Below are 141,268 nucleotides of genomic sequence, written 5' to 3'. Positions count from 1 at the left end.
ACCTACCTCAATTCTCCCATGTGACTCCCCTCTTCTGCCACCTCCCTGGCTCCCTGTAGTAGCCCGCATCAGATTCAAGAGATGGTACTGGCATACAAGGCAGTCGATGGAACTGCCCCTGCCTACCTCCAAGCGTTGGTCAAACCACACACCCCAGCTCAATCCCTCCACTCAACTACCTCAGCTGGATGTCTGGTACCGCCATCGCTAAGAGCAAGCAAAGGTCAATCAGCAAAATCACAACTCTTTCTCTATTTTGGGACCACAGTGGTGGAACGAGCTCCCTGCCGATGTCAGGACCGCAGAGTCACTGACCAGCTTCCGCAAAAGACTCAAAACTCACCTGTTCAGAGTTCACCTAGACTCTGCATAGCCATTCAGTCCCTTTATTTGTCTGTTGTACTATTGTCTGTTGTACGTCCTGGCACTTAATGAACGCACTTAATGCACGTTGTATTCATTCATTGTACTTAATTGTGTAGCATGTACTTAATTGTGTAGCATATGCATCTTGTGTAGCATGTACTTAATTGTGTAGCATCTGCAGTAGCTAGCTATCACTGCTGTATACGGGGAATGGGTTGGCCTGGCGATTGTTAGTACTTACACTTTATTTACTGTACCGACAGCGATATATTGTTTCACTTCTTATGACAAATGTACTTATTGTAAGTCGCTTTAGATAAAAGCGTCTGCTAAATGCCCTAAATGTAAATGTACCCCCACAGAGAGAGAGACCCACAGAGAGAGAGAGAGAGAGACCCCCACAGAGAGAGAGAGCGAGAGAGAGAGAGAGAGAGAGAGAGAGAGAGCGAGAGAGAGAGAGAGAGAGAGAGAGAGAGAGTAATACCCCACAGAGAGAGACCCACAGAGAGAGAGAGAGACCCCCACAGAGAGAAAAAGAGAGAGAGAGAACGGAGACATAGCGAGGATCTTCTCCCAGACAGAGCAGCGCAGCACCAGAGGCTCCGTCGGTCAATAGGAGGCTTTCAGTTCCTTCAAATGTTGGAAGTTCAAGGCCGCCATCTTGGTAGTTCTTCACCAAAATATTCCAAGCAAAAAGTACTAAGATGGTGACCTGGAATGTGTGTGACATCATGTGAAGCCCTGCTTTTTAAAAATAATAACATTTCAAAACCTTTTTTTAATCCCCCTTATTGTTGGATGTGTCTAAAGTATTTCTCATGGAAACCAGACGCACACTTTTAAAGTGTTCTTTCTTTCTCATTACTATCTTGACACAAACACATACGCACATACTCATGCACACACACACACACACACACACACACACACACACACACACACACATACACACAGTACAAACACAGAGTATATTTGCCCTCGTTAACGCATTGCTCTTCCTGGTTGATGTGTGTGCGTGTGTGTGTTTGGGTATTCCAGCCAACCGACCAGGTCTGACTTATGAGAGCCTGCTCCCTGGCGACGCCTCCACCCATGTGATTGACAGCTTGGAAGAAGATAAAAAGTACACCATCACTATTTATGCCGTGTACCCGGAGGGCCCCAGCGAACCAGTCTCCATCGTGGGCCAAACACGTAAGAACGTCATCTCTATCCTTCTCTAATGAGTCCACCGCCAATGGATTGGTTTCTGATGTTTGGTTTGGTTCTTCAGATAAGTGCCTGAATCTTAATGTATTTAAAACATCAACAGATTGAACCACTATAAATGAAAATAATAAGGTGATAAATGTTTAAGAAATTAAATTCAAAAATCTTTACACGTATGATACAGCACACTCAGACCAACCTACTCTGCTGTGCACTCTACCTGTTAAATGAACGAATCAACTAAACCAGAGAGTGGCGCATCCATTCTTGAGAGAAAACGCGTCCAGGTGTAATACTACAGCATCACCACACGGGGGCGCTGATGTATAGGTGCCGGTCAATGGGAATGGCTGCATCATTGTATTTGACAGCTGAGAGTAGGCTAACGTAAATACTGGTCTACACATTCGGACGTTGAATGTAACTTTTTAGTTTTTTGTACACAAAATGTATATTTTGACTGGCATATGTTCAAACAACATACATAATGTATGGTTCCCCACAATATCCCATCGCTTGGTAACGTAATATTTGTCATGTCCGACCACGACGAGATATTCTTCCAATGCAGTAACAAGTGAGTGATGAACTCAACGCTCTGAAACTGTCGTATGTATGGAACATTGTACGTATGGACAATGTTCCTGAATAAATCACTGACATACAATACATACATCAACATGTTACCAATCCCTCTACTCGTGTGCTGTCCTTCAGACGACATTGTAAGTGGTTTTGTTTCATGAGCTTCCTGAGGCTGAGTAGCTTTAAGTAAGCGTGACTTAATGGCTAATGCCGGCGTGGTGTACTTATTCAGCATAATGCTGTACAGCTTATTAATGTTATTTAACTGTTATTTAACTTTACTTATTAACTCGGTGTGTTTGCAGTGAAGCTGGTGCCCGTGGAGCAGCTGCTGGTCCAGAACGCCACGACGGACACGCTGCAGGCCCGGTGGACGGCGGTGAAGGGGGCCACCGGCTACCGGCTCACCTGGGTGTCCGCAGGTAGGTCTCTTTTTCTGTCTGTCTGTCTGTCTATTCATCTGTCTGTCTGTTCATATCTCTCTCTCTCTCTCTCTCTCTCTCTCTCTCTCTCTCTCTCTCTCTCTCTCTCTTCTCTCTCTCTCTCTCTCTCTCTCAACGAGTGCAATTATTAACTTTTGTCAGCTTTTGGACAGCCGTGTTTCTGTTGTCAGAGTCTCCCTGTGTCTCCTGCAGACGGCGACATAGAGAACATCAACCTGGCAGAGAACTACAGGTTCTACATGATCCAGGGGCTCCAGACGGGCTCCGAGTATATCGTCACCATCAACCCCATCTTCGTAGACATAGAGGGGCCCGTCACCACCAGCAAGGCCAAGACACGTGAGCACCACACACAGCTGGCTGCTGCTGGGGCAGAGGCAGCCCAATACAGGATAGATGCTCTCGCTCTCTTTGCTTCATTTAATGTCTCTCTCTCTTGCTCTCGCTCTCGCTCTCCCTCCCTCTCTCTCTCCCTCTCCCTTCTCTCTCCCTCTCTCTCTCTCTCGCTCTCTCTCTCTCTCTCTCTCTCTCTCTCTCTCTCTCTCTCCCTCCCTCTCCCCCTCCCTCTCTCTCCCCCTCTCGCTCTCTCGCCCCCCCCCCCCTCTCTCTCTCTCTCTCTTTCTCTCTCTCAGTGGAGAGTGGTGCTGTCCAGTCCCTGAAGGTGGCAGCAGTGAACACCAACAGTGCGGTGGTGTCATGGAACAGAGTCCCCGGGGCCACGGGCTACAGACTGGCCTGGGGGCCCACACATGGTACACACACACACACACACACACACACACACACACACACACACACACACACACACACACAGGCTACAGACTTGCCTGGGGGACATACACTCACTCACTCACACACATACACACTGCCAGGATGCAGACTGGCCTGGACACACACACACACACACACACACACACACACACACACACACATGCAGATGATAATTAATTAGTTGCTCTTATCTTGTTTATTTGTTCTGAATTGGCTGGTCTGGGTGAGTCATTTCAAATCATTGTCCACAGCAGTTATTATTAACGCTTTGCATAAATCAGCTTCAGTGTGGCGACCATCGTCAAGGTGCACTCGTTAACACCAGGTTTTTTTTAGTTCTCAACTCATGAGTCCCTTGTTGTTTCATACTAATGATGTGTATCTCTGCTTCTAATTCTATGAAAACCTGACCATTCAATTCACTAAAATTCACCCATTTTCAGATTCGAAATTCATTCAATATTTTAGGCCTTTAATGAGAAAACAATCTTTGCCGACGACCTATAGCTAAAGTGAATATGTAATAGCTTGTCTAAACATTGATAAGATAATAAAAGTATGTACTTTACTGATCCCAGACAGGAGATGTGGTCGTCTAACCCTATGTCTGGTTCCTCTGGTTCCTCCAGAGTTCACAGGGCGGGACCGGCCCAGGCAGCTCGCGCTGAACAGCAGCAGCACCGAGTACCAGCTGAGGAACGTGGTGTACGACACTGAGTATGTCCTGTCCCTCTACGTGCTGTTTGGCACCGTGGTCGGACCCGGGATCACAGCCACCTTCCGCACCTGTGAGTGCCCCGCCGCTTAACAGTGGAACAATGTATAACAGTGTGTAATGTGTGTAACAGGGTAGAACAGTGTGTAACAGTGTGTAACAGTGTATAACAGTATGTTACAGTGTATAACAGTGTGTAATGTGTGTAACAGGGTAGAACAGTGTGTAACGGGGTATAACAGTGTGTAACAGTGTATAACAGTATGTTACAGTGTGTAACAGTGTAGAACAGTGTGTAACAGTGTGTAACAGTTTAACTGTGTCAAAGTATATTGGTAAATATCAGTTTTATATATATATAGCTATATATATATATATATATATATATATATATATATATATATAGCTGAGCTGTACTCACTAATGAAGATATGAGGCCTTGTTAAAGTAGCAGCCATCTTCCAAACGCTAGCATGTAGAGATGGAACCAAAATGGCCACTAGGTGAATAAGGCCCCTCTGCTGTCCTTCCAGCTCCCCTCGGCTACGTGTCCAACTTCGAGGTGGTCTCTTACACCAGCTCCTCCATAGACGTGGAGTGGAGCCCCATCGTAGGCGCCACTGAGTATAAAGTCACCTGGAAGACAGGTAAAGGGCCTTGTTTATTCAAGCATAACTCCATTATTACATTACTCTGTATCTTTAGCCATCGGTTTGAGTTTCTGGTTGGTTTGAGTTTCAGGCATCTGTCCTGATATCCATAAAGTGTGTTCTGTTGGCTCATTATCGTGTGTTTATGTGCGTATGTGTGTGTGTGTGTATGTGTATGTACGTGTAGATGATGGTACCAGCCCCCAGTCTCGGTACCTGGAGAAGAGTGTACTGTTTCACCGCATTGAAGGCCTGAACCCAAGGACGGCCTACACAGTCAGCATCCACGCTGTCTACGGAAACACAGAGGGACCAGAAATATCCCTTTCCCAATTCACAGGTAGATGAGGCAAGATGTTTAGCTCTGTTATGGGTTAATAGTGTGTGGCAGTAATGTTTCCTGTTTTTGAACCATAAAAGGTTTTATAAAAACCAATCAGATCGCTTAAATCAAGCGATCTGATCGGTTCCCAACTGTTGTATATTGAGCGTATACACACAGCTATGACGCCCGTTCGGTTTACAGAGTTCAGTATCACTCCGCGCCTAACTTGAACTGTTGTTTATTTATATATAAAAGCAATAGCATAGTTCACTGAAGCCTAAAAATATGTTGATTGCTGGAGAGGGTGGAAATGTTGTAAAGCAATAGGCACACGGTGAGTGAACTCGATAGTAGGCTAAATTGCCGGCGAACCAAGCTACCGTCTCTAGCCTAGCCTTCTCTCTGAAGGACGCTACTGTGTGTTGCATAGCAACCGCCGTACACTTTGCAGGCAGCCAGGAGGGACTACTTTTTTGTATTCGTTAAAAAAAATGCTTTTCTGACTTTCTCGCTTTTTCGAAATTAAGGGTGTCTATGACTTTCATTTCGCCATACTTACGTAACCATTTCATAAAAGCAATAGATCACTTCAGTCAGTGAAATGTTCTCATTATACCACAGTTAAGGTTAAAGTCGCCGTCCCGACGCGCAGCGGAGGGACGGACAACGCCCCTTAACTGTGGTATAATGAGCACATACCACAGCCTGTCGTGATCTATTGCTTAATTATATATGCCAGATTAGTATATGCTACACGTGAACCTCCTAAGATGGCGCGATTTGATGGGTTCGCTATTTCAGGATATTGGGCTATATCCCATGATGGAGATCTCAAACTCGGGATATTGTTTTCAGCACGTGACGTCTCGTCACCAAGGGCGTAAGAACCGGGGGGGATGGGGGGGGACGTGTCCCCTCCAATATTGGAGACAGGCACATTTGTCCCACCCAAAAATTATACTGCAAGGAGAAAAATATTAGATTTTATTTTGAAAGCGCAACAGAGCGTATTGTCACCGGCCCCCTGAATGGTGTTTTGTGCCCCCAATGGAGCCTTCAAGGCAGCGCGCAGGGTTGTCCCGGTTTCCACCAACCACTATGAAATAGTCCCCTTGTCCGCGTCCCATCTATGTCTAATTTGTCAGTTTGCGTCTGCCTGGCACTAATGCTCCCGTTGAGCTGATCTTTCCATAATGAACAATACTTGGACTGATGTTGGACAGGCGTTGCTTTTTACAGGGGCCAATTTTGATGACACCTGTCCGCAATTCCACAGCAGCAGGCTGTCAGCAAACAAATCAATTTTGGAGCAAATTCACTCCTCAAACAAATATGTGTAGGCTAATTTGAAGAGCGTTTGTCTCTGTGCTCTATGAGGTTGACATCTCACACTCACACACACACACACACACACACACACACACACACACACACACACACACACACACTACTATGCTTTGTTCACAATTTTCTGAAGCTTCAGGCTAATTCATAAAAATATAGATAGTCCCACACGACACTCATTCAATGTCTTTCATATTTTCTCTTAAATGTGTATATTGGCCTACCAAAAACATTTATTATTTTTTTCCCCATTAGCTTTGTTGTGAGCAGTAGTCCTATAGGACAGTGATCATGATTTGCCTCAATATCAGAATAACACCCATAGGACAAATAGCAATGGTGGGTGGAATGCCATAAAGTAGGTCTGTATATGCAGTGAAGCTTGTCCAGGCTCTTCTTGTCAGGGTGTAGGCTATGAATCTGAACACATTTTTAGAATGATTAGAATACATTTTTAGAATTTTTAAAATGTATTCAGAATTTTGATCAACATTCTTCCCTGTTATTTATTATTATACAAAACTGGATGATTAGGCCTGCAATTAAAGAATTGGTTTGATATTTATCAGTTCATAACTGCCGTTTTCCTTTACAAATGTATCTTTTTAGTAGAATAAAATATATTTGTGATTGTTTTGCAGTGTAGGCCTAGTTAATTTACATTTCTGACATTTCTGTTCAAACCATTAACAGATCTGTCAAGTTTCCGATATGTGTCCCCCCCCAATGTTAAACTCATTCCTACGTCCCTGCTCGTCACTCTAATAAAAACAAATAAAACTCTAATAAAAACAATCTTGACTGTATATTTAACTATATAAATTATTATATATATAAATTATATATAAATTATTCGCCTCAGGCTCCGTGAATAGTGGGGAATAGCCATCCTAGTAGTGGGGAATGGCCATTCCATTATATTATAATATCTCTTGCTCTATCTCTTTTTGTCAATCTGACTCTCACTCTCATTTTGAACATTTGTCATTTTCTCACACCCCATACTTACATTTACTCTTACTCCTACATATCTCTCATCCTCATTGTTTGGAGGATGTAACTCCCCCATTCTTAAATCCTATGTGTATAAATACACATCTGTGAGCGCCTGCGTGTGTGTGTGTGTGCCTGCATCTCTGTGTGCACCACTGTGTAAACATGCATGTGTGTGTATATGTGCACGTCCGTGTCTGTCTCCGTGTCATGTCTCTGTGTTCCCTCGGCCCCAGCGTGATAACCCGACCCATCCTGAGGACCTGAATAGCTCTGCAGCGAACGCCTCGATATTGTAATTAAGTGGGTGGCGAGGGAGGGGCGAGAGAGGGGCGAGAGAGAGGCGAGAGAGCCCTGCGGTCTATCCTCTCACCGCCGCGTCTCCGGTCGCTGCTTGATGGACGTGTCGTGTGTTTTGTTCTTCCCGTTTTAACCTCGGTGGACGTCCCCGGAGCCCCTCGGCCGTCGGAAACCCGCTCATCAGCGTATCACTGTCCCAGCTGTTTGGGGGGGGGGGGGTGGTTTATCTTTAACTGCCAATGAAAACCAAAATAATGTGTGGGGAATTCACTTCATTAAGTATACCGGCGTCAGGCTGAGAGGAAATGAGGAACAGCAGATATGACATGTTTCCAAGTGAAGATCGGTCGTAACTTTATAGGCCCTAACTTTATAGGAGCATTTAACTGTTAACTATATGGTCCTTTTGAAGTTGCTTTTTATCCAAAGCAACTTGCAGTGATCCAGATGAAGGTCATAAGGAGCAGGTAGAGGTTAGCTTTAGGGCTTCTTTTTTTTTTTCTATAAATGATTTTATTGAATTTCCTTTTTTATGCAAACATACAAACATTTACAACCCACACCCCAAACAATCCTTGGACAGACGGAAATTACATAAAAAAAAAAAAAAATGAAAGAACATAGTAAAAAAACAAACAAAAAAAAACACAGTATTTCACCTTAATATAGACAATGCTGATCATATACTGTACATCACATATACACACATTCATACAAACCTTAAAAGGAGTACCTTGTTTAGCTTGGTTACCAAACGGACAGGGTTATTACTTAGCCATCGGGAAGCGACTTAAGCTTATTGAAGTGAGAGATGAAGGGGCGCCACCGGCCTTGGATGGGATGTCAATAGCATGTCAAGAACCAAAGGGGAGTGGTCGCTTATAACTATGGCCAAATATTCAGTAGAAACCACATTAGGAAGGAGACTAGGGATGTCACGATACCAGAAATTGAGTAGTCGATACCAATACCAGTGAAATTCCACGATTCTCGATACCCAATTCGATACCACGGTCAAAAACAAAACAATAAATCCCATTTACTTTATTTATTAAAAACATTTAAACATTACAAAAAACAGTGGCACTGGCATGTAGCCTTCAAGTAATGAATAAAAATAAACCACTATTAACATTACAAAAAAGAACAGTGGCATGTAGCGTTCAAGTAATAATAATTTAAAAAAAAAAGAATACGTGCTGAAAGCAGGGAGTCATGCAGCTATGCGGCTCGCGTTTACACTTGCATGCATGGCGGGGTTTAAAACATAACTTCCAACCTAATATTAAGTAATATAACGCAGGTGCGCAAGGCAGCCACAGGAGACGCCAACATTGTTTTCAACCGCTCGGTACCGCGCCGTATTAATTACCAAGTTTTGAAAAGAAAAAGTATTTGAAGCGAATAAGCGACGCTGTTTTTGATTTGTTTATTTGGTTTTGAACGAATAGTTTGGATGCATGCATCGGCTTTGAGTTGGTTTGTTTACTTTGAAATTGCATACGCTCGCAACACACACGCACACGCGCACACGCACGCACGCACACATTCACCGCCGCACACACTACAACCTGCCGATCTTCAATCAAAACAACATCAAGTAAGTGATGCCGAACGCAGTCGTACCATGCGTGTTTAGAAGCGCAACATTGAAACGGGTCCCGTCTGAAACAGTCGCGCGGCGCAGCGTTCCAAACGCAAAGTACTTCCAGACACGACTCTTGCTATTCTTTTTATCGACGAGTCGAGGCAGAGCCGTCGCACTCGCTGCAGCTGCAGTTGCCGTCTTCCATGTTCCCGTGTAGGTGTATATGCTGCCCACGTGACGTCCGGAGGAATTTCATCCTCGGTACCTACGGTACCTACGGTACTAAGAAAAACGAGTACCGTCACGTTTTTTGAATTTTGGTATCGACTTGGTACCGAAGTATCGGTTCTCGTGACATCCCTAAAGGAGACTAGCATCCACAAAAAAATTATCAATTCTAGAATAGGAGCGATGTACCGGTGAAAAAAAAGAAAATTCTTTTGCATGTGGATTACGAAACCTCCATGGGTCAGCGCATCCGTTTTGTAACATAAAGTCTGCAAATGCCCTTGACATGGAAGAGGGATGAGCTAGTCTGGGGCTGGAGCGATCTAATTTGGGGTTAATAACGCAGTTCAAATCACCACCAAAAATTAATCAATGTGTATTTAAAGCTGGGAGACTGCTAAGTAATCTGTTTGCAAAGCCAGCATCATCAAAATTAGGAGCATACACGTTAACCAGTAAAACAGGTGTCTGCTGTATGGTACCTGTTACAATCAAATACCTTCCATTGGGGTCTGAGATCGAGCTAGTGGGAATGAATTGTGTTCTCTTATGGATCAATATGGCCACACCCCTAGCCTTTGAGTTAAAGGTAGAGTGGAAGACCTGGCTTACCCAGGATTTGCGCAATCTGACATGATCAGTATTGCGTATATGCGTCTCCTGTATGAAAGCTATATCCGTGTTTAAATGTTTAAGGTGTGACAAAACTCTGGATCTTTTAATCGGATGTCCCATGCCTTTGACATTCCATGACAAAAACCTAATAGAGTTTACCGAGTTATTAGACATCATTAGGGTAAGTGTGTAGATAGTGTCCTACAAGATAATACAGTGATATGAAAAGACTAACACCAAGGATAACCCTCCCCCCACCCCCCAAACGAATCGTAAAATGCCTGGGCTTCTTTCGGGCATTCAAAGAACCTCTTCTCCCCACGGTGCTCCACGCGGAGACGGGCCGGGAACAGGAGGGAAAACCTGACTTGCTTCTCGTAGAGGCAGCGTTTCACACCGGCAAAGGATGCTCTCTTCTTCGCGATGTTGGTGGTCATGTCGGGGAAAAAGTAAACATTCTGTCCATGGTACTTGAGCTGCTGTGCGTCCCTCTCTCGTCTCAGAACACGCTCCTTATCGCTGAAGTAGTGGAATCGGACAATGAATACTCTCGGTCTGGCCCCGTTGCCCTCCTCCGCCGAGCACGCTGGGCCGATGCGGTGAGCTCTATCCAGAATCGGTGGGGAAGAAAAGAAGCTGGCACCGAGGACCTCGGTGAGAAAGGTAGCCATGAACTTTACTGGGTCTGCTCCCTCTGTCTTCTCCGGGATTCTAATCACGCGTAGATTATTGCGACGCGACCGTAATTCCAAATCTTCGGTTTTAGCCATCAGCTGTCTCCATGGTGGTTGTCTTCAGGTTAAGCGAGTCGGTGGTCAACTTGACGGCATCTAAGGCAGCGGAAATGGGCCTCAAGGCTTCATCCACTACCATTTTCATGGTTGTAGTGAGGGTTGTTGTGAGGTCGGATAGCAGCACAGCGCAGAGCTTGTCGAGGTCCAGCGGGAGGGTAACGTCTCCGCCATGACAGTGCGACATCGTGGCTGCCTCTTTCTCCGGCAAATTCTGCCCTTTCTCTTTCCGCCTGCTGCGGCCCATCAACGCCAAACAGTCAGTGGTCGCAATAACCAAGCAAAAAAATATATTTCAAGTAGTGTGTGGTGCTAATATATATCAAATAATAGTGATAAACGCTTGGGAGCCCCCGTGCTGCACGTCCTTCTCCTTCACATGCTAACCCGGAAGTCCAGCTTTAGGGCTTCTTGCTCAAGGATGCCTACAGGTTAGGCGGAAGACATTGGGCATCGAACCCAGAACACTTCGGCTGAGGATCAACTCCCTAACCACAGGATATCATGGCATTGGCTAAAAGTCAGGTCACACATTTTCACAAATTTAAGTCACAACCAAATTCAATTCACTGAAATTAAGTTACATTCAGATGAGAGTAAAATCCAATTTTGTGTTCAAGCCCTGACAAGTTATGGGACCTAGTGTGCCTTTGGGAGAGATGGGATTGTTCTCATTGTGTTCTCCTAGCGGCGGTTTCCGAGTCTGAGCTGATCCAGACGGTGAGGGAGGTGAAGGTCGTAGACATCGAGGTCAACTCCATCAGCCTGTCCTGGAGGGCCACCCACGGGGTGTCCGGGTACAAGGTCTCCTGGAGCCACTTCCAGGGTAAGGAACCCGCCCCCTCCCCCCCTCTCCGACCACCGCCCAACACAATCATCTCATTGGTCTACTTATCAGACTTTTATTTATTTATTTTATATATATATATATATTTATTATATATATATTTATTTTCCAGACTATTTTTTGCATGCAAATATAGTTTTGGTTTGTTCATCTGTTTGATTCAGATTTCTCGATCAATCAATATCCATTCAACTTTAATGCCATACTTATAGTCCATGTGTGGATCACTAAGGATGATATGATATCATCTGGTGAGCTCTGGTTCCGACGCTCAATTTATTTTGAGCGTATATTAGTGTTCTAAAGTCTGACTTGCGTATTGACTTGTAATGTGCTCGGCCCACCTCTAGGGGGCGGTGTGAAGTCCCAGCTTGTGTGGGCCCCTGCCACCACCTTCACCATCCCCAACCTGCAGGTGAGCTCGGCCTATAAGATCCAGGTGTCCTCCATGTTGGGCGACAGGGAGGGGAGTCCAGCACTGGTCACTGCACGCACACGTGAGTCATTTCTGAATGCAAAATACTGTTGCCGTTCTATGTTGCTGACGTGTCTTTTGCAGGAATGTGAAAATATTTGTTCCACATAAACTTTTCATTAAGTTTTTCTATTTTATTTTGTATTCATTAACTTATCTTGGACCTAAGAAAAAAATGGATTGTCATATTTAGTGAATATTATATTGTAATTTATCAATATTGATGTTGTAAATACATTTTTTGTTACAGTTTATTAAACTCTACTATGTAATTATATTGAGAATTAAATATACAAATATAAAAACATAAATAACACAAGAATGATAATGTATTCAAGCAGTTTTATTCAGTATATTAATAATAGTATAATGTAGAGTAAGACTGCGTCTGTTCTCTGTCCCAGTGGACATGCCCAAGGTGAACGGCTTCACGGCACTGAACACCACCGACAGCGGGACGCTGCTCACCTGGACCAGCGTAGCCGGGGCCTCGGGGTATCTGCTCTCCTGGAGGCACATCTCAGGTCAGAGTTCCATCACATTCCCTGGACCGCCATGCCAATATCACCAGCCTTCTACCTCCGCTCCCAACCTGTTCATCCCAGGAGGATTGACAGGGGATGTTGCGGCTTTCCACGCATTTCAGTTTGCGTTGCGTCATTCTGACCGGAGCAGGAGACCTTCTGAGGCACTCATGACTTTTTTAACTTAGGGAAAACAAGTTATCCATTATCCGTGATGCCCACGGCAACGCTCAGTCACGTTTCACCATTCATGATTCACCAATTGACGGTCAAATAATTGTTTCCCTCCTGCTACCGCCAACTCTTTCCCAAACAAACCCCACCCTGATTACCTGCTTAGGTAGGCAGTGAGTGTGGGCGGAGTCAGGGGGGAGACCCAATCCGTGCCCGCGTCACTGGCCACACTCCATGACACAGACAGAATCCGGCCTCAATACTATCATTCTACACAACATAAATCACACAATATTCACAACAAAAAAGATTGTAAATGGCCCCAACAGGGAATAACATAGGCTCTCTCTCTCTCTCTCTCTCTCTCTCTCTCTCCCTCTCCCCCCCCATAGAGCTGGACACTAAGATGGAGACTCTGGGCCTGGCCACCTCCTACAAGGTGCTTGATCTTCTGTATGGCCGGACCTACATCTTCACCATCAGACCCCTGTACGGGGAGGTGGAGGGGCCTATCAGCACCGTCTACCAGAGGATACGTAAGCACAGCCCCCTCTGGCCTCGTTAACATTAGACACTCTGGCCTCGTTAACACAAGACACTCTGGCCTCGTTAACACAAGACACTCTGGCCTCGTTAACATAAGACACTGGCCTCGTTAACATAAGACACTCTGGCCTCGTTAACATAAGACACTCTGGCTTCGTTAACATAAGACACTCTGGCCTCGTTAACATAAGACACTTTGGCCTCGTTAACATAAGACACTGGCCTCGTTAACATAAGACACTCTGGCCTCGTTAACATAAGACACTCTGGCTTCGTTAACATAAGACACTCTGGCCTTGTTAACATAAGACACTCTGGCCTCGTTAACATAAGACACTCTGGCTTCGTTAACATAAGACACTCTGGCCTCGTTAACATAAGACACTCTGGCCTCGTTAACATAAGACACTGGCCTCGTTAACATAAGACACTCTGGCCTCGTTAACATAAGACACTGGCCTCGTCGTAACACGTGTTTTGAACCTCTCTTCAGAATCTGCCCATGTGAAACGCCTGTGACATTGTGAAGACTCTGTCTTCTCTGCGGTTGCACGAGAGATGTAGACAACCGTTCTACGTCGAAATGTAGGTTCTACGTAGAAATGTAGGTTCTACGTAGGTTAAGGTCTATAGTCTAGACTGAACTCGCGGAAGCGTCAAGTCCCGCCCTTATCTCCAACGCCACCGGTGTCTTATTTCTGCTAAAACCATTTGATTCTTGATCTGTTTCATGTTACTCTTCAAACTTGAGGCCCAATTTGTGCTCCCTATATTTTGGGCTTAACAGGGAAGTAAGATATAAAGTATCTTGTAAGTATCTTATGTACTTTAAGTTTACTTTAAGTTGATACAGTTAGCTATCAGTTGTAAACTAATACTTAGTGTTCCTCTTCCCAGTGGCTCCGGACCCTCCCCTGGTGCTAGTCCAGCCAGTAGCTCCGCCTGCATCTCGCCTTGACACCACCTCGACTCCCGTCTCCGTCGCCATACCCAATAACCTGGTGGATCGAGTTACACCCAAGAGCACCAACAGCCCCGCCAAGACCTTGACCACCAGGAAGCCCCCCAGCCAAGCCAGCGTAGTTACCATGGCAGCAGTCACTCCCACCAGCCCCACCCCAATGCCAAAAGCAGAGACCACGCCCTCCGCTGGGCCAGGTAAGGTTTAGACTAGAGAGACGATATTACCTGACCCTAGATATACATTCTGATGAACTCCATCTTCAATGTAGACAGTTAATGAGCTGGGAATTTAACTTTTTGGGCTGGCTCATCTGTGCCTGGGTGTGTTTGTGTGGGTGTTTTGTGTTGTGACTCTTCCATTTATTTTACTCTCCTTTTGTGACAGCGTGCGGTAAGGTCAAAGCCGACATTGTGTTCTTGGTGGATGAGTCGTCCAGCATCAGTGCAAACAACTTTGACAAAATGAAGGACTTCCTCTTCAGAGCAGCAACATACTTCCCAATCATTGGTCCCCAGGGCACTCAGGTCAGCCAATCAGCAACGAGCGGCGGAATTAGCCTAATGTCGTAATGAATTGCATGTTGAATTTCTGCAAAATGACAGGGTATTGTACATAATACAAAGTATTGGTTTGTAGAGACAGCCTATGTGTGTATGGTTTTATTTTTTGTGATACTGATCCCTCATCATTTTCTCTCTCTCTCAGTTTGCCTTGGTTCCCTTTAGCAACGAGCCGCGGATAGAGTTCCGTCTGAACGCCTTCAAAGACCGAAACTCTCTGCTCAGAGCCATCAGGGCACTGCGCTACGGTGGAGGGAACACCAGAACAGGTTTCTGAAACACACATACACACACATACACGTTGACATGACATAACTTTAGAACATGAACTAAAGCTGAGCTCTGTCTCAGTTTATGGGTTATTCATCTTTGATTGCTTTTTTTCCCGCCTATAGTTAAATAAGTAAATAAAATCTGATTCAGGATTTGAAGTTGCACCTTCGTTGAGTGTTTGGTGGGCACCAGATCTCGATTGAAAGGCTGAGATGCTCCAATGTTCAGCCGAAACTGATTTGAATTGACGAGGTGTGAAAGGGCCCTTAAAATATCTCCTCTCAGACGCTGACATGTGATATTTGACAGGTTGTGAGCCATGAGAGCTTTGGTGAATGTGACACTACTTCCACAATGATATTATAGTGCAGCGAAACACAACTGGGGAAATATTTACCATTGAGCTTTTATTCATGAGCAGGTTAGGGGTTAGCAGGTTAGGGGTTAGCAGGTTAGGGGTTAGCAGGATAGGGATTAGCAGGTTAGGGGTTAGCAGGTTAGGGGTTAGCAGGATAGGGGTTAGCAGGTTAGGGGTTAGCAGGTTAGGGGTTAGCAGGTTAGAGATTAGCAGGTTAGGGGTTAGCAGGATAGGGATTAGCAGGTTAGGGGTTAGCAGATTAGGGGTTAGCAGGATAGGGGTTAGCAGGTTAGGGGTTAGCAGGATAGGGGTTAGCAGGATAGGGATTAGCAGGTTAGGGGTTAGCAGGATAGGGATTAGCAGGTTAGGGGTTAGCAGAATAGGGGTTAGCAGGTTAGGGTTAGCAGGATAGGGTTTAGGCATCTGTAGACTGCCTACATTGGGTTGAACCAGAACACGCAAACCACGAGACACCTAAATGCATCTATATGTTATGTAATGTATAATGTAATGTTCAATGTCATGTAAAAGCAGGCTGTAGCACGTCCCATGCTACATGCCACCTAGGTCTCTCCCACACTCCACCTAGGGGACTTTTACTGGGTTCCTCCAAGGGCACAGGACGGGGATGTTGGAGAACCGGTTGATTGTAGAGGTTGATGACAATGATGCCCCAGCTGGTGCTCCATGCTGCAGAACTCCATGTGTGTGTGTGGGGATGGCTGCTTTAACCTGGGTGTTAACAGGTGTGCAGCCCCACCTAGCCCCAATCAGACTCGGTGAGGCTGCTTAAACCAGCCATCATCCATACACACTCTATACAGGCTTAGATCAGGTTTATCTTCACGTTTCTTTAACTTCTACCCGTCCACCACCAACATAGGGCAAAGCATCGGCTTCGTCCTGGAGGATATGTTCCAGGAGGCCCAGGGGATGAGGCAGGATGTGGCCCATGTTCTGGTGCTGATCACGGACGGTCGGGCCCAGGACGACGTGCTGCCCCCCTCCAGGATGGCACGCGCTCTGGGTACGCACGCACGCACACACGCACAGAGGAACACACGCACGCACGCAGGAAAGCACGCACCCAAACACACGCACGCACCCAAACACACGCACGCATGCACACACGCACACACTCACGCACGCACGCACAAAGAAACGCACGCACACAGGAACGCACGCATGACTCTCTGGGAGTCCTAGTAATGTCTTGGTCAAGCCCTTATTTTTGATAAGCATAGTGGCTGATACGCAAATTAAATAAATTTGACCCAATCAACATCTGCACATGATACAGATGTCCAAGTGATTGAAATGACGAGTTTGCTTTTGTCGATGAATCATTGAGCAGTCTATTTGCATGCACACACCATTAATGCCTTTTTATAATAGGCTATATATCTTTTTTTTATATATATATATCATCAAAAATCTTAAAAGCTTATTTGTCAGACATCTTCCGTGATTCTGTATACATCATCAGGTGACCTCAAGTGGGGGTCGGGGAATGCAACATTAGCACATTAGCATTCAAATAATACAGGTCATAGATGAATGAAAGGTCAATGTGTAGTAAACCTCTGTCCATCAGGCGTCAGTATTCTGGCAGTGGGGGTTGCTAACGCAGACCTGGAGGAGCTAAAGCAGATTGCCACCCCCACCAGCTACAAAAACATCTTCTTCTCGCCGACCTTTGAAGACTTTCCGTCCATCGAGCGGGAGTTCATCAGCAGCCTCTGCAGCGAGGCACTGCTGTCTGAGTACAAGCTAGCTGACCAGGTGAGCAGGAACACACAAGACACATGAACACATGTTGACAACTGTGTTGATTATCAATTAAGATATTTCGTCTTGAATGAAAGAGAGCAGTGAAAAGAGCTACAGTGCAGGTTTAGCCGTACTTTCATACACATTGAAAATAGATGACCTACAGAGTGACTGAGGTGTCCTTTCTATTATTATTTGGCTAGCCCACTGTCTGGTTTTAATGCATCCACATATTGTGTTGTGGTTGTGTTAGTCCTCCCAGCTGGACACTCCTACTGGGGACCCAGAGGAGCTGCAGAAACCAGAGGGGCCCTGTCTCTCCGGGTGTATGAAGGTGATCCAGAGGTTCACACATGTTCTCCGTTTCCCACACTGATGTCACTGTTCCATAGCCCTGTCATGAACAGCCTGACCACGGGTTAGAATCGTTCCCCTTGATTGATCAAGGGGAAGGTCCAGCTCTGCTGTTTTTTATATCAGAGCGTACTGCTTATTTCTTGAAGAGGTGAAATTATTCCACCAGGTGTGAGTGTGATTAGTCATTACAAGCCGTTTTCTAGATGTATGATGGATGGATGAGCAACATTTGCTACAGTCCACTTGGTATGCTGGTAGACTGATCTATCCAGCATAATGGCTTATCACACTCACCCCTGGTGGCATAATATCACCCCTTTAAGTGCAGTCTATCATCAAATGTGTTTTTGGGGAAAATAATCAATGAAAATGTTATTTACACAAATTGCTTTTATAAAAATCTTTCGCCTGTGGTTTTTCATAACTTTATGTTGATATCCTCTTTCAGGGACAGAAAGGTGAAAGGGTGAGTTAAATTAATCTTTTTTATGATTGGGATTATTTATTTCATGATTTTTTGCGGTTAATCTGGTGTTTTAAAAAAACCTCTTCTCTAGGGTACTGGCTCTGGTCTTGGAGGATTGGTGAGTTTCGAAGATCTTTTTTGTTTCGAAAAAATGTATTATGTGTCTACGGTAGCAGGGTCTTTAAACTTAATTCCTCTACACATTATTCTAATCCAGTAATCTCATCGTTTGAAGCACCGGTTTTCTTTCATTGTGCCTGTCTGTCCATTTGCAGAGATTCAAACAAACCCCTGGAAAGCCAGATCCCTTTGCACCATCCAAAGGGGACAGAGGGGAGAAGGTAATCAGAACCACCACACACGCACACACACACTGAGGGAGAATTTGGGAGAATCCTTCCTTAGAAGGATTATGATTAATATCTTGCCTTATTGGCTACATGAAAACCTCATTAGTGAGTCTCCTGAAGACACTCTGGTCTCTTAAAGAAGATCATCCGATGTTCTCTGCCATCATTATGTACTCATATTTCTTGTACAATATAATTCTTCTGATGAGGTCGAGACGACCTAATGGTTTAAACGTGTTGTGAATGAACTGGATGTGGAAGGCTAGGAAAGAGGGGAACTGGGTGTTCCTTGACGGATAAGGGGAGGCAAGGTTAAAGGATGAGGGGAACTGGGTGAAAGGTTTGTGGCCTCTCACCAAGTTGAACTTAAAGACTATGCGACTAAGACGATTAAAGACCATGAACAGAGGAATAAAGTACACTTTCAGAACCAATTTAGGTAAAACGCTAAATGTTTAATGTTAAAATGTTCATCTCTCATCTCTCCTCAGTCAATGTCGTCCCCTGGGCTTCAATGCTTTGCATACTGCATCTTGCTGTGGGAAGTGGCAACAGTGTGTTAGTATATTTAGTGCATCAGCTGAAAGCAAATCCTGAGAGCAGACTGGGGATACACACCACACAGCTGGGAGTTATTTGGATAATTATAACCATTATAACCAGCCGGTTTTTTTGTAATAGTCAATAGTTACAGAATCTCCATTCTGCTTCCTTCATCTGGCAATAGTATCCGTCCGCTATATTAGTCTTCAGTTTAAACACTAAAACATTAAATTCTCTCTTCAAATCTGTAACTGTAATTAAGGACTTTGTTTATTATTAAAGGCCTTAATTACAGATTTGATGGTGGACATTTAATAGCAAGCCCTAACCATGTGTCAGCAAAAGGACATTTACCCTTTGGTTATGACCAGGTTATTTGGGGATAATATCCGCAGTGGAAAGTTGAATCTTGGTGTCGGCTACACACAATTAAATGTTATTATTATCACGTATCATTTGGGTGATATAAAATGTTTTAATAGCCACCAGCGTTTGTCTTTTGTTTAACTTTTGAATTACTGAGCCAAATAATGTAATAAAACAGATTCTATTACATCAATTTATTTAAAAATCGATTGTGGTGATTAATTAATTAATACATAGAACCACTATTCCAATCCAGTATGAGAAGGGACTTATGGGGACAAATACCCGATATTATGGCTAGACACCAATGGGTTCTGTCCGAGAAGAATTACCAACCTCACTCTGTATTAAAAGACATCACTTTAATAACATGCATATGCCATTTCATCATACTTTTCCATGAAGTTTAAAAGGAATCACGTTGTACTTTTTCATGTCTTCAAGTCGTATGTTTCCTATGACTTACAGCAAGTAGGTTAAGTATAATTCACCAATTACCAATTACTATGATATTTTATTGTACTAATAGAATCACTGCAATACGTTGTCTTTGCAGTAAGTCATCAAAAGAGCAACATGTCATTGCCCCCTTTAGAAGATGCTTGACCCCTAGCGAAATAACCTCTTTGGTTGAATGGTACATAAGATCAAGTCTCAGGCCCCTCGAATCAACTGGCCCCAACCTGCACCCCGTAGAGGAGGGGTCCTGTCCTATATCACTGTTCTTGTCCTGGGCTTTAGTGCATCAGGGGTAATAAGTCTGTCTCAGCCTTTTGTTTACGGTGGTATCACATTGCATACGTTTCTCTCCCCTCACCAGGGACCTTCCGGAACAGATGGTATTCCTGGGTTGCCGGGACGACCAGGAAGGTCTGGACCTCCCGGTTCTGCGGGCCAGCGGGTAACGAGGAGCATAATGGAGGCGTGAGCAGATGTTGTGTCTGGGGTTTATTCGTGTCGGGTCTGGAACTAACGCTGATGCTTTTTCACAGGGGGGCCAAGGTGTTCCAGGTGACATGGTATGTTTTTAAAAGCAAGCAAGCAAGCAAATAAATAGTATAAATAGATATAATAAATAGAAAATAGTATAAATAGAAAACTTATTTATCATATCCTCATTTTCTATTTAGTCGAGAGAATAATACAGGGCATTGATCAGTTGTCAACTCTGCCCTCTTTACGCGTTCATACACCTTGTTGTAAATTATGTTAAACGTCTTCACACCATCACACCTTTCGTCGTATAATCCATCTAAAGAGGAATGCTGTGTTCATAAACATCATTAGACAGCACAGCAAGTCCCACCTCCCATCTTTTATGTTCCCAAAAGCACAAGTGAATCACAGTAATAAACGCAATCAAAGCAGACACTACTTTTGTATTTCTCTCGTCAAAAGGAAGAAGGGAATGGCTGTTCTGTCTAAACCTATACCAGATCTTCAGAATGAACAATGGGGCTTTCTTTTCAGGGCCCTCCTGGAAACACAGGGTCCAAGGGCCAGAGGGGGGAGAGGGTGAGTGGAAGCAGCAGCCTTTCCTGACCTCACAAACATGTCTGCCAACACCCACCACCCTGACACCCGTCGTACAGTAGAGGCAGGGACGGTGAGTCCACACACTGTTGACCTCTGAACCCTCTCTGCCACGCAGGGCGACCCGGGTTATGTGATCGGGGGCATGGAGGCTGGGTACATCCCAGGACGGAAAGGAGAACCCGGTTCCTCTGTGAGTAACCCCCGGAGAACCACGAGAACTTGTTTACTTTACATTTACTTTACATTTACTTTACTTTTACTTCACTTTTATTTCACTTTTACTTCACGTTTACTTTAAATTTACTTCACTTTTACTTTACATTTACTTCACTTTTACTTTACATTTACTTTACATTTACTTCACTTTTACTCGACGTTGATGAGATTCTTATGTCACAACGTTGCCATGATGTTTAAATGATGTTTACTTGATGTGGACGTGATTTGTAAATTGCTTTTACATGTCACTTAGGCATGGTTTATGTGACATGTGACTTACATGAGGATCAACAATCCTGATATTTACAATTTGAAAACCTGGCAACTCCATTTTTGGGCCTTTGCATGACCTTTACACCGTCTACAAACTATTGACATGAGAGCGACCACAGCGGTGACGAATCCTACTGACATTATGTTTATATGACGTTGATCCCCCACACCTCTACCTCTATATCCCAGGGCCCTCAAGGGCCTTCGGGGGTACCGGGGGTGTCTGGAGCCCCAGGCCTGCCGGGACAGGAGGGACTAGTTGGGGCCCCGGGGACGTCCATCAAGGTACCGTGGCCGCTGCTGCTCCTGTTTTCCTCTGGCTATGTAATGGATACCGTGGATAAGCTCTGCTCAAATAGATGTTTAAAAACGCATGTGTTTTTAATTGGAACACACCACATGATACTTTATTTTATCATGTATTCATGCTCTCATGTAACACAGTGGACACCACACACACAATTGTTGTTTCAGCAGAACTCATCAGTATATATATCTTAGGCCCTGTCCACACAGGCAAAAACAATCCGTTTTCCTTTGTGTTTCAGGAATATCTCCGTAAAGACAGACTTGTGTGAAAACACATTGAGCTGTAGAAACGCTCTAGTACATATTCAAGGCAACTGTGTGGCGCTGGTTCACCACAAAAAAAGTGGAGCGCATCAAACCTGCGTGCATCGAGCCCATGCGCGCTGTATATAAACATACAGTCGAGGAGGAGAAAGCAGTTATTAAACCTTTTAGATTGAGCAGAAATCCTTTTTAATGTACAGTTAGTTATTAAATTGACCAAGGGGCTGTATTTAAAGCTACAAAATTAATACAAATCAAATGAATAAATGTAAAAAAAATCAACGCAACTCTAATGTCCCCAGCTGGTGGGGGGGCGATGACGTCATCGTTTGCATTTCAGGCGTCCACAAGAATCCTAACACAAAACCGCCCACCCTCGGAGGTGGTTTCAGAAAAGTGCGTTTTCGGACACCGGATCCACCGGATCCGTCTGGACGGTCGGCCCAATCAGCTGTGTGGACGGGGCCTTAAACTGCGATACACAAACCATTTCTTGCATGTCTGGACTTTCTCTTTTTAGCTAAACCTTGATTAAGTAAACCTTGGAAAAATTTGGATAACTTTAAGAACTTAAATAACTTTTAAGGTTCATTGAAAGTTTGCCTTTCAAATCCTGATAAAGGCTTATTCCATAGGACATAATTAAATCAAATGACTAAATTTTTCTGAAACACCACAAGTAGCATTGTACTATGAGTCACGAACAGTGAGTCACGGTGTGTTGGCCTAATTGCTATCTGTCAGGCCTTTTAGTGGCGATTTCTCTAAGACTGCAAGGGAAGCTCAGCTTCCCCTAAAATTTCCAAAATTAAATGGTCAAATATATACTGTTGTGTTAACATTTCATTGACTAAAAATGCGTCATAACACGTCCATCTCAAAGACGAGTTTGTTCAGAATCAGCTGCTTATCGCAGGTCGACTGACTCGATTTCCTTCTTATACATTACCGTAGCGTCACAGTGCGTTTGCCTGTTGAAGCTCAGCGTCCATCCACTTCAATGGGGCTGCATAGAACAGCTTTTTTTAGTGCGTCGAAAGGTCATTGGATAAGGCTGCGATTATGTCCCTCCCACAGACACTCTATGGGGGTGAATGGAGGAGTGGGCTGGCCTGGACGCTCAGCTTCTGCGTGATGATTGGAGGGTCTGCGAAAGACTGAGTTGCCGTTTGGTTGACAGAGATTTTGAACTATAAAAAGTCGCCGGAGCTGTCTTCATTCCTCAGTCCCATCGTGGATTTTGCAAGCAAGTCGAAAGACGAACTGCAACCTATTTCTTGATATTTGCTTGGCAAAATTGCTAGACAATTTTCATTGTATATTTCATGCACTTATTCACACAATTCCTTGCTTCAGTTTAACATAATTCCCACATTTCCTTGTTCAAGTTTAATATTGTTTTGGTAGTTGGCCATCACTTTGATTCAGGGAGCCTGAGGTCTGAACTTCAAGTCCTGTATTCAGATCAGGACTTGCAGGGGAAAGCTGTAAGATTTCTTGGTGTTCCTTGGAGACATGGAGTTGGACAGTGCAATGCCTCAGCTTTACAAACTGTTTTCATTAGTTGCAACAATTAGAGCTACATCTGCAGGTGTAGAAAGGAGCTTCTCCTTAACCCGTAACACAATGGGCCAAGGCCGTTTAAGCAGCCTAGCTCTGCTGGCCATTGAGAGGACACTGGTCAAGTCACTGGAAAAGACAGCTAGTTGGTATGTCAGAGCATTTCCTTGAAAAGGAACAGAGAGCATAATTTACATATATACGTATATCAGTGGCGGCTGGTGGTTTTTAAAGTGAGGGCGGAAGGACTGCACGCTTGGTTGCCATTGGCCTGCTTGCACTGTTAGTGGTGTATGGTGGCATAAGTATGTGAGAATAAAGTTGTTTCAGGGTGTTTTGGTAACTACAAAATAGCAGAGAGGGATAATTATGTGAATAAAATTGATACAAATCCACCAGTGGCAGCATTGTACTTTGAAAGCTGGTGGGCAGCATGTCTTGGACTACAAGGGCAGAAGGAAAGGATGCAAAGCCAATTAGTCAAACCAGGCCTACTCTTGATTTGTAAAACTAAATAGAAAAATCTGGGCCTATCATTGGGCCTATTTTTGCCCTCAATGACTGAAGCTATTGGTTGTAATTTGGCTATGTTTATTTTCAGCTACAATTGTTTTAAGAAAAATTAAGACACAAGACCAAAAGTGATGCCATTTATAATGCATTATGCTCTGAATCATTCACTAACATCCTTTCCACAATATTAAACAGAACGGTCAGAGTAACAAACAATTAAAAGAACAACAAGAACATAATTTCACAACTGTTGACTAACATTGTTTGAGGCAAATGTGGATGTTAATGGATGTTTCAGAATGTTGGTCATGGTGTTAAGCCAAATAAGATTGAGGGACTTCATTTATAGATCAAGTCAATCCTCCTCGCTGTTTGTGTTGCAAACCAGACCAGTGACCTGGTCATACCAAACAGGATATTTTTAAGTGATTTCAGAATAACGGCAAATGTAACTCCATGTTTTCGCCACCCTTTCAGACGGCTTGGTAACCCAACGGTGGAGTACCGAAAAATTGGTAGACTCAGCGCGTTTATTTCGGCAGACTTTTGGCAGTGGAAACGCCAATATAAGCAAACTGAACCGCACCGCTCAGTGGAAACGCCAATATAAGCGAACAGAGCCACACTGTACTGCAACGAACAGTAGTGCACCGCTCGGTGGAAACGAGGCATACGAGCGGGTTCGTTGGTTCTCGTAGCCTAGAGACTTGAGAGAATAAACCCTCCCTCCGGGCTGCTCCACAGCCAGGGCTCCTGCTTATTGGTTCATAGCTCAGCCAGGGCTCCAGCCTATTTGTGAATAGATGTTGACACGATTCAGATCCCTTAGCTAGTCCCACCCACTCAGAGGAGGACTTTCCTCCTCTCTCCCATTGTCCCCCATGGTATCCACCGGCCGCCAGTAGTTCCCAAGAAATTAATGGGAGTCAATGGAGGCTGAGGGAGTAACGTCCTCCCCGAAGTAATATTCAATAGGCGATAGGGGGTGCTAATATCCCTTTACCCAGGGAAATGAACTGTTATTATTATGAAAATATAATATGTGATGTAAGAAAAATATCTGAATGCAATGATTTTCTCTGCGTCCTTCATATGGTGTTGATTGTTTAGTATTCTTTGTATTGGCAGGGTGACACAGGAGAGCCAGGCGCTAAAGTAAGTATAGCAGCTGTTTATTCATCTGCTCTGTTAACACACATTCATCACTCTATCTGTAGTGGACTTTATCCACCTAGTGGCCACATTGGTTAACAGGGTGGGGAAACATTGTAGCCATAACAATTAAATCAAAATGCATTCTCAAGCTACCTGGGTGGGAACAGGAATGCAGAATCAAAAAGAACACAATGAGTTGTCATGGTTTCCAAAGATTATGAAAGGTTTCCCCACCCAACAAACCAACGTGCCTGCCAGATGATGTAGGTCTATAGAGACACACTGGACAGAGGGAACGGACATGTGGGACTGGTCTGTAAATCACGCTTGATCTCTGGAAGGTTTCAATAAAGTACACCTGATTTCTCTTGTTGTGTATTGTTTTGGACTGGGATCTTAATGTATCAGGATTTGTTTTGTGAAGGGTCTGCGAGGAAAAACGGGGCAGAAAGGAGACGGAGGAGATCAGGGAAGAGATGTAAGTTCTGATTAGTATCTAAAAACACTATACAAAATATACACCTGTTTGGAACGTTATCACTCAATGGAATGAGTACTATCAGTCGTCATAAGGAGAGGCCTACTGTACCTACCAGTAGGTTCAGAATGTGTTTCTATGCTTTCTCTTCCCTCATCCCTCTGAAACACACACACCTACGCCAACCAGGGGACGGCGGGACTGCCTGGTCCCATCGGAATAGACGGAGTGCCTGGGTTGCCCGGTGACAAGGGACAAAAGGTAGGGCTCACCGGGATGTTGGACAAAATGACATTGTAACTGTTGTTCTATGTAATGTGTTGTTCTAAGGACAGAGGACGTTTTTGGTTTTGTCTTGTCAGGGTGAACAAGGCATTGGAATTCAAGGAGTACAAGGCCTGCGTGGATTTGCAGGAGAAAAGGTACTCTGTTCAAATGTTGAGGTTGTGTGGCTTGTGGTCCTCATAGAAGAATGTTGATATGTCAATCAGTGTTCATATGTGTAGTCTGTTCCCACACAACCTCCATCACAACATGACGGAATCGGAAATGTCGCTCAGAGAAGAGAGCTCAGAACAACAACCATAAAAACAGCTTATAGTGATCTGTTTTGACCCTTTTTCATTGTGTGATGGAATGGCCTCATCTGTTGTGTAACTTGCTGGACTAAGTCCTCAGATACACTCTGACTACTGTTTCATTTTCATGAATTGCAGGGTAACATCGGATTCTCAGGACCAATGGGCCCCAAGGTATTGTCATATTCAGCCAAATAATTACAAAAACAATATTATATTTCACTTAATTAATTTTCTTTTACTTAAGTGTGTGAGTGTGTGTGTGTGTGTGTGTGTGTGTGTGTGTGTTAAAGGGGGGCACGGGCGACCAGGGCATCCAAGGAGTCACCGGTCTTCGGGTACAGCCCCTCCCCTTTCATTCTCCACATATATACCTGTGATATACCATCGTAGGGTGACTGTAGCCTGTCCTTAGCCACATAGCAACATGATTAAAGAGCGCTCTTCTCTTCCCCGTCCGCAGGGGAAAAAGGGATTCAAAGGAGAGCAGGGTGAAAAGGTGAGATCATCCATTAATTTCTCCTCCCTATCTACTCCTCATGTGTCCCAAGTGTTTTTATCTATATATTGTTTTAGGTGTGAGTGAGTCATCAAACTGTGTGTGGGTGTGTGTGTGTGTTTTTCATAAGCGTCATAATCCTTTTATATAAAAAGTTATAAATGATAGGTTCAATCATCAAAGGGATGAACTCATAGTTAACCGGTCGCTGAACAAAGGTCCAGAATGACGTGGGCCGACCGTGGCGGCCCACTGAAATAGGATTATTTTTGCCTCCCCTTTCCTCATGTTGTGTTATGCTGTATTTTCCTCAATGGAATTTCCCCCCCACTGGATCAATAAAGTATACATCATCATCATCATTCAGCTGTGTTCTGACGGCTGAAGCCTGATTGTGTTTCCCAGGGGGACGGGGGCGACGTGGGGCTGGTGGGTCCACAGGGTCCCCTTGTGAGTATTGCATTAGTTCTTTCTTATTGACAACTGAGGAAATTATATGAATGACTTTATGAATGACTTTATCTGCCTTTCTTTTCTACCATACTGCACTTCCAAGGCTTAACTCTGATTAGGTTTCCAGATGTACAGGTAGTTCTGGAAGTACTTTTGCCATTCACTTCTCCCAGCTAAGAATATTTCCTTAACTGCTTCAAACCTTTACACAAAGCTTCTGATGAATCCATCCTTGACTCATTATGTTGTTTCTTTCAATTATTTTACCTGCTGAGATGACCACCATTAAGGAGAACATATGGGTGACGCACGTTAAAATTGACAGTAGTTAGAGTGAGAAAAACGTGCATTGACATTTGTAGAATTATCCCATCGATTCACCACTTTTTGATGAAAAGGAAGTGTGGTAACAACAATGTTTTGTATTACACAGTGACGTTATTTGCTTTGCTGTGCTTTCTCTGGAACTTAGCGCTGCAGAAATGTAGCCTGAAGAAAACGGATTTCAAAGCTGCCTCTAGTGTGAATTAGAATTTCCGAAATTTTGCCTGACTAAAATTGAATACAATCCATATTCTGTTGGATATTTTTCTGCCTGTCTCTGGTATAACTTAAATCTTCTGTTGGTGAGCTTGACTTATGTATCACCCCCAGGAGAAGCATTCCTCCCCAAGAAAAACGTATCCGTTGTGGCTGGTGATAAATGGTGAAGCCCTTGGTCAAACTTGCGCAATCGCAGACCACCAATCAGCCACGCATTCCGTTCATATCCTCACATTCAATCACTCACCTCACGTTAGCAATGCACTCTCTGCTTTCTCTTTGTTGTTCTTCTAAATGTCCACGAACCAAACAAGGTAAGAAAGCACAGAACGAGGGCCTTGTTATCATGTCCAGCGACGGTCAACGCGAGGTAGAGCGGATGCTGCTCGCTGTGGATGAGCTGAAGCGAAAGGGGAAGTTATTGCTCTTTTTCTGGCTCTTTTGTCGATCATTAGGGTAGATCAGGCCTGTATGGTGATGGGAGCCCCACACGCTCACACCTCTGTGGGTGACAGCGCTGAGCTTCACATGGCTGACTTTTAATCTCAGATGCTCTGCAGGAGAGCTAATTATCTCCACCCACATCCTAGTTTAATTTTGCGGCACAATATCAACTCCTTATTGTTCTATTTTTTTTAATTTTTTAACATAAAGCTGTGGCTAAACTCGCATACGTTAATGCAAAGGTTCACCACAAAATAATTCAAACTTTTTTTTTTCTTACCTGACCGTTTTGGAAGGGGATTGAACAATTCAGGGAACCAAATTCCAACGATAACCGGATTTCTATTAACAAAATGATTTTAGGCCTCACCATGAAGCAAGGCAAATGTTATCACTGTGTGCATGTGCTTTGGTACTCTCCCTTTATAGTATAGGTTCCAATACCACTTACCCCTCTACTTAACCCCAGGAGCCCCTTCACTCCTCTCTGGCCATCGAGTGGTGATCGCTGCGTAACACGCTGTTAAGGCACACTGTCTCCTTCCCCAGGGGCAGAAAGGAGAGCACGGACACAAAGGAGAGGAGGGACTCAGGGGGTCACCAGGAGACCCTGCTAAGGGTGTAAGGACGGCAGCAGCAGCAGATCATTACTATGAGTAACATTATCACACATTCTGAGGAGGTTAGGACACACACTAATGAGTCTCCTGTCTCCCTTTCATAACAGATACTCGGTCCGACGGGGAAGAAAGGAGCCAGGGTAAGCCGTCTGTTTGTGTTTAAATCATTTATTGCTTTTCAATGTACCAACTATAGCCCCCATCACACTCAATTTATCCAACTCTCATCCCAACTGTGTGTGGCCCTCTTATTGTCTGTGGTTGGTCTGAAAAGAGAACAGAGGCGGAGCAGAGGAAGGGATAGCACACCCGTCTTCTTCAGGCCCAGTTTGTTAAACGAGCGTTCACAGACTTCCCGTGCGCTCGAACATCAAAGCGCTCCTAGGATCCCTGTGAGCCGTGTCAGACCACAAGATGTATCGTGCATGGTTAACGCGCTGTAACTACATCCTCCATCAGTCTACTGGGTATTATTTAAAGTTGTGAACATATATCTATCCCCCTGCTCCTCCTTGATGCCACCCTACTGTGAGCTGTTGCTCGGGCCCTGGGGCTGACGCTGCGTACGTTGGCCCGTATGCTGAGCGTTCTGGAATGTGTGTGTCCGTTGTTCGTCTCTCAGGGGGACGTGGGCCCGGTCGGCCCGCTTGGTCAGCAGGGTGTCAAGGGACTGCAGGGGATCAAGGGAGAAAAGGTTTGAACACAACAACACAACTCGTGGTCGTCTCTATTGCCTCGCTGTGTTTGAAGTCTGTGTTTTAATGTTTAGCGTTAAGACGTTATGGGTGGTGTTGTTGATGATGATGATGACGATGATGATAATGCTTTGCAGGGCAGTCCCGGTTTCGGTGTTCCAGGACTGCAGGGACCCAAGGGAGAGAATGGTGAAAGAGTGAGTCACCCGAAAATTATGTTTTGTGACATTTATGTGGGTGGGTGGGTGTGGGTGCGTGAAGTGTGTCTGTGCGTGTGTGGTGTTGGTGTGTGTGTGTGCTTGCATAATCCTGATGCAGACAAACCACCATTTGTGAATGTACTTTCTCCTCCTCAGGGAAATGTTGGTCTATCGGGGAAGCCAGGGCAAAAGGTAACAAAAAGAATTCCATGAAGATGAAAGAAAAGTTTGAGTACAAAGTAAAGAGCCAAAAGGTTCACGTTGAGGATCACCGCTTTCCCTCCAGGGGCAAGAAGGTTCAAAGGGGGAACATGGAAGTCTTGGGCTCCCTGGAAATCCTGGAGCTCCAGGATTAAGAGGTAAAGATGTAAGTAAATCCAATGTGGTTGTTGATACAAGACCCATCCTAGTGCCTCAATGACCCTACCCTATTAGATATTTGCCAATTATGTCTGTCTGCAGTCATGTATAAATGTATGGTTTCAGCCGCAGGTATGCTACATTGTGATGATATATTGTTCACTCCTATTCATGCCATGGTATGTAATCCACCAATTCTAAAACTTGACTCTTGGTTTATTATACAATATCCAATTAGAACCTCTCAGAAATACTGTTCCAATAGAATGCTGTAGAGAGGTCTCCCCCAATTGATTAGTTTCAAATGGTTCGAAAAAGAGTGATTTGGCAATAAAGTCGAAAACAACAGCAGTCCACCAATATGAATTCAACATCATTTGAACGTGAACAAAGCCTGATGAGTTTACTCAGGCAGAACGGTTGTGTGTCTGGTTGTGTTCACTGATTGACACTTGACCAAGTAGACAATGTTCTCTACTCTGGTGCGTGTATGTAGGGTGAAGCGGGAACTAAAGGAGAACGTGGAGCTCCGGTAAGTCATGTTCTTAATCTATTTGTGTGCACATTTCAATCCCCCAGCATGTCGAATAAAACACCACCAAGTTTAAGACTCATGATATTGACTTATTGATGTTTGGTCTGTTTGGTGAAATATGAAATGTTTTTTATGTGTTATTGACTCTTAAGTATTTTCTCTCATTCTTGAAGGGTGAACTGGGAAAAGGAGGACAGCCCGGGGATCGAGGAATTAGGGTGATTTTGTTTTTTTAATTTCTCATTTCTGTATTTTTTTTCATAATCCTTACAAAGAGATAATGTGTGTGTGTTTGTTTTATGAACCCATGTGTTCCAGGGGCCACTAGGCCTGCCAGGCCGCCCCGGAGACCCAGGGGGCAAAGGAGATGGAGGGAAGCATGGCCTGCCAGTGAGGAACACACACACACACACACACATACACACACGCACGCACGCGCGTGCCCGCACATACACACACATACGCACACGCACACACACACACACACACACCAACGTGTTGTCAAGATGTTGCGTCACAGTGGCGCTGATGTCACCACTGTTGTCAATTAAAAGGAGCAGAGAGAGATTGCATCAGAGTGTCGTTGCTGAGCTGAATATGAATTCATATATTCATTCATTCATCTATTCATTCATCAGGCAAGGTGCAGGGGAGTAGTGAGATTAACCTTATCTTCTCTCTTTCAGGGAGCAGACGGCAAGAAGGGGGACAAAGGAGAGAGTGTATGTTTGTAATGGACATCCTCTCCCGCTCTTATTATGACACATTGTTTGCTCTGGTTGACTTCCTGCTCTTTGTGTCCATTTTATCCCTGGGTCCGGCAACTTTTTTAGCCACCTGTGATTTGTTTTTTTCCGTTGCCGTCTTTCTGTCCGATGTTTTGCTCCGTGTCAGAAATTTAAATTAACCTCTTTGTGCGTTGTGAATTCATTTCTTATTTGTATCTTTTTTTGTATCTGATTAGAGGGTTTACAAAACAGTGGCATCAGCTCTTTCATTATCTGCTTATTTGTTTGTTTATTTGTATTAATTTGTTGTTCTTTCGGCTGCCACTCCACAGGGGAAACCAGGACCTCCAGGATCAGCACATGTAAATACCTTTATTACCATTTACAACATTGGAATCAATCTTTCCCACATCCAGACACCGCTCAAAAACTCCATCTCCCATAAGGCCTTTAGACACCTGAAGTTTGTCACATGACTCAATTCAATCAAAACTGCTATAATTAAACCCTCTGTCTAGAATTAAACCCTCTGTCTTTATTTCCTTCAACCAGGTAACGTCTGACAACAGCATCCTGACCCGGGTGATAAAGGTAGCTAAACGGAAGAATAAACCAAACATTAAGGAAGTCTATTCTTTTCAATGACTTACTGAGTCATTCTATTATTCTCTATTCTATTCTGTTCTATGCTGTTCCGGTTCAGGGTGAGCCTGGTGATCACGGGCAGACGGGGGACACAGGAATGCCTGGCCCAAGGGTACGGGCTTCATCCTCCAGTCAAACACTTTAAAACCAGTGCTGGTTTGAATTGGTCCTTCTGCTCTGCATTCTTATTACCCATGATGCACCATATAAAAAGTGTACAGTTGATGTACACTTATTTCCACACCATATCCCATAATGCATAGCGGTTTCCATTCATCAATTCATCCAATAGAGAATGTTTATTTATGCAAATGAGCTGTCACGTGTCCACTAAACATAATGCGATAGCTCCAGGGACATAATAAGTGCCCCCTATTCCCTGTCTTACTTGTTCACTAACGAGTGCATGATATAGTATTGAGTGATGAGGGAATGAACACTTTGAGCCCAGCTCAGTGTTTCATCCATTATGATCTCTCCCATGGCGGTCCTCTCTCTGCAGGGTCCCGAGGGGAAGCCCGGCCCCCCCGGCCCCCCTGGCCCCCCTCAGGTCAGTCCTCTGACCCCCTCACCTCCTCCACCTCATCGTCCTATTGACCCAACCCACTGACTCCCTGGCCTGTATACCACAATGTGACTGTTTCCTGTTGTTTCCCAGGGTGGGACCGGCCCGCAACTAGAAGCTGTTCCAGGCATAGCAGGAGCCAAGGTGGGACACGTAAACAAAGATATAATAATTCTTAAGAGCCCTGATGCATAAGAAAAGATCGCCTTTTGAGATCAGGTAGAAGGATTTATTTTTGTTTTTGGAGCAAGAAATATTAAATTGAGATTTATTCTGACGCTGAGCCTTTAGACTGAGGTGAGTGAAGTGTCCACACTATTAGAAAATGTTCAGCACACACCAGAGGAACGCTGGAGTCAGGCACGCACACACACACACACACACACACACACACACACACACACACACACACACACACACACACACACACACACACACACACACACACACACACACACACACACACACACACACACACACACACACCTCAGACCCCTTGATGTTGAGTCGTGTTATGTCCACCAATGCTTCCTGGTTTGAGACAGCCGGCAAAGGTATTCAGCCCTTCATAGGACAACTACGAAACCTAGGGAATTCTTCTTATTACAGTTATCTTTCAGTTTGAATGTCCTTACTGTCATCACTGTATCACCAGTAGCTAACGTTGCATTCATCTCTCCTACCGCAGGGTGAACAGGGGAAGAGGGGAGAGACAGGGACGGTGAGTATTCTAATGTGGAACTCAGAAGAACTTCTTCCACCGCTATTTAGCAATAGTTAAAATATTACTACAATGTTGAGGACCACAAAATAACGTGTGTGTGTGTGTGTGTGTCACAGAAAGGGGACAGAGGAGATCAAGGCCGAGTTGGTATTGCTGGTGTGCCTGGTTTACCTGGAACACCAGTGAGTCTGATGCTATTTCCTACATATTTTGAATGAGCGCATTTCAGTATGGACTATGTCGCCTCAGGCGGTTTGGCTGTGTTTCCATCAGTGCTCTTTATCCAGTGGCAGCCTCTCTGCGTTGCTCAGCATCTGTTTATCCGTCACCAGTTTCCTGTAGTTCACGTTATTTCTCATGAAACAAGTGCCTTTATCTGCGTTCCCACTCTGTGGTGATGAGCCTCTCGGCTCACTCCCACTTCAGGATATGGGCTACTGGATTGGTTGAGGAGGTCACAGGAATACAGCCAGCATCGTGGTTTGCATGGAATTTTAGAATATTTATTTGTAGTTCTTACTCAAAAAATTAAGTGGCCAAGCCAAACAAAAATACTTAGGGAAACAAAACAAAAACAACTCGAGGGTTGTTCACTATTCCTAGGTCACAGGAAAGCATCGTGATACATACACCGCCTCACAACAAGCGATCCTCCCGGTTCCCTTGCAGGCAAGAACACAGGGCTTAAATAAAGCCATTCAATTAACTCCATTGGGAGATAAATATATTAGCATAGGGGTCCATGTACAATGCTACGTTCATCTTAACAACATTGTCAAACGTTTGTACACACTTTGCTCTTCTACTACTCATATCTCAAATGATGATTATGTACATTACTATGAAAAAATATAACACCCCATAATAATTACCATATAGCACTAACAATTCCCCCCCCTTACAACCGTCATCTTCCCGCATCCCAATCAGGCAATTAAGTGATTCCAGGTGCCTGGGTTGCCTGGGATTGGAAATGCTTGAGGGGACCAGGAAGTGAGTGAGGACTGTCAGTGTTTGTTTATGTTGTGTATCCATGTATGGATTAATGGCAGGGAATGGGTTATGGAGCAGATCGGCTGGTACCTAACCGATTGCTAGGATGTGTAGATGAGTTACCAAAGTTTTGTAGGATGTGATCATTAATGTTTTAATGACAAGACGCGGTTGCCGGCACTGCGTGTCATTACCAGATGTGTGAATGTGTGTGTGCGTGTTGATCAGTTAAGTGTTGTGGGTAGCAGATGTATACGTGAAAAGGAGGGCTGCCTTTTCACACACTCGTTTCTTTTCGTCCCTGTTTTTAGGGGAAGGCTGGCATTGACGGGAAGAGAGGCATAGCAGGAAAAGACGTGAGTGCACTGTTAGGTTCGCAAAGTATTATAACATGATTTAAATGGAGTTATAGGTTCAGTGGCTAGTGACATGTTGAATCCATGCCTATAGTTAGTATTATGAGAGGACAATATGTAGTGAAAAGCTTTTTTTTTTACAGGGGGAAAAAGGAACCAAAGGAGAATGTGGCAACACGGTGATTTCTTGTTTTCCAAATATATAACCGACAAAAAAAAGAACATTTAATTGTCAAGATACAGGTTGACTGTGTGCAGTAATCACATTACCAATGTTCTCTGCCTCCACAGGGGGAGAAGGGAGAGGCTGGGGCCAATGTAAGTAGCAGGGAGTAAGCTGTGCATCTTGCTGCCATGAAATTGTGCCACGCGCTTGAAGAGAGTAACACAACATATCGTTTACCCCCACCAGGGTAAGGACGGCAGTAAAGGTGAACTCGGCGCTCCAGGATTACCCGGAACCCAAGTCCTGGTCACTCCCGAGGTAACGCGGCTACCGACCGATTCTAGATTAGAAAATGGACCTCCAATTTTTGTACAGTTTTTTTCACTGCTGGAATATTGGTGTAAATATAAGTGTTGAACTGCTGTGTTAGTATACATCAAATTAAATCAGCGTAGCTCGTGGTCATGCTATGGCCAGCTGTCTGGCTCGGAATTTCCACCAATCATATCACAACTGTTTGGTCAAGGAATCAATTAAATCCCAGAGTCTAAAATCCTGTTCTTCCATTTGTCCTGCACTAATGGCTTTTTACTGAAACTCATTTCTGTAACAACTTGCAACTCTTCACATTATCTCTGATTGAGGTGTTCTTGTAGGTGCTGATTTAAAATGTGCTTTGTTATTTATTATAAATCAATCCATGGTTAATAATCAATATTATAGTGATTTGATATGATATTTTGGCAGGGTGCCACCGTTGAAGAGATCCGCCAGGCCTTCCCGATGCCGATGGGTCCTCCCGGAGTCACTGTGGGTAACCGCGTCCAGAGGCCGACCGCGTGCCTCTGTCTCCCTGCCTTCACCTTGTCTCAACGCAGACCCTCTTGTCTTTACTCACCTAGCCGCCATCTCGGCCCCCCTGCCCGGCTATAGTTCAGAACCAAGATGGCTGCCAGGCTGAGAAGCAGCATAAAAACAACATACAACAACTTTGTTGTATGTTTTTATTTTTAAAACAACATACAACTTTGTTGTATGTTGTTTTTATGCTGCTTCTAGAACCTGTTTATTCATCAAAATGAGACTTGTTTCATCACCTGTTTCAATATGGCTGCTAGGTCATTCAGGCCCATTATGTAAAACATGTATGCATCATATTTGATTGCATGCACAGAGTGACATCTGAGTCCTTTTGGTGTTTGAAAAGTACTTTGGAACTCTTCTCAAACACAGAAAACCACATTTCTGGCGACTCCAATGTTCAATGTTGTGAGTCACCCAGCATGTTGTGTTTTGCTTCGTTATGCCATGCATTCTCTAATGCATGCTTATCTGCCTTTGTGTGTGTGTCTAGGGTGTACCAGGAATGAAGGTAATTATGATGACGGGCAAGTTTATAATGCAAAGAAAAGTGAAACGCTGAACAACGACATGAATGCATTAGTGACTTTATGGAGTTTACCGGAAGTGTTTTGTTTCCACAGGGCGAAGCAGGGGTGCAAGGTTTGAAAGGAGACCGGGTAAATATGTTTACCTTACCTCCATGCTTGTATTTCTGTTACCAAGGAGACAACATTGAAATGACAACTTTGTACTACTTGCATTGTTGTGTGGTTACAGGGTGATGTGGGAACCCCTGGCAAGGACCTTCAGATGACGGTAACGTGTTTAACTGGGTTCAATATGCATTCACTAGACCAGGGGCTGGTCCGGCCTCAGGACACACAGGGTCATTCCTCATTAAGTTACGACCCAAAAAGAATGACGTGCATATAAATATGGAGCAAACAAAAAGCTTCAACGATTGGTGCTGAACTCTTTCTTATTATGATTATGGTATGATTTGGCCAACTCAAAATGCTCTCGGGACCTGCTTATGGGTCCTGACCCACCAGTTGAGAACCACCACTTCATTAGACATTGGTATTAGTGACTTGCTGTGAAAAGTCGTTGTTTAAAACATAAATTGACCGGGGTCATTGTCCTCTTCCACAGGACATTGAAGTCATGTTCGAGGCCTATGGAATTAGGGTGAGAACATCACACTCACAACATACTGCCGACATTAACTGTAACCTTTTTTTTTTTTACATTGTAACCTAATTTCTAGTATTTTCATAGTATTTATCTATTCAACAAAGAATTCCAAACATTTCAAATTAAATATCTTTCTTTTAGTAATTTTTACACCCAAATCGAACAGATTCAACCAATATTATCTTAAAATGGTCCCTCTCATCTGAAGCCTCCAACGTGACCTCCAACATGGAGATATAACGTTGGACAGTTGATTGAGTGTTTTTCTCTCACTTTTAACTGATTTAATCAAATTCCCCCACGGAATTAACGCACATCTAAGTGCTGAAATCGACGTCAATTGCGTTGGGTTCACAATGAACTAAAGCAGGACTCCGTTTCCCAGCTGCCCCTGCTCAAGGCCCTGGTGGACCACCTGCTGCAGGACGGAGTGGAGGAGCTGCTGCATGTGCTGAGCTCCACCAAGAGACTCCAAGAGGCCAAGGAGACGCACGGCTCCAACGCCATCCCTGAGTACACAGTATGTCCCTTTATGAACCCTTAAAGCCAGCAACACATATTAACACCTAGGCCGCTGATAAACACTTTATGGTTTCATCATTGTGTGGTCGTTTTTTATGTGTTTCAACAAAATAGTACACCACTGTTAGTTATATACACTGATTGAAATTATACACACAAATTACAATTATATTTGCATTGTAAAAATAGAATCTGAAACTTTTTACTTTTTGAAATATTTCCCTCAAACATCTGAAAAAAGTATATAGTACAATTCAAAAGCTCTCCACGTCAGAACCTCACAAACAAACAACAAACAAACAACAAACAGAAGAACCCCCCTGTCTCCCTGCCTGTCGTTGGAGCAGAACTCTCTGAAGTATGAGCTGAGCAGCCAGCCCCTGACAGAGGTGGAGCTCCTGGAGCCGCCTGATGGACAGACGGCCCCGCCCCTCTCTGCTGTGAGACCTCTACACACACACACACACACACACACACACACACACACACACACACACACACACACACACACACACACACACACACACACACACACACACACACCTCAGTATGCCTGGGATAGACGACCTAGTCCTCAAAGTGTATAACTTTAAGTCCTGTTTATATGTCCCTGTCTCATATATATGTAGGATATTCTATGAGGCTAGGAAAAACATTTCTGCTGGATTATCGGTTATATTTAATACATTTTTACTATCACATTTCGAGGTATTTCACCATATTTACATTTATTTACATTTATAGTTCTATGCGATATGCAACCTCTGGTGCCTTTCTTTGCTCAGGATGTGCTTAACAGAACCACGGTGGACCAAAGTGCATCCTGGGAGCTGACGGCGTCGCAAGGGGCCCTGGAGCCCAACGCCACCCAGAGCCGGCCCAACAGCCCCGGGCTGCAGGGGGCGCTGGAGCCCAACTTCACCCAGAGCCGGCCCAATGGCCCCGGGCTGCAGGGGGCCCCCGAGCCCAACGCCACCCAGAGCCGGCCCAACGGCCCCGGGCTGCAGGGGGTGCTGGAGGGCAACGTCAGCGCTGAAACCCCCCGGCTCCAGATGAACCTGACACTGGTCAACGCTCCCCTCAACGACAGCACACCCAGGGAGGTGGGTCAGGGTAGTTCAGTACTGGGGAGGGGGTTTGAACGGCCACATTTACACCGAGCATCACCGACGCACTCCACAACGACATCAGAACATCACATTGTGCTGCTTAAAAGTAGATATAATGTGTTGGATGCAACCTTTATTTCGTGTGGTGTCTTTGAGATTAATAATCTTTTTTGCAAGAGAGACCTGGCCAAGAAAGCAGCATGACGTTGCAAACACAGGTTACTACATTAACAGAAACTGGAAGATAGGAAAAAAGTTACAAAAGAAAATAATTAAAACATGGTTTCACTTAAGTTACCCATTGACCGTAACAAAGTAAAACTAGACCTCTCTGCGAACGTTTGAATTTATTACAAATACACAAAGGGTGTTGTCACAAATCCTGAGACCATTTGTAAGTGCCATTGGACTGTGAACCGCGTGTGATTGATATGCGCTATGGGTGCGTGTGTTCCAGAAGATATCCCAGCTGCCAGAGGTCGTCATGGAGACGGTGGTTGTCACACAGGATGAGGCCGAAAAGAAGGGCTCGGCAGAGAAGAAGAAGAACAAGGAACGCGGGAAGGTAAGGCTGCTGGAGCCTTCTCCTCGCAAAGGATTCTGGGAACCATGCAACACGGTCACAACTACCATGTGACCACCAGGAATATATCACCCTAATTGAATTTTTTCTGCATGGAGGTTGTAGGGTAACCATTTCTGATAATATACAGTATTTCATTCTCTTCATAGCCTATTTTAGGCTATTAATGAATTTTATGAACATAGTTCTAAATAATCAACATGCCTAAATCATCTATTTGGTAGAGATAACACTAGCAATCAGTCTTTTTAATAATCACTCACAAACAACTTAACCTAACATGAAATAAGCTGTGTTCTCCACTTACTTTCTTCCCCCCAACTGTGGAATCCACTCCATGTGAACTCCTCGCATCGTATCTTATTTAAAAAAAACACAACTGTTGTTTTCTTTCTGACTGTGAACCCGTGGAACAGGGCAGAGGGAACAAAGGACGACATAAGAGGCAGAGACACCGCCTGGTAAATGCCCTTGAAGCTGGGTTCAAAAACAACAATAAATAAATGAATCCAACCACCAACCAAACATTAACTCCAATTAACTCCTGTTTCACCTCAGGGCATCTGAGAGCTCCAGACCCACTAATGAAGTCTCCTCACGCTGGCCAGACTAAACACACATTAACACTGCGTACCGCATGACTTTAACTGTCTAATAACTTCTCTTTAGTTTGAAAGGTCTGTGGAATTTGGACATTGTAATAACACCTACGTTTGAAATGTGTGGAAAATAAAACAATCTGTGTAGCGAGGCTGGGAGTTATATAAAACAAGCATGCACTAACATTCCTACGCTTATTGATGTGTCAAAAAAATGTTAGCAATGCCATGTTTATGTTGCTTTTGTCATCTTGTCCGGCTTTGTGCTATGTGCTAACTTATGCCATTGAGTATTGACGTTCAGTGATGAACGCTGTCATGATGTGTTTGTAGATAAATGATGTGTGTGTTACCAACCCTCATCATCAGCAAAGCAATGACGTGTATTTTCTCTCTAGGCTAGTGAGCAAGTGGAGGAAGAGGAGGAGGAGGAGTACTATAATGGTGAAGAGTACGGTTATGAGTATGAGGTAAGCCGTTTCGATTTTACAAGACGGCTTGTCTATTTAATTAATACTTAAGTCTTTTCAACTATAACATTTTTGGAATACACTTTACATGAGTTTCCCATCACAATGTAATTACACAGGTACTGGCATGTACTTTATATGTAATAACGTTATGGAAGAGCATGCAACTCCACAGTGGGGTTAATGGTGGGGTAAAGGATAGGAATAGGGTATGGGTTAGGCTTTTCTATAACGTTATTGCATACTAATAACATGCTTATACATTGTGTGATATTGCTTATTACATGTGTAATTACATTATAACAAGGACACTGTAATGCAAAGTGTGACCCATTTTGTAAACATCTATATATTTTTGAGACATTGATACATACATCTACATTTTCAGCTGGTAAACACACACTGTTTGGGATTTATAGGCAATATTGCCCAGCTGGACTTCTTCGAATCTTCTAATTGAAGCCGTTTGAAGCCGAACACCCAAGCGTCACAAGGGAATTAAATATCCCTCATAACAGGACAGAATGGTGGTCTTGCATCAGGTTGATTAATACCACGCCCACTGGAAGACCCTCATTAATTTTTGGGAATAAATTAGTTTTCCATGAACAACCACTAATACAAGAACATGGGACCTTGTTCCACACACAGTGAGGATAGTAGGTGTATTGTAGGCGTATGTAGGATGTACTATAGGTTTTGTTTCTCTTCCCATGACAGGAAGAGTCTATCACAGAGGGCTTCTCCCTCTCTGAGGGAGAAAAGGTATGCTGCATTTACATTATCACTTTCAGATATGTTTTAAGGTCAATGCAGATATCAGACCATTCTGCTTGTTTATTGTATATTCTTTTTTTTCTAATTATACAAATTATATATATGAATATATATAAAAATATATTTTCAGATTGAGTGGCCAACAGCAGAGCCAAAATTTCAAATAACGGGTTTTAAAGAAGAGGTAAATGTTTGAAACTTTATTTTATTTCATTTATTTTGTACTGTTCTTTGAAATTGTACATACTGTCCAACTAAGTACAATTCATAATTTCGCAATAAAATATATTTTTTCCTTATTAGGAGGAGGATGTATCAACAATCAATCCTCTGATCACAACAGAAGCAGCAGAACAGGTACGCCTCAGTGCTGTGTGTAGGCTGTAGCCACGATGCTGTGTGTGTTTCTCGCATGCTTTGGAATGCAACCTCTTTCATTTGCGCTGAAAACCAGATGCATGAATGTGATGGCCAAGTGCTTTCTCATTAATTGCCACCTAATCTGATTTAGTTTGTCAAGTCTCCAAAATCGGTCAATAAACAAAATCATATAATGGTTTTGCATGTAGATAGCATATCTACTATTGGCCCAAATAGCTATAGATATAAGTGCTTGCTATCACAACTCATATAACCTTTCACCTGTTTAACATAAAGATGTCACCAGTGCAAAAATAACCTGTTTGAGGCTTATGCAAGTCCTTGTGAATTAACTCCAATCAAACCGCCAACTTCAACATCGAAAACAAACAAACTACATGAATATAAATCAAATCAGAGCATGACTCGATTACATTTTGGCCATTTGTTTGCCCTGATTATTTTTTGTCGCAGCATGCATTCAGCATGATGTGTTGTGTGGTCGCTTGAATGGGAAACAACTAAAAACCTTTAAAGGCCACACGCAGATTTATTCTTTTTAATTATTCTCTTTTTTTTTTTTCTTTTTTTTTTAAACAGGACCTCTCTAAATCCTGAGAGAGAATGTAACGGTAGAGTTGTAAGAAATCATAAGCGCACACAACTGGGGGAGGCGCGTATAAACTGTGACGTAAATCGCTTGTGAGGAGCAACTTCCCCGAACGCGGCCCAACATTTCACCAAGCGGAGTGATGATGTCACGTGCCCAAAGCCATGCCGTCCACAAGACTTATGGCTTGTGTTACATTTTTGTTTTGTTTTTGTTTTTTACCACAGACGAATATTTTAAAAAGGAACACTGTAAATGCAAGTTAATTGTTTATTCCTGTCTAGACTATCGACGTTCATGTTAAAATGATGGAAGAACACACTTTGCTTTGCTCCGTTCTCTACTCAACTCCACACTATTTATTTATTAAACCAGCAGCGATCTCTCGTCGTTGCAAATCAGGATTAGCTAAATTGAGAATCTCTTACTCTCTTAAACGATCTTATGACAATTTCAGTGCATTTATAACTTTGTATTAAGCTGACGAGTTGTATTTATTGAAATTGGAGAGAAGAATGTATGTTGTTTTTTTTGTGTTTTTGGTTTCTTTCTTTACCATGTTTTATCTCATATCATCAGCATATATAGTAACACTGTTCAAAAAAATATTGTAGCCATATCCCAAAAATCTTTTCACTGGTGAAATTTTTATCACTTTTTATTCTGAATAACCTCTGTGCATGTGTGCATACATTCAAGTAAAAAATGTTTTAATAATCGTTCCAATAAGTCTATGCGTCTTTCATTTTAACATCATCAATATTAGCCTGTATTGCGCTTATTGTAAGAGCAAGTTTGATGCAGTACTAACACAAATATGAATACGCAAATATTAAATTAATACAGAATAATCGGAAATAACCACTCAGTATAAAGAAAAGTGAGCCCTTGCATACATTGATGGTAAGTGTGCCTAACATATAAATCATTTGGGGTTTAACTCCATGATCATCAATATAATGTAAATATATTCAAATATAATTAATATCATACTAGAAGAAATTGATTCAGGAAGTTGAGAGCTTTATTAAAGGGCCCCTATTATACCACCAGGTGTGAGTGTGTTCAGCCGTTACAATCCGCTTGAAAATCTGCCTTTTCTTTTGCCTTAGTGATCACAAGTGGGAGTGTCCTCCTACTGTAGATCTATAATGTATAGATAAGCAGCATTTGCGACAGTCCACTGGGTAGGCTGGTAGATTGATCCATCCAGCATACATCTAGGTGGACACTCCCACTTGTGATGTCACTAAGGCAGAGGAAAGGGAAGATTTTGAAACGGCTGGTAATGGCTACTCACACTCACACCGGTGGTTTAATAGGGGACCTTTAATGTATCAAGCTCCATCCTATAAGCCCATCCTAAAGTACATACTTTTAATGATACAGAGGAATATTGCAGAAAATTCAAGATTCCCACAAACAATCCCTTTTCACCCATATTTTCAAACATTATCCAATAAATTTTTATTGATTGTTAATTCATTATTTGTTGCTATCATTCAAACAGAAAATTGACTGTTGATATTGACATGACTCTTATGACATGATGAAGGGTCAAATCCATGTTGGCGCTGCTTTATCAAGACATCGTTTTCCATTTTATTAAATCTTACCCACAGAAAATGCAACAACCAGACCAAGATCCTCCGACCACCTCAAGGAGGGGAAGTCGCAGGAAACGAGGGGCAGATGACGGGGGGACGGGCCGAGCGGCCACAGGGAGTGCCCTGGAAGAGGAGGAGTGGGACTTGGCAGAGGAAGAGTTTGAGGCGGCGCCGGTGGTGGTGGGCTCCACGGATACGGGTGTCCCCGACCCAGACTATGACCCCATTGGGGGCAGCGGGGACTACGGGTGGGGCCCGGGGGGGGAGGAGGAGGAGGGCGTGGACGGAGAGAGGGAGGACGATGAGCTGGAGGCGGACAGAGAGAGGGAGAGGCTGGAAATGGAGAGGGAACGGCTGGAGCTGGAGAAGGAGAGGGCGAGGGAGGCTGAGATGGGAGAGCGGGAGAGGGGGGAGATGGAGGAGGATGTGGGGGAGAGAGACCTGCAGAGGGAGAGGGAGGAATGGGAGAGACAGCGGGCGGAGATGGAGAGGGAGAGAGCAGGGCTGTATGACGAGGAGACGGGAGAGCCCCAGCCCGTTCCTCCACAGTATTTCTTCCTGAAGGTGAGAGTGAACGTCGACGCGACACCAACATGTAACGCAATTCCATGTAATTGCAAACTGATTGGCAATTAGGGGTCTGTGGTGGTTGTCTACGGGGATTACTCTGTCATCAGAGCTTCAAAGCTCCTTTTCATTTGACTCTTTGTCTTCCTTCGCCCACAACAGGGAGCCCCCGGCGAGGACGGGAAGCTCGGAACAAAGGTGATGATGACATTTCACAAGAGAAAAATTTCATGAAATAAAATTTAAAAAATGAAGTAATAACACAAAGCTTGTATTGGACCGCACCACCGAAACAATGGGCCATTTCCTTTTGAAATTTCCAAACGTAGCAGTCTTAATCACGGGGCAAAGGTGATGATGCAATTTCCAAAAAGAAAAAGGCATGAAATAAAATAGACACATTGGGTAATTTCCTCTTGAAATGTCCAAACTTAGGAGTCAATCACAGGGCTAAATGTGACATTGTAGCGCTGTTTGTGTGTCATACAAGTGCTAAACTGCACCTCATCTATGTCCAGCCATGTATCACAGCCCCCCACACACCAAAGCCCAGACAATCACTACTCACCCGAACCCAACTGCGTCAATATATGACGTAAGCACCCGTGTGTGTGTGTGTGTGTGTGCCTGACCTCTATCCCGTCACGGATTTTAGGTGCCATTTTTTCGCTGCCAATTTCCATCCCCTTTCTGCGTTTGCTCCCATGTTAACAGGCCTGTTAATTATTCAGTTTGGCACCTCCTCCACATCAATGCAACACAAGACTTTCTGCTTCGTCGTCATTTAGTTTAGTTCTCCCTTTCTTCTCCCCAGCAGCGTTGGTACTAGTGGTGTCGTGTGGAGGGTTATTATGTAAAGGTCTGACAGATCTCCTCTCTTTATCTCTTTCCCCAGGGAGAGGTTGGCGAGCCGGGACAAAAGGTAAACGCTGGTGTGTTCTCCACACGTTTTCTTCTTGCCGTTCCCTTGGCGCCACGGTGCTAATAAATAGATCATCAGAATGTGGGCCTTTAATCCAGCAGAGTGCAGGTGTTCATAGCATGGGCCCCGCTGGGAATCCAACCAGCCTGCAAGGTGTACACTGTGTGTGTGTGTGTGTGTGTGTGTGTGTGTGTGTGTGTGTGTGTGTGTGTGTGTGTGTGTGTGTGTGTTTGTGCTCATCTGTGTACACGTGCGTGTGCATGTTTGTGTATGTGTGCATGCGTGAGTGCCTGTCTGTGTGCGTGTGTGCTCTTATTTTTGTGTGCTCATAATATGTGTGTGTGTGTTTAGGGTGAGCCCGGTATCGGTTACAGAGGGCCTGTGGGCCAGGCTGGACCTCCAGGACACAAGGTAACAGACCTGTTTAGAAATCATCCAACAGGACACAGTAGACTACAAAAGGCCTTCCTACTTTATCTGGTACATAGAAAGCATCTCAGATCCTTTCTATGTCCTGCATCTACATCACTACAGATCCTATCTGTACATATACACTACATTACATATTTGTGATTTGCTTTGTCTGTAGACAGAGGAAGGTCAGTGGATGATATAATGGGTTCTTGTTGAAGCCAATTATTCCCAAACTCGCCCATTTCTATGCTTGCTTTAATTGACTTTGTTTCTCATTAAAAAAAAAATATTCTGGAAATAATTAATTGCCTCAATGACTTACCTACTCATTAAAAATTGTGTACTGTGACATATGGTTTGATGATTAACCGAAGGACTTTATTTGGAAGTCATTATTTGAAATTAACAAATGCACCTGACGAAAAAACAACTATAATAGTAATAATAATAAATATAGTTGCCAGCAACAATAACGGGGCCCTACGGTATAACAGCCATCAGCCTAGCCATCAGCCTAGCCATCAGCCTAGCCATCAGCCTAGCCATCAGCCTAGCCATCAGCCTAGCCATCAGCCTAGCCGCCACATATACCATGTGCTCTAGTACTGGCCTCTTGTCAAGCCAGCACCTTCCCCCTCTACCACAAAATGAGACTCCCCTTATATGAGCCAATAAGTCCCAGGTGGACTGATTGGGCCATACCAATAATAAGGGGAACTTCCCTGGCCAAGGCGGGGTTAACCTTCTGCCCCCTAGTGCTCCGGAAGTCCAAATACCACATTAAATATGATGTGAGGGGAGAGACAGTGAGAAGGGATTTTCACATTCTCACATGACCGACAGTATGACAGTATGACTATGACCGACAGTATGACAGACAGTATGACTGTATGACAGACAGTATGACCGTATGACTGTATGAATGACAGTATGACCGTATGACTGTATGAACGAAAGTATGACAGTATGACCGTATGACTGTATGAACGACAATATGACAGTATGACAGTATGACCGACAGTATGACCATAGACTGCCAAGGGCAGGTTGGAGTATATTTTGAGAAATATAAGTCTTTCCTATGTGGAGGTATGGTGAGCTTGGTTGGTATGTTAATATGCATTGGTATGCCTTAAAAACTGGTTTTCCGGCAGTTAACATATCAAAACAATCATGTTACTAAAGCCTACGGTGTCAAAATCCACTGTCAAACGGATGTTTGCGAAATAACGTGTGTACCCCTTTAAGGCCCATCCTGCATTGTAGTGAGGCCATGGATCAGAAGGGAGAACTTCAAACTAATGTTATTTGATTGTTTTTTCAGATAATGTCTTCAAATTTGGCATGGGTATACTATGGAATCTCCTCTTAATAGCCACATTCAACAGCTGGGCCTAGGTGTTTTGGATGCAATGTTGGAGATGTTTAAATGTGTTGTAGAGCTGTATACATATGCATGTATTTCACTTTAAAAGACATATCTCTGCCGTCTTTTGGCTTATTGCTATTATTTGATCACCCCATAGTCCCACAGTGACCTGGTACATGTGTGCCAAGTTTGGAGCTTTTCCCACTTTCAGCACCAAAGGAGTTAATGTGTGAGTGTTTGGTCAAGTTGTGGTCACTGCACTATATCCCAATGGCCTGACCATATGGGTTGCAATGTGAAAGTTGTTCATCATGAGAAATGGTGCATGTATACCAAGTTTCATACAAATTGTACCTTCCTAGTGGTAATGGCAGCCTGTTGAAGTCCTGAACTTCAAGGCCTTGTTATAGCGCCACCTATGTGTTATTCTGGCCCATCTTTTGATTCCTTTACTAACTTTACGAGTTCTATAAGCCTGCCAATTTTTATAACTTTTGGAGCCAAAAAGTCAGAATAAAAATAATAATAATACTAACGAATACAATAGGTTTCCTACGGATTCCGTAGGACCCCTAAATATAGTTGCCAGCAACAATAACGGGGTCCTACGGTATAACAGCCACCAGCCTAGCCATCAGCCTAGCCATCAGCCTAGCCATCAGCCTAGCCACCACATATACCATGTGCTCTAGTACTGGCCTCTTGTCAAGCCAGCACCTTCCCCCTCTACCACAAAATGAGACTCCCCTTATATAAGCCAATAAGTCCCAGGTGGACTGATTGGGCCATACCAATAATAAGGGGAACTTCCCTGGCCAAGGCGGGGTTAACCTTCTGCCCCCTAGTGCTCCGGAAGTCCAAATACCACATTAAATATGATGTGAGGGGAGAGACAGTGAGAAGGGATTTTCACATTCTCACATGACCGTATGACCGACAGTATGACAGTATGACCAACAGTATGACAGTATGACGACCGACAGTATGACAGACAGTATGACTGTATGACAGACAGTATGATTGTATAACTGACAGTATGACCGTATGACTGTATGAATGACAGTATGACCGTATAACTGTATGAACGAAAGTATGACAGTATGACCGTATGACTGTATGAACGACAATATGACAGTATGACAGTATGACCGACAGTATGACCATAGACTGCCAAGGGCAGGTTGGAGTATATTTTGAGAAATATAAGTCTTTCCTATGTGGAGGTATGGTGAGCTTGGTTGGTATGTTAATATGCATTGGTATGCCTTAAAAACTGGTTTTCCGGCAGTTAACATATCAAAACAATCATGTTACTAAAGCCTACGGTGTCAAAATCCACTGTCAAACGGATGTTTGCGAAATAACGTGTGTACCCCTTTAAGGCCCAGCCTGCATTGTAGAGAGGCCATGGTTCAGAAGGGAGAACTTCAAACTAATGTTTTTTGGTTGTTTTTTCAGATATAGTCTTCAAATTTGGCATGGGTATACTATGGAATCTCCTCTTAATAGCCACATTCAACAGCTGGGCCTAGGTCTTTTGGATGCAATGTTGGAGCTGTTTAAACATGTTGTAGAGCTGTATACATGTGCATGTATTTCACATTAAAATATATATCTCTGCCATCTTTTGCCTTATTGCTATTATTTGATCACCCTATAGTCCCACAGTGACCTGGTACATGTGTGCCAAGTTTGGAGCTTTTCCCACTTTCAGCACCAAAGGAGTTAATGTGTGAGTGTTTGGTCAAGTTGTGGTCACTGCACTATATCCCAATGGTCTGACCATATGGGTTGCAATGGGAAAGATGTTCATCATGACAAATGTATACCAAGTTTCATACAAATTGCACCTTCCTAGTGGTAATGGCAGCCTGTTGAAGTCCTGAACTTCAAGGCCTTGTTATAGCGCCACCTATGTGTTATTCTGGCCCATCTTTTGATTCCTTTACTAACTTTACGAGTTCTACAAGCCTGCCAATTTTTATAACTTTTGGAGCCAAAAAGTCAGGATAAAAATAATAATACTAACGAATACAATAGGTTTCCTACGGATTCCGTAGGACCCCTAATAATAACTTTGTCTCACCCTCTCTGTCTCTCTCCCTCCCTTTCCCACCCTGTACATCTCACCCTCTCTCTTCTCTGTCACCCTCTCTCTCTCTTCTCTCTCACCCTCTCTATCAATCTCCTCTCGCTCTCTCACTCTCTTGCCCTCTATCCCCCTCAACCGCTCACTCTCTCTCACACTCTTTCACCCACTCTCCCTCCCCCAACCCTCTTTTTCACCCTCTCTCTCTCTCTCCCATCCTTCCTCTCCCTGCAGGGTGAACCAGGGGACCCGGGACCACCCGGTGCTCAAGGTATCCAGGGTATCCGTGGCAACCCCGGCCTGCAGGGCTCCCCGGGCTCCAGGGGCCACGCCGGGGACCCCGGAGAGGCGGGGAGAGAGGTGAGCCAGCTGGGGGTCCCAGGCTCCCTCCAGGAGTTTGACATTTGCAATATTTGAACATCTGAAAAATTCCCACAACTTCTCCAACCAATCACTGGGAAAGCAGCGCAACCTTGAATTAATGAATGAATGTCGATTCACCCCAACATCGCCACACATTTCTAATCGGCACATTTTCCCACAAATGACACCAATTGTCACACTTTCCGACAAGAAACACCATGTCTGTTTAGTAAAGAATATCCTTTTTACGCTAACAATATGCAACCATCTCAAATGTATCTGGTAGACCAGTAAATGTGTCTGCAAAGAATATTGTTTTTGATTGAATGTGTTATTTTATACCGGTCGCAATGACTTCTGCAATTTTCACCCACTAACCGAGCGAGAAAAAACATGCACAAATCATCGCAATTGTTTTTAAAAGATGTCGCAAATTCAAGCTTTTTTGGCCGCAGCAATCACAAAATACATCCACGAAATCCTTGAGCTACAGATAATCAATCACATTGTGGTATGTGATTTTAAAACAGGCGAGGAAAGAGGAAAACCTAAAATAACACCTCCCCCTCCAGCACCTCCTTAAATAGACACACAATACAAACTTAGTACAAGCCCAGTAATGACGTCTAAAATGATATTCTGGGATAATCCATCAATGTCAAAGCAGGAGTTCTGGGATGAAGTGAAATGAACTGCTTTAGTTTGAATGCTTCTTTATCCTGGTCTTAAAAGACAATCAAAAAAAATTCACCTTTTGAATCCTTGTTAATCGTGAATGTAATACCTTTACTTTGAAGTATTATTCCAAAAATATAATTTGTGTGTCTGTCTGTGTGTGTGTGTGTGTGTGTGTGTAGGGAGACCGGGGGAGGAGAGGGAAGAACGGCTCCCCAGGGACCCCCGGAGTGAAGGGCCCCCCCGGGCTGCAGGTAGGAGGAAGGAGACCCTCATCTTCACCCTACCATCATGATTCTATGGCTACACTTAGTGTGTGTTGATATTTGGTGGAATGCATGAATGCAATGAAGGAAATGAATTGAGAAATTACATAATAAAGTAGACTCCAAATACCAAACTACATCCTAGGACATTTGATTTGGCAGACAACTCACAGCCATCCTTCATCATTAACTACAATCAGTAAACACCCTTAATTAACTGATGATCAATGGTGATCAAATGCCTTAAAAATACGTTTATCTGCCACAAAGGGCTCTGCTGGTGTTCCTGGTGGGAAAGGAGAGAAGGTAACTGCACAATATTTGATAATTTCAACCATCGATTGGATGGCATCCATCCCTCCATCGCTGACGTGTGTGTTGTCCCCTCAGGGCGACAGCCTCCCTGGGGAGCCGGGGGCCAGAGGAACCGCCGGCCTCTCCGGAAAAAGAGTGAGTTGGACTTGTTCTTCATGTCCATTGCTTCATACTGTTACTACATACTGATACTCAATTCCATCATTAAATTAAGTGATTAATTGAATGACATCAGACATAAGATGCGTTAGCCCAGGCCTAGTGTGTGTGGTCCACGACGCCTGACCGTTAAATTATCTCTACCACACAGGGAGAACGGGGCATCCCAGGAAGTAAAGGTTCTCCTGGACACTTTGTGAGTATACCAAGAAGTATACTCTGTCCACAAGTATTGGTCATAGTGCCTGAGCTGTTATAATGAGCCTGTTCCATGATGTGATTGGCTGCAGAAGAAAGTGTTGATTTGTTTGGTGTTTCCAGGGTGCAAAGGGCTTGCATGGCGGTAAAGGGGAAAAGGTACGCCTGTGTTCTGAATTCATTAATTTCTTGATTACATTTGCATGTGGTTCATCACAGAGAATACGGTAATATTCATAACATTGCGTCACCAGAACAATTCACTTTTGATCTTTTATTTTCCTTAGGGCGACCGCGGACTAGCTGGCATCAGAGGAGAGAGAGTAGGAGAATTATTAATCATATTCTGGATACAAAAACACTGAATTTCACAAATTTCCCTGTGATCCTATCTGACCTTCTAGCTGCTGTACCTGGTACCAGCTAATCTTCTAATGCTAATGTATGTCAAGATCTGATGAGCTGATCAAGGCCAAACATGTGGCTTAGATGATCTTATCTCTTCACAGGGGAGTCCTCTTCAAATTGTGGGGCCGCGTGGATACAAGGGGACCAAGGGAGAGTGGGTAAGGTCCACCTATGATAACACCGGTGTAAATGGACATGAATCACTGGGCTCAACCCCCCCGTTCTGGGCTCCTGCGAGGGCTGCACTGAGCTGAATACGAGGCCTCTGGCTGGGGGAGGGAGTGTTGTGTATGGCCTGTATGCAGAGTGATCAGTGTACCGGCACCTGTTTACTCTCAGGCTCAACACATCTTTCTTTAAAAGCCAGGTCTGTTTTTAGCGAGACGTTGCAGAAGAAGGCAAACATTTTGGGTTCTAAATGTGGAGGTCTGTGCAAGCCACCTGTTGCAAAACTTTTTATTAGTACACACATATACACACACATACACACGCAAACACATACACCACACACACACACACACACACACACACACACACACACACACACACACACCAAGCAACGATTGGTCAAAATGTCCAATGCTTGCAGGTTTGGTCACGGGTCATTACCTGGGGGAGATGGTGTACGACGCTGCAGTCTCTCAGCTGAGCGTCTCCTTCTGAACCAGGACTACTTCTCAGTGACCAATGAGCGACCAGCGCTTCTGTAACAGAAACCCTTGGTTTGGTTTAGGGAACGAGAGGAATGCCCGGGTTTGACGGAGACAAAGGAGAGAAGGGAGAAGACGGCCCCCCGGGAGTCAAGGTACTGAAGCCCGGAGACATTCACGATCTGCTCTCCATTCAGGGATTGAGCCGTTCGTTTGGTTCTTCGTTCTTTGAATCCTGCTTCTTTTATGATCCTAATCATGGTCTATTTCTTCATTTGTGTGCGTGTTGTTGGTCTGTATGTGTCTGGTGTCGTTGTGTTTGTGCCGCTATCTGGTCTCTCTAGCAGAGGTGCTGAACCTCAATGAGCCTTCCTCAATAAATAAAGGAGAAATAGAAAAATGTAACATTTAAATGAATTAATGTTTTTATTTATATATTCTCTTTCAGCAAAGCAAGCTTTTTGATTGTAAGTTGTTGACAATTTCACGTGCAGGTTTCATCAAAAAAACAATTTCAGTTCAAGAGCCTTGGAAATGGGTCCTGCTCATGCTGCATTCATAGGAGCAGACTCTGTACGTTACCTTATGTGTATTGTACCATGTGTGTATTGTACCTGGTTTGAATATGGAAGATGGTGTTCACCTGGTCTGCAGGGGCTGAAGGGAGACGCCGGCGCCAAGGGGGCGGTGGGGCCGTTCGGGGCCAGGGGGCCTGTGGGCCAGAAGGTCAGAAGTTAACAAAGTCCCGCTGTGGACTAGAGCTTCTGGAAAGCCCTCATTGCATCATGTCTTTAGATTGGTATATTTATTGTATGAATTATATGTTATATTGTTGGTTATCTTTCAGGGGGATCCTGGAGAGCCCGGGATCAATGGGGAAAAGGTGGAGCGCACGTACAAACACACACATGCACACATACACACAGACACACACAGCTACCATGACTGCCCATAAGAACTCTTTCTCTGTTCTTCTGCTCCATCTCAATGTTTCCTCCCTGATCACTAAGGGAGTTTTAGAGAGCTTAATGTTAGTGGTTGTTATATAACGCAACCTGTGAATCCCTTTGAGACTGTAACTGCCATCAAGGGCTTATCACACCACACACAATTTACCTGTCCTGACACACACACACACATCCACCATCACACACATGTTGCTGTTTTACCATGGTGTGTACTGAGTGCTGCTCTCTGATTGGAGGGCCGTAACGGGGATCATGGTCTGGATGGAACGAAGGGGGACAAGGGGGAGATCGGCCTGCAGGGCAAGAGAGGAGACCAGGTAGGGCCGGCCGGTGGGCTTCACCCACAATAGTACGACTCAGAGATCCTCACCTCTGTTTAGGGGTCTTTAGAGGGGTCTGAGAAAGGTGTGGTCATGTTTCTGGTTTCCAACGTGGGCGTTCTTCTTTTGGACAGGGAGAAGCAGGAGAACAAGGCCCATCTGGAGATGCGGGCCAGAGGGGAGAGAAGGTGAGGGCTGGGACTGAGCTACTATAATACTCTGTATTTAACTGTACCTTATCATACAAATCTACTATACACAGTTATCTGATGAACTGGACACTGGTCCATTGTTTCACCTTGTAATATGTTTCCTTTTGTAACTTTTCAGATTTGTTGACTTGATATTCAGATGTTCTGTTCACAGCGGTTCATTGAAGGGTGGGATGTGCATAGATCCAATGTTCTGTATCATTATCGATCCTAGATTGGAAGTAATGTACAATTGAATGGGGAATGACAGATTGACTCGGTATATCAGCTGAGACTTCTGTCTGCAGCGTCCTATGAGACCATGAGGTTTCTCACCTGGTTCCTTCTGCGGTTTCTTCCAGGGTCTACGTGGGATACTGGGCCGTATGGGCAGTCAAGGGCTGACCGGGGGAATGGTAGGTTCTTCTGGATTATCTTCAGGGGAGCCCACACACTGGGCTAACTGCATAGTTAAGAGAGGACTGCTTCAAACGGATTTGAAATTAACTGGAGTTGGGGTGTTGGGGGAGTTGGGAGAGTTGGGTGTCACTGTCCAGGGTCTGTGTTGGTCTGACTCGCTGTTTATGTGGACATTTCTCATGTGAAAGGGTGAAATGGGATCCCCCGGCAACCCGGGAATGCCCGGACTCAACGGTATCACAGGGCGCAAGGTACACACACACATGCACTCACGCACGCACACACACTTGTAGGCACAGTCGCATACACTCACACACACACACACACACACACACACACACAGAGACATGTAGGTACACTCACAAAGACGTACGCACACACTCAAACACACACGTAGGCACACTCTCACATGGGGGACAGAGACAATATGACATGACATGACTAAGCTACTCAGGGGCTTCTGAATATGTGATTTCCTTGGATTTTGGCACAAGAGATTATAACATCTGATCCTGTGTATTAATGAAATACCAACGCAAACAAAGAGGAGCTAGGAAAGGAAATTAACTGTGTTTAAGGTGTGAAGGGGCAAACGTGTGGCTACATACAGCACTACAAATGTCAAGATTGAAAAAGCAAAAAATATTTATTGCACTGCTGAACGCTGTATCACATCATGAGCTGGCTGTTCTCAATTCACAACACACATCCATCCAATCTACATCAGGCATTCTGACCAAAACTCATGCACTCCCCACCACAATTATTCCACTAATTACTCCACTATCGTCATCTCCACTATACCCAACACTGTACGAACGCAAACCGTGGATAAACAGCTGACCACTTGAGCAAAAAACACAAAAGACCTCGCCACAGCACAAGCAAATCTTAAGCAATACATATTGCGTCTTACCTTTATTAATGTGGCAGTGGCCTACCACATCCATTTAGTTCAACATGTTATCGCTCTGATGCTGGTTGCTGGTACTAGCAACCTGCTCTGGTGCTTTTTACCTATGTATTCAGGCTAAAATGACTTGATTGTCTAATGCCTCATCATTGCATCCCAGCCAAAGAGTGTTGGTATTAATACCTCATTCATCATTTTCCAAGCCAGGCTGGCAGCTCATACTAAAATAAGTAATGGATAATGTATAGAACGCCGGTCATTATCAGGAAAATAAGCCCAGACACGACAAACCGGACACCGACGCAAAGCGGAGGGGTCTTGCTTCGCCCTGAAGGGGCTTGTTTTCGATAATGACCGGCGACGTTCTATACATTATCCTGCTTATTACACGGCTACTTGCCAAAACGAAAAAATAACTTCACACGGTGTGTCTTTTTACAATTCATTGTTACCAGCATTCATAGTGTTGATCAGCAGAGAAATAGGCCCTGTCCCATTTCTCCCCCCTTAAAACTTCCACTTGGTTTGGAGTGCCCTCAACAATAAATCTTCCTTCCTTCGTTTTAAGCCTGTATCGGACCTCACTACATTTTGAGGGTTGATTATAAGGGCAAAATAGCACTCCCCCTTGCTCCCTACAGTAATGGGACACCCTACCCCTACACAAGAACGCGCAAAATCTAGGGTTAGGGCAAAAATCTAGGGTTAGGGGAGGTATTGGGACGGGGCCTAAGTCCGTCAAAAATGTTGACGTCGCTTAGCAACCGAATACGCTGGGGTTGATAATTTACCGGACTACATGCGGAGTGATACGAGAGACGTGAATCAGAGCCACTTTCTTTGACAGCGGTCATTATATGCTTAGACACGGTCAATTATCGAAAAATAATTCACCACCAGAAGTCGGGAAGGCCCATGCAAGTGAACAGAGCATTCCACAGCATTGAGAAGCCGTGTAATAATCCATAATAATTCAACTCAAGTTTTTTGTCTTTTTAAGTGGTGGGTACAAAATGCATCTTGACGAAAACTGGTGGGTACTCGTCCCCAGCGTAATCGACGCCTATGCACTCTCTCACACACACACACACACACACACATGTACTCACACTGACACATGTTGGATTAGTAAATAAATATTGTATATATAATACTCATTTATCAATATAATTTTATGTTATGCTTTTTATTGGTATTTCTTTGTTTCGTGTTCTCTCTCAGGGTGATAAGGGCGATGGAGGCATCAATGGGATTGATGGCACTGCTGGACTGAAAGGCGTTAAGGTAATAAAATGTTTACATTTGTTTACACGTATTGCTCTTGGGCCATGAGGTTTGTATCAGGGATTATATTAATCTTCTTCTCTGGTTTGCGTCACATAATATTTCCAGGCACGACTTTCTATGCGTGATCATAGTGTTGTTTTAGTAATGGTTTGGCTCGTAGCTTAAAATAATCAGGACAGATTTGTCGTCAATGCTATTCAATAGTGATTTCAATAATGTTATCAATAAAATAGAATCCTATAACAACTCCTGCAAATGAAAAGTGACGGCCCCTCCCATTCACCCCACCCGTCCACCCCACCCAGCCCGCCGAGCTACGTCCGTTTGGGACACACATTTCCACAGCCAGTTAGAGTGGACACTGTTAATAATGTTATTGAGATTGTTTGTCCATTCTGACATACTCCCGCTTCTAACTGGGAGGGGCTTGATCTTATCACAGCTCTAATCAAATTTGGTCTTTAAATACTAACTTGCTGTTTTGAAGAAGTCCTTCCTATCGTGTCATCACCGGTGTGCTTGGCCCGTAGGGCGCCAGCGGCTTCCCGGGCTTCCCAGGGTTCAAGGGAACGTCTGGGACTCCAGGGAGAGATGGAGATCAGGGACTGCCTGGTGCTGCAGGATCACGAGGAGACAGAGGGGCTAAGGTCAGAGGCACCACACACACTGACAGAGGCCCGGTGTGTCTCTCCCCGACAACAAAGGTTCAGGGTTCAAATCCTCCAATGTCCACCCGTAGGCCCCCTATTGGCCTAACCACCTATCTGCTCATTGGTGAATCTAAAACAAACGTACAATTCTGAAAGTAAGATTAGAGGTACTGATGATACCAGATTGAATATAAGCGTTGTCTTAACCAGGTTGAGATGGAGGCAGTGTGTGCCTTCATATATCCAGCAACCTGAGAATCAAGCATCCTATTGTATATACTTTTCACTAAGGATTTTCTTTATATGTTTTTTGTGTCTTTATAAAATGTCAAACATTTAGAATTTTTGAAAAGCACAATAAAAGCCCTTTGTGTGTTCTCCGGCCGGGGTTTGTCGTTAAATGTCTTATCTAGCCTGTGGATCTCCCACTCTGGATGACTTATCTACAACCCATCACGTGGGAGGGAAAGTGTCCTCCCGTTGTGAGGTGTGGTGTGGAGCTCACAATATTTACAGCAGAGAACCACTCAGAACAGGTGTAATTCTATCAATGGCATTGCCCTCTGATTCGTCACTGCTCCAGCTGCTGGGCCTGCTCAAAGCAAAGGGCAGAGGGATTGATGATTCAAAACAGGGTTTGACCCTTTGACTATCTTCACTCCTTTCCCATGCATTGGTATTCTGGAGAGATTCTGGAGGCCTAGCTGGCGATACGTCAAGCCTAACTGTGTGTTCACACCAAAAGACACAATTTTCGCCTGTTCGCGCGAACAGGCGAATGTTGCCGCGCGACTCAGCGAAATCTGTCGCTGTGCATAATGTGTGCATTGAAACGTGTCGCGGGGTGAATTTTGTCGCGGAGCGTTTTGCCCGCCAACGGTCCTTCATGCCAATTCATTCTCATCAACCATGGCTGAGATAACCACCATTGTGTGTCTGTACCTGTTGTGGAAGAGGGAGAGACGTCGGAATGCCCGTCGTTTATGGGTTAGTAATATAATCCGGAGGTGCACACCGCTTTGTGCCATGATATTATATATATCGTATATATTATATTATATAGATATTTATATATTATATATATAATATCATATAATATTATACATAGAGCTCCGGGAGTCGCAAACGGCAACAATCACTTTCTCCTCCAAGCTGAGGTTCACTGCAGAGTGCAAGGAACGGTTGGCCCAGCCAGTTGAACGGTGATTGGATGTTTTACGTTACTTCACCCAGGGAGTGAACGCTGATTGGCTGTTACGTTACGTCACCCAGGGAGTGAACGCTGATTGGCTGTTACGTTACGTCACCCAGGGAGTGAACGCTGTTTTACGTTACTTCACCCACGTTACCCACAGGGAGTGAACGCTGATTTACTGTTTCAAAAAGTTGAAATATTTCAACTTCTGCGAAATCTGTCGCTCATTCGCGTGACAAATCCACGTGAACGCGCCCGCCCGTTTTGGGGAAAACTGTCGCGGGTTTCGGCGACAAAAAATTTCGCCCGATACGCGTCTCTACGTTCTACGTGTGAACACACAGTAATGATGTACCCACTGGCTCCAGCCAACAGGATCTCCCACAGGCTGCTCTCTTTGAAGGAGGGGATGTCAAAGCCTCATAGGGTGGAGAGGAGAGGAGAGGAGGGGGTTGATGTGGACAGTGAAGACAAATGGGGTGAAGAGGCTGGAGACGAAGGAGATTGAAGGTTTCCACAGCAGGAGACACAAAGAGGAGAGATGACATGACGGCCACGAAGGGAAAGTTACTCAAAAAAAAGTATTTGTGAGCCAGATGTGGACCAGCAGGTAGTTCCTCTGATGGCCTGAAGGTATCGGCTGGTCGTTGTTCATCATATCTGCTGCTGGCTGCAACAAAACCACAACAATCAGCTACTCTCCATAGAGGGCAGATCTACTCTCTCCAAACGGCTGCGTGTAAACCCACGGTGGTGACACTTCTGCTGTCAAAGTAACCATGAGGTTGCCTGTCGAGACGTTCAAATCGTAATTACAGTGTCTGATCCATCTGGAAAGCTGATGAGGCTGATAACATGCCCTGTGTCAGGGTCTGAGGAAATGAAAAACATGCTTTGCGATGAAGGACCGGAATGTGACGCACGTAATTGGTTTCAGCACCATTGACGTCGTAAGATGTCAGAGGTGAACACTGTGAGTGAGTGACCATTAGATGTCATTTTGATATGGCACAGTCAAGATTATGGAAAAGGCTGCAATTCATTTTATGGACTCTTATCAGGACTGTGGTTCGTTGAGTGCAAAGTCGTAAAGTGGTAATTGAAACATAGGCATCTCAAATAAGTCATCCAAAAGAAGCTACAAACAATTCAGATTAGTCAAGGGCTAGTGTGGCGGCCACCTAGGCGGCCTCACTGGGCTCCACCAGCACCAAGTCGGGCAGCTGTTGAATAAACCATTTTATTGCAGAGTTGGATTATTGCAGAGCAGGTGTTCAAGCAGGACATGTCATTGCTCTCCTTTAGTGTGTGTGTGTGTGTGTGTGTGTGTGTGAGTGTGAGTGTGTGTGTGTGTGTGTGTGTGTGCGTGCCTGCGTGCCTGCGTGTGTGGTGATAGCTGGTTTAACCTGGGTGCACTGACGGCTCAATGCAGCCGGGCGTGCAGCCTTCCCACCCAGAGTCTGATCAGTCTGACTCAGGCCAGGTGAGGCTGCTTAGACCAGCCATTAACCACACACACTCCTCATTCCTGTTAATGCATATGTCTGCCTTATATGGTATATTTATATATCATATAATATTATATATCATCATCTATATTTATATCACATTAATATCGCCATGTCTAGCCATGTCTCGTCGAGGGAGGGAGAGGCGTGGCGTGTGTGTGTGTGTGTGTGTGTGTGTGTGTGTGTCTGAGCCTGTGTGTGTGTGAGCCTGTGTGTGTGTGTGTTTGCATGCCTGTGTGTGTGTGTGTGTGTGTGCCTGTGCAGTGCTGTGGATGCTCGTCCCTAATTAAGCAGAGCGCTGGACGGAGGCTGGGGGGTATTTCCGTCTGGAGCTCTCACTCCACGCCTCATTCATATCATGGCTTTCAGCAACAATTATGAGACTCTTGATGCCAAAGCAGTGGGGCCACGTTTAATGAGGACTTTCCAAGGGTGTTTGTAATTACGGGGACAGTGTGTGAAGGGGGCGAGTGTGTGTGACATGCGGGCCGCCTCCACCAATGGAAGGCCATGTCAGGCTCACTTAAGGCCACAGATCTCGTCTGATTTGGTCTTCTTGCTGTGAGGTCAGTCGTTTTTAAGCATGTACTTAAACAGTATATGAGATGGACATCATCGGCCGAAAAGGCGACAAAAGCGGCAAAAAATTATGTGTACGTTTTCCACACAATTCCCAAAGTTCCTTTGAAGCAGGCCTTGAAGGTGCTGGAGGAAGATTAGAGTTTTTAAGAGAGAGAGAGGAGAAAAGATCTGAAGAGAGCAACATTTTGAAACTAAGCAACCAAAGAACCGTCCCTCCATCTCCCCTCCCTCCAACGCCGCTCTGCCGTCCACATGTCTTGCATTCATGCACTTCTGATTGACAGGCAAGATGGACTCCCGACCAATCACAGGAGAGCAACAGTGAACTCTAAATAGATATACTCACAGCACATTGGACTCACTAATATCTGATTATAACTTATAATAATAATCTTATATAGGGGAGGCATTAGCTCAGGAGGTAGAGCGGGATGGCTGGTAACCACAAGGTTGGTGGTTCAATCCCCGGCTTCTCCTTGATGAGTGTTGTGGTGTCCCTGAGCAAAATGCCTCACCCTACTTGCTCCTGACGAGCTGGCTGTTGCCCTGCGTGGTCGACTCCGCCGTCAGTGTGTGAATGGGTGAATGTCAGTCAACACTGTAAAGCGCTTTGGATGAAAGCACTATATAAATGAGGACCATTTACCATTATTATATAGTACCTACAGCACCTTTTAGGCACTTTTACTCTGATCCGCTTTTAACTATTGTCTCTTGTAATGTAATAATTAATATGATCATTATTATGAAGAGGGTTACAGGCAGAGTCTGCTCTAAGTTGAGGTGTTGCTGCTGCCCTACAGGGGGGGAGGGGCCGGAGGGGACGAGCCAAACCGTGTGATCATGGACCCCCTGGGATACCTGGAGACAGAGGGGACAGTGTAAGACACACACACACACACACACAAATGCGCATAGAGAAGCACACACACACAAACGCACACAGACACACATGCGCATATGCACACAAAACTATAAACGCTCACACATGCACAAACATAGACACACACACACATCCGTGCATACACACGCCGCGCGCATACAAACATAGACACAAATTTATACACACACGCACACACATATGCACACACACACACACATGCACAAACACAAAAATAATATAAACACAAACACACATTGTCAAAAATGTGGATGCCTTGTCCATTTAAGACGATGTCTACATTCATATTCCTAGATCAGCTGTCACCAATGTGTATTATTTATCGTTTGTACTGTAGTTTCCGGTGAGTCTTACTTTATGTGTTTCTCTCTGTAGGGAGGGACGGGAGACGGGGGAGTCAAGGGAGATAAGGGAGAGGCCGGTCTCTCTGTGAGTGCTCATCAATCCACATTGGACACACGCACATGCATTTTCATGCACACAGATACACATGCACACACACAGCCACACACACACTCAATAGCACATGCATGCACTTGCAGAACGCACGCACACGGACACACACAATTGGAAATCCTTTGGTTGTAACCGAAAAACCATATCTTTCATTAACACTAATCTCTTATTGGAGTGTCTTTCTGGTGTCATTTTCAGTTTCTAACAGTTTCACAGTTTCTAATAAACACGCAGTAATCAAGATGGCAGCACCACAACCCACCTGATATTCCAGATGATACCGCAGTACCAACCACAGAGTCAATGACCAGTTAGACACACAACAACTAAAGGTTCATTCAGATGATTAATCCAGTTAAACAACAGGAAACTACAGTCCAACACACACACACACATGCTTGCACGCACGCACACACACACACACACACGCACACACACGCACACACACACACACACGTACGTCATGTTTTTGTCTTCTGCTCCCAACAGGCTGAGCAAGTGAAGGATCTCGTCATCAAAGAGGTGGTGGGGAAGTGTGGTGAGTGTGTGTGTGAGTGTGTGTGTGTGTGTGTGTGTGTGTGGGCACTGGTGCGTACATTTCTATTCTAATGGGTGTGGATTTGTCCTCTGGCTCCTTTTTTTCACCATAATTGTGTATAGTTGTTTGCTCGTGTTTGTGCCTCTGTGATTGCGCACTTGTGTCTCTCTGGTTGTGTGTGTGTGTTTGTGTGTTGTGTGCACGTATGTGTGTGGGCGTTTGTTGCATGTGTGTACATGAACTTATGGCTGTGTGTGTGTGTGTGTGTGTGTGTGTGTGTGTGTGTGTGTGTGTGTGTGTGTGTGTGTGTGTGTGTGTGAGCGAGCGTAGTGCTCCCGGTGGCGCGCCGCCTGTGTGTGTGGCCATCTGTCGTGTTCCTCTGTCGGAACAGTCGCCACGGTGACCAGCATAGCCAGGCCATTCACAAACACCAGACCAGTGTTCCCAGCACTGCCTCCCCACCACCTCCACCATCACCTCCACCACGACTCCTCAGCGCTCATGGCCCTAACCCTTCTTAGGGTCAGGAGGACGGGACGAAGCCGTCCGTCCTCCTGAGGCTGAGCCTATCGAGGGCGACGGGCGTCCTGGCGTCAGAATGATCTCCTGAGACCGTCTGGACGCGAGCGCGGGGTGGGGCGAGGGCCGGAGGCGGAGCTTTGGGGTGTGGTGGGCGGGGCTAGTAGACGGAGGCTAGCCCGCTGTGGGTTATAGTGGGAGAGATGGGATGTGTTAGGATATGATTGGCTCATACTTTGTTCCTTGTGTAAATAATGAGAGAATAAGGTGAAAAGTTCATACCATGTACCGTGTGTGTGTGTGTGTGTGTGTGTGTGTGTGTGTGTGTGTGTGTGTGTGTGTGCGCGTGTCTCCCTCCCTGCCTGCCTCCCTGTGCAACTTTTCAGAAACGTGCAAACACTTTATTTTTGCATCCATGTCTCAAACACATGTCCTCACACACATCCATCACCGTCACCACAGGAATGGACTTCCAGCTGATCGTGCGGACCAGCGACCCAGACGCCGACGCTCGGCCATCCACCCGCCCGCTGGAGGCAGCGCTCACTCTGGGCGCACCTGACACTCAGCAGGAAGGAGGCGCAGCAGGACAGGAACACGGGCCGGGACCAACCCCCGCCAGAGACGACACGATCCCCCCAAACCTCAACCGCACTGGTAGGGAATGAGTGCAGGTCACTCATCTTCAATTTGATTTGTGATATGTCTTTACCCTGAGTCAATTACACAAAATATTACGTAGGGAAATGGTCTCCGGTTGGGTATGGCTGAAGTTACACACAGTTTCTTCCAGTGTGGTTCTATTTTGTGTTTCTAGATTCTGTTGGAGAAGGAGGGTTTGAGGGGGCACCTAGGACGAAGAGGAGAACACTAGGACAAAGGTTTACTGGTGAGTGGGGGGGGGAGGTCGTCCTGAAACCCGCTGTCCTGTGCTGTCACCGCCTCAGCATCTTGGACCTCTCCTCTCCTTCTTATTCTTTTTCCCAGCACAGTTCCAGGAATATGCAAAGAGAAATTGAGAAATCACATGTTGCAGCCATTTGTGCTTGTGTACACAGACCGTAACCACATGTATAAATGAATGTATGAATGAAAGTAAGACCGTATAGATGTATACTTACAATGGATAAAGAATTCCGTTAGCTAGAGTGATGAGTCCATTCATTATCCGCCATTGCTAGACCCCCTTTAGCCCCCCACAGCCTCAAGCCGGCCACACACCGCCGGCGAAGCGCTTCGGTGCACAGTTTCCACGCGTCTAACGCCGCCCCTAGCACCAATAGGAAGCGTCGCGCTACAGCACTGTTGTGGTTATGTTTTGAAAGCAGCAGATCAACAAACATAGTCGGTATAGGCTACCATTACGTTATACGAGTTGTCTTATGACTACATATATGGCCCTGATACTCTGTTTGTGCTTACAATGATCGTCACATTAATTCATAGTTACTTATGTCCTGTCAGGCACTTTGTTTACGGTTTATTTACTGTCATTGCTCATTGTCTTTGCATTGTGGAATTATTCATCTACTGTATTAACAATCTCCATATGTACAGGACCTTGTATCAAGCCGGGATGTACGAAACAGCTTTAAAAAAGCGCTTTTCCACACACGGCGACGCTAGGGAATAGAACAGCGGCGTAAAGTTTAGTGGGGCGGCGCCGCCGGTGTGGGCTAGTACGTCGGAAATAATGGGAGCGTTCTTTTTGGCGCTGCGCCGGCTGTGTGTGTTTGGCTTCACTCCCCCCCCTTCCGTCCGTGTGTCTGTGTGTCCCAGGTCTGGCAGCGGACCGCTGCCTGGAGCCTATGGTGGAGGGCGGCTGCTCGGAGTACGTGCTCCTCTGGTACTTCCACCCAGGGGCGGGGGACTGCCGGCCCTTCGTGTACGGGGGCTGCGCCGGCAACCAGAACCGCTTTCCCACCAGACGCGAGTGCCAAAAGTGGTGCGTGAAGGAGAAGGAAGGTACGGGACCAATCAGGTCGCATGTTCTTGGTGGGAAATGTTTTTACATATTCACCCAGTTGTCGTTGTTTTTAAATGTGTTCCCATCTTCCACACTACTTATATAGGGAATACTCGTGTATATAGTACACTTTTTAGGAAACAAGTAGTAAAATCTTGACGTTGAATGGTCACGTAAACCAGCGAAAACGTGTCAGATGGAACCGGTGACAGCTCATTTGCATAAATAATCTGCATGCTTATTGTACACTTATTTTATGGTGCATTGTGGGTAATGCAATCAAATTCCGGAGAGTGCTTCAAAATGGTGACTCAAATAGTGCACTATAGTGGGCACAAGTGAACCACTTTGGACATGGCTTTGAAGGACAGATGGTATTATACACAGATTGGCTTGTCTTATATGTCTAGGTGTATATTAAAATATATATTTGAACTGTTCCCTCAGATCCTGAACACTGGGGCTGAAGCCAAACAAGACTCTTTTTACGTTTTTTGCACATAATGGTGTAGATGTTCTATTTGTTTTGATGTTGTGCTCCTGTATATAATAAGGATAATGCCATGGATGTTTTTATATGGATGATGTTTACTGTAAAGTGTAACCACTGAGATGTTTCATATTTTTCTTCACCTTTTTTTCTACTCACTGCGTTGGATGCAATACTACCAACAAATAAATTGTAACAGTTGTGTAATCGAATGTGTGACTGAACGTTGTGATAAACAGACATCAAGTGACAAGACATCAAGTGCCATCAAACATGAAGTCTGAGGGTAGAGAAGCTCCAATCTGGGTAAACGGGTTTCTCTCGCTTCATAATTGTTTCAACCAATAATGTTGCTGGAAGCGGGTAGTGTTCAAGTGCGTGATTGGCGAACACAAACTCAGCCAGCACTAGTAACCTGCAACCAGGATATGAAAAGGTTTTTAATCAACACCTTGTAGACTGGCCACTGCAGAAATACACCTATTATAATCTTCAGAAAAAATTATTCAGTTGCGCAATTTAATTTTCTTTTATGCAGTGATGACATAAGAGGACTGGGATCCGGGAATAACCGGTTCCCGGGTCCTTGACCAAGTTGCCCTAAAGCCTGCCTGGTCGTTAATATTGATGCACGCACTTCAAACACAGTTGGCCTCTTCAACCTTGTGATTGCTGTACAAATCTGTCTTGTCTTTCCGTTCCTCCACCCATCACTCCCACCAGCCCACGCTGTGAACCACTGACCCCATCACCTCCTCCCCTCTCCCTCCTCCTTCTCCATGCTCCCCTCTCCCTCTCCCTTCCTCACGCAACCCTCCCACCCCCCTATAGCATATGTAACCCCCCCGCTCACCCTCTTGTCTTGTGCGGTTTAATAGAGATCTGTGGTCTGTGTTTAACACGGTCCCTGGGGACCAGGTCTGTTTAACACTGGGGACCAGGTCTTTAACACGGTCCCTGGGGACCAGGTCTTTAACACGGTCCTTTGGGACCAGGTCTGTTTAACACTGGGGATCAGGTTTGTTTAACACGGCCCCTGGGGACCAGGTCTGTTTTATACGGTCCCTGGGGACCAGGTCTGTTTTATACGGTCCCTGGGGACCAGGTCTGTTTAACACTGGGAACCAGGTCTTTAACATGGTCCCTGGGGACCAGGTCTTTAACACGGTCCTTTGGGACCAGGTCTGTTTAACACTGGGGATCAGGTTTGTTTAACACGGCCCCTGGGGACCAGGTCTGTTTAACACTGGGGATCAGGTTTGTATAACACGGCCCCTGGGGACCAGGTCTGTTTTATATGGTCCCTGGGGACCAGGTCTGTTTTATACGGTCCCTGGGGACCAGGTCTGTTTAACACTGGGGACCAGGTCTGTTTAATAGGGGCCCTGGGGACCAGGTCTGTTTAACACTGGGGATCAGGTCTGTTTAATACGGTCCCTGGGGACCAGGTCTGTTTAACACGGTCCCTGGGGATCAGGTCTGTTTAACACTGGGGATCAGGTCTGTTTAATACGGTCCGACGGGGAGCCCAGCAGGGGGGATCACGAAGAGGGGCGGGGGGGGGGGTTTGGGAGGGGGTGGGACCAGACAGACGCAGCGAGTAGCAGGGCATTCCTGCGTGGGCGGAGCGTCTGCCCGTGTGATTCACGTCCATGAGCTGTTCCAACGCCATGCGTGTGTGGGAGAGCATAAGGACGACGAGAGCGTTGGCCTTTTCACCACAGGTCTGTTTAACATGGTCCCTGGGGACCAAGGCATGAAAATTTCACTTTATGAGGTTTTCTAACATTAAGTTGAGTTCCCCTAGCCTCCCTATGGTCCCCCAGTAGCTAAAAATTACATTAGGTGTAAACCGAGAAGTAGGTATCTTGCTCCGTCTTTGAAAAAAGGATCGCTGAAACGCGTCGATTCGCAAGCTGGCCCCATATGACGTCATATGGGGCCATGTTACGTCCCCTTTCTCTGCTTGGCAAGTGTTCTGTTATTTGGATAACCGTTCTGCTGTTGGTGTTATGGCGCATAACACGCAACACAATAACGCAAGCTTGCATAAAGCTCCCATTTGGTGAAAAGACTAGACTGCGTCGGGTTCTCTGAGGTTCATTGTTGAGAAGGAATTGGGAACCGCGACATGGAGGAGAAAAGGATTGTTGCCCAGGATTGTCCGCCGGAGCCCCGCTGCCCACTGAACTCTGCCCGTTGCCCGGGGTTGTCTGCCGGGGTTGTCTTGCCCACTGGACGCTGCCAGTTGTCCGGGATTGTCTCCCGCCCGCTGCTGCGGGGCTCCGGTGCCTGCCTCCCGCTACCGCGGCAGCGGGCAGTGGGGCTCCGGCGGGAGACAACCCCGGGCAACTGGCAGCGTTCAGCGGGCTGCCCGCTGCCGTGGTAGCGGGAGACAACCCCGGGCAACAATCCCTTTCTCCTCCATTTCGGTTCAGGCTGTATTGACGTAGAAGTGGAAGAACCAGAGGCGGCTGAGAACTCGACGTAGTCGTTTGAGATTCATAATATCATCCGTAGGCACAAACAGCTTTTGACCATGATAATACATATTATATTATATAGATATCTAAATATAATATGGTATTATTTAGATATAGAGCTCCAGGACTCCCGCCGGAGTACCTGGAGTGTTCTGTGTTCCACTGTAAACACTAGCGCATGGTACCGTGGCCGCAAGCTGCTCAGGGCCACACCCCCACCCTCCACTTTGACCCGTTTGTGGAGAGCTCATTGTGGGACTGGCTCGTAGTGGCTATAACTCTGCACCAAGGCTGAATTTCTTGAACGTCTTCAAGTACTGTATTAGGGACCCACTAACACCTATATTAAAGCATCCATGAAATAGCATGCCATGGGACCTTTAACACTGGGGACCAGGGCTGTTAAACACGGTCCCTGGGGACCTGGTCTGTTTAACACTGGGGACCAGGGCTGTTTAACACAGTCCCTGGGGACCTGGTCTGTTTAACACTGGGGACCAGGTCTTTAACACAGTCCCTGGGGACCAGGTCCAGGTTTGGACCAGGTCTGACGAGATGGAAACATCTCCTGATTGGTTGGTTGATTCATTCATAGGTTTTAAGGACTAGAGCCTTTGGGTTAAACCCTGTATGAGCCAATGCCTTTGGGTTAGAACAGGACTGTGAGCTGGGGGACAACAGATCTCCAGTCACTTTTAATGAGGGTGGGTACATTCTCCACAGATGGTGAAACTGTTATTTTCTCAGATCAATTACAGAGCAGGGGGGTCTGAGTAGGAGGACACCTCTTCCCCGGGAATTATTTAAGGCTCGTGTCAGACCGTGATCAAGCGGCTAGTCTCGTTAAAGCTAGACTACGCAATTTGGAGAAACCGGCCGAACTGAGCTGGATTCTGAAAGCATCCAGAGGATAAGACCCCTCCCTTCAGACCTGCCTCCAAAGTCACTCCTCCAATACACACCACTAGCTCGCTAGCTTTAGCCAGCTGTCCGCCTAGCCACATGGAAGTCATAAGCAACGAGTACACAGGCGGAGTGCACTCAGGTAGACAGGTAGGTAGGTGGACAGACAGGTAGGTAGACAGACAGGTAGGTTATGGCAGGCCGAATTGTCATTATCAACTAAGTTTGACTATCTGGAATTAACATTGTAGATATCATTAACCGTCATTAGTCGTAATTATATTTTGAATAGTTGGAATTTTCATTCAAGATATCTAACGTAATTGTGTCTAGTCGAAACGACAGATAGAGATATCTGTAATTCAGTTTTGACTAGGCAAAACTGAATTTCAGATATCTGCAATGACATCACTGAAAACGCCATTCAACTTGTCACACATCTTAAATGACAATTGCAGATATCTGTAATTCAGTTTTGACTAGGTAGAATGAAAGTTAAAGATATCTCAAACGTCATAATATTGCAAGCCAATTTGACGTGAATTTGCTAGACTGGATGTGTTGCAGATATCTGTAATTCAGTTTTGCCTAGTCAAAAAGAACATTTTGGATATCCTCAACATTCTTCCTATCCACAATTGTCATTTCCGATATCCACAAAGACATTCCACCTAGGAGAAATTACTTCACGTTTGCCATTCATGTCTATGGAGTTTCTCATTACAGATATCTACAATTCAGTTGCAGATATCCACTATGTGAATTACGGATATCTGCAACTGAATTGTAGATGTCTGTAATTCCAGTTTGAGTTATCTACAATGTAATTTTGACTAGTCATAATTCCAGTTAGAGATATCTACAAAGTAATTTCGCCTAGTCAAAACTTAATTTAAGATACCTGAAAAGGGACATGTAGATATCTTGAATTGAGGTGAATTAAAGATATCTTGAACTGGAATTGTGACTAGTCATAATCAAATTGTAAATAACTCAAACTTGAATTACAGATATCTACAATTCAATTGCAGACATCTACAATTCAGTTGCAGATATCCGTAATTCACATAGTGGATATCTGCAATTGAATTGTAGATATCTGTAATGAGAAACCCCATAGACATGAATGGCAAACGTGAAGTCATTTCTCCTAGGAGGAATGTCTTTGTAGATATCGGAAATGACAATTGTGGATAGGAAGAATGTAGTTGCGGATATCCAAAATGTCATTTTTGACTAGGCGAAACTGAATTACAGATATCTGCAACACATCCAGTCTAGCAAATGTATGTCAAATTGGCTTGCCATAGGTAGGTAGGTAGACAGACAGGTAGGTAGGTAGACAGGTAGGTAGGTAGGTAGACAGACAGACAGACAGGTAGGTAGGTAGACAGACAGACAGGACATCCAATCATTGCATTCAGGCTGAATGAAATAATTGGACAGGTTTATCACAGGCCTATGACAGACACAGATACCAGACTTTTTTGTCAGCACATTTGATTTATTTCTGCTGTCGGGATGTAAAGAGAATTTCGACAAAATAACAAAAAATGAAATAAATCGCCCGCCCCAGCTTTAAAGAGCGGTGTCAAAACATGATTAGTTGGCAGTTGGTCACTAAGCCTCCACTCGTTATCTGATGAACAACCTCTCCCCCATCCCACTGTGCTCCTTACACCTTGGTACCATTAGGAGGGGGCAGGCTGTGTCCCGGTGAATCCTCAGTCTATATTTGAGTGCGTTAGAGGCTCCATTGTATCTCCATCAGCAGAACACTCTGTTTTTCACTTGTCACAGTTGTTTTATGGACTGGATGACTCATTATTGTCTCACATTAGGTAGACAGTATAGTCGTTTCTTATTGGCTGTTCTAACTTTTAATTTCCCTTTGATCGTTTAAGGCTTGTATTTTTTTTCCTATAATTGGAACAAAAACATGATAAATTATAAAACTAGACTACACATGCAAACAGTCATTTGTGTATGTATGTGTGTGTGTGTGTGTGTGTGTGTGTGTGTGTGTGTGTATGGCCAGTGTGTGTGTGTGTGTGTGTGTGTGTGTGTGTGTGTGTGTGTGTGTGTGTGTGTGTGTGTGTGTGTGTATGTGTGTCGTGTTTGTGCGTCAGTGTCAGTGTGCGTGTGTCAATGCACTGTGCACGCCAACAACCGAACACGTCGTATTATATAGCAGACCAAAATGTCAACCACGTGACGTTGCTTGTGGCGCATGGCTGTGGTGGTTAAGCGCGTCTCTACTAAATGGCTCCGCTGGGAAGCCAGAACACGCCAAACTCGTGACGAGTAGACACAGCGCGCACAGCTCACTTCAAGCGGAGACGGGACGGAAGATTCATGTGTTTTAACTTCAAGGACATTTGATCGCATCTTTAATATTTATATATAGGCCTAAGGGCACGGTTGGTATCGTTGCCGATTCTTCGCTGCAGTTTGCTCTCATTAGGTGAGTTCCTATGCTTTTATTTATTTATTACGAATTCCTTTAGGATAAGCTACTTATTTTGCCATAGGTATTGTTGCCCACACGAAGGCTGCGTTACAGTTGAATTTGTAGCCTAATCTATTTTGGAAATGATAACACTATATGCCCTATATATTTTTTGTGTTTTTTGTGGTTAAATGTGTAAATGTGTGGACTAACTAGCCCCCCCCCCCCCCCCCCAGAGGACGGGATGCTGTCGCTCCTCCGGACCCTGCTCCTCATCTCGGTGTTGTGCGCGCGGAGCAGCAGCCTGTGCCTGCGCCTCTCCCGCCGCGGCTCGGACGTCCTGTGCGCCCGCGAGCTCAACCAGGACTTCCCCGGGGACCCGCGGGGCGGCCCCGTGGCGGACCACTGGGGCTCTGTGTTGAGGGGCTCAGAGTTCCTCTCCTCCGCCGACTCGAGGGCGAAAAGGACCTCCAACGGCCAGCCCAACTACAGGATCCTCAGTCAGACTAAGCTGCGGAGCAAGATCCTCCAGAATAGCGGCAGGAGCGACCGGAGGAGCAAGTTCACGCTGTCGTTGGACGTGCCGACCAACATCATGAACATCCTGTTCGACATCGCGAAAGCCAAGAACCTGCGCGCCAAAGCGGCGAACAACGCGCGCCTTTTGGCGCAGATCGGACGCAAGTGACCGCGCGCCGTCGGTGGCGCACGAACTCAACGCACCGATGCGGGAAGATCTCTTCAAGAAGCGACCGCAGTGTTAGGTTTTGACTAACACGGTTATTAAGTTATAGATTGCACCCCCATATTGACGACTTCATTTTACTTCCAAAACGTTGGAGTGGAGAGTAGGCGTGGAGCGGATGAGGTGTTTCTGAATCTCTGACTGCATTATTTATCAAATAGGCCTTAAAGACTTCATTAAGAAAATGAAATATTGCATGTAGGCCTATGTCAAGCTGTCTGAGACTATCATCTTCTAAAGATGATAACGATTTGGTAGGGTGAGAACATCGGCCGAAGCCTATATTATGAATCACTTCAATTTATATTTAAAAAAAGCAAACATGCAGTGACACTATTAAACAATTGAGACATGCATGCGTGTGTGCGTTTATCAGATGTCTGTTATTTTTGTACTAAAATGATTATTTTACTGAAATAAAGCAGATGTAACAAACTACCTGTTATTTTCATAAAATATCTACAAGTTGAACAACGCGCTTTACAGGGACCTTTCCCATTGGTCCGTGGTAACTAAGGACCACCAGAAGCTGCTTCCACCTTAGCACCTTGGGAGGGGGGGGGGAGGGGGGGAACGTCGAAGCAACGTTGTTGGCCGAAGCAGACCGGCGCGAATGTGCCAAAAAATGTGATTCTCTATGAAATATGTGTTCTTATTCAAAATATAACGAAATATTTCATCATATTTAAAAATATATATATTTGTTAATTTTCTCGCTTTTGTCATTTCAGAAAATGTTTGACCTTACTATTTGGTATTGTGTCCCGACGCTTAAATCCTTAATATGATTAATTATCAATATAGCCTGTAGGCCTGTTGGACAATGTGGCCGTTGCTATGTTGTAGGCCTAACTCATCTGATTATTCACTAGTTAACTGCAGGTTTTGTAGCCAAGGAACTTACTTTTTTATCGTTAATTGCCATTGAACCTAAACAAAACTGAACAATAACTCCACGATTAAGCATTAAAACAGGCCTTATCTTCAGCTGTAGTTTAAGCCGATGTCTTTAGGATGTTGCAGCGCTGGATAGTTGCTGTTAAATGTCTCTTTGAAGTTATGAGTCAGAATCACTTGATTCGGTTAGATCACTTTTCTGATTAGTTCTGCCAGCCGCCAGCAGAGGGCCTCAGTGAGCCATCCAGAGCCGTCACTTCTACGGCGTGAGTCACCATCCTCCCCTGGAAAAGAAATACTCATCAACCATCTTTCATAAATAAAGGTTATTCGATGCCTTTGACATAAACGGGTTCCATTCCCACACCCAAAAGGAGTAATAGCATTTTATGTTGAGAGCAACAGTAGCCTACCACCTCTTCTCTTTTTTTCTTTTCTCTTGTGCTCATTTTTCCCAGCTGCCAAGTAAACTGCAATACAAATCAATGTGAACTCGAACCTTACAAAACATGAGGCACATAATGAGAATAAGCCAATTTCCATTTTCTTTATGTTTCTATATAATCATCATACATAGCCTAATTAAACCATATTTGTCTTGGTAACATGATTTAGCCGAATGGGACTGGTCTGTATAGTTCATCCATCTTATCTGCTTTACTTTGGAGCTCTCTAAACAGTGCAGAATACAGCAATAAATCAAATGGATACAATAACATCCAATGCAAGCCTTATAACACATGAAAGAACAGTGGGAATGTAATATAACACTATAAAAGGAGTCAGACTAATATCGTTAGCCATAGTAGTTGGAGAAGGCCTAGTGAATCTGTACACAATATGTATTACATCATTCCATATAAGAGGGTTTCACATGACCAGTATTCTCTATATACTCCGCCCCCCCCCCCCCCCGCCCCCATCCTATTCATCATTATATTTAGACTTGAGCAGAACAAGACTTTCTTAGAAACACAAAGTGTACACTAGTAGCTGAAGGCTCCGTTCCAGACGCCATACGTATACAGCTGCCAGCGTGCGCCTGAAGCCACTGATTGTATCTGAAAGTTCATGCGTCCACCAAAGTTCATTAGTCCTCTGACCTCATCTTGCCTTCTCATAGAGATGCTTCACAGCCATGTTGGGCTTTAATCCTTCAAAGATAAGATACGATTATCGTTATATACTGTGACGACCACTGCCGTGGACGCCTGTTCGGGTTCCGCGCAGGGGATCCCTTTGTATTTGTTGGAGTGGTTTAAAGCGCGCTGCACAGTCGCGCATGAGAGAACGCGCGAGCCGCGCATCAGGCAAAATTACGGTCACGTGACGGTCACGTGCCCCGCATGGGCTGTCGCACCGCCCTTTTTTAAGGCGCGTCTGATGGCTCGGATCCGCACGATTTTTGTCACTTGGCGTACGAGCGGACAGACAGACCGGAAAAACCACAGAGAGCAAGAATGGATGATTTCGAAGGAAGAGTTGCTGAGCAAATGCGCCTCTACAGGAGTCTGTATGATACGGATCCGATTATATCAGATCCGATGTGACACTATACATGGACAGTCACATGAACACGGCTGATTTGCAATGTTTGCAATGTCCGATTTTTCTCTACTCTATTTTTTTTCAACGATTACAAAAAGTTGTCTAAGCACAGGTGGTATGTGATCATACTGGCTATAGAATCTATAACTACTGGCCCATCAACTATTGTAATGTAATGTGGCCTCCGTAATAGCAGATTTAATATTGACTACGCCACTCTCGATTACAAGGGTGAGACAGTCTGGTGATCATACTGGCTATAGAATCTATAATTACTGGCCCATCAACTATTATTTAAGCACAGGTGAGAATGCTCTGGAGAAGACTGCGTCTTCTCCTGGCCAATATGCGACTGCGCAAAGCGCTTCTCAGGCTTGACTCTCTTCTTGGCCGCCGCTACAATACATACTTTATTGAGCACAGGCAGGACACATTGTTAAGCACCACAAGATTATTTTTGAGACAAATTTGAGCCAGAGATGCAGGTTGCAAGCAGTATGAATACAATCCTTATATTTTACTTTATATTACTTATTATATTGCTTATATTACTTTATATTAACTGAGGTACCATGTTTACTTTGGTCTACATAGCAAATACACAGAGCATTGAATAAGTTCCATTGTATCATATGGATCTTGGCCGGTCTAGTCCACTTCTTAAATCTCTATGAGATTTCCACCATCCCCACCGACCCGTCGCGCTATGAGGTGTGCAATAGGCAGGGCCGGCGCTAGCCATTTGGGTGCCTTAAGCACAAATGCATTGTGGTGCCCCCCCGAAAATCATCAATCAAACATCAATTCAGTAATTGTCAGTACGTTTCTCTTTATTTCCAAAATAACTTCTCAACATTAATGTTTTGCAAAATGTAATGTGCAAATAAAGAGAAATTAAAATATTGATAAAAGACACTAATTTTGAATTAACAATAGCAGCAAACATTAACATAAGTCCTGAACTAGTAGTTGATGGTTGTTGGTCAGGGCTGGGTGCTGTTGCAGAGTCTGCAGAGATTGGTGGTTGTTGATGATGTGTGCTTGAACTGCTGGTGGATGGTTGATCATCTAAATCTTCCTCCTGGTCTTGAGGAACTCCTTGCATATATCTAAGCATTGACCCTGCATTCAGAAATACAAGAAAAAATACTCAGGGATTGTACACTGAAATACAGTTTTTCACCTTGATTCAAAAACAATATTACATATTAATTACAGGTTTATGTAAGCCAATGTGTAAATCACTGATGCATGACAACATTTACAACTATTTTACCTTTAAGACAATGATTGATGGCTCAAAATATAAAAAAAAATCGACATAATTTGAAAACTATGAATGTGAAGGGAGGGGGATCTACATAACTAAGATTTCTTTATTTTCTTTCAAATTGTAGTTTCACCTACAGATGTCGCCCTGCAGATGCAAGGTTTCTCAGAATTCATGTTACCAGGAGCCATTCTCCATTCATCAACTCATTACTTTAAAGTATCATCTGTAGCATTACTTTTTCCACTACAGTACACAATTGCATACTGGTTGGTTCACAGTACACATGCATAACGTCATAACGTAGGCTACATAACAAACGCCAAATAAACGTCCTGAAATGCAGTAGACCTATATAAGTAAACTTGGCTAATACTTGGTTGACGACTTCTGATGGCTAAAATAATATAGGAGCTAACGTTAGTTAGTTTGTAGACGTTAACGGTAACGTTAACATTACCTGGCATGAGCATAGACATTCATACAAGGACTAAATTACAGAATTAGCCATTTTTATTTAAAACATTGTCTTACCTGCCATCGACGTGCGTGCATCATCTCGCTGTCTCTTCTTTTTTCTCTTATCCGCCCCCGACTCTTGATGCCTTTTCGAGGCCATATCCAAACACAGGTGTCTGCCAAACTTGTTGTTTTTGCCAAACATGTTCATTTTAAATATATCGCGTTATTATGATTATTATTATGATGATGATTTTTTACGAGACATATTTTTTTGGTGCCCCCCCAGACACTTGGTGCCCTACGCGCAGTGCGTGTTCTGCGTGTGCGGAGCACCGGTACTGGCGATAGGACGGCCTGTAGCCCTATAAGGACGGAGGACAGTGCTGCCATAAAAAATCGATTGACGTTGAATATTCAAATTTGATTCATTTTTTGTTAATTTGTGTTTATGTAATTTGTTAACCTTTCATATCATACTTGAGACAACGTCGGCTGGCCGAGCGATGCAACAACAGCACCCCCTGCTGGCCGAGCGGTGCAACAACAGCACTCCCTGCTGGCCGAGTGGAGCAACAACAGCACCCCCTGCTGGCCGAGCGGAACAACAACAGCATCCCCTGCTGGCCGAGCGGAGCAACTTCCTGACCGCGGATCACATTCTGACGCGTCTTCCGTCGACGTGGATTCAAACCGGAAGCGTTCACCCGGACTGCTACGTGGAAGAAGCTTCCTATGTTTGAGAGTCAGCTGGCCTCATCCGAAGAACTGTCTTGCAACAATGATTAAGAAATTTGATAAAAAAGACGAGGAATCTGGTAAGATGCGATCTCACATAAACATTAACGGAGCGTGAAACCAACCCGCCGACAGTGAAGTTAGAGACAGTGAGCCCACCCCGCAGAGAGCTAGCTCCCTGTTAGCCCCTCGGCTAACGGCCGCCTGTATTGATGATTATTTACTTATGATTTGTCACTCTGGTCTTTGACATTAGGAGTCTAGACTCGTGTAATATTATGTAAGCACGATTATATTCCATCAGAGGTTTAGGCGAATGACAACGTCTCGGTTTAAGGAGGAGATGGTCCTCCCGTCTGAGGAGACGTGTCGCTGTCTGTACGTTACCTGCTCCTCTGTTACCTGTAACGCGACCTGTGTGTCAAATGCTGGACGTATTCGTCGCGTTATGGACCTTTCAGGTGGATTGTTTTAACGTGGCGTTTGTTTTGTCCTCTTTCAGGAAGCGGGTCCAACCCCTTCCAGCATCTGGAGAAGAGCGCCGTCCTCCAGGAGGTAGGACCCACTCTGCTGATGACACTCCAGACACGATCAATGTATTGATGCATTTAAAAGAGTGCATGATTTATTACAACGTCCGGCTTATTGTTGACAGGCGCGTATCTTCAACGAGACTCCCATCAACCCAAGAAGATGCCTTCACATTCTGACCAAGATCATCTACCTCCTTAATCAGGTAGAGGGATATGTCGAGATAAAGGGATACGTCAAGATAAAGGGATACATCGAGATAAAGTAGTAGATAGATAAAGGGATATGTCGAGATAAAGGGATATGTAGAGATGTTACTGACGGACTCTTAAGTCCCTCCGTCATTCTCTGCGTTGTTGACACGTGTCAGTGTGTGCGTCTGTTCAGGGGGAACACTTCGGCACCACAGAAGCTACTGAAGCCTTCTTCGCCATGACCCGACTATTCCAGTCCAATGACGTAAGTCATGGGCTATTCTACAAAAGGGAAATGTATGATTTGGGCTGTGTGATGATGGAAATATGTGTCATTATGTGGAATAAGCCTTTTTTTTTATATAAGACTCAACATATATTTTGGTTTTCAGCAAACCTTGAGAAGGATGTGCTACCTGACCATAAAGGAGATGGCCAACATCTCCGAGGATGTCATCATCGTGACCAGCAGGTGAGCCAGCTGCTCAGATCACGCTGACGTCTCTGGAGTCACAGCTCATCCAGGGGTTTTGTGCATTCATCATTTGAATATAAATGAATAAACAGTATTTTTGTCTTAATGAATGTGATTGCTGGAAATAAGCTAATGTAAACAAATGCTCTATGCTACATATGGTGAGGGTGAAGACTTAATTTCATTTTGTTGTTGTTTTTTTTGTCCTTTCAATTAAAAGTTATAGTTTATTAGTATTGTTGGTCACTTACTTGTCTGATCCAGGAATAATACAGTTTATATTATCCAACTACAAATTTTAAAAATGAATGCTATTTTTTCGGTTCTAGCTTGATAGGAATGGACTAAGGAATGTGTTTCTTTGTGTTCCACAGCCTGACCAAGGACATGACCGGCAAGGAGGACGTGTACCGGGGCCCCGCCATCCGCGCTCTCTGCAGGATCACAGACGTAAGGAGGGCTCTGTGGCTCTGGACGGGGCTGGGGGTCCAGGGGGAAAACACCAAACTGTCTCAACGCACTTCTTCTTCTACAATTGAAGAATTTAGATTTTAGTCTTCCAGCTGCATTGGTAGTCATGAGCTACAGTATGTCTTTTAAAATCTTCCCATTGGGGCCCTGAAGCATTTCCACTTACTATAATATGACGGGTTGATCCACACCCAGCTCTTATTGACAGTGGAGCGTTATTGACCCTCTTCTCTCTGCTCCTCAGACCACCATGCTGCAGGCCATCGAGCGCTACATGAAGCAGGCCATCGTGGACAAGGTGCCCAGCGTGTCCAGCTCCGCGCTGGTCTCATCACTGGTAAGATGGGACTCCTCAAGGGAGAGGAAACAGGGATCAGTGTGGCGGTGTGTACCGTCTCCGTAGTAACCCTCCCTCTGTTGTTGTTGTGGTGGTGGACAGCACATGGTGAAGATGAGCTATGACGTGGTGAAGCGCTGGGTGAACGAGGCCCAGGAGGCGGCCTCTAGTGACAACATCATGGTCCAGGTGAGACTCCCAGTACAGAGCCGTGGGCAGGGGGGGACTGGGGACTGGGTCCATTTCCCAGTGTCAGTGAGCATCCTGGATTGCCTCCAAGGTGTTGCTTAATGACCTGGATCAGAGCTCACTGTGAGGTGCTCTTTATTATCGTGTCTGCTTAAAGGTTATTGGACTCGTTCTATAATCCAATAAAAAAAGATATGCATATCAAAAACAAAACAAACATTTCCACTAAAGCTCATGAGCCTGAATTTCGGTCCATATTTGTAGAGCTAAACAAAAAATAATTAACAGAGCAAAGCACACAGCACAAATATAGCAGGGCTGAATTTATTTTACTCGCCTCCAATAGGACTTAAATTCATATCAGATTGGGATATTCCCAAACCATTGTTGGATGTTGGATGTTGTTGTTGGATGAAGAGTTAAAGAGTGTTCCTCTCCCTGGCTCCAGTACCACGCCCTGGGCCTGCTGTACCACCTGAGGAAGAACGACCGCCTCGCCGTCTCCAAGATGCTCAACAAGTTCACCAAGTCCGGTCTCAAGTCCCCCTTCGCCTACTGCATGCTGATCCGCATCGCCAGCAAGCTGCTGGAGGAGACGGAGGGAGGGTACGTTGAGTCCTGCTACAGACCATCGGTTCATTTAGTGGATTTAAAAACATTTTTATTTGTTGTTGGTCAGTGGAGGTGTCCATTCTAATTTTGATAATCTGTGAATTGATCAAAATGTAATCTGCTTAAAGCATCAGAAAGCAGTTGATGGCATTCCCTACTTTATTTTTTATTGATTAGTATTATACTTGTTCTTATGATGACGAAAATGCATCAACTTTCTAATTTTGCGTGTCTGTGTGTATGTGTGTCTGTCTGTGTGCACAGCCACGACAGCCCCCTGTTTGACTTCATCGAGAGCTGCCTGAGGAACAAGAACGAGATGGTGGTGTACGAGGCGGCGTCGGCCATCGTGCACATGCCCAACTGCACGGCGCGGGAGCTGGCGCCCGCCGTCTCCGGTACGTCCTCATGACCCCGTACAGTCGTACACACACCGCCGGTCTGTTGGGGCCCCGTGGAGACACTAAGGGGCCACAGGGCCCTCCGCAGAGCTGCCTGCCACAGCACGTTGACACGTACACAAAGGGGGGCGGGGAATGGGTTCTGACCCCGAGGGAACGGGAACCCAGAGCCAACCCGGAAAAATAATGTTGTGGGCTCCACTGAGAAGCTATTGGAACGTGGTTCTGACCACGGCTGGAAAACAGCAGTAGTGGGAGCAACCTGTAGGAAACCTGGTGTTTGGGTTTCAGGTGTGCCGTACAGTTTCCTCTGAGCTTTCCTCTAAGGCTTGCTGTGGTCTGTGTTTTTCTTTCTTTCTCCAGTGCTGCAGCTGTTCTGCAGTTCACCCAAAGCAGCCTTAAGATACGCTGCAGTCAGGACCCTCAACAAGGTCTCACACACACACACACACACACACACACACACACACACAGAGTTGATAAGGTTCAATCACTAATACCACTAATCCATAGAATCAAGTATTTAAATAATGTCAAATATGGTCCGACTCAAATGAAAGGGATGTGACAAGGCACTGGTGTCCTGTGTGTGTCCGTGTGCGGCCACCAGGTGGCGATGAAGCACCCATCAGCGGTGACCGCCTGCAATCTGGACCTGGAGAACCTGATCACGGACTCAAACCGCAGCATCGCCACGCTGGCCATCACCACGCTGCTGAAGACGGGCAGTGAGAGCAGCGTGGACCGGCTCATGAAGCAGATCTCCTCTTTCGTCTCCGAGATCTCAGACGAGTTCAAGGTCCGTCGCGTCTGATTGGTCGGGTTCACAGATGTTTCTGTGACAGTAGGAACCTACATGGATTTATCTAGGGGGAGGAGTCTTCGTTCATTTAGGGATGGAAAGAATATGGAATAGAATAAGAATATAAGGGAGGAAACTGCGTGATGCAACAGAACAGACAGAAGGCTGTTGGATAATATTTTTATTTTTTTTATTTTTATTAATAATTATAAAGTGTGTGTGTGTGTGTGTGTGTGTAGGTGGTGGTTGTGCAGGCCATCAGCTCCCTCTGCCAGAAGTATCCCAGGAAGCACAGCGTCATGATGAACTTCCTGTCCAACATGCTCCGTGACGACGTAAGTCCCCCCCCTCCTTCTCTCTCTCTCCTTCTCTCTGTCTCCTTGTCACTCTCACTCTCTCTCGGCCTCATCTCTCTCTCTCTCTCTCTCTCTCTCTCTCTCTCTCTCTCTCTCTCTCTCTCTCTCTCTCTCTCTCTCTCTCTCTCTCTCATGTGTGTCCCTAATGTCTCTCTCCCTCGGCCACAGGGGGGCTTTGAGTACAAGCGGGCGATCGTGGACTGCATCATCGGGATCATCGAGGAGAACCCTGAGAGCAAGGAGACAGGGCTGGCCCACCTGTGCGAGTTCATCGAGGACTGCGAGCACACGGTGCTGGCCACCAAGATCCTGCACCTGCTGGGCAAGGAGGGCCCGCGCACGCCCGCCCCCTCCAAGTACATCCGCTTCATCTTCAACCGCGTGGTGCTGGAGAGCGAGGCCGTGCGAGCAGGTAGAGAGAGAGAGAGAATGGAGGACAAACACGTTAATACACCAGTATCCCATACACACACGTATACACAACACATACACACACTAATACACAAAACTGCTAGACCTTGCTTAGTGCTGTGTATACAAAAAGATTGTTTAAACTATCAATTGGCTTCCTACTCTATCGCCACTCCATGTGGTTGACTGAACCCATCTTGGGTGAATCGTGTGACATTGAATCTCCTTCAGAGCAGACAGTACATATTGACCTCTTTGTCCCCTGGTGCTTCCCGTAGCCGCTGTCAGCGCCCTGGCCAAGTTTGGAGCCCAGAATGATGACCTGTTGCCCAGTGTCCTGGTTCTCATGCAGAGGTACTTGTCTCACTGCCCCCATACTGACCACAGTCACCTACTGACCAAGCCCAGCAGACCAGTCACGTTCTGACCAATCACAACCGACCAGTCACCTACTGACCAATCTCAACCGACCAGTCACCTACTGACCAATCACAGCAGACCAGTCAAGTTCTGACCAATCACAACAGACCTTTTATCCAAAAAGACCTACATAATGCTACATAGACATTTTAATCTGGTTCAATAAAGACAAGACACATTTTTTGTTTGTTCATTTTTACAAATAATCTCAGATAATATTTTGCATTTGTGCGCATTCCTTTTTCTTCACATTTATCACATTTGCGACCAAAATGGTCTCACCAAAACCCCCTGGTCTCACCAAAACCCCCTGGTCTCACCAAAACCTCCTGGTCTCATCTTCTGACTGTGTGTGTGTGTGTGTGTGTGTGTGTGTGTGTGTGTGTGTGTGTGTGTGTGTGTGTGTGTGTGTGTGTGTGTGTGTGTGTGTGTGCAGGTGTATGATGGACAGTGATGATGAGGTGCGGGACAGAGCCACCTTCTACATGAACGTCCTGCAGCAGAAGCAGAAGGCGCTGAACGCCGCCTACATCTTCAACGGTACGACGGTCACACACAGGCACACACATGCACACACATGCACACACGCAGTCTCACACGCACACACACATGCAGTCTCACACGCAGTCTCACACGCACACAAGTGCACACACACACCACAACGTAGTCTCACGCTCACACACATTTAAACCCCCTCGACACTAGTGCTTTTCAAACTTGACATACTATACAGTTCTCCATTTTTATTGAGCAGTAGCGTAGGTCCAGGTTGAAATGGGGAATACTGTATTGATAAACAATATGAATAGAAAAAGGTCAATTGGCAGAGAGTTTTTTTACATGGAATTGATGTTAAAAAAGCTTTGGGGGGATTGTTCCATAGTACCTCCACATGGGGGTCACAGAGTTTAGAACAAAACATCTAGGAGCCCCCAGACTACAACCAGGAGGATGAATCCTCTGATGGCTGAGAGCTCTGTGGTTAGGTTCTCCAGGTCCGGTGAGATTAATGTGTGTGTGTGTTTACCAGGTCTGTCTGTGTCGGTCCCCGGACTTGAGAAGTCTCTGCACCAGTACACGCTGGACCCCTCAGAGAGACCCTTCGACATGAAGAGCGTCCCCCTGGCCACCACCCCCATCTCGGAGCAGAAGTCAGGTAACCCCATCACCCCCACAACCACCCCAAACCCCATCTCAGAGTGGTAGTCAGGTAACCCCCTAACCCCATCACCCCCACACCACCACCACCCCCACCACCACCACCACCACCACCACCTCCGCCCCCATCGCGGAGCAGAAGAGGATGAACTCAGTTTTCTGAGTGAGAGTCACTCCTGGGTCTCCTCAGACGTAGTGTTTGACCCCATGTTGTTCCTCCTCTCCCAGACATGGCGCCTGTAGCCACCAGCAAGATGCCGGAAAAGCTGGCCCCCTCGCGCCAGGACATCTACCAGGGTGGGTGACTCACCGCCGTGAAATGGAAACAAAAACTTTCCTCTCTCGTCCTCTCTACGTCTTGTAAGAGAGAAAAAAAAGAAAGCAACCAAGTCAGATATTAGTTGAATATTGTTTGAATATTCAAATCTTAGAAAAACTATTTCAACGAATGGTATTAATGTTGATCTGTGCCGACGACCCGACAGAGCAACTGGCGGCCATCGCAGAGTTCCAGGGGCTCGGCCCGCTGTTCAAGTCCTCGGAGGCGGTGCAGCTGACGGAGGCGGAGACGGAGTACGTGGTGCGCTGCGTCAAGCACACCTTCGCCCAGCACATGGTGTTCCAGTTCGACTGCACCAACACGCTCAACGACCAGCTGCTGCAGAAGGTACCGCAGCACTGTGATACATTACATCCAGACCAGCTTCATGGTGCACCTTGTTGGTAATATAGGAGAGCTAAACGGTGACTGTTCATGTTTGAAGTCTTTTACTTGATGGAGCAGAGTCTTCCATTGGTAATGTTATGTTCAAGAACAACTTGAACCTGTCATATGTGAACACAAAACGAATATGTGGGTGTGAAAATGTGTGTATGCTATGCACACATTTCACCACATTTATATTTAAGGCGTTTAGCAGACGCTTTTATCCACAGCCACTCACATTACGTACATTGGTCAGAAGAAAAAGAAACAATATATCGCTGTGGGTACAGTAAGGATGTTCATAGAGCCAAGCACTAACCATCACTAGGTTACCACGGCTTACAGTTGTTGGATGGTATTCTTTGTGTGAACGTATAAACTGATATGTGTGTCTCAGGTGGTGGTGCAGATGGAGCCGTCGGAGTCGTACGAGGTGCTGCACTACATCCCCGCCGCCAGCCTGCCCTACAGCCAGCCGGGGTCCTGCTACAGCCTGGTGCGGCTGCCGGAGGATGACCCCACCGCTGGTACGCACCCTGAGGGGGGCGGGCTGGGGGCCAGGGGGACACCTCGGGGGGGGGGGGTGGGGGGGGGGGGCTGGGGGCAGCTGCACTGGGGATTGTGGGAAATGTAGTGATAGCCGAGTACCCTCGCTTTACAATGAACTGAACTGTTTAGTGACTGTCCTGAGGTCACAGAGCGGTCAGCGAACTGTTCAGTGACTCCTGAGATCACAGAGAGGTCAGTGACCTGTTCAGTGACTCCTGAGGTCAGAGCGGTCAGTGAACTGTTCGGTGACTGTCCTGAGGTCAGTGAACTGTTCAGTGCTCTGAGGGCACAGAAGCAGCTGTCTGTCAGCTGATCCTCTAACGTCTCTCTGCTCCGGGGATGCAGTATCGTGTACGTTCAGCTGCACCATGAAGTACCTGGTGAGGGACTGCGACCCCAACACCGGAGACCCCGACGACGACGGATACGACGATGAATACGTGGTACGAAGCCGACGCCCCCCTCAGTCTCCAGCCAATCAGTTGTCTGAGTGGAAGGATGTTGCAGTGAAACAAGCTACTTTTTAAAATGACTTGTAAATGGATTAGCATTTTGTCTTCCTCTCGATATAATTCTGAAGTTGAACGGCATGAGGAGTGAACACGTGTGAAGCCGTCTACAAAGAGACAGCTGACCCTGTGGAAAAATCTCTCTCTGTCTCTCTCTCTAGCTGGAGGACCTGGAGGTGACGGTAGCAGACCACATCCAGAAGGTTCTGAAGCCTAACTTCGGTGCGGCCTGGGAGGAAGTTGGAGATGAGTTTGAGAAGGAGGAGACCTTCGCACTGGCTTCAGTACGGACTCTAGACGGTACGTTCCCATCGCCACATTAGGGTGCAATGCCGACGTACAGCGACCATCAGTTGGGATTCCCAAAGCTTTATTTTTTTTGTGGGATCTTTGGGATAAATATTAGGGCTGCAACTAAGGAGTATATTCATAGTGGATAACTAATTGTTGTTCTATTAAGTCGATTTCCCAATTTCGGAAGCATTATGTATCAAGTGTTTGGTATTGTACCGCTGACTGGTGCGTTCCCCACGCCGGGCTGTGATGCTCACCACATCTCTCTCTCGCTCTCTCGTGAGTGTAGAGGCGGTGGGGAACATCGTCAGCTTCCTCGGCATGCAGCCGTGCGAGCGCTCGGACAAAGTCCCTGAGAACAAGAACTCCCACGTCCTCTTCCTCGCCGGTGAGTAGATCTGAACTGAACCGTTTCTATTGATCAATACATCATTGATCTATTGCCACCAGAGGATCAGTATGTTTTAAATCTGGACTTTAAAATGCTCCAGTACAAAGCAGAGATAGCTTTGACTTCACATGTGACCTCTCCTAACCCACCCCCCCTCCAGGTGTGTTCCGCGGGGGTCACGACCTGCTGGTGCGGGCCCGCCTGGCGCTGTCGGATGGTGTCACCATGCAGGTGACGGTGCGCGGCGCCGACGAGACCCCCGTCGACGTGATCCTGGCGTCGGTCGGCTAGCCCCCCCCCCCCCCCCCCCCCCCCAACCCCAACACACACACACGACCAAATCCAAATCCCCGCCACCCCCCCCCACCCCTTTCATATCCACCCCTTTCATATCCACGTCGGCACGCTACACTTTCACGTCTTTGCCAGCGGGGGGCGACTCTGTGCAGTCATGTTTCTGTTGTTGTATTCAGGAGTTAATGAACGGATTAATAAAGATTAAATAAAGAACCTGTAAATGAAGTCTCTTCTTAGAAAACTACTTTTATTTGCAATCATGTTATCGTGGATTGGAAGATTGTTCGATGGCTGAATCTGAATAATTAGTTCCCCAAAGATTACGTTTCTTACAATAATTGAGAAATCGTTGACATCATTTTAGGTCATTACTACTATATCGGTAATGAATCATACGGTTATGACAGTTACGCACGCACAGAATTGCGTTCCTGTGTTGGCAATCCCATTGCTAATGCTTGTAGATTGTTAGTGATTTAAAAAGCAACATATGCACTCATTCCTCGAGGTCACAACCTCCCCTGACCAAAGGCGCAGCGTGAGGCCCTCATGAGGAGGTGGACGGCGGTCAGAGGAGTTGATGAAGAGGTGGACTGCGTCAGAAGGAGTTGATGAAGCCGTAGTAGGCGTTCAGGAAGCCCAGCGGGTCTTCCAGCTGAGGGTAGTGGCTGATGTGTTTGTCCAGCAGGGTGATGGTGGACCGCTGCACCAGATACCTGCACACACCGGGATCACACCGGGTTAAACAAGGCATTTGTATGTGGATGCTGCACTTGTGAGAGATGTTGAGGATCTGTTCTGGGGACATGGGGGGCGATGACTGTCTGGTGAATGAATCCATTCCCTCATCCATTCATTCCCAATGACTGGATGGCTGTGAATGAGTGCACTCATTCAGTCAGTCACTCATTCCTTCACCAGACAGTGACTGCACTAAACCACCCAGGGCAGGACTCAAACTAAAGGTTTCACAGGACACAAACTCCAGAACTGACCGAGGACCAGGGGGGCCAGTTGTGTTTCCTTATGTATTCATTTGTTACGTCAAGGCAGAAAATGAGGGAAGGCTCCCGGCCAATTCAATTTCTATTTTAATTAATTGCCAGCAGAGATGCCTATAAGGCCGATGTCTTTAGCCAGCCCTGCATCTAAGGTTACGATGGAGATTAGACCAGGTTCTAATTGTCTTTAAATAGAACCCAGAAAGAAGCTGCATGTGAGGAACGTTGACTTTTGTTGCAACTTTTTGATAACACCCTAGTTCGACCTTTTACTTGAAACTATAGGCACAGTCACTTGAACTGCACCTTGTTTTAATAAATGATTCACTTATCCACACTATTCCTCCAGAGGGCTGACCTCACTGGTCAGTTGGTCACCAGCCAACTGAAATCAAACAGGGCAGCTATATTACTGCGTTAGCTCCATTATGTTGATGCCATCAGGCATTTGAAACAAATTCAACTCGAATGCAAACAAGCACACTAAATAAAATGACGCTGTTTGGCCTTGGCAAAGCTGATGGAAACGCAATTAATCAAAAGGCATAAAATAAATGGGAGCGAAGAGAGTTGAGTCATCAATTAAACAAACCACGTGGTGTACTTTCAGTTTGGGACTGAGCCTCCACTTACTTATAGCGGCGGAGGAAGTCGGGGTGAGGGTTGACCGGGTCCAGGGGTCCATAGATCATGTGCACTGAGGGAGGGGACACACACACACACACACACACACACACACACACACACAAAGCTTCAGTGTGAACTCATTGGGACAAATAAATTAAAGTATCTATTACTGAGTACGTAAAGCTATCCGTGTTAGAAGTTAATAGTGGGTCATGCTTATGGTTTAATGGATTTGTGACCACCCAACCCACTTTTGTTTTAACCAATGGCAACGCAGCTGTATGTGGATGCAGATTGCCCCGGAGTGACCACCAAGGAAAAATCCAGACCACCAGAGAATAACATCTGGCAAATGTCAAATGGTAAATCAAATCTGGACTAATGTGCTGTGTTATACGCAGGTTTATTTTACGATTATTGCATGCCTACTTGTAGGCATTTAAAACTTCACCACCTGCTGGCTTAAAGACCACATTGCATTACTCACTCTACACAAGACATACATGGAGCATATTTGATTGATAGTTTCCGCAATTATTCCATTTGTGGCATCAGGATTGCATTGAGCATTAGAAATGTATGAATAGTTGTGCGACCGTCTTGGGTTCAAACAGCAATTTACACCCACCCCCAACCCCCCATATCCACCTAGAGGGCCTGTCTCAGAGTGGCTAAGCAGCTTCTCCACACCGGCTAAGCAGCTTAGATCTGGTTGGCTAGTTAAGATTTGTCTGGCATAATACCAGCTCCTTGCCCACTACTCAACAACAAGGCCTCCAGAGACACTTCTGCTGAGCTGGAGGTGGCCATGGGTTGTGCGTTACAACGTGCTTTAGTGTTGTGCGTCACAACGTGCTTCAGCTTTGTGTGTTACAACGTGCTTCAGTGTTGTGCGTTATAACATGTTGTGTTTGTTTCTACATGCTTCAGCTGCTCAGTGACTCACATGGAACCAGGGTGGAGCTCAGTGCCCCCACCCAGCGGTCTCTGTGCTTCGCCCGCTGGTTGATAAACTGCAGAACACTGTAGAGAGAGAGAGAGAGAGAGAGACTTACTTATCATGCTTTTTCTCTAGAGAGAGACGGACAGAGATAGAGAGATCGACTCTATGTCACAAATATGAAATCGCAGAGAATGAAATTTGCATTCTCCCATCGCTTTGTAAACACACAGACACACACACACACACACCTGTCCATGACCAGGTTCCCATCGTTGAAGCGCAGGCTGGTCCACATGTCCCAGAACTCCTCATCAGTGGGCTGTGTGTACGGACCAAACACCTGGCCAACACTACAGGAACACACACACACACACACTGTAGCCAAAGTGTTTGGGCGGCAGGTATGAGTAATCCTATCAACAAATATAAGCCGGTTAGCTCATCAAAAAGACAGCTCAAGAAAGATACATTTAATCTGTCATTTCCATATGTACACTTCATATACGTGCGTGCGTGCATGCGTGTGTGCGTGCGTGCGTGCATGTGTGTGTTTTATGAAAATCAGAATAAATATGAGGCGCATCCACAAACTTGAAATGAAGATGAAAAGTATTCACCATTACAAAATGAAACAAGTGTGGGTATAGTGTGTTTCCACACACACAACAGCCGCTACCTTCTGGAGAACATCATGTAGTTGGTGAGACGAGTCAGGAGAGGAGACAGAAGAGACACGTCCTTCAGGACCTGCAACACAAACAATGACAAACACTGCGTTGAGCTACGCTAGCTGCTGTTACGACAAATCATTTATATTAAGAGTTACATTTAAAAAACAACAACATTGTTAGCGGAATATAAAAATCACTAAGTTAGTTATAGTTAGAATACAATTATGCAAATAATCCATCGCTTACAGTCTGGATCCATCGGGGGTAGTGTGTCTCTGGGAAGATTCCTGTTAACAAGAGAGGAGAAAGGGAGAGCGTTCTTCAAGTGCTTTGTCATTTGTATTTGGGCAGAAACTGCTGAAAATGAGACTCAACTTTCATTAACTTTCCTATCGTTAGAAAATATGGTTTTGATTTCAAGGACGTTTCCGATACAAATGATCCAATATCAAGAGACAAAATTTGGATAAAATGAGGGTGGCTGAGCTTCTGTCTTCATAGAGGTGTCTGATATTACAATACTTTACTCCCAGTGACTGACGAAACAGCAGTCCAACTCTCTCCAAGCGTTTAGTAACGGATGAGCTCTGTTAACTAACAGAGTTAGTAACTCAGTGTTAACCGATACAAGTGGGACATTTTTACTACAGACAGACTGTAGTAGAAATGTTTGGTATTAAGCAGGACAGAAAACCACTGAACTGACACAGCGACACTCACCCCCATTGGACAAACACAGGCTGTTGATGGTCAGGTGACCTGTCCGGTTCTGGTCACTCCTAGAGAGAGAGTGAGAGAGTGCAAGAGTGAGAGAGGGGGGGTTTACTGATTCAAGGTCATTCATTCTACAGTCAATCCTTTATAACTAACTGACAACCCCCCAACACACACACACACACACACGCACGCACGCACGCACGCACGCACGCACACACCTGTAGAGCAGCTCCAGGGCCACTGTGTCTCCATAGTCGTGGGCCAGCAGGTTGACCCTCTGGCCGCCCAGCCCCAGGTGGGCGAGCAGTGCCTCCACAACGCTGGCCTGTTCGAACACGGAGTACCTGTGGCCCCGCTGGGGGGGGGGGGGGGAGAGAGACTCAGGTTCAACATGACGCCCGCCACCAGCCGACACATTGGATCATTGACCAAGGAAACAGAACCAGGTCTACAGTTTAAATAAATTGCTTTACGCACTCAAAGGACAAAGTCGACTGACCGATTTAACTGAATCCAATCCAATGCGAAAACTGGTTAATCATTCAAGTCACCAAGTACACTTGATTTTCTGCTTAATGCTCCAGAAACAATATTTGGATCATGGATCATTATGAAATTAATACTTTAGTGTGTGTGTGTGTGTGTGTGTGCATGTGCATCTCTGTGTGTGTGTGTGTGTGTGTGTGTGTGTGTGTGTGTGTGTGTGTGTGTGTGTGTGTGTGTGTGTGTGTGTGTGTGTGTACCGGTTTGTCGCTGAAGCCGAACCCCAGGAAGTCCAGCGCTACGACTCTGTGGAAGCGCTGGTTCAGAGCGCTCCAGATCTGACACCAGAACAACAGGAAGAGCTTCAGCACAACGCGGAGCGATGACATCACTCCAGAACAACACCTCAGCCTCCACAGAGAGACCCACTAACAAGCTCCACCCCGCTCCTCCATAGAGACCCACTAACAAGCTCCACAACGCTCCTCCATAGAGACCGGCTAATGAGCTCCACCCCACTCCTCCACTCATCACCTTGTTCCAGTCGTAGCTGGACGTGGGGAAACCATGGAGCAGGACGACGACATCCGAACTGCCCACCGCCCCGAAGGAGTCTGAGTTCAGCGGAGAAGACCCCCGTTAGCAACACACACACACACACACACACACACACACACACACACACACACACACACACACACACACACACACACACACACAATTAGGCTGGTCCACATGTCCCAGAACTCGTCATCAGTGGGCTGTGTGTACGGACCAAACACCTGGCCAACACTACCGGCCCACACACACACACACACACACACACACACACACACACACACACACACACACACACACACTCTCTCTCTTTCTTGTTTACCTCTATAGAAGATGTTGCTTCCCCTGAAGTTGAAGCTCTCCCCGGAGTTGAACCATTTCTGCAGGGCGGGGGAGAGGCTGGGGGGGGGGATGTGCAGGTAGACCGCCACCAGCGGGACGCAGATCAGACCCACCAGGAGCCACCATTCCCTCATCCTGACTCAGCAGCGGCAGGGAAAACCTATTTCTGAATGACAGAGTGACGCAACTCAGAAGGCTATTCACTGCAAGGTCTTATTAATAAGAATGCATGAACGCAAACGACCAGCATTGCAGAGCGAACTGAAGACTAGAACAGGTTCTCCTTATCGCTCCCGTTGACAGGCCTGAGCAGAGCGGTTCACTATCGGCTCTTTCCAGAGTTAATATATTTGAGGCACAAAGGTTAAAGTCCGACGCAGAGTTCAGGTTTGATATCAACTATCAATTATAACAGTGGTGTAAAGTCAGAGCGACGTTACTCACAGACACTCGGCGGTGCAGCGAGTCTGTCATTCCGTCTGCAGACAGCGGAGGAGCCATGAGAACTCTCAGCTGTCTGTCCTGCTGTCTGTTCTGTTGTTCTGCCGTCCCGCTGTCCCGCTGTCCTGCTGCACTCTCTGCCTCTTCCTGGACCGTGGAGGAAAACCCATAGCACGCATGCGCACACGTCCACTTTACGGTAAATAAAACTGACAGCATGTTGCTAAGCTACCGCCAATCTGAACCTGAAGGTTCAGATAGTGTACACATGGTGGCGGGTCTGAGCTCATATCCACTCTTCTATATCTTCTCGAATGACGTTCTGCACCACAGCTTCCATCAATACACCAAGAGAGGACATTTATATTCATCACAATCACACACACACACACACACACACACACACACACACACACACACACACACACACACACACACACACACACACACACACACACACCCTATAGTGCATAGCGACTTAAGATGATTAACGTTAAAACAGTACGTAACTACAGTAATTGTCTTAAAGGTGACATATTATACCACCAGGTTGTTATTATATTATATTGAAAATCTGCCTCTTCTGACATCACAAGTGGGCGTATCCACCTAGATGTATGACGGATAGATGAGCAACGTTTGCTACAGTCCACCGGGTAGGCTGGTAGACTGATCTATCCAGCACACATCTAGGTGGACACACCCACTTGTGATGTCAGAAGAGGCCGATTTTCAAAACGGCGTGTAAATGGCGTGGTAAATGGTCCTATAGCGCTTTTATCCAAAGCGCTTTACACGCAGGGCTCGTCAGGAGCAATTAGGGTAAGAAGTCTTGCTCAGGGACACCACGACACTCAACTAGGAGGAGCCGGGGATCGAACCAGCAACCTTGCTCTACAGCCAGCCTCTACAGCTCTACCAGCCAACCCGCTCTACCTCCTGAGCTAATGCCGCCCGGCTTGTGACGGCTAATCACACTCACCTGGTGGTATAATATGTCACCTTCAATAATTTTTTACACATTTTAGTCGTCATAATGGACTTCTGCCAAACCTTCCATTGATGAATAAAACGCATGGCCCTGCATTTAGGCTAAATACATTTTTTATTTTTAAAAACCATACACATTACTTGACAAAGTTTCAAATGTAAATCCAATCACGATAACCATTTAAATTGCTCAAGATAACCAGACATGAAGTACTTTATTTTCCAAATGTTAAAAAAAAATCCAGAAAACAGATGGATAGACATTCATTCCCGTTACAGGAAGAAGCTACGGAACAAACTCCTTTGTATGGATACTGCTCTTTTCTCTTCAGTTTGTACGCCATATCAAGCTGCTTTATTTCATCTGTAAAACATGACAAAAAAAAAAAACATTTCCAGAAAATAACATTATGTATTATTGTGGTTAACGTTTCCCTTGTGCCTCCGCCCTCCGGTTCAGACCAGGAGCGATACGCTGCGACCACCGGCCAAGGAATTCCCCCAATCGGTTTTCACAATGCATTACAATTTTGACCGCAAACTCTTCAATAGAAGCCTGTTCCCCTTCAAAACGTGAGCACCCTGAGAAGAATATTCCTGTCACACCAATTTACACCCATTTGTTTTAATTCTCCGGAGCCCGGAGCCCCTCCCTGTCCCGCGGTTTTTTTGTGTCAAGTCTCGCGTTCTGCGAGTAGGAGGAAAGGTTAGCAACTGTTTCGTCATAAAAATACAAAGGTACAATTTGTCTGGTGTGTATCAAAATTTGTTCCCCACGGGACGCTATGAAATAAGTACCCTGTGCAGATACCAGTGTATGTGGCGTTTATGTTGACGTGTCAAATCCTTTTTTTTGTGTTTCCAGTACATCAGGTGTCAAAAATATTTTACAAACGAACCAGATGCAGCAACATTTTCATGACGGTGGTAATAGGAGTCTTATGGACAAAGATGGACAATACAAACTGTTTATTTTTTTGTGGTGAGGGGTTATTTTTTAAATGCCAACAAAATAGATATGGGAGAGGGATGCATAAAGTTGTTCTAAAGAGAGATCTTAAAGATTGAATGAAATATGAAGGGGAAAAAAAATCTATTTGCTTTGACCAGAGACAACATTTCGCTACCTAAAGACAAAAGTTAAGTTAAAAGATTCCGTCTTAGTCGATTTTTTTTTGTTGCTGTTGTATTAATTCCTTTCTATGCCTGAGTAAACAAATATGAATATTGTACATTGGCAGGGACTGATGTAAAAAAAGGAGAGGAAAGAAATCAAGAGAAAGTCAATGTGTTAACCAGCCGTTTTCAAAAACTCTTAAGAACATACCCTTTCAAAACGTGACCATCAAGGTGTCCAGAGCCCTTGAATGCAATCGATGAACCCATGAAGGACTGAATGAATGAGTGAGTGAATAGAACTCGGAGCTCCTCAGAAACTTTACATAGAAATGTGAGTGGAGAGAGGTCCCGTTTGTCCTACAAACGCCCTTTTCTCCTGTGAAATCCCCTGCGGTAGACCTCTGTTCCACTGTTTCACAAGCCTTAGTGTTTATCTGTTTGGCTAGAGAGTTTTATATTTATCTACAAATATATAACAAGTAAAACGTGCAGGCAAAAATAGTTAGGTTTCCATAGAAACACCCTTTTTTTCCTGAAAATACAGCAGTATCTGAAATAGTGTCTGGTTCGATCTTTTGTCTCTTTTTAGTTTTTTTTAAACTGTCCCCAGTTTTAATTCGATCGTACGCCAGGAAGCTCTTTTTGCCCATGAACAGAAAAAAAGTATCTACAAACTTTGTAAACAGACCTGCTTTATCAAAAAAAAATAAACATAAATAATTCAGAATATTAACAGCCAATGGAGCAGAAAGAGGCATTGAGTGAGCCAGGGCCAGAGAGCTAAATATACATCATTCAGATAAAAGCTAAGAGGTTCTTTTAAATCTTACAGCCGATCATCAAGCCAGGAGGAGCTTCTTCTCCTCAATCAATAATAATAATAAGAAGAATAAGAATAACAACAACAACAACAATAATAATAATAATAAAAACAGGTCACTTTCAATCCGAGTTTGTAATCACACCTCTCGTGCACCGAGAAAAAGACAATTATACCACGGAGGGAGGGTTGGGGCGGGGGTGGGGGGGGTCAGGCGGGGAGAAAAAATGTTTAAAAAGACAAATGCATCCACACCAACCAAAACCCTACACTCTGAACCAATGTTTGATGTTGCATCGAGGCCCAGCCGGGGCCAATCCCAGACTCCGCTCTGCTCCTGAGGACCCTGCGGCCCCTCCTCGTCTCCTCGTCTCCTCCTCATCTCCTCTCCCCTTCCCCCTGCTAGTGCATCCGTCCGTTAGTCACAGCAATCCTCCCGCGCTGGGCAGTAAAGTGGTGGCGTGCGTGGAGCAGAGAGTGTGTTTGTGTGGAGCAGTGTGTGTGTGTGTGTAGCAGTGTGTGTGTGTGTGTGGAGCTGTGTGTGTGTGTGTGTGTGCGTGGAGCTGTGTGTGCGTGTGTGTGTGTGGAGCTGTGTGTGTGCGTGTGTGTGTGGGTTGGGGGGGTGGTTTGGGAGGGGACTGAGGGAGGTGGTGTCAGGGGGGGTGTGTGTCGTAGTAGTAGTAGTAGTAGTAGTAGTAGTAGTAGTAGTAGTAGCAGTGTGGCCTCAGCCCCTGGAGATCAGCGAGGTCTCCAGACTGTGCAGGGGCCCCAGCCCGGCCCCTGGGATCAGAGGGAGGTCTCCAGACTGTGCAGGGGCCCCAGCCCGGCCCATGGGATCAGAGGGAGGTCTCCAGACTGTGCAGGGGCCCCGGCCCGGCCCCTGGGATCAGAGGGAGGTCTCCAGACTGTGCAGGGGCCCCGGCCCGGCCCATGGGATCAGAGGGAGGTCTCCAGACTGTGCAGGGGCCCCGGCCCGGCCCCTGGGATCAGAGGGAGGTCTCCAGACTGTGCAGGGGCCCCGGCCCGGCCCCTGGGATCAGAGGGAGGTCTCCAGACTGTGCAAGGGGCTCCCGGGGCTGGACAGGGCGGGGGCGGTGAGGGGCGGCGGCTTCAGGCTGACGTGGAGCTGCAGGTGGTTGTTGCTCTCCACCGCGTTATTGTTCTGGTTGGGCGTGGCCGCCGGGGGCTCGGGGCCGGGGTGGAGGGGGGGCGTGGGGGCAGGGCTGGGCGTCGGCGAGGGGCTGCCGGGGGCGGTGGCGGGGGGGCCGGGCGAGGGTGGGGCGGGCGAGGCGTTGCGGGGGCTGGATGAGTTGCGCTTGGTGGGCGCATCATCCTCGGCATCCGTGTCGTCGATCAGGGGGATGTGCGTCTCCGAGTCCTCGATGTGGAACTCGGGGTGCGTCATGAAGTTGTGGATGGAGGAGCGCGGGTCGGGCTTCTCCATGCCCTCATAGAGGGAGACGGAGCTGCGGAATGCATTCACCACCCGGATCTGTACCGGGGGGGGGGAGGGAGAGAGAGGGAGGGCAGGGCAGGGCAGGGAGGGAGAGAGAGGGAGGGAGGGAGAGGGAGGGAGGGGCAGGGATGGGGGAGGGGGAGAGAGGGAGGGAGGGGCAGGGAGGGGGGTAGGGGGAAGGGGAGGGAGAGAGAGGGAGGGGGAGGGAGACAGGGAGACAAAAGGGGAAGGGGGTGAGAAGGGGATGGAGGAGAGGGGAGGAAGCGGGAGGGAGGAGAGAGGGGGGAGAGCGAGAGGAGGTGGGGGTAGGGTGGAAGAGAGGGGGTGGAGGTAGGGTGGACGAGAGAGAGGGTTGTGGGTGGGGGGTGATGGAGATAAAGTCAGTCTCGTTTCCATAGAAACACACATTTTGACCTTAAACAGCTGGCAACACTGCATTCAGGAGGGGTTTAATTGGGTCAATAGTAGGGACGCTCAAAAGACCAAAGGATTCCTGTGCTTTAGGATGGGGGGGCATGCTGTGGTGCTTAGTCGTACATTTCCAGTACATTAAGACAAGGTAGTCCTGATGCTCGGTTGGTTAATCATTGACTTCCTGGACTGCCGTTGAAACACTCAAGTCTGCTTATTATGTAGCTTCAAATAAAGACTTTGGGAAGAGGTGAGTCCAGGACTCTTTGGAGCGTTGAGACCGACCAATAGAATGCAGTCTGTGTTTTAGGGTTAGAAGGCATTTCACCAATAAAAACTCTGGATTAGGGACCTGCATCCAATTCAATCAAAAGTGCAACGAGGGGACAGGGAGGGAAGGAAAATAGTTGTTTTCCGAAGACAGATCCAAAGATAAGAGGTTATTGTTGTTGAACATGCTCAAAGAGACAGAGAGACAGAGAGAGACAACCACAAAGTGAGGGACAGAGTGAGGGACAGAGAGTGAGAGTGAGAGAGAGAGGGGGGAAGATAGAGAAAGAGAGTTGAGGGACAGAAAGGGAGAGAGGGAGAGAAAGAGAGAGAGACAGAGACAGAGACACAGAGTGAGGGACAGAGAGCGAGAGAGACAGAAAGACAAATTGGCAGAATAAATAAGTAAAGGAGAGACAGATGAAGACAGCAAGTAAGACAGTAAGAGGGAGTGAGACAGACAGTGAGAAAGCCGGCAAGAGACAATAGAGTAAGAGAGAGAGAGAGAGAGAGAGAGACAGTCAGGAAGACAGTAAGATAGAGAGACAGCCAGAAGGACAGTAAGATAGAGAGAGACAGCTAGAAAGACAGTAAGATAGAGAGAGACAGCTAGAAAGACAGTAAGATAGAGAGAGCCAGTGAGAAAGACAGTAAGATAGAGAGAGACAGCCAGAAGGACAGTAAGATAGAGAGACAGCTAGAAAGACAGTAAAATAGAGAGAGACAGTGAGAAAGACAGAAAGAGAGAGAGAGACAGTGAGAAAGACAGAAAGGGCCCTATCTTGCTCCCGGCGCAATTGACTTTCTACACGACGCATGTGTCGTTGCTAGTTTGCATCTGGCGCAAAGCTGATTTTCCCCCACAGCAACCAGGCGCCACTACACTTGCGCCTGGAGAGGCGTGTCGGCGAAAAGCAGAGGCGTGTTCCGGTGCAAATGATACTTGGTGCTATTTTAGTGATCTAAAAAATGCGCCAATGCAATTGCGCCACTGACCAAAAAATACCTGGTCTATAGCGGATAGTGCAGTTGTTGTTGCTATTTTGACGTGCCATGGCAGGTCGGAACTACAACATAGCCTACGCTTACACACACGTAGGCTATACATAGCACAAACATGCAAACTATTAATCTAAATATTATGATGTCAAAGATTATTCATACGTGTGAAACTGCATAGAAATAGTGTGTGGATTGTGGAAAAATAATTTTCAATAGGGCTGCATGAATGAACATGAATGAAGTATAGTAGGCTATGGCATGCGTTAAAATTATAATAATAACAATAATACATTCGAGCAAAGTATATTCCAGGCTTCCAAAACAAAATCAAATTTTAGGGTAAATGGTTGGTTAAATGATTTGGGAAAGAACAGCTGATACAGAGGTAAGTTGTATTATTAAATCAATGCATCAGCATACACCGTACAGCAAACACATATGTTCTCAACACAGACATCGTGTACAAGCCCATTACTTTTAGGATTGATGAGTATTTGATTGTGAGAAAACATAGTTTTGCCACGAGTGAGTGTTTAAAAGAATGAATGAATGCGGGTGATGCTTGGCGCGCGTGTGTGTGTGCCCATCTGTTTAAACACACGCAAACTAAACACGTAACGCATAACACAGTCCATGGCGATCTATATTAATGGGGGGACACATGCATAATATGAACACAAGTCGATAACGATAATGTATACAACACTGGTAACAAACAATGTTTGTTAATGTATTGCCGCATATCATTAAATAGACCCACAGTTGCGGCCATCGAGGACCACGTCCGCATATCATATATGCTTTAAGTTGTCTTTGCCGCAATTTACATGACGAATCAGTGTATCTGAAGTTGGAGAAGAAAACTCTATTACATGTGTGAATTCTGCCTATTATTTGGCCATAAACCGAGCCATTTGAAGTTTGAAATTCATGTGGTCATGCATCTGTCTCAGCGGAGACTGCAAACGCGCTGTCAAAATATCAACTCGTCAAGTCAAATGTGCGGGGTCTTAAAGGGGATGGCAGGTGGAACTCTCATTGGTTTATTGCACGTTACTCCCAAAACACACCTACAGGTTTCAGCCCAACCCATTTTAGATTTGCGCCAGGCGCAAAGCTCATTTATCCCACCGTCATAATAGCAACAGCGCTGCAGATCCGCCCACAAAGTACTTTGACTCTGCGCTTTAGACCGTCTAACTAGGGCCCAAAGAGAGAGAGAGACAGTGAGAAAGACAGAAAGAGAGAGAGACAGTGAGAAAGACAGAGAAAGACAGAGAGAGACAGTGAGAAAGACAGAAAGAGAGACAGTGAGAAAGAAAGAGTGAGAAAGACAGAAAGAGAGACAGCTAGAAAGACAGTAAGAGAGAGAGAGACAGTGAGATGGCATTGGAAGAGAGAGAAAGGCACACAAGAGAGCAAGGACAGAGCGAGCTGGAAAGGGAGAGGGAGAGCGAGGGAGAGGGAGAGAGAGACAGAGTGAGAGATAGGGAGAGTGAGAGAGAGGGAGATGGTCCACACAGGGGGATTAGCTCGGTGGAGTAAAGGGATGAGCTGCAGCAGCCAAGCATGTCTGCAAGCTGGTAAAAGGTGTGAGGAGAAAAGGACACACAGAGCGAGGCGGTGGAGCGTGCAGAGCGAGCTACCTGGAGTACAGTAGTAAACCTTTGAGTATAGCCCATGACACATTCACAGAATCTAAAGGGGAACACGTTGGGAGTCAGTCTTGGTTTCTGTTTGGTTTTTTGGTCATTGAGGACAACGGGCCTCAACACCAGTCGCATTGCATTTAAAATACCCAAAAAATACTTCAACTTAACATACAAACACTACTGCATTAATCATTGACTTGAGATTTTTTGAGAACCTGGAAATAAATTGTCAAAAATGTTGTTAGAAAATGTGAGGTTGCAGGGTTCACATCTCGGGATCCAAACCCCTCTCGAACCTAGCAGAGAGGAAAGGTTAGAAACAACAACCTACAGCACGCCGTACCCCCCCCTCCTCCCGCCGGCTGGCTCAGAATGTGGTGTTTAACAGCGAGCTGCAGTGATGAGGAGTCCCTATGGGGACACTCCCACACACAGCCCTACACAACGCAGCACATTACGGGAGCTACTGCTCAGTCAGACGACCCGTCTGACGTCTGGGGAAAACTAATGTGCACACACACACACACACACACACACACACACACACACACACACACACACACACACACACACACACACACACACACACACACACACACACACACACACACACTCACACACACACACTCACACACTCCCTCTCCTGGCAAGAGAAAAGAGAATCAGAGTGAGAGGGGTCTCTCTAGTCTCCATGATAGTCTCTCTACCTCCTGATTAGAGCGAGGGAGAGCGAGTGTGCTCGGTGTCCTCAGCTTAATGCAATCTTGCGATTCTTTAAACTCGTTGCGGATCTCTAATGGAGGCTGCCGTCCAACACCACAGATATAGTGAAACACAGCTATGGCAGGCTAGCAAGAGCTGTTGCTTACGATGTTACGATCTACGCATTTTTGCCTAAGCAGAGTGCATTACCCCAGCAAACCATTGGCGAGGGAGAAAGGGAGAGAGAAAGCCAGAGAGAGATGATAGAGAGAGTGATGATAGAGAGAGAGAAGCAGGCGCCGTGGAGAGGACCAGGAGGAGACTCGGCCGGCTGCAGAGGAAAAGGTCATCCTGGGGTCACTTAGTTATGAGCAGAGGGGCTTCGTCTCAAATGGGGGTACACTCTGGGGCCATGATCATGGGCTTATACTCAAAACATTTACCCGGATAGGAGGGTCTAGAGCTCTGCAAAACACACACATCGATGAGCACCGACAGGAGCAGAGAGGAGGAGGAGGAGGAGGAGGGAGAGAGGGGGTAGTACAGCACAGACTAAAGGCAGCGGCAGACAAACCTGGCGGTTGTCAATCCAATAAAAAAGGCACAGCAAACAGAACCCCCCCCCTCCCCCGGTTAAGTGCTACGTCAGTTGTCCACCTGGTTTGGTTTTCCTCCATTTCTCAAAGGAGACCAAGAAGCAGAAGCAGAACAAACGGAGAACGCCCACACAGAGAAACACAGAACCATCAGGTTATGGAGCGTCATACATACACACACACAGGGAAACACAGAACCATCAGGTTATGGAGCGTCACACATACACACACAGGGAAACACAGAACCATCAGGTTATGGAGCGTCACACAGATACACACAGCAAGGGACACACAGAACCATCAGATTATGGAGCGCCACACAGATACACACAGCGAGGGATCACAGCCGTATGGAGGAGGGGAGTCTCGTGGGGGTGTGCGCGTTCTGGGGATTTTGGTTTTGGAGTAGAAGAGGAAAAGGAGGGAACATTAGGGAGAGGGAGAGAGAGAGAGAGAGTCCAAAGACAACATGTGTCAACAAACATCAAGACAAGAGTATTAGTGAAGAGTGAAGAGGAGTGAGTCAGAGGAATGGAGTCACCAATACAAAAACACACAAACAGATAAATCAAGAAAACACACACACACACACACACAGAAATCAAAGTCCAGACCAAAACCGGTAAAAGTAGTGTCATGCACTAGAGGAGAACACACACTCACACCCCACAGTGGCAGAAGCGGAGTTGATGGCAGGAGTGGTAGTACTGGTACTGGTACTGGGAGTGGTGGTAGTAGTGGTAGAGAAGGTTACATGTGAAGGGCTAGAAACATTGGTTACATCGTGTTGCGGCTGGCTGGAGTTGGACGCCTGGCGCCTGAGCACCCCCTGAAAGGAGGTGCCGCTCTGGAAGGCACTCACTACATCCATCTGCAAAGAACCAACACAGCCAGGTGACAAACCAGGAGAACAGAGCAGAGACCAGAGGAGAGAAGAACCCAGAGGGAGCATTAAAGCGCACAGGGCCAGAGGATAGAGAGAGAGAATCAAACAAATAAAGACAAAGAAAAGATTTGATAGAGAATTCAATTAAGAAAGAAAAAAAGAACAAAAGAGAGAGAGAACACAATGAAATACACCAATAATCATAGAAATTAAAGATAAGTCAATTTAAAAAGGGAGATTTGATTTCAAAGAGTAAAAGAGAAAATAATAAGAGACAGGAAAAGGAAAGGGGGGAGGAAGAGGAGGAGGAGGCTGGTTAAAAAGGCACTCTTGCTCTCTCTTCTCTGCTGCTTCTTTATCTCTCGACCTGAATCTCCCTCTCCCTCCGGCCATCGCCATACCATTCATCAGCTGATCATGTGACGTCAGTGCCTCCAGTTCAAACACTTCCTTTCCTCATTCACACCAGCATCAGCCCTAAAGACTGCATGGGCTCCCAAGATAAGATCGAATGGTTTGTTCAGGGCACATGCCACTCTTAAAGGAGAGAGAGAGAGAGAGAGAGAGAGAGAGAGAGAGAGAGAGAGAGAGAGAGAGAGAGAGAGAGAGAGAGAGAGAGAGAGAGAGAGAGAGAGAGAGAGAGCGCTGAAAGGTCTAGCTCCAGGTATAAACTAAACGTAATAGTTCCTAATAAAGGATGTCTCTCCATTCCCTTGCGGGCGGCGGCGGCGGTGCAGCTCGGAGGAGGGAGGAGGGAGGAGGGAGGAGGGGCTGTGTGTGTGTGTGTGTGGACGTTACCTGTGTCTGGATGCGGTTCAGCCCGCGGAACCAGAGGATCTGTCCACGGCGGAGCTCCCGCTCGGCGTGGTCGATCTCGTCATTGTCGTCCAGGTCGTCCAGCTCCTCGTCGGGGATCTCCTCCTTCTGGGTCCCGTGGCCCGCCGACTTCAGGAACTTCAGCCGGCTGGTCGGGACCGTGGCGATCACCTGGGGAGGAGGGGACGAGGAGAGGGGTGATGTGAGATGGAGGAGGAGAATGGGGAGGAGGATGACTTACAGTGATGTCATAATGCCCCCTGCCCCCCCACCCCAAGAGCAGAAGAACCATGGAATGATTCAACTTCTTCTTTGTTGACTAATCAAAATTACTTCATAAAATAATTGAAGAGGCTACTTAAAATGATATGAGAAACAAGTGATTGATGTCGGCAGTGAGTCAACACTTTCAGCTATTGAGCATTAAAAAAAAAAAGTTAAACTTTCCAAGGTAAACTCTTTACATTTGTGTTTTGTATTAGCAGATAGAGGTCACAGTGTATTAACCCCTATGGGTGCAATTCCTCAAAGTCAACACAGGGGGGCAGCATTTCCCCATAGTCCTGGCCTGTGGCTCAACAGGGCAGCAGGTGGCAGCATGCGGCATGGCTCCTGGTCTCACCTGTCCCCACAGCAGACTCCCGAAGCCCAGGAAGGTGCACCACAGCCACTGGTCCGTGGTCAGGGCCACGCAGCTGAAAGGCTTCCCTCCGAACTGCACAATGACGATCTACACAAATTGTGTGGATACACAATGAAGATGGCAGGAGAGGAGGTAAGAGGCCCGCTTTATTAAGCAGTAAATCACGCAGGCATAAAACGCTACATAAACCTGTCAAATGCTGTGACAAAGGAGGCTGGAAACGGAAAGTATGCTGTAATACTCGCTGATTCGTAGGGTAACGGAGAGAGAGCGAGAGAGTGAGCAAGAGAGAGAGCGAGAGAGCGAGCAAGAGCGAGAGCGAGAGAGTGAGAGAGAGAGAGAGAGAAAGAGAGAGAGAGAGAGAGAGGGGGCTCTCTCCGGCAGCGGTGAGACACAGTAAATCTGAGTGTTGTAAAAGCGCCACAGTGGGCTGTGATGTAACGCAGGACTTTGGTGAACGCTGAACTTTCCCTTGCGGCCTTTGGCGAGGCGTTAACGAGATCTGGGAATAGAGTTACGACGGGAACGTCAGCTCTCTCTCCATGTCGAGGCCGGACCGTCGGGGGAACAGTTTTATGTTTTTTATTTCTTCTATTTTAATTTAGACGTCCAGCAACGGGTGGACGTGGGACACGGTCGCTGGTCGTCACCGTGGGAACCGAGCGCTCGGGAGGGCTGGAGCACAGAGAAGCCCTGCCCTGTTCTGCTCTGGCCCGTCTCTGGCTGTGATTGGTTTGATGTGAGAACAGTGGAGCACGCTGAGCCCCGTTCCCCCCGGGGAAGAAACACAGGCGGGCCGAACCCAAACCCACCAGACAGCCACCTCCTGCTGCGGATCATCAAACCACTCATCTCAATATCAGTCAAATAATGACCCGCCAGTGGATTATAGAAATAGGAAAAGAAAACACCAACGTATCATTCTAGGTGGAGGAATAGAATAAAATGGAGAAACATATTGTTACCTCTTGATAAAATGTGGGTAAAACTAGTAAAAAAATGGCCCACTCCGGGCGAATGATAAGAACGTTCCATAAAGAAGTCCAAGCCGGCCATCTTGGTACTTCTTAACAGAAGCTGGTGGAGGAACTGAAGGCTGAATCCCAGCCTTCATCCCCCGACCAGCCTGGGTCTACCACCAAGACGGCCACTAGGTGAATAAGGGCCATGGTGACCAGACGGCCACTAGGTGAATAAGGGCCATGGTGACCAGACGGCCACTAGGTGAATAAGGGCCATGGTAACCAGACGGCCACTAGGTGAATAAGGGCCATGGTAACCAGACAGCCACTAGGTGACTAAGGGCCATGGTAACCAGACGGCCACTAGGTGAATAAGGGCCATGGTAACCAAGACGGCCGCTAGGTGACTAAGGGCCATGGTAACCAAGACGGCCGCTAGGTGAATAAGGGCCATGGTAACCAAAATGGCGGTGCAGGGAGGATGATGAGTGCGTACCTGGATGATGAAGGTGCCGAACACGATGGAGCAGAAGATGGGGTTCCTGAAGATGCCGTCGAACACGTTCCTCTCGCCGTGGATCTTGCGAGCGTTGATCTCGTTGAAGAGCTGCATCATGACGAAGGTGTTGAAGACGATGGTGTAGTGCTCCGAGGGGGGGGCGTGGAGGGGGGCGTTGCGGCCGCTGTCGATGTTGAAGATCTTCTCACCTGCCAGTCCAGACACACACAATAAATAAATAAATAAATTGTAACTTTGCATTATGTACAGAAGTGTATAAACTATTATAATAAATAGAAGTTGTACGTTTTTAACGTTCTCTTAGTAAACAAACGACCAGACTAAATGAATGGAGGGCATTTTCACATTTCCAACATTAACACACCAGCCTTGAGTGTGAATAAAAACCTCAGTCTTTACTGTAAGGTTGCTGACAGCTTCCACAAAACCCAACTGATGGAGGTGGATGTTTCACTAGTTCTAGTGGCGCTGCAGGCTGTTGATCCTATGTGAGCCTTGTCCCTGTGTGCCAGGGGCCAGGTGAGGCGGCTACGAGCCAGAAAGGGGAAGCCGTAGCAGGAAGGGCCGCTGGCACATCTGAAACTAAATATGGCTGGGTTAACGTGTATTCACCCAGTAAGCAGGCAGCCCCCTTCCTCCCCGCCACACACCACACCACACCACTAAACACGCCTCTTCCATCTGCTGGTATGGAACAATCTGTCCCTGGGTGAGTCGGCCCCTGCTTATGTCTGTTCCACACTTCCACACTTCTAAGTCACTGGGGCCCACCCACCAGAAGCTTTAACTGTTCCGTGACCCCTGCTTAAGCTAAATGGTGATTGGGCCCTTCGGTGCAGCAGTACAACTTTTCTTCAATTTTTTCCGGTGGAAGACGGAAACATAACATCATGTCCGGACACAAAGTACCTACAAAAAGAGTCGGTAAAGGTTTCAAATCCTCCCCCTGCATAACTATACTTTTCTTTTTTACCTGAGCACAGGCTCAGATATAACATAACACGAGCATGCATCCCGGGTCCCAAATGGCCATCGTACCGGCGAACAGCAGGGTGAAGATGATAACGAGCTGGTACACGCCCTGGCCCAGGATGTTCTTCATCATGGTGCGGGAGATGAGCGGCTTGTTGCGGCCGTAGGGCTTCCTCAGCAGCAGGGCCTCGTTGGGCGGCTCCGTGGCCAGGGCCAGCGATGCAAAGGTGTCCATGATCAGGTTTACCCACAGCATCTGCACCGCCTTCAGCGGGGAGTCCTGGGGGTTACACCAGGGAGGGGGGGGAGAGAGAGAGAGAGAGAGAGAGAGAGAGAGAGAGAGAGAGAGAGAGAGAGAGAGAGAAGGGTAGAATAAAGTAGTGGTAAAGAGAGTGTAGAGTAGTGGAGAGAGACGGAGAGAACAAAAATGTTAGATGGTAGACGGACACGTGTCAGTCCGGCCTATTGTGAAAGACTAATACTCCAGCTGCTCCATTGCTCCGAAACGCATGTAAAAAATAACCTGGTGATTATTGTTGACAAGGCAAATGGGAAGGACTCATGAAACCTAGATATCAGCCTCCTACTGCTTCCTGTTGCGGTGTAGAATAAAAAGGGAAAGGTCTTGTTAGTCAACCACAACCGTTCTCTTTATTTTTGGGCAAGCGAAACATTTCTCTTCCTCAAAATACCACTTTGTTTGAGTAGAGTCGACACAGAGAAGAGAAGTGCTCCAGTATAAAATAAATGAATGCAACTGGTCATCCATTATGCAATCCACTTGGACGAAGGTGACCTTAGGGCTGAAGGTCAGAGCAGCGACAGAGAGACCCTCCTCGGCAGGAGAGACTACAGGTGGTCGTGTTCTCAGTGACAAGGTAGAACCGAGCGCTTGTGAAGGGTGTGGGGACATGTTCAGTAGTTTGAGGTTTGAACAGTGACTGTAGTCAAACACAGAACCTATTATTCGGCCCTGCAATATGAATGAACTTCCTCACCCTGCATCACTTTCACACATTTCCATGCTTTTCATCTTTCGATCATCTCACCCTCCGATGTAACACGATGAGACACAATAATTCAATCACAGGAGGAATACGATCGCGTGAGGCTTCATAGCAATGCCGGGATTCTGGATTATCTCGATATCGGGAAACAATCTCAACCGCCGTCTGCCTTGGCCTTAAATAACTGATCAGATTCTGTGGTTCGGTGTGGTGTGGTGTGGTTCGGTGTGGTTTCGTGTGGTTCGGTGTGGTAGTGTTAATTTCATCAGACGAGACGAGACTCAATATGTTCATCAACAACCTTTTTTTCCATGACTAAGACGAGATGATGACGAGACTGCACCAATGTCCAAAAACGCTGACTAAGACTAAATTAACATGCATTATTGTTGACGAAAAGACGAGACTAAAATGTTTTGCATAAAATAAAAACTAATATAAAATCTCTCTCCATTTTCGTCTACAATCGTCTCTACTTTTTCATCATGATAGAATATTCAGCTGTTATGCCTTCAAAATATTCAGAATGAGTTTGTGCTGTTGCTGCCAGCTAGAGTGCGGAACGGACGCATTTTTCTGTCCAAGCCCGGCCCACATCCGACAGAGAAGTAAAGCCGGCCACACACTGCCGGTGAAGCGCAGTGGTGTGCGGGCGGTGTGTGTTGGGCTTAACAGAGCCCGACAGGCATCAAGATATATATGTCCGAGCCTGACGCAATTAAAGTAAATTTTTTCTCACACTAGTAATGACGCATTTACATTTGTACCATGAAAGCACGGCTTTATTAAACGAATGCAAGACATTTTGGAATTGTCAACCAATCAGCGCAACAAGCACTCGTTAACTGTGATCACAATCATAACTTCATAATACTTCCACACAGTAGACATTCCTTGATTTTCGATCGTTTTAAACTCTCCCGATGCCAATTTCTTCTTAACGTCCTCCATCGCTCGCTTGCATTGCGTTGTCACATATAGTAGTCACTGCGCGTGCTGTGTTTCACGTGTGGAATGTGTGCGATGCACGGCTTGTAGTTCAGAACAACTTCATTATTTGTGAATGTGTCTCTTAAATCAGAAAAACAGACACGTTTAACAAAGTTGCATTCATCAAAATTCATTCAACAAGTGTATTTTGTCAGGTAATTATGACATTTAACCAATATTTGAGATGTGTGAAACACTATTTGCCTGAAATGGTTATCAGAAATAATCGTTATTTAAATGTTGTGACTAAAACTTGACTAAGATATATTGAGTTTTCTTTTGACTAAATCTAGACTAAAATTACAAGACTTTTAGTCGTCTAAAACTTGACTAACATACCTTGAGTTCTCTTTTGACTAAAACTAAACAAAAATGACGAGACTTTTAGTCGACTAAAACTTGACTAACAAAAAAAGATATGTGAATGACTAAATATGACTAAAACTAACAAGAACATTTGGCACAAGACTAAGACTACATTAAAAATAGGTGACAAAATTAACACTATGGTGTGGTATGGTGTGGTGTGGTTCAGTGTGGTTCAGTGTGGTGTGGTGTGGTTTGGTTTGGTGTGTGTGTGTTCTGGTCAGAGAGAGACGGTCCGGGGGGAGTGGGTGATATGTCGGTTCCGGTGTTACAAGATGGCGCCGGACGGATTGCGATGCTTCGTTGAGACGTTCCGTGGTGTCTACGCCTGGTCCTGATGTAGAGTCTGTAGCTACTAGAGCTGTCTTTGTTGAATACGGGGAATGGGTTAACATAATGATTGTAAGTGCCTGGCACTTGTTTCTATGAACATCCTTACTGTACCGACAGCGATAGTGTTTCTCTTTCTCCTGACAAATGTACTTATTGTAAGTCGCTTTGAAAGAAAGCGTCTGCTAAACGCCCTGAATATTAATGGAAATGTCGTTTTGTTGGAGAGGCGCATGTAAGCTACGGCGGCGGCGGCGGCCTTTAGCTCCACCGCTAACGTAGTGACCCGTGACGGCTTTATCGACACAGAAGCACAAATCAAGCTTTAGCTTAGGTGGGCTCGGGTAGGTCGCTCCAACGCCTTCATGAACAATATGTTCAGCAACTTTAGATGTCACTGACGTTTCTTGTACTCGGTCACATCAGTGCCAAAAACAAGTTGCACAACCTACCCACAGTAAAACAGTTCAGTTCTAGGCTGATCACCACTGCAGTGTGAGTTTATCGTCTCTTGCTAAAGGAGTGCATACAGCGAGCGTGAATCTTATAAAAAGGGTCAAAATAGCTTTTTATTCCCATCTAACAGTCATAAAGCTCTGCAATGCGCAGGGAATGCAGGTCTCTGTTGAGTGTTTCAGCAGCAGCAGCAGCAGCAACAGCAGCAGCAACCCACACAGTCGTCCAGAACGACGCGCTAAAGTGTTCACCAACCCAGCTGCTGATTCACCGTGGCATTGTTCCCTTCACTAGAAAAAAAATATAGAAAACTTTCGCCGCAAGGTAGGAACGAAAACAAAAACACAAAAATCACCTCCACCGCAAAACTAGGCTTCAGACAACAGTTAAGGGAAGGGACTTCATTTCAGTTCTCCTCCTTTTCTTTTATTTTTTTCTCTATCTCTTCTCCTCAAGGATTTAAAATTACAGGATTTAGTCAAGTGGTGCAGACTGGGCTATTTCCACTGCGAGGTTATATAAAGCAGAGCAGCGTTGAACCAACATCTCCAGCAGAGGAGAGGGGGAGATGGAGGAGGAGAAGGGAGAGAACTGGAAGGAGGGTGGAGGGGAGATGTCGGCGGAGTCTGGCCCTCTTTACTCGCAGTGGTGCCTCGTCTCTCACTGCTCATTATGCCATAATTATAGCCATATTTGTTACTTGGTGAAAAAAGGGGGGGGGGGTGTGGGGGAGTAGGGTGAACTGTAAATAGCCATTTGTTCTTGTGTGCTCAGCCCCAATTTTCAATTATTTCTTGGCTGGGTGAGCTCTAATTTAGCGGCTGTCAGAGCGGACGTGGGGTCAGACAGGAGGCCGTGATTAGGGCTTCCTGAGAGAAATGAGATGTGAGGAGTGAAGAAAATATAAGGAAGCGGGGGAGGTGGTGGCAAGAGTACCAGTCGCACACGAGCGCCTCTGTGGAAGCCTTGAGTCTCCGTGCTGAGATCAAACCCACCGGAATGGGCACGTCAACACCACACAGCGGCTCAGTCTGCCCCTCTGCACCCTAACCTCACCACCACCCTCACAACGGAAGCTGCAGGGAAGACTCTTCAGCAACACAGAACCAGTGGCTCATGAGATCTAAACATGAGTCCACTGTCTAACAGAGACCTAAACACTGCTTCAGCTTAGAGACTGTAGCTGCTCTGAGAGAGGGAGAGAGAGGGAGAGGGAGAGCGCGAGGGGGAGAGAGAGTTCTGTGAGAGTTCTGTGAGACTGAGGATGCATAAATAAATGTGTGTGTGTACTCGCATGTGTGCGTGTGTGGATGAGTGCCAAGCACAGACCGGTTCTGTGCTGGAACCGGTCTTATCTTACCGCCAGCGTTTGGGTCATACTAGAAGACCGATACTTCTGACCGCAAATTCCACGGAGATGGACTGGAAAAAACCTAGCCAGTCTAGGAATCGCTTATGCCACTACAACTGGAGAGGGGGAGGGGGAGGGGGAGAGAGAGGGAGAGGGAGAAGCCGAGGCGTACCTGGGTGATGCAGGCGCCGCTGAAGGCCACGATGACGGCCACCACGTTGACGGTGAGCTGGAACTGCAGGAACTTGGAGATGCTGTCGTAGACGTTCCTCCCCCACATCACCGCCTTCACGATGCTGGAGAAGTTGTCGTCGGTCAGGATGATGTCCGACGCCTCCTTGGCCACGTCGGTGCCGGCGATGCCCTGGGGTGTGGGAGAGAGACGGTCAGAGGAGGTGGGGGGAGAGCAATGGTCAGAGGAGGTGGGGGGATCGGGGCGGTCAGAGGAGGTGGGGGGGGGGGGGGAGAGGGGAGGTCAGAGGAGGTGGGGCGGGGGGGGAGAGGGGCAGTCAGAGGAGGTGAGGGGGGAGAGGGGCGGTCAGAGGAGGTGGGGGGGGAGAGGGGCGGTCAGAGGCGGTGGGGATCTTCCTTCAGACCTTCATGATATGCATGTCAGTGTGTTGGATGTCAATAGAGTCTATAGCAGTCTGGGCCGGATGGTGTTGGGATCGGGGCCCCATGCCATGTCCCCTGTCAGCCTGCATGGGAGCATCCTTCAGCAGCTCACCCATAGCTGCTCCTTAGTGATGTAGTATCGAGGTGTGGCCGTTCTCTGCAGTGAACAACTCTGCAGTGGCCGTTGTTTGGTACGCAAATTGCTTTTGAATCGACAGTTGCTCCTGTACTTTGTATTCATGTACTTTTGTGTTTCGCATGAGTCAGTTACAGTTTTTTTTTTGTTGTGACTTAAACATTGTTGAAGCAACAATGTTGCTTCAAATTAAAGCATCTGCTAAATGCATAAATAGAAGTAGGAGATAGTATTAGTGCCCGGCCTTGATCTGGTTGATAGAGCTACTCTTGCTTCGTGAGTGTGTAATGCTCAGTGGTGTACAAGAGGTGGAGGTGGAGGAGGAGGAGTAGGAGGAGGAGGAAGAGAGGAGGTACCATGGCAAAGCCCACGTCGGCCTTCTTCAGAGCGGGGCCGTCGTTTGTACCGTCCCCCGTCACCGCGACCACCTGTCTCTGCTCGAGGACGGTGCTGTCGATAATACCTGGGAGGAGGAAGCAGAATCCCATCCGTTTTAATGCAGTAATGTACAAAGCCTGAAGAGGTCCATGACTCTGTGGCAGTAGAAGGAAGGAGGGGTTTTGTGAGGTCCTACCTTTGACGAGGGTGTGTTTGTCTGTGGGGGAGGAGCGGGCCAGCACTCGCAGTTTGGGCCACAGCTTGTCGAGGCGTTCTTGATCAACCTGGAAAAGAATTCAATAAATGATGAGCATTAAGTTAAAGCCTGAGTAGGCAATTTATTTTTGAGGCATTTTTTGGCATAATTGTTGAAATCTTTTACATATTTCTTTACATTCTTTACATCATTACAGCAAACAATACATAATATGCTCTGACAAAAAAAGAACAAAATCTGGTATCTGCGTCAGGCCTATCATAAGCCTGTCCAATCATGTCATTCAGCCCAAATTACCTGATTGGACGGCTCACTGTCAGTCAACCTACTTATGTGGCTGCCAGCGCAAACTCGTCCCCTGCACTCATTGTCCATACAGGAGTCTTCCACAAGGCTAGGCACACCTATGGTTAAGCTAGAGAGCTAGTCACATGTTTTGGGGGAGTGGTTATTGGAGGGAGGTCTGAAGGAGGGTTGGGATTTTAAATTTAGCTTACTCTGGCTCATTTCTCAAAATGGTCTACCCTAGCTCCAATGACTTTTGGGTTAGGGGTAGGGTAATATAAAAATAAAAATAAATCACTGGATAGCATAGTTACCATTGGAATGTTTATATCATGTAAACTAAAGTTATTCAAACAAGGGTGAATCTAAACTGTCCAGGAGTTAGGACGAGGGCCTCCTCCCCCTCTGCCTCTCCTTACGTCTCCTCTCCTCTCCTCACATCTCTCCTCTCCTCGCTTCACGGCTTATCTCCTCACCCCTCTCCTCTCCTCTCACCTCACCCTCTCTCCTCTCCTCACGTCTCCCCTCTCTCTCTCCTCACGTCTCCTCCCCTATCCTCTCCTCACCTCTCCTCTCGTCTCGCCTCACCTCTCTCCTCCCCTCTGCCTCTCCTCACCTCTCGTCTCTCCTCTCCTCACCTCACAATACTCCTCTCGTCTCGTCTCTCCTCTCTTCTCTCCTCACGTCTCCTCTCTCTCTCTCCTCTCCTCACGTCACGTCTCCTCTCCTGTCCTCTTCTCCTCCCGTCACCTCTCCTCACCTCTCTTCTCTCCTCACCTCTCTTTCTCTCCTCACCTCTCTCCTCCCTCACCTCTCTCCTCCCCTCACCTCTCTCCTCTCCTCTCCTCCCCTCACCCTCTCTCCTCTCCTCTCCTCTCCTCCCCTCACCTCTCTCTCTCTCCTCACCTCTCTCCTCACCTCTCTCCTCTCCTCTCCTCCCCTCACCTCTCTCTATCTCTCTCTCTCTCCCCACCTCTCCTCCCCTCACCTCTCTCCTCTCTCCCCTCACTCCTCTCACCTCTCTCCTCCCCTCTCTCCCTCTCTCCTCTCCCTCTCCTCACCTCTCCCCTCCCCTCACCTCTCCCTTCTCGTTGCGGATCCTGCGGTTGAACTCCTTGCCCTCCACACAGATGAAGTCATCTCCGGGGTTCAGGATGCCGCACTTGGACGCGATGGCGCAGCGCCGTGTTGATGTTGTCGCCGGTCACCATGCGCACGTGATCCCGGCGCGCTGGCACTTCCTGATGCATCCGGGACCTGGGGCTAGGGGGGGTTAGGAGATCAGTTACTAGTGATCGACCGATATTAGTATAATTATTTTTTTAAATAATCGATACTCTTGCGGACGAATCGATGCATCGAATCGTTGGCTGTATAATCGATTAATCGATACAAATCGATTAATATTAGACCCCTAAGCCCAACAGCCCTACTTGCTCCTTAATAAGCCATATATAAACATTGAGGGGGGAGGGGGGTACAACTCACCTCCGGGCGGACGGGGTCCTCGATGCCCACCACGCAGATGCAGGTAAGCCGGGACAGGATGTCCGTCTCGTTGTCCCAGTCGGGCTCGCCCTCTGAGGCGGGGAAGTCGCGGTAGGCCATGCAGATGGTGCGCAGGCCCTCCGACGCCATGGGCTCGATCACCTTCTGCACCATGTCGTCGCGGTCCCGCGGCCGGAACACCTTGGGCTCCCCACTGGCCGTCAGGATCTTAAAGCACCTGGGGGGAGGAGAAGAGGGTTCAGGAGAGAGAGACGGTGACAGATAGAGGGGCTCACACTGCAAAGACAGACAGGAGCTGACTAGAACTACTTGTTAAGGGGAACCATCAAGCTAGCTATTCTTTAACAACAGTATTCCTTAAAGTTGGACCATTGACGTCTGTGTGGACCCAGGGCAGGTCGTGGGGGCCCAAGGTTAGGCTTAGGGCCGGGCTGTGGGGGCCCTTTGTGGCCCAGGGCCGGGCTGTGGGGGCCCTGGCAGGCCAGTCTGTATGGGCCGGGGTAAGAGGCTTACAGGGAACGGTTACAGGCTTGATTTTTTAAGACCCAAAGTAAGGGGCTTGGGTAGGTTACACTTGAACTACTTAGACACATAAGCCGTGACACACATCATTTAGCCCGAACGCCTGCCAAAACGCCGGCAATTACAGGAGTGTGGGGAATACAAGAAATCTACATTCTCCGCTGCGATAATTCACAACTTTCAGAAAAGCGTGGGTTATGTGTGGTGTGAAGCAGAATGCCGTCAAGTCATGCGTCTTCAGAAGGTTTTGAAACACTGCGCATGTATATATACATAAAATATAAATACAGCCTTCATTGTGCAGTACTTAGAGATAACGAGTCACGGTTAGTCATTATGCCAGAGAATAACGACTCAGAAAATGTGTCACTGCTGTATTGTGTTAAAGTCGTGATTTTAAGCTGTATATCCAACGTCAATAGCCCATGAAAAGGAAGCCAGCGTATGTTAACGAATAATCACTAGAACCCAAATGATACAATCCTTATTTGAAACTTTATTACATTGTTTATTTTTTCGAGCGGAAACTAAAAATGAATGAGCACCCATTTACACCCACGAGTGACTTAGTGAGCTGTGAATGTGTGTGTATGTATGTGCACACGTGTGTGTGCGAGGGGTCCACTCTAGGGTTGTAATTTGCAAACACCCACCGATCAAAGCTTCAAATGTGTCAACCTGACCGTGAATGCACACCGCATCATCACACACACACACACACACACACACACACACACACACACACACACACACACACACACACACACACACACACACACACACTCTTACTTTTTGAGGAGGATCTCCGAGGCCCCCTTGCTGAACATGCGGTAGCTGCCGTCTGCGTTCTTCAGCACGGTGCTCATGGACTTGCGCACCGAGTTGAAGGTGTACACCTTGTACAGCTTCTCCTCCGGGATCTCGTTGCGGACCGCCTGGTAGTCCCGCTTGAGGTCCGAGGCGAAGCCCAGCAGGGCACACTCTGTCTTGTTGCCCACCTGCCGCGGGAGCCCCCCCTCTTTCTCTGGGGACTGGGGGGGAGAGAGGGGAGAGAGGTGAGAGAGAGAGGGGAGAGAGGAGAGAGAGAGGAGAGAGAGAGGGGAGAGAGGAGAGGAGAGAGAGGGGGGAGAGAGAGGAAAGGAGAGAGAGGAGAGAGGAGAGAGAGGAGAGAGGGAAGAGAGGGAAGAGGGGAGAGATAGGGGGGAGGGGGGAGGGGGGAGAGACGGGGGAGAGACGGAGGAGAGAGGGGGGAGGGGAGAGGAGAGAGAGGGGAGAGGAGAGAGAGGGGGGAGAGGAGAGAGAGGTGGGAGAGGGGAGAGACTGCAGTGTGAGACCAAGATAACAATGTCCGTTGCTCTGTGATCGGTGATCCGATCATTTCGCTTTCATGACTCGTAAAGAATCAAAGAGTCAAAAAGAATCGCTGCTCCTTTAACGCGGCCTTAAGATGAACTCAAAATGGTGGACCATGAAGGCTGTTCACAAAGGTAGCACGGCCTGTGTCTGAAGAAGGTGCATAAAGAGTATCTTGTGAGCATACTTTGAATCTTAACACACACAGTCCTATCAACAAACTCCAAAGCGTGAAATGATAATAATAATAATAACTTAAATTGATAAAGCGCCTTTCAAGGTACCCAAGGTCGCTTAACAAGAGTGGGAATGGGGGGATGGGGGGGGGGGGGGGGGGGGGGCAGGGAGGGTAAGGCGGGTAGGTCAGAGAGAAGAGGTGTGTTTTGAGGTGCTTTTTGAACAGTGTCAGAGAGGGGGCAGGACGGACGTGAAGTGGTAGGTTGTTCCAGAGGGTGGGCCAGTTGCACAGAAGGCCCTATCACCATACGTTCTCAGTCTGGTTGGGGGAATGGAGAGTAGGTCCCAGGGACCGTGACTGGGAGTAGGGTGGAGGAGACCGCTGATATACTTGAAAGTGAGTGGAGTAATTTGTAGTAGAGATCAACCGATATGGATTTTTTAGGGCCGATACCGATTTTTTTTCGTCAGCCTAACTGTGTGTTCACACCAAACGTCGTGGCGCGACACGTTTCAATACAAAGTCAACGTAGAGACGTGTATCGAGTGAAATTTGTCGCGGCACAAACCTGCGGCAAGATTTGATTGATGGCGCAACATTTTTCCCTGTCACGGGCGGGTGCGTTCACATGGATCGGCCAAAGAAAACGGCCAATGCTGATACACGTAAAAAAACGCAAATATCGACCGATATATTGGTTAGGTTAGGCTAAGTCACAAATAAATGAAAAAGAATAACAAGTCACCAAAACACAAACTAACTAGCCCACACCGTATAGGCACACAGCCACTCGCTGCACTACGGAGCTGACCTCAGTGCGGGTTTTAGCCAGACTCACCATGATCTTAGTGGTGTAGGCGCAGTTGACCCCGATACCGAGCACCAGGATGTCCAGCGTGGCGGGGGGCAGCTTGTCCGGCTCGGGGACCTTCCGGAAGTGCTTGTCGGCGAGGTAGGCCTGCACCACCGTCATGCGGTTCATGGTGAGCGTGCCCGTCTTGTCCGAGCAGATGGCCGTGGCGTTGCCCATGGTCTCGCACGCGTCCAGGTGCCGCACCAGGTTGTTGTCCTTCATCATTTTCTGTGGAGTCGGGCCGAGAGAGGCGGGGTTAGCAGGGCAAAATGGACGTTTGGTGGGAGAAAGATAGAATGGGGGAAAAAATAGAATGAGGGGGAAAAAATGTGCATTCGTGGAGAAAGCCTAAGAATTAGCATTGACGTCTAAAATGAGTGGAAAATAATGAATGGCGTTGGTAAGGAAAGATTAAGCTTGAAAAACTAAAAAGAAAAATATATCAGTTATCTCTAACTAACTAACTAAAAGCTTTGTGAGGACAAACTGTAACTTAGCATTAGCCTCAGTGTAACGGGCTCGCTTTAACCGCTGAAGCGTAATCCAGTCGGTGCTTACCTTGACGGAGTAGGCCAGGGAGATGGTGACGGCCAGGGGGAGTCCCTCGGGAACGGCCACCACCAGGACGGTAACGCCGATGATGAAGAACTTGACGAAGAACTGGACGTATATGGGCGTGCAGTCCTTGACCCAGGGCAGGTTCTGCACCCAGAAGGTGTCCACGGCGAACAGGGCGACCAGGATCAGGACGGTGATGGCCGACATGACCAGACCTGGGGAACGGAACCAGGATGAAGACCGGGGACTGAGATGTAACAAACTAGAGACAGAGCTTCTCCCAGGGGCTGCTGGGGCAGAAAGGCCGCACTGCCGCCGTGTACTGACCTGCTTTGCCGATCTGGACGGCCAGCTTGGTCAGCTTGCCCTGCAGGACAGACTTCTCCTTCTTGGGCGGGCCGGCCTTCTTCTTCTCTTCGGCGTCGCCGCCCTCGTCGCTGTTCAGCGGCTGCATCTCCATGGCAGCGCCGTCCTGCGCCTTGGCTAGCACCAACGAAGCAGAGAAATGCTGCTGAACCACTTCCCAGGCACTCCCATGGTACACAATCATGTCTGTGTATTGACCTTGCATGTGAATCCTTTTCTCAGTCTCTGTAAGGTGTCATTTGAGTGTGAGGCAGCTGACCCTTTTGGAACTCTGCAGTGGATTTGTACCACACATATTTATATAATATTATTATATAAATAAAATGCACATATATAGACATACACACACACACACACACACACACACAATATGAAAGTAGTTAATTGAGATAAAATGTCAAACAGGGAACCGATTTGCGAATACGGTGCATATGTATTGTGGAAGACGATTGGCCTTTTCTCCTGTTTGCTTCCTTGGAAGAAGTGAGACATTTTTGGTTCCAATTCCAACGGTTGAAAGAGAGAAACATAACAAATACAAGCACCGCGGGCTGGCTGTGTTTGTGCGAGACCCTTTAAAAAAAGATCACAGCAACAAAAGAAAAGCTCGGCAGACTGGTCTCTGTGTGAGCTGTCTGTGGGCCACAGAGGGCTCCGCTGAGTAAACAAGGAAAGGTTACAGCGCAGATATTCAAATACAAAGCGGGTGTATTTGAGGAATTCTTCCACACTGCTTTCTTAGGTAAATACTAAGTAAATGCGCAGACTAGCAATTACAATAATGAAAACGGGACACCTTTGTCAAAGAAACAACAGGTTTGCACTGTGGGTAGCCCACAGCCATCCCCTCAGAGTGATTCAATAAACCAGCCACTGCTGAGTACAGTACGCCCATTAAAGAAACTACACACGGTTTATTCTCTGAAGCAAGTGGAATAGTAATAACTATGTGCCAAAATGGAGAACGGACAGCACCAATGCTTCAGATTCCAAGACATTGGAATTTATGTCTGTGGTTGTCGTTAGAAACACCCATGAAGACTTAAATCTAGCATCCATCTTCAGCAGAAACTGATTTTGAGAGACAGAGAGAGAGAGAAAAAGAGAGAAAGAGAGATTCAGCCAAATCCAACCGACCAATCAGCGGGAGCCGTTCGTGTGACATGACAGCGTGAGGCATGCAGACCGCCACAGCTCCATGTGGTCTCCACGGGAGAGTCACCACAGAGCCGACATGACTTCCATATCTCTATTAAGCTCAGTTTACTGAAAGGATGTGTGTGTGTGTGTGTGTGTGTGTGTGTGTGTGTGTGTGTGTGTGTGTGTGTGTGTGTGTGTGTGTGTGTGTGTGTGTGCTGCGCATGTCCCTCAGACGTAATACTAGCTGCTGTATGCTCTGTGTAATCTCAGTCTGAAGGATTAGGGCTCGCCGATCCAGGCCCCGGAGGGCCGGGCCGGAGCCGCGTTCTGAGGCCCCGCCCAGCTGACTGCAGATGAGGAGGGAGGAGCGAGGGAGGGGGGGCGGCGGCGGCCCAGGGGGGACGCAGCCAACCACCACGCTGGAACCCCAACCCTGAGATATCACCCCGTTCTTCATGACACTCTCCATTAATGACCCCCTGGGGGCGTGGCTTAGTAAAGCAGATGTTCTGCCACGGTGGGATTGTTACACGGGGCTTTAATGTTCTCATCGCGGTCACTGGATTGGGCCACACCTGGGGGGGGGGGGGGGGGGGGCGTGCAGTCGGCCGTAGACGTGCCCGGGGGCCCGCGGAGTCTCCCGGGGACGTGGGGACATATGTACGCGGAAGGTGGTGACGGTAGTGCGAAGGAAACACTATTTACACACAAGGCTTAAAGGATCTAAGCAGGCACTAAGCCGCCAGGCAATTAGGCATGCTGCCGTGTGCGTGTGTGTCCGTGTTAGCATCTTACTCACCTTTCTTGCGGTTCTCCGCGGCGCCTTCCTGCTTCTTGTCTGTGGAGCGAAGGAACACGCAGGGAACGTAGTCAGAGCAGATCATTATGGAAACCTCCGCTTTGATTTGAGGGGAGAGCGATACCGCATGTCGCCCTGCATGCAGGCACACACAACCACTCAGCCCACCACCTGGCTGTCATAAAGGAGCCGTTATCTCAGACATGCTGGCACATATCGGTCCCACAGCCTCCCGCCGTGGCTGCAGCCTATCCCTGCTCCCGGACGGGCAGGAGTACGGTGGCCGAGAAGGGTCACAACACATGCAAATGCCACAACACCTGCATATACAGAAAACACCTGCAAATTCAGAAAACACTTCGATAACACTCATCGATTACACAACACGTGCGCTGCAAATTCCAAAACGCATGCATATTCAGAAAACACCTGCAAATTCAGAAAAACACCTGCAAACTCAGAAAACACCTGCATTGATTTCACAACACATGCGTTGCAAATATTCACAACACGAGCAAATAGGGAAACAAACTGCAAGTAATGACAACGGAAATGTTTCCAGGGGGACCATAATCAGTAACGGACCCATATCCGGTTGGCGGTTCTATTCAATTACGAACGTCTTCAGTCATTGGATTGCATAGATATACTGTATATACTAGCTGTGTTTGAAATCGTTCCCTATCACGGATATAGTGCACTATATAGGGTGCTCGCCATTTTGTAGTGTGTCCGAATTCTCGTTTGTTCGTTCCCTATATAGTTCACTATATCATAAACACTATATAGGGAATAGTGAGTGAGGGAATAGGGAAGGATTTCGAACACAGCTACCGACTAGATATCGCATTCGGCTTCTAAGCATGCGTCAACAATGCCGTGGGGTAACCACCCACCTGAATGAATGACGATGGGGCAGAGGTCCGTTCGCGGTCTAAATCACTCTAAAACGCCTTATTTTAAGGTTGGTTTCTGACATAATGATAATGTAATGTAATGATAGTAAAAAAAAATATATATATATATATATTTTTACTAGCATTACCACAAACACACGTTTGACCCGACCCGATTGAAGATTTCCTAAAAAAAAAGTGTTTTAGAGTGATTTTGACTGGGAAAGGACTTCTGTCCCATCGACATTCATTCATTCAGGTAGGTGGTTACCCCGCCGCAAGATGGCGGCGGCATTGACGTATATGTTCCACTGAACAGCGCAGCTCAGGCGATATCTAGTCAGTATATATATCTATGATATCTAGTCAGTATATATATCTATGATTGGATTGTGCTACAATAGGTACGTGTTTCTTTTTTATGACCGACTTTTCGATGTGCTCTGATAACGTAAGTGGTTTTGTGTGTTTTCAACATATTAAGTCATTGTCCCCATAACGTATTAGTCCATGCAGATAATCGTTGTTATCAGAGCACATCGATAAGTCTGTCATAATAAAAGAGAAACACGTACCTCTTGTAGCACAATCCAATGACGACGTTCGTAATTGAATAGAACCGCCAACCGGATATGGGTCCGTCACTGATTATGGTCCCCCCGGAAACATTTTCGTTGTCATTACTTGCAGTTTGTTTCCCTATTTGCTCGTGTTGTGAATATGTGCAACGCATGTGTTGTGAAATCAATGCAGGTGTTTTCTGAGTTTGCAGGTGTTTTTCTGAATTTGCAGGTGTTTTCTGAATATGCATGTGTTTTGGAATTTGCAGCGCACGTGTTGTGTAATCGATGAAAGTGTTTTCTGAATTTGCAGGTGTTTTCTGTATATGCAGGTGTGGCGTTTGCATGTGTTGTGACCCTTCTCGGCCACCGTACAGGAGGCATCAAAACAAACCAGCGCTCCATCTCCCTTTGACATCCTGAAATAACTAGAGGCTAGGGCTGAGAACCCCGACGCTAGGGAGTGAGAGAGAGAAGGAGAGACAGAGAGATGTGTGTTCCTTCCTTGCTCAGCTCCCTGCGGCCCCCACCCGTTCCCTGGTAGCTGTGTTGCTGCCATCGGTGGCCGCTGGTTCCTGCACAGCCTCAGCTTTTTCTACCTCCAGCGTCTCTCTCTCTCTCTCTCTCAGTGCCAAGCCTTCGTTCAAAAGGCTTTTGGCAACAAAAGCCTTCTGGCCCAGAGGGGGGGCGGCAGTTGGTTTAAACGGCCGACCAATCAATACAGGTCTGAAATGATAATGTGGAAAAGAGATGGGAAGAGAAGTGTGTGTGACTACGTATGTCTGTAACTGTGTGTGTCTCTCTCTGTATGTGACTGCTTTTGTGTGCATGTGTGTTTTTGTCTATGTGTATGGATGTGTGTGTGTGTGGCTGTGTGTGTATCTGTGTCTGAGTGGGTGACTGTGTGTGTGTGTGTGTGTGTGTGTGTGTGTGTGTGTGTGTGTGTGTGTGTGTGTGTGTGTGCGACTGCGCATCAGTGTGTGTGTGTGTGACTTGTGTCACTGCGTGTGTGGGACTGCTTGTATGTGTGTGTGTGTGTGTGTGACTGCTCGTGTGTGTGTGTGTGTGTGTGTGTGTGTGTGTGTGTGTGTGTGTGACTGCTCGTGTGTGCATGTGACTGCTCGTGTGTGTGTGTCTCACATACTTTTCCTCTGTTTCTTCTTCTCCTCCTTCTTCTTCTTCTCCTCCTCGTCGTCCTCGTCGTCCTCGTTGGCTCCCAACAGTGTGAAGATGATTCCGGTCTGGGAGTTGACGCCCACGGCCGTGACCAGCATTTTCCCTGAGCCCTCCATGACGTGGGTGCCTGCGGACACACACACACACACACACACACACACACACACACACTTGTGAGTCAATGCTACTAGCCTGTTCAGCGGCTGTTTCTCCACTCCACCGTACGAGTCCCGATGTTCCCCTCAGCGTTTCACTCTAAGCCCTTTAAACCACATTGCCTGTTACACTTCACGCCGTCTTGCACTGACTGCAGCCCCCGCGCCCAAAAAAGTTAGGGAAAATAAAAACGACTTACAATAATGTTTGGTCTTGTTTCATTTGCCGCCCGTTTAAAGCGTTTCCCTAGTGTGTGTGTGTGAGTGTGAGTGTGAGTGTATGTGTGTTGCTGAACTTGGTTCGTGCAGGGGCTGAACTGAGCAGTAGGCCAGCATGCAAGGAGTGGAAAAATAAATAGTGGCTCTTGGGCAGCGGAGAGCGAACACAAAGGAGCAGCGCGCCCGGAGAATCAAAAGACGAGAGGAGGCTGCGTGTTTTTGAAGCAAACACGCGGCGGACCTTTCATCAGCAGCCTTTCATCGCCAGACCCCCGGACGCCGTTGGAGGGCAGATTAATGGCGGCACTGAATTAATGGAGGATTGTCTCGTCCCTGGAGTTAAATATCTGAATGTTAAATATCCATTTGTGCTCCATCTGGCCGTAGAATTAAAATAAAACAGAAACATGAGAACACGTAGACAAAACGTATAGGATCTAGGAATGGAAGTGAGAGAACGCAAGAGAGAGAAAGAGAAAGATAACTGGGAAAACAGGAGGCATCAGTAAAAGTAAGAAAGTAAGAGATTGAGAGAGAGGGAGAGTGAGAGAGGGAGAGTGAGAGAGAGCGTCCGAGAGATAGCAGAGGACAACATAAGGTTTCAGAGAAAAGGTAGCAGGTTAGGGTTAGAATATACAAAATGTTTAGGAACCAGTAGTGTAAGATAGAGAGAGAGAAACAAAGAGTGAGAGAGACAGATAAAGAGTGAGAGTGAATGAAAAGGAAGAGGTAGCGAGAGTAGCCGAGAGTGTCCCTTAATTAGAGGATGCTTTTCCTTCCATCTTTCTTCAGGGACTTGGTTGAGGAGGAGGAGGAGGAGGAGGAGGAGAGGAGTCAGAGCCAGGGGGAGGGGAAACAGGTGGGGGGGGATATGATTCACATGCACCGTGTCCCTCCTGGTTGCATGGCAAGAGAGAAATGAGTGAAACTAAAACATGGAGTGCTCCTTTAGATTTGCTGCGTACTCCCTGGAGGAAAACAGGCGATGAAAGAAAAGGAGAAAAACTAAACAAAAAGCTATTTGAATCCAAGGACCGACTGTTGGTGGAACAGATTAGGAACCAACAAGCAGAAAACCTTCCCCTGTGACAGCAGACCAGAGGCCTGTGAAGAGGGAGAATTGAAAGTGCACAAAAGGCTGACCGAAACACAGACTTAACAGGAGTTCATGTCTCCAAATGATGGTTTGGTCTAGTGCGTTACCATCATGTATGTGTTTATGTATGGACAGCATCACTTGGAGCTGACACACAATGTGAAGGGTCACTTATGCTTGAGAAACTTCCCATCAGCATACATTAAAACCTGGACCTTGCGTAGGCTGTTATAGAACCTTTCCTTATTACAGATCTCAGTGAATCTGTTGATTTGATTAAATAAGTGTATCATAAATTGCCAATTTTATAATCTGTCACAAAGCAGCAATGAGCATATCTGGTTCAGCCGCACTCAAATGTGACAAAAAACACCAATGATAGTGTGCTTTTTCTTTTGACCATCAAGTTGGGTGAAACTTTGGAGGATTTCAAAGTGTTGTTAAATAGGCCAGAAACTCACCCGACAACAGCATGGGATCTTTCGTCTGTGTTTTCTTGACATGGTCCGACTCCCCGGTGAGGGAGCTCTCATCGATCTTGAGGTCATTCCCTTGGATGAGGACGCCGTCCGCAGGCAGCAGGTCTCCTGCGACACACAGCGGACCACACGGCCTCCGGGTTACACACTGCCACCGGGGAACGCTCAAAGGCTTCTCCATCCTCTTACCAAATTGTTTAGTCATTTCCCCAGAATTCCTTACATTGTCAACAAACGTTTGTGGTGCACTTCTGACTTCTATATCGCACTTTACTGCCTACCTCGCTTGAGGCTGTATTTTGACTTCTGGTTAGACGCCAATATTATTGCTAGTCATTTAAACAGTTGTATTATATTACTTGTGATCCGTCTCACTTGTCTCGGGCTGTTCTTGCACCGAACCTCATGCCAAAACGTGTTAATTTCCTAAAAAATGGAAGTTAGTGCATATCTATGTCCAGCACTTGTACAATAACTGAAATATCTAAAAACAGGTCAGTCACGTTTGGCAACAGGAAACCCTCGGGAGAGCGTCGGCGTACCGTATTTGACCTGTGCCACGTCCCCGACCACGATCTCAGCCACGGGGATCTGGATGACCTGTCCTCCACGGACCACAGTGAACTTCTGCTCCTGCTCAATGCGGCTCTGCAGCCCACGGAACTGCTTCTCTTTGCTCCAGTCGTTGAAGGCCGTTACCAGCACCACGCAGACGACCGATAGCAGGATGGCCGCGCCCTCAATCCAGCCCGCCTCCGCCTCACCCTCGTCCTCAATGCCGCCGGCGGCCTTCCCACAATCTGTTAGCGTGTGGGGGGGGGCGGGGAAAGTGGGTTCAAAAAGGATCCTTCTCATCGCCGGCACGGAACTCGACCTCGTCATTTGAGCCGTGCTTTGAGTTCACTTGATGTGTTGAATTTTTCAATCAGGGCGATTTCGGACACTAATGACGTCACTAATGACGTGTATCAACACAACCCATGTTAGACATCACCCCCTGACAGCTCATTCCCCTGAAGAACTCTGACACGCCGGACCATCTCTATTGGACGAATGTGACGACCACGAAAACTGCTATGTATTATGGGATACGGTGTGGAAATGGTTCGTGCAGGGGCTGAACTGAGCAGTAGGCACATAGCAGTTTTCGTGACGACCACGAAAACTGCTATGTATTATGGGATACGGTGTGGAAATGAGCAGTAGGCCAGTTGTGCACTTCTTTCACGGTGCATTGTGTACCCATCATGGTACATTTGCGTTTTGGGACAAAACAAAATCCAGTTCATCCAAAGAAGAGCTTATCAAGTACTGCACTATATAGGGGACAAGATCTGTACGCTCAAGATTTTGGACATTAAACTACAAAACGCTGATGCCCCATGTTCTGTAGTGCACTATATTGGGCACGAGGGAGCCGAATCGAACACAGGCCATGTTTTATGATGCTTATAGCAGTTGACTGCGAGGCCCTGCCTCTTCCTCTACTTTCTCATCCTCATCTCCCTTATCCCTGTTTAGTTCCTTACAGAATCCCTGTTGAAACGGGACGGATTTGATCATTAAAAAGCATGGGGCCTCTCCGCTATGCTGACAACGCCCCCCTGCTCCACCTGCCTCTGAACCTTAATAGCAATGGCTTCAGAGCACCCCATGCTGGGGAGGTCTGACAGGGCCTAAACTGGAAGACATCAATTCTCATTAGCTCACTGGGAGAAGAGCTTTTCTCTTCTCCAACCCGGTGGCTGCAGACCTTACAAAGTGTGAGATGGAGCCCTCCCAGTGATTCGGGGTGAATGGGAGTGACGTTGGTACACGTGCTGGCCAGCCCTTTTTATTTGTACAATATATCTGTTATAGGATGTGATTTCATTGATTGAACATTATTGAAATCGTTAACAATCAGCATTGACCACAGATATGTCCAGGTTTTTTTAAACTTCAAACTAGTTGAAATGTTAGACTAGAACTTCAACTAATGCAGAATAACAGCAGCATCACAGTGGGTTAGGAGAGGGAGAAACAACAGGATACTCACTGGTTCTATCCGCATCTTCAGGTTGGTAAAAAGAAAGGCCTAACGAAACTATGGCCGCCACCTCGAGAATGATCAGCGTAACGTCTTGTAATGCTTCCCATACTAACTGAAGGAAGGTTTTTGGCTTTTTAGGAGGTATTAGATTCTCCCCAAACACAGTTTTCCGTTTCTCGATGTCTGCAGGTTGTCCGCTAAGACCTGGAAGGAGAGGAGAAAGGAGAGAGGGGAGAGAAGGAGAAAAAATACGGGGTGAGGGTGAGATGAACAATGAACTGGATCACTTCACAAGTCAAACCCAATTCAGATACGCTCCTAAAAATAACTAGTCTCGAACAAAACTCAAACTGGCCATTGGTGAATCCCATTTTAATAAGCAAAAGGGTCTCTTGTTCCCTCAAGAAAACAATCTATCCAATTCAAAAGGTCAGCGAGCCGTTACATCAGTGATGTGTCCATGCCTTTTTTCTGAAACCATGACCACACATTCTACAAATTGTTTAGTCATTTCCCCAGCATTCCTTACATTGTCAACAAACGTTTGTGGTGCTGGTGCACTTTTGACTTTTTTTAACCGCAATTTACTGCGTAACTCGCTTTAGGCTGTATTTTGACTTCTGGTTAGACGCCAATAAGATTGCTAGTCATTTAAACAGTTGTATTTTACTTGTATGTGATCCGTCTCACGTGTCTCGGGCTGTTCTTGAACCGAATCTCTTACCTCTCGCCAAACGTATTAATTTCCTAAAAAAGAACGTTATTGCGTATCGATGTCCAGCACTTGTACAATGACTAAAATATCTAAAAACAGGTTTGTCACGTTTGGCAACAAATCTACTGGAGAAGCTGATATCCAGCATCATGCACACACACACCTCCGTGCATACCATTAAGAGACATTTTTTAAGAGACAGATATTTTTTCACTCATTATTCGTCTGGCTGGTTATTCATCCATTCATCCATGTGCACAGTTAAGCATTCCACAGCTGCCCATTGAAATACCGCTGCATTCAAGGCTGAGTGGAATATCCTAAAGGACCTTCGCACATCTGATGATCCGCGACAGCTTTTCAGCTCTATTCATGACGGCCGTGCGTGGGTGGCACTGCAGACTGGACTGAACTGGACTGTGTGTGGCCATGTGTGTGTGTGTGTGTGGCCGTGTGTGTGTGTATGCAGAGGCAGAAAGGGAGATGGAGCAGAAAGAAGGTTGAGTGACTGTGTGAAACTTCTGCTGACAGGCAGATGCGTCAAGAAAGAGTGTGTGTGTGTGTGTGTGTGTGTGTGTGTGTGTGTGTGTGTGTGTGTGTGTGTGAGACGAGACAGGCCCCTGGCGTGTTGCAGGGGACCCACTAATGACGAGAGGGGAGCAACTCAGTCCTGGAGGGGCTCTGGGCCCAGCGTCTTAATGGGCAGGGGGGGAAAGGATTCGGGAGCACAGGCATGGGAGCGCATGGGCGCACGCGCACACGAACACACACACACAGGGGAATCCAGAGACAGAGAGCGAGAGAGACAATCCAGAGAGTGCAAGAGTAAATTAATGGGTTGTTCTTAATGAGCCATTTAAATCAGCTAACTGATGTTTGTTTGTGATATTGTGAACAGCCGTTCATGAGGGGAATAATTGATTCATCCATATTTTTGAATGGATGCATTATTCCAGCGCTATTCTTTGAGTAAACCCTCTTAGTGACTTCTATCTATAGCATAATTGGTTGGTTTAATCATGTTTTCTGGCATGGAAATATTAAGACTACACATATCTTATCTTGCATTTTAACATATCATTATGTGAACACATTTGAAAGTTTATGATGAATTTTCAGAAGCTCCCGTCACGGTTTAGATGCCTTCTCTGTGTTGAAGACAAACACCAAAATACATTACAGTTATTTGGGGTCATTTCTTTAGCAGACCTGAAACAACTCAACGGCTCAGACTTATAATGGCCTAACATTATTTTGTGTTGCATGACATTTCGCCACTTGAAGATGTGGTTTCAGCCAAGTTACACGCAAATACAATGACAAAAAACAACAATGATGTTACGGTGATTGGACATACTGAATTAAATTGCGATTTGGTAAGAAATGGCCTCAAGGAACCCGATTCATTTCAACATATGTATGTATGGGCACCAGCTCATGCTGATTTCACTCCTGAAACAGAGAGGGAACGATATCCAGAAAAAAAAGACTAGTCAATGTCAATGGTAGCACATGCTAGCTCCTTCGCCACACTGTAATAACGCGCTGGCCGGTAACAAAAAGACCTCCCCGTCGACCGACTGACTTCAGGAGCCGTCAATGACTCACTGGATCAAACATGGCTGCCTGTTGTCGCTCCCCGGCCGTCTCTCATCGCCGGCTTTGATTCTCTACGCTGCTAATGAAAACACGCTGACAGCTAATAACCCATTACATTATCCACTGCATTGTCCCCCCCCCCCCCGCCCATTGTCCCTCTGTCTGCCTTCATGCTTGGGATATAAGTGCATGAACATAATATAAAAAGGACGTTAAAGGTTAAAACCGGGCCACCGGGCCTCCTCCCCTCCCTCTCTCTCTCTCTCCAGACCGACTGAAAACAGACGGCCAAGCACATCATCTTAGCACAGGGTCTGTCTCCAGTTAAGTGGCTAATCATTAACAGTTTGAAACGGACCCAGTTGTGTCCCCACACGGCCCCTCAGAATGCTGTCAGTTCAGCCACCACTGGCGGGAGGAGAGGGGGGCGGGGGGGGTGAAGGCTGGCTGCTGAGATCCTATCCCAAATCCTTCCTTCACAATGTGGGCCACAGCGGCAGTGAAGAGAGAGCTGCTGTTCCAACCACCAGTTGGTTTGTTCCTCTCCATCCGTGCGCGCCACAGGCCTTATTAACGGCCATCTTGGCTCTAGCAGCCAGCTGGATGGCGGGAAGTGAATGCAGAATTCTGCAAAAACACACCTTGGTGCCGGCCGATGAGTCTCCCGGTGAAGACAGCGCTGGCCTCCGACCTAGCACCGCCGCTAACCTCAAACAGGGCAGGTGCGGAGATGTTCCACCATGTCGCTGCGCTCAAAGGTCAAACCATTTGCACTTTACCCGTATTGGCTGCTGACCTTTCCATGCGCACCCAATGAGATTGCGGGCTTGCATACAAATAAAGAGGCTCTACGCCAGCGACATCACTAATCCACGTTGCTTGTGGCCCTTCTTTCCGTTTTGGAAAAAGATAAGCGGTACGTCAATACCCGTTATGTCATGTCGAAATAGGATTTTAACTAAAAGTGTAAACGTGACGGAGCTCTCTGTGTGCTGCAGGCCGACCTTGCACCAGGCAGGTTGCACCACAGGCATACCAGACCTTTTCTGAAGTGTTACGCCATTCATCTTCTGATAAGGCTCCACAAAATGAGGCCAAATTAACCAAGTGTGGAAATGCGGTTGTGCAATGACGGAAGTCAGTGAACGCCTCTCGCATTCGATTCACGGCGTGGCATCTAGAGATTACAACAGGTATTAAAAACAACAAGTTACAGTGCTGACTCAACAGGCTGGCCATCTGCCGCCTCCGTTCGCAGGCCAAACAACCTCCTCACCTCGTCCTTTAGAGACACCGAGCCAAGGCCGGCACTGTCCTTGTAAATTACCAGCAGAAAACGATCATTTAACGGTCTACGCCTTCCCGTTGAACGCGGCCGGGCTGATCGGTGTGGTGACGGATGCTAAGGGCCTGACGGCGTTGTGAATGCAGGCAAACTGCAGCAGCGTCTCGGCCCACAATCGATTGGATCAATAGGCCGGGACCCAAATATTTGACTCCACCGAAATAGCCATTAACAGACAATAAGTGTCAGAGGGGAGAAAACAGGAAATCGTCGATAAAATCAACGCGGAGGGGCCCTTTCTTCGTTTACATGCCGATACAAAGTGTGAGGAATGTGGGCTGTAAGATGTGAGCCTGGTGCAGAGAGGACATTGAGCCGCACTTCAACGGGCCGTTATAGTCTGAGCCCTGGACTGTGCAGAGACGGATAAAAATAGAGTTGTGAAGCATAAAAGCACAGCTGCGCCAGTGAAGTTGAGTCAAACTTCGGAAGGAAGAAACCCCCCCCCCCACACACACACACACACACACACACACACACACACACACACACACACACACACACACACACACACACACACACACACACACACACACACACACACACACACACACACACACACACACACAGGTTGAAGGATTAGCAACAGGATAGACTTAAGAGGTTAGATAAATGCCCGGCCCACTAATTGGAAATCCCTTTTCAATTGTCAAGCTCCTGTAATCTTAAATGACGGCTTAATTTCCCAGTCCGATGGCCAACGGCCAGACTCAAAACCACAAGTGCCCGGAAAAAATGGCCCTCCCTGCAGCTAATCTGTTAGTAGCGCCGGTTAGTAAGCGTGTGGGTCAGCAGGCAGGCCTTCCAGAACCTCTGGAAACGAGAGAGAGAGAGAGAGAGAGAGAGAGAGAGAGAGAGAGAGAGAGAGAGAGAGAGAGAGAGAGAGAGAGAGAGGAAAAGAGCGTTTGCAAGGCACTGCCACTGCAATCTCATTTGGCAAAATAAAAAAGGGAAGAAAAAGTGAAAGCTATTTTATGAGATTGATTTGAAAATTGGCTATGGAAATATCCTGCCATTAATGCGCCAAAGTAGTCCCTTAAGTATCAATAGTAGAACATTTTAGACTGCAATAAGCTGTTGATTGCTAAACTGTACTTCCTTTAGTCTTAATTAGGACTTGAAACGCCATACAGACAGGGGACATTTATGCAAACAACCAGATGTATGAACGTCACCAGATAAAAGACAAGATGGTGCACTTGGCCCAACCAGTCATTTGCAAATTACAACCAGGACAAGCGGCACTGGTGCCCTTCAGTAAACAATGCATGCTCAGACAACTCTGCGGTTACACTGCTTCACACAATGGCTCATTGTGCTCAGCACGCCCAAGAGCCCCTTGCAAGGATACTGCAAGGTGCTCTTCATGATCAGAACCTAAAGGTTTAGATCCAGTCTCCTTTAGAAAGCGCCGGCTCCCTGATGGCCAGTGGCGACTGCTGGGCAGCGTTTTCCTTGCTAGGGGACAGTTGCCTCCACAGAAGATATGCAGTGTCGTTTTAATCTGGGATAAAACTGGAAATCCCCCCCAACGGGGTCGAATCAAGGTCACATCTGTGATGAGGCCGACTGTCTACAGAGACAGACTGTGAGAGAGAGAGAGAGAGAGAGAGAGAGAGAGAGAGAGAGAGAGAGAGAGAGAGAGAGAGAGAGAGAGAGAGAGAGAGAGAGAGAGAGAGAGAGAGAGAGAGAGAGAGAGAGAGAGAGAGAGAAATTGAGTTTGATGCGTTGGAATGCAGTGCTGCGTGGATGAGGCCCATAAGGTGACTGTGCAGTTCTTTCTCCTTCCCAGCATACTTGGCCTGGTTACATCTGCTGAGTTGGGAAAGGTGCCTCCATATATGCAAGGCTTAGGGTCACAGTGACGGACAGGAAGTCTATAATCCAGGCGGTTTTATGGGGCGGCGACCATCATTATGCCACGCCTCTAAGATCCAACACCTGCCTCAGCAATTTTACCATTTACCTCCCTACATTTGTCGGTTGTGGTGAACAGAACTGATTATCCTAATCCACTTGTGCAGGGGAGACATTTTGCACCGACTTCTGTGTAAGCCCAGTAGCCTGTGTTGGAGCCCGGCGGTGGTCATGTATGTGACACACACGCACTCTGCCCCCCGCATGTGAAGCAGTGACCTGCCGCCACTGTGGTACTGGTACTCTGCCCAGAGCGAGACAGCTGCTGGGAACACACACACACACACACACACACACACACACACACACACACACACACACACACACACACACACACACACACACACACACACACACACACACACACACACACACACACACACACACACACGTGAAAGGAAGGGCAGAGGGAGAACAAGAGATTGAGAGCACAAGGGCGATGGACGCGCTCCAGGTCAGTGCCAGCCTGTCAGGCCACCTGTCCGGCATACGTGCTTTAAGGAAGTGATGTCAAGGTGATGGGGATGACGGGGGGCCAATGTCTAAACCCCCTTCTAAACCGTGTGGACTTGACATTCGCAGACACACAAATGTCTCCTCACAGGAACAAAAAGTTAAACAACAAAATCAACGGGTTACGGTGAATGTTGGGTGGAGGCACCACCCTATGGCATACCATCTATAGGCGACGTTTTCAAGCGGGCGCAGAGTCCTTGAACGTCCCCGTAGCTGTCCCCTATCTTGCCCAGCCCCTCTGCACCGCGCAGTTCCATGAGTGAGCGCAGGTCTTTGAGCGAGCACCCAAATTCCCCGCCGTGGTTGTTCTCCACGACGGAGTTCTTCACGCCGCTGTACGAGTTGTTCGCCATCTTGTCCACCGCGCAGCACCCCGCTGCGTCTGCTCAACAGTGCCGGAGGAGGTGTCGGTATCGCGGCGAAGGGTGGGGTGGGGGGGCAGGGGCAATATAAAAAAAAAAAAATGGCGTCCCCGGAAGTTGCTTTAAATCCTTCAGCGAGTGAGCGCAGGGGTAGCTCCCATGAAGTGCGGACCGGGGCTCCTTTCAGAGGCAACTGGGGCTGCAGGCTAGGGTGTGGGACTGGGAGGGATCAGAAGAAGCCATTTCCCCTGGGAGAGCTGAGCTCCTAGTCTTTCATGGTGACTGAGGATCCTCCACAGAGCCAGAATACCCCAGACGCCCGGATCAGAGAGGGAGACTGGGGAGAGGGGAGAGAAATGTCAAGGTTAGTGCTGATCAAGTGTCGCAATTAAATAACAGACTTGGACATCAAGGACAACACTTGGGACATATTAAAAGAAAACAGTCAGTAAGACAGTCACAAGGGAACAGCATGCTGTTCCCCTTTTCTAACATTCAGTGGGTGACGACCAGGCCTTAAATGCCACTAGTTCAAAAGCACTGTTCATCCTTATTGGCAGCCTTACACCCTTTTTGAACTTTCACAACTGTATAGAGGACAGTAACTTGAAAAGTGTGAAAAAAAAAAAAAAAACTTTCCATTCTCAAATTGAAACCCTTGAGGACTGACGTTAAAGATTGACTTTCCTTGTCTCGCCTGGTCAGTGTTCCATCTATAAAGCTATGAATTGCATCTTAGGGAGTGTTGGATGCCTGTGACTGACCACGTGCCTTTCATAATAGGAATCCAGGGAAGACTTATATTAATACAAATATCAACCCTTCACAGAGCAGAAGATCCATTATGTCGCACAAATATAATAAATTGATAATTTTATGCCTGTTGGTCCTATATTGGAAGGAATGTCTGCAAATATGAGCAATGTTATAGGAATCTGAGATTGGACCAACATGAAACACTGTTGGGTTTAAACGCGAACGCCATGGTAACTTTTTCACTGCCACCGTCACTATTGCTCAAAATCGGATTATCTCTCCTTTTTCCCCACTGGACCAAATTGATTTAGAGAGAGAGAAAAAAATCCCTGGTTTGATTGAGCTCTGGGTGGATGTGTTTTTATTCTTCAGGCAACCATACTTTCAAATCATTGGAACAAAAAGTGAAAGCCACAGTGAAAATTATGCACAACTTTAAGTGACTGTTCCAAACAACCCATATCACACCCAGGAGAAAAAACAATGTCAATTTCCCAAGACCGGTTTGATGTGTCCTACAGAGGCAGTGAATGTCTCAACATGCTCACTTTACAAACAGACTCCATGCCCACTGTACTGCTCTCAGTGTTTTTCCTTTCAGCATCATAAGTGGAGCATTAGCAGCCCTGCCTTGGGCATAATTAGATTACACTTTTTAGCCCACTAGTACTTGGCCCTTATGGAAACCGAAAGATATTACCACACAACATACAGTATGTGTATCACAAAAAGTTCCTTATTGTATCATATGCAATTCAAAACACATTGAAAACACTCCAACCAAGGCGAATGATTTGGGCTATATATTCTTTTAAAGGTTTGGCATCAGATCAAATAAGTCTGCCTTTTTGATATATTTTTCTGTAAAATCCAAACCAAACTTTATATTGTTCATTTAAAAAAATCATATCATGTCATAATTCATTACAAAACTACAACATTTGGTATCCCGATATGTTAATACTTGCATACTACACAAAACCACTAGAAGACGATGACAAATCATCTTTAAGTATTACAACACTGGTCAAAAAAGATGACGCCTAATAACACAAAGGCATAAAGGACTTGAGGAGAAAGAACCATCTTCTCTGCAGGTTGGCTGGCGGCGTTTAAAAGGTAAGCCAGGGCCGGCTGACTGATTAGCCGAGGAAAAGCCTCCTATTTAATCTAATTAGGACTATCTGTGGCATCAGGGAGCTCCCGGAGCTCTACGTGAGAGTCCATTCAAACAAGACCCTGCTTACCAGTTCAGCTTTAATCAGCCTAACATAATCGGAGTCATTCCTTCAAAAGCGCAGCAGTTGTCATGCAGTTTAAAGACGAAAAGAGGGAGGGGGGATTCAGTTTAATTAAATTGTGTCAAAGAGAAGAGGCTGAATAGGAGCGCTGCAAGGGGACCTATGAAGTCAGGACAGATAGCAGCTACATTTGACTCTGAGCCTCAAATCCTTTTGTGAAAAAGACAAAGCAAATACTGTAACTCTTATTTGAAAGCTTTGAAAAATGCGACCGTATGACGTGGTGTCATGGGAGGGGACGCACGCGCGCACACACACACACACACCATTTCCTAGGAAAATGCAGTGCTGCTGTTGTGATGGCCACCAGCTGGACTGTCTATTTTACTCACTATGTGCATTAGCGTCTGGCTAGAACACAATGAGCTAAACAAGCCCGCCAGGAACGCTATTCATTACCTGGTATATGCCAGACACCCCGTCGCTCGAACAAATAAATAAACACAAAAATTCCCAGAATATGGAGTTTTTAACTGGGACACACGCCACGGGAGATAAAGAAACAGCCTTTATTTATCAGCAGCCTCACAAGTGGATGCTTTTCCGTCTAGGCCGTGGAGTGACTTGGAAACTATGCCGTCACATGTTGAAATTCTATTTGGAGCCATCTGCCACGGAAAAGGGGGACAGAATTTATTATTCATTACGCTGCATAATTGCAGGGTAGCGTTGATTACTGGCGTGGCATCGGGGGCTGATTCCAGGGCCCCTACCCCACCACCACCACACCACACCTATTCTGGAAGGGGAAACACCGCGTTTGCTTCTGGGGGTTTTCAGTGCATGCTGCACCACGTCATTTCACATGGCGTTTTCCTATGGCTATCAGATGTACGAAGCAGTGAAAACACAAGTGAAACATTCACTGAAACGCCTCAATGGAACATTTCACGGCTTTATAGCGCCGAAGCTCCTCCACTGAAACAGAGTGGCTGGGTTCCTCTGACTTTCAAAGACTGGGCCTGACGGTAAAGTCATGTTGCCATAGCGACCGAGTGTATTCCAAGTTCCACTACATCCAGATGACTTACGATGTCATCCTGCACACTGCGGCAGGACTTGTTTGAATGGGGGGGGGTTTCCGCTGGAAATGGTGGACACATTTGCAAATGCCCTGAGCACAGGTTCAACCTAAAGTAATGAAAGCAGTTCCCACCCCCACCTCCTTCTCCAGTTCCCTGTCCTCACTTCTAATGCACTACCCCCCCCCCAACCCCCCCCCCTCCTCCCTCTCGCCCATGACACCACACAAGCTGCAACAAAGCCAAGATGAAGAGAGTGCCAACATTTGCTGCGCCGTGACAGTTTCGGGTTGCGGAACAGGTCACATGTCACAACAGTGGAAAATCATTGGTGATTGGATCTCCGGAGCCAACAGCTGGCACGGTGTGGTCGGCTGAACGGCGGCGGTGGCTGAGGTTAACCCCTTGTCACAGAGTGTCCCCTGCTCGGTAAGAACTCACACAATGTGATGGCCCCCGAGCGATGGCCGGAAGGCGCTCGCGTCGTGATGGCCAGGTTCTATTCAGGCCTGCTATTCCAAGGCCGTTGTGGTCGGAAGTTTGACCAAACACATCCGCTGCTAATATCGAGGGGGGGGGGGGGGGGGGGGGCGTGCAGATGGAACCTGTGAGGGAACACATACGTGATGGACGGGCGACCGAAGCGCAGCCCCGTTAGGCGTTCCGAGTTACGTACCGATCTAAGGAAACCCTCTGGCAGTTTGTGGGCCTCTGCGTGCCAACGACTCCGCCGCCGGAGAAGGACACCAAATACAGGGACCCCTCCGCCGTGGAAGCTGCCGATTGGAAGGACGGTATTTTTAGCTTCCCCAGACTGCCCACCCCATCTCTCCACCCCCATCCCGACCCTCCACCCCCACAGCTGATCTGGGTCAGGCCATGTAAATGCGGAGGACCGGGGCCTCCTTGTGCCTTGTGGATTCACAGATCTGAGGGCTGTGCTTCACACAAGCACTGAGGGACCTCTAAATAGCTCTCCAACATTGTCACCACGCCAGTTCATAAGGACACGGAGCGGAGGTGTCAGGCTCAACACACACTTCACCTCACACGCTGCTCTCCACTTTGTTTTGTTGTTGTGTTTTTTAGGGGTCTCTCAAACCCTTGAATGAATTGCCTTTATAGCTGAAATCCAAAAATCGATGGTGGGTCATCAGTGAAAGCATATTTATCCCTATTGGCAGTCAAGGATTCAGGAGATATAACCCTGTGTGCAACGACATTCTGAGGAAAAATGTTCCACAAGGGAACCTCTTTAATGGAGAAGATTTGAAGATGCGGATCACTCAGATCTTTGGTTATCCAGGCTAGACAGAGAAGCTCCTGCCTGAGGACCTGTCGCCCAGCCATTGTCTGCCACTGTGACCTTGCTATCACAGTTGAACTATGGTCATGGTATAAAATGTGTTCATGGTAACACTTGAAAGGATGCAATTCATTTATTTTGAATAGCTCCAAGCCTAAAAGATTGGTAGCATTGTTGGCATTACATAACATTGTTGGCATTACATAACATGCCTATTACAATATTTCACTATATAAAATAGATAATAGAATAGAACAGCCATAATGATCTTCTTTGTTACTTGAGTGGGGGAGAAGACAACACGGCTCCATGTTTGTCCTGAGTCTTGGTTGCCTATCTAAACCTTGGCCTCTTACTATTATCACTTGGCATTTCCTCTTTCAAGAACAAACTAAGTAGTTCTGAAAGGGTTCAAGACTCATGGTTTCTGGTGCACAGCCGACCTTGAGTGAATCAACCAAGGAAAAAGATTACAAGCAAAAGGCCATCATGAGTAAATACCATTGCAATGCCCTGAACAGTACAGTAGCAGACTATATTTAGCTTTCCCTTCTAGTTTACATAGATTAAATGTCATCTTAGACGAATAACCCACAATGGCCAAATACTTTAAGCAAATAATACTTTTAGGAGCTAGCCCAGTGCCATTCATTTACTCCTCCAGTAGAGAGACTACTGCGTGGATGGTTCTGTGATAGTACTGCAGCATAGTGCGACGACAGATCGGTTCCAAGGCCACCCTTGCAAAATGTGTCAGAATTGCATTGACAAGTTATCACGGTCACCTCCGAGTGGAAAAATGATTTGTCTAAAATCAACGCGAGAGCCAGAATGACTTGGCTCATAGTGATGACTTGAGCTCAGGGACTGTCATACAAAAACAGGCAAATCATCATGTGTTAGGCAAATACTGAGAGATGATTTCGCAAAACACTGTTGATCTGCAAATGAAGCAGAGTAAATTGTTCTTTTAATTAATAAAAATACAGAATGATCTAGACCAAACAATTATATTATACTGAGAGGTAATATATTTTAAAAGATCTTATCAGGTATGACAGATAGATAGCTGGAACTACTACTACTACTACTACTACTACTGCTACCACCACCACCAATGCTCAAAGCCTAAATGAGTTGAGCCTCATTTATAGTTAATTATACTTATGTCATTGAACTTTGAATCTTGAAAACAGCCACTGTTGCAATACAAAATGCATAAATAGATGAATTCTGCAATAAGCTTGTGTTTCATAGTATAGCAAAGGACACAAGATAGCATCCCAATATTGTAATGGCAACATAACTCTTTAAACAGAGCTACATGTCGATAGTACTGTTTACCACCAACTTGTGTGTATCTATTTGAGTGACCGTGACACTAAGGGTGCAAAGGCCTCAGACAGTACAGCAGATTGCATTACTAATGGGTTTGAGAGTGAATGATTAAACAAAGTCTAAATAAAATTATTAAAAAGTCTAAAATCTGTCTGTCTGTCTATTGTCTATATACTTTTCAGACATAATCTGAGACTCTAAATTAACCATGAATGCTATACCAATGAACATCAATAAAGAGAATATGAATTATATTAATATGCAATATAGGCAAATTGTGCAATTGTTTTGTGTAAACCTAACCGTTATAATGAATAAAGGACAAACTCAAATAGCCACAGACTTTACAGTACACTATACCAGGAATGATAGCAGTAGGTTGCAGCAGTTGGTGTGTCATACAACACCCTATCCACTACCTACTATGCACTATCTACTTTGACAAGCTATGATTCATACTCTGCCATGCTATAGTGTGTGTGTTTTGCTGACAGTGCGTCTCGGTCCATACTAGCATCACACACATTATAATACATTAATTTCACCACACACTCAAAACAACACATAAGGGTCAAGCGTGGCTCGCTGCCGGACAGTGTGGATCCTTTTAAAGCTGGAGAGTGGTGGTATGAAGACAGAAGCGTTTCTCACACTGTAACTCTGTTAATGCACAGGGGCAGGGTGTCCTTTAATTGGATGGGGGCTAATTCTTTCTCCAAGACACAAGAAGGTATTCAGTGACAGTGCAATCTCCAGCATTGAGGCTCTGGACCTAATAGCATGAGGGTCGGGTTGGACAAGAGCTGCAGGCTTAACGGCTCCTTGTAAATTGAAGTTTATCTTTTCAGTCACGTTGCTCTAGCTGACAAACATCTCCCTGGTTCGGGTAGGGTCAGCCAACCTGGAGTTTGTGAGCAAGACTAATGATCATATTGATGATTTAGTGCTCTGCACCCCCTAACAGAACTGTGTGTGCTAATGTTGCCTCCATGTAATAAGAACTTATGTTCCAGTGTAGCTTCTTCCTCTCTTCTACCTTCTTTGTTTCTCAGGGGCTTTAAAGGGTTGTCCCTTTACAACGTTTCATGGAAAAAAAAAAAAAAAGAATAAGTCATAAACAGTTAAAGACAATAATTACATTCTTAAGCCGAAATGTAATCATCAATTATGAATGTGTCTTATTTTTCAGGTGTTATGGATACATTCCTATATTCTAGGGTGCAACACTACCAAGCACCGCACCAGCTTACGCCACCCTCAGCCCTGGCAGTAACCCCGCTCCCAGGCGTTCTCATCTCACGACGGTACGCCTGGGCCGGGATGCTCCAAATGAGCCTTATTGGCGACAGAGAGGGCGGGACTTTCCGTTACATGAGTTTAGAAACGATAGAGAGGGTGGGACTTTCGATAGAGGGATACCCGTTTCCCTATAATGTCTCGTTAATGCTTTTCGTCATAACCCAATAGGTGTACTCATTGTCGATCTTATTAATGTTATTCTTGTCATGCTCTTATTCTTCTGGTGCCGCGGACTGTTAACTGACGTACACAGCTCATAGAAAGTAAGAGACCGGAAATTGTGTTGCGTTGACCGGGATAACGCTACAATTGATGACCCGCTCTCAGCCGACCCTGGCAGTGCACGGCTCTGCAGCACATAAGCCCACAAACTGTCTTCTTGGGGTACGGGGGGTTTTCCGACCGACTCCAGACCAGGAATACGTTTAAATAAAAAAGGACCCTACACAATAAAAAGCACACTTGCTCAAATGTGCCTGTAGGTCATGGCATGGGTATTTAACGTTAGAAAATATTGGGAAAATTGTCAATATAACTGAGAAATGACTGTTAACGCGACCGCCTTGTATTAACGGAACATGTCAACGGTCTGATCTGATCTGATTCCTCCTTCACACACGAGCTGCTGAACTCTGTCGCCCGGCGTCGTGCACAAGCAGCTGCACCGTGTAAAGAAGAACACAAGAAGAACACACACTAATAACACAATAATACCGTTTCAGCCGCAGGAAGAGCAGGTTAGCTTCCACGTTTAGCCGAGTAGCCGCCTAGCCTGCACTCACTGCACACCAGACCTTTATCCCACAGCCCGCTTCGTGCACCACTGTGACATGTCCGACAGCATGTTCCAGCTCAGTACCGCTGCAGGCGAGGTGGTACAGAACCCACCCGGCCCATGAGGAGAGGGGCCGGGGTCCTGAGGAGCAGCCCGGTGCCACAGACCTGAGGTACCGTTAGCATGGAGCTATTGCCCGCTAGCGCACGGCGCTCCGCTCGGTGGGCACAATGTACCGTGGACCTTAAGGAACACCTCGCTGTTGGACCCACACGGAGAGATCACGGACACGCCGAGCCCTTTCTACGCAGGCTGCGCTGGAAACACGAAAAAAAAGAGCAAAAAAAATACTTACTCGGTTCCCTGAAAAGCAGCCCAGGTCCCCTTCGCTCCTACGTTCCCCCTCAGTCTCAGCGAGGCACTGGACGCGCGCCCCCGACCAGAGGCGCAGTCCCGCCCACCGCGCTGTCACAACACCGCCGGGGACATGTGATGCGCGTCGGGAGGATGGGCATGGACCCCGGTGCGCATCCCCATTGGCTCAGCCGGCGGATCAGTCGCCTATGGAAACGGTCACGTCACGGATCCCACTTGTCTTCTTTTCCCCCGTCTCACGTTATAAATTATAATAACGGGATAATACACATATAGACGAACCAGGTCGAATCATATGTCATAGCCGGCGATTATCGGCAGTTCCTCGGCTCGGCGGCCGTCCTCCACCACAGAGTGCTGCTGGTCTGTTGTCTGCACCGCCGCGGACTCTCCACCCACACCAGGCAAGACTTCCCTCGGCGCCTAATCAAACCTGACGTCATTGTTTCCATGACGTAGTGCTTTTTTTTTCTTCTTTCACTGGATCTCAATGCCCGTATTCATTCCCCTAATCCCGTAGTAGAGACAGAATAACCCATTTTCAGACATTTTTCCACTGTCACTTAAACAGTAATGAATTAGGTTACATTTTTTCTTTCGTGAATCGAATTTGTAACACGTTAAATGTTGTTCACACACACACACACACACACACACACACACACACACACACACACACACACACACACACACACACACACACACACTGTGTTGGCCTATATCACAAGAACATGTCGATGATGGAGAAGCAATATATGCAGGAATAAAATCGCAACAAGAACACATTTGCATATGTAATCAATTATCAGTGTTGACGACACATATAACAAGGTGCAATGCTGCAAACTGTAAGCAATGCAAGGATAGAGAGTGGAAAGCACATGGTGGAACACATCTTTAATATGTTCCTGATACGCTGATTGGATCTCAATTCAACATGAATATTCATGACTAACAGTCCATTTCATGCAACGGGTCCTTAAATCAGACATCTGAACTATGGTCATGACAGCAGGACATGAATTTTTACGACTAAACAAGTTGACCCCGGTTGGATGTTCACATAGGGCCTACGTGTGGGTAGATGATAAACAGAACCAGGCGAGGTTCAGATAAGCCCGATGTAATAGCGCTACTTGCTGTTCTGACATAATGGGATTCATTATTAACCATCCTAACACACACATTTTGTATAACAGGGGGAAAAGTTCAAAGCGATCATGAGCCTGTACATTCACAAAGCTTCCTTGCATTCCCTCTCTCTGTCTCTCTCGCGCTCTGCCTCATAAGTCGTCCACATAGATGTGACTCTGACATTCTCCTATCAGAGTCACATCTATGTGGACGACTTATGAGGCAGAGTGCGAGAGAGACAGAGAGAGAGAGAGAGAGAGAGAGAGAGAGGGAATGCATGAACAAGCAAAAACAAGGTTGTTTATTTAGGATGACATGATATTGATCACACAGTGTAATCAGTCGTGCTGAAATCACATAGACTTTATTCACGCACCATGTAATGCATGATTTCCCAAACACGACTTCACA

General features: G+C 46.3%; 5 protein-coding genes across 5 annotated transcripts in view; 3 read left to right on the top strand and 2 right to left on the bottom strand.

The window, feature by feature from the left end:
* col7a1l (collagen type VII alpha 1-like) overlaps window positions 1-65,130 on the top strand; it is a gene marked incomplete at both ends in the record, with an annotated part of 78,490 nt that extends 13,360 nt beyond the window's left edge. Inside the window, 96 exons of the mRNA XM_084483302.1 lie at window positions 1,405-1,560; window positions 2,466-2,582; window positions 2,796-2,942; window positions 3,236-3,355; window positions 4,004-4,162; window positions 4,623-4,736; window positions 4,927-5,079; window positions 11,612-11,749; window positions 12,121-12,267; window positions 12,650-12,769; window positions 13,336-13,479; window positions 14,387-14,647; window positions 14,838-14,977; window positions 15,159-15,282; window positions 16,528-16,671; window positions 17,239-17,426; window positions 17,668-17,748; window positions 18,220-18,237; window positions 18,329-18,355; window positions 18,513-18,578; window positions 20,317-20,397; window positions 20,489-20,515; window positions 20,967-21,011; window positions 21,148-21,222; window positions 21,714-21,809; window positions 25,299-25,325; window positions 25,750-25,803; window positions 25,993-26,064; window positions 26,166-26,225; window positions 26,520-26,555; window positions 26,675-26,719; window positions 26,845-26,880; window positions 27,286-27,330; window positions 28,870-28,941; window positions 29,048-29,080; window positions 29,563-29,634; window positions 29,773-29,832; window positions 29,992-30,027; window positions 30,122-30,202; window positions 30,692-30,727; window positions 30,904-30,948; window positions 31,049-31,120; window positions 31,417-31,452; window positions 31,791-31,820; window positions 32,011-32,049; window positions 32,162-32,215; window positions 32,606-32,653; window positions 32,762-32,812; window positions 33,357-33,389; window positions 33,509-33,574; window positions 34,697-34,741; window positions 34,885-34,920; window positions 35,033-35,059; window positions 35,154-35,225; window positions 35,655-35,717; window positions 36,262-36,279; window positions 36,392-36,427; window positions 36,528-36,566; window positions 36,903-36,938; window positions 37,330-37,464; window positions 37,814-37,906; window positions 38,252-38,569; window positions 39,033-39,140; window positions 39,575-39,619; window positions 40,156-40,227; window positions 40,948-40,992; window positions 41,135-41,188; window positions 41,308-41,361; window positions 43,597-43,761; window positions 43,858-44,145; window positions 44,311-44,346; window positions 45,044-45,070; window positions 45,422-45,481; window positions 49,177-49,302; window positions 50,163-50,234; window positions 50,517-50,552; window positions 50,637-50,696; window positions 51,042-51,077; window positions 51,206-51,241; window positions 51,428-51,484; window positions 52,060-52,131; window positions 52,631-52,702; window positions 52,824-52,859; window positions 53,181-53,261; window positions 53,399-53,452; window positions 53,818-53,871; window positions 54,064-54,126; window positions 56,010-56,072; window positions 56,606-56,722; window positions 60,814-60,891; window positions 61,287-61,340; window positions 61,857-61,905; window positions 62,887-63,081; window positions 63,242-63,313; window positions 64,204-64,419; window positions 65,120-65,130. Of these exons, the coding sequence (XP_084339428.1) occupies window positions 1,405-1,560; window positions 2,466-2,582; window positions 2,796-2,942; window positions 3,236-3,355; window positions 4,004-4,162; window positions 4,623-4,736; window positions 4,927-5,079; window positions 11,612-11,749; window positions 12,121-12,267; window positions 12,650-12,769; window positions 13,336-13,479; window positions 14,387-14,647; window positions 14,838-14,977; window positions 15,159-15,282; window positions 16,528-16,671; window positions 17,239-17,426; window positions 17,668-17,748; window positions 18,220-18,237; window positions 18,329-18,355; window positions 18,513-18,578; window positions 20,317-20,397; window positions 20,489-20,515; window positions 20,967-21,011; window positions 21,148-21,222; window positions 21,714-21,809; window positions 25,299-25,325; window positions 25,750-25,803; window positions 25,993-26,064; window positions 26,166-26,225; window positions 26,520-26,555; window positions 26,675-26,719; window positions 26,845-26,880; window positions 27,286-27,330; window positions 28,870-28,941; window positions 29,048-29,080; window positions 29,563-29,634; window positions 29,773-29,832; window positions 29,992-30,027; window positions 30,122-30,202; window positions 30,692-30,727; window positions 30,904-30,948; window positions 31,049-31,120; window positions 31,417-31,452; window positions 31,791-31,820; window positions 32,011-32,049; window positions 32,162-32,215; window positions 32,606-32,653; window positions 32,762-32,812; window positions 33,357-33,389; window positions 33,509-33,574; window positions 34,697-34,741; window positions 34,885-34,920; window positions 35,033-35,059; window positions 35,154-35,225; window positions 35,655-35,717; window positions 36,262-36,279; window positions 36,392-36,427; window positions 36,528-36,566; window positions 36,903-36,938; window positions 37,330-37,464; window positions 37,814-37,906; window positions 38,252-38,569; window positions 39,033-39,140; window positions 39,575-39,619; window positions 40,156-40,227; window positions 40,948-40,992; window positions 41,135-41,188; window positions 41,308-41,361; window positions 43,597-43,761; window positions 43,858-44,145; window positions 44,311-44,346; window positions 45,044-45,070; window positions 45,422-45,481; window positions 49,177-49,302; window positions 50,163-50,234; window positions 50,517-50,552; window positions 50,637-50,696; window positions 51,042-51,077; window positions 51,206-51,241; window positions 51,428-51,484; window positions 52,060-52,131; window positions 52,631-52,702; window positions 52,824-52,859; window positions 53,181-53,261; window positions 53,399-53,452; window positions 53,818-53,871; window positions 54,064-54,126; window positions 56,010-56,072; window positions 56,606-56,722; window positions 60,814-60,891; window positions 61,287-61,340; window positions 61,857-61,905; window positions 62,887-63,081; window positions 63,242-63,313; window positions 64,204-64,419; window positions 65,120-65,130 (7,709 nt within the window). The remainder of the gene's footprint in view (window positions 1-1,404; window positions 1,561-2,465; window positions 2,583-2,795; window positions 2,943-3,235; window positions 3,356-4,003; window positions 4,163-4,622; window positions 4,737-4,926; window positions 5,080-11,611; window positions 11,750-12,120; window positions 12,268-12,649; window positions 12,770-13,335; window positions 13,480-14,386; window positions 14,648-14,837; window positions 14,978-15,158; window positions 15,283-16,527; window positions 16,672-17,238; window positions 17,427-17,667; window positions 17,749-18,219; window positions 18,238-18,328; window positions 18,356-18,512; window positions 18,579-20,316; window positions 20,398-20,488; window positions 20,516-20,966; window positions 21,012-21,147; window positions 21,223-21,713; window positions 21,810-25,298; window positions 25,326-25,749; window positions 25,804-25,992; window positions 26,065-26,165; window positions 26,226-26,519; window positions 26,556-26,674; window positions 26,720-26,844; window positions 26,881-27,285; window positions 27,331-28,869; window positions 28,942-29,047; window positions 29,081-29,562; window positions 29,635-29,772; window positions 29,833-29,991; window positions 30,028-30,121; window positions 30,203-30,691; window positions 30,728-30,903; window positions 30,949-31,048; window positions 31,121-31,416; window positions 31,453-31,790; window positions 31,821-32,010; window positions 32,050-32,161; window positions 32,216-32,605; window positions 32,654-32,761; window positions 32,813-33,356; window positions 33,390-33,508; window positions 33,575-34,696; window positions 34,742-34,884; window positions 34,921-35,032; window positions 35,060-35,153; window positions 35,226-35,654; window positions 35,718-36,261; window positions 36,280-36,391; window positions 36,428-36,527; window positions 36,567-36,902; window positions 36,939-37,329; window positions 37,465-37,813; window positions 37,907-38,251; window positions 38,570-39,032; window positions 39,141-39,574; window positions 39,620-40,155; window positions 40,228-40,947; window positions 40,993-41,134; window positions 41,189-41,307; window positions 41,362-43,596; window positions 43,762-43,857; window positions 44,146-44,310; window positions 44,347-45,043; window positions 45,071-45,421; window positions 45,482-49,176; window positions 49,303-50,162; window positions 50,235-50,516; window positions 50,553-50,636; window positions 50,697-51,041; window positions 51,078-51,205; window positions 51,242-51,427; window positions 51,485-52,059; window positions 52,132-52,630; window positions 52,703-52,823; window positions 52,860-53,180; window positions 53,262-53,398; window positions 53,453-53,817; window positions 53,872-54,063; window positions 54,127-56,009; window positions 56,073-56,605; window positions 56,723-60,813; window positions 60,892-61,286; window positions 61,341-61,856; window positions 61,906-62,886; window positions 63,082-63,241; window positions 63,314-64,203; window positions 64,420-65,119) is intronic.
* Window positions 65,131-70,959: 5,829 nt separating this feature from the next.
* Window positions 70,960-71,403, top strand: ucn3l (urocortin 3, like; the record flags this gene model as incomplete). The annotated part of the gene is made up of 1 exon (XM_084483412.1): window positions 70,960-71,403. The coding sequence occupies one exon, from the start codon at window positions 70,960-70,962 to the stop codon at window positions 71,401-71,403; it is 444 nt and encodes a 147-aa protein (XP_084339538.1).
* A 4,918-nt stretch (window positions 71,404-76,321) lies between these two features.
* copg2 (COPI coat complex subunit gamma 2) lies at window positions 76,322-85,700 on the top strand. The gene is made up of 24 exons (XM_084483172.1): window positions 76,322-76,452; window positions 76,875-76,927; window positions 77,028-77,108; window positions 77,291-77,362; window positions 77,490-77,569; window positions 77,947-78,022; window positions 78,288-78,380; window positions 78,483-78,569; window positions 79,018-79,175; window positions 79,446-79,579; window positions 79,946-80,013; window positions 80,193-80,381; window positions 80,624-80,719; window positions 80,909-81,152; window positions 81,430-81,505; window positions 82,008-82,111; window positions 82,602-82,727; window positions 82,958-83,026; window positions 83,215-83,396; window positions 83,833-83,962; window positions 84,330-84,427; window positions 84,655-84,793; window positions 85,077-85,175; window positions 85,339-85,700. Exons 1-24 carry the CDS (start codon window positions 76,416-76,418, stop codon window positions 85,467-85,469), a joined length of 2,622 nt encoding a protein of 873 aa, XP_084339298.1. The 5' UTR covers window positions 76,322-76,415; the 3' UTR covers window positions 85,470-85,700.
* Window positions 85,701-85,703: 3 nt separating this feature from the next.
* Window positions 85,704-91,415, bottom strand: mest (mesoderm specific transcript). Its single transcript, XM_084483173.1, has 12 exons — window positions 91,262-91,415; window positions 90,798-90,983; window positions 90,452-90,531; window positions 90,178-90,255; window positions 89,653-89,789; window positions 89,438-89,496; window positions 88,964-89,004; window positions 88,723-88,793; window positions 88,295-88,396; window positions 88,050-88,126; window positions 87,110-87,173; window positions 85,704-86,191 (listed from the first exon to the last, which is right to left on the bottom strand). The coding sequence occupies exons 2-12, from the start codon at window positions 90,949-90,951 to the stop codon at window positions 86,074-86,076; spliced, it is 981 nt and encodes a 326-aa protein (XP_084339299.1). The 5' UTR covers window positions 90,952-90,983; window positions 91,262-91,415; the 3' UTR covers window positions 85,704-86,073.
* Window positions 91,416-93,202: 1,787 nt separating this feature from the next.
* On the bottom strand, window positions 93,203-140,077 carry atp2b1a (ATPase plasma membrane Ca2+ transporting 1a). The gene is given in 24 exon segments (XM_084483186.1): window positions 93,203-95,679; window positions 101,961-102,149; window positions 102,601-102,708; window positions 104,080-104,291; window positions 105,142-105,355; window positions 109,748-109,939; window positions 110,683-110,789; window positions 110,901-110,988; window positions 112,285-112,383; window positions 112,385-112,422; window positions 112,425-112,454; window positions 112,457-112,463; window positions 112,695-112,932; window positions 114,027-114,268; window positions 115,607-115,849; window positions 116,180-116,394; window positions 116,507-116,662; window positions 118,485-118,523; window positions 121,085-121,243; window positions 123,048-123,173; window positions 123,608-123,865; window positions 125,104-125,301; window positions 131,350-131,888; window positions 139,704-140,077. Coding segments are annotated over 23 exon segments (3,807 nt in total). The 5' UTR covers window positions 131,543-131,888; window positions 139,704-140,077; the 3' UTR covers window positions 93,203-95,223.
* Window positions 140,078-141,268: the final 1,191 nt, after the last annotated feature.

Source organism: Micromesistius poutassou (genome assembly GCF_964030765.1).
Source record: "Micromesistius poutassou genome assembly, chromosome: 18".
Classification (NCBI taxonomy): domain Eukaryota; kingdom Metazoa; phylum Chordata; class Actinopteri; order Gadiformes; family Gadidae; genus Micromesistius; species Micromesistius poutassou.
The sequence above is the reverse complement of the archived record's forward strand: the minus strand, read 5'-3'. Positions and strand labels throughout refer to the sequence as shown.

Coding starts and splice junctions, on each gene's coding strand:
- copg2 (XM_084483172.1), top strand. CDS start 76,416: ATGATTAAGAAATTTGATAAAAAAGACGAGGAATCTG. Junction 80,382..80,623: donor AGATCTCAGACGAGTTCAAG/GTCCGTCGCGTC, acceptor GTGTGTGTGTAG/GTGGTGGTTGTGCAGGCCAT. Junction 81,153..81,429: donor GAGCGAGGCCGTGCGAGCAG/GTAGAGAGAGAG, acceptor TGCTTCCCGTAG/CCGCTGTCAGCGCCCTGGCC.
- mest (XM_084483173.1), bottom strand. CDS start 90,951: ATGAGGGAATGGTGGCTCCTGGTGGGTCTGATCTGCGTCCCGCTGGTG. Junction 89,005..89,437: donor CCTGTGTTTGTCCAATGGGG/GTGAGTGTCGCT, acceptor TCTTGTTAACAG/GAATCTTCCCAGAGACACAC. Junction 88,794..88,963: donor ACCCCCGATGGATCCAGACT/GTAAGCGATGGA, acceptor TTTGTGTTGCAG/GTCCTGAAGGACGTGTCTCT.